The 144,179-nt window shown below is 46.7% G+C and overlaps 1 long non-coding RNA gene across 1 annotated transcript; it reads right to left on the bottom strand.

Annotated features, from left to right (window-relative positions):
• Positions 1-34,088: 34,088 nt before the first annotated feature.
• Positions 34,089-114,641, bottom strand: LOC147728109 (uncharacterized). Its single transcript, XR_015309535.1, has 3 exons — positions 114,508-114,641; positions 55,983-56,106; positions 34,089-34,548 (listed from the first exon to the last, which is right to left on the bottom strand). It is a non-coding gene; the product is annotated as an uncharacterized LOC147728109 (long non-coding RNA).
• Between the last annotated feature and the right edge of the window lie 29,538 nt (positions 114,642-144,179).

Here is a 144,179-nt window from a genome sequence, read left to right on the forward strand (position 1 = left end):
AAATGACTCTGATGTGGGACGAATGATGATTGACCCTATTCATATAACTGTAAGACAGGACGCTATGCTCCCGAAACTCCCACAATATCGGATATCGCCCGAGGGCGAGAAGGCACTGATAGCGATCATTCAGTCTCTGGTAGTTTAAGTTTATTTATTTATGATGACGGAACTCTTAAGAGATCCACATAACAGTTTATCAGAAAAGAAAAACGGCTATAGTTACATAAATGGATGTAAATATTAATACAATGTTAAAAAACATTTAAAGAAAGAAAACAATTTAAAACAAAACATTTCATTTGGGGGATCAAACATGGCTACAATAAAATCATACGCGGTGAAAATTCCCAACTGAAAACACAAAGGTTTTAACCATTTGCGCCTGTATACCATAAGGGCTGGACAAACAAAAACAACATGGTATAAATCCTGGGAATTTAGTTTACAAAAATCACAAATATCAATACCGCCATGCCATTTTGACAAAAGGCAGTTCAATGGAAGTAAATCATATCTTAACAGTCTCTGGTAGATGCAGGAGTGGTTGAAGAGGTGGTTACCAACGTCTGCAACAGTCCAATCCTACCTATTGTTAAGAAGCAAGGCGAAGGAGATGAGAAAGCGTACCGCTTCATCATCGACCTGCGAGAGATTAACAAAGTGGTTGTACCCCAATACCCCGTAGTCTCAGATATCACCACCATTCTGACCCTCATCCCGTCCACTGCCACCACCTTCACTGTTATCGACCTCAAGAATGCGTTTTTCTCTATCCCCATCCATCCAGACAGCCGTTATCTCTTCGGCTTCACCTTAAAATCCCGCTCGTACTGATTTTGTAGAGCCCCCCAGGGGTACACTGAAAGTCCCAGTATTTACAGCCAGGCCCTCAAAAGACAGCTGGACGCCGTCCAGCTACCGGATGGAGTGGTGTTGATCCAATATGTCGATGATATCCTTTTGGCGGCCGACACCACCCCACTTGCAATCACAGCCACTGTCCAACTCCTACACTTTCTTGCAGAAAATGGCCACAAAGTTTCCAAAAAGAAATTGCAGTTCTGCCAGCCACAAGTGACATACCTAGGCCATCTCCTGTCCAAAGAAGGGAGGAAACTCACACCTGACCGAATCCAAACCATCCTAGACACCCCCGTCCCAAAAACACAAAAGCAAGTCCGCTCTTTGGTTGGCCTAACCTCTTTTTGCAGACAATGGTTACCCAATTTCAGCCTCATTGTAAAACCCCTACTTGCCCTGTTGGCCAAAGATGCCCACTTCCCGCTCCCTTGGACCCCTGAGTGTCAAGCATCCTTTAAGGAATTGCGAGATGCACTCTGTTCAGCGCCCGTCCTGGGAACTCCGGATTACTCCAAACCCTTCTCCCTCTTCACCCACGAAAGGGAGGGGTGTGCATTGTCTGTCCTGACTCAGTCTATAGGTCCAAATCAGCGCCCTTGTGCCTACTTCTCCGCCACTCTTGATCCTGTAGCCAGAGCTTTGCCTGCCTGCCTTCGAGCGGTAGCTGCCGCTGCCGTCTCTATCCGCCAGAGCGAAGGAATCGTACTCTCAAACTCTCTCACCGTGTTAGTACCCCATGCTGTCGACACCCTTCTGAACCAAACCAAGACTCAACATTTGACTAGCGCACGACTGACAGGGTACGAACTGACGCTACTTGCACCCCACATCACACTAAAGAGATGCACGACTTTGAATCCTGCCACATTGTTGCCCCTGCCTGAAAATGACCTCGACGTTCCTCCCATACACGACTGTGTGACCCTCACGGACGAACAAACTAGGAGTAGAGTTGACCTCCGAGACACTGCTTTCACTGACCCCGATGGAGAGCTATGGGTAGACGGCTCATGCATCAAACTCCCAGATGGCACCACTTCAGCTGCCTATGCAGTAACGACAGCCCGAACAGTAGTTGAGACAGCCTGCATCACACAACGATCTGCCCAGGCAGCAGAGCTGATAGCCCTCACACGAGCATGCATCATAGCCACGGGGACCACCGCGAACGTATATACAGACAGCCAGTATGCCTTCGGGGTGGTTCACCATTTTGGGCTCCTGTGGAGGGAAAGGGGATTCCTGACGTCCACGGCACCCCCATCCTTCACGGAGAACTGGTTTCTGCCCTGATTGAAGCGGTTCTCCTCCCCAAACGACTAGCAGTGATCAAATGCCAGGCACACAAGAAGGTGACAGACTTAGTCGGACAAGGGAATGCACTGGCCGACATCACTGCACGAACAACAGCTGAGAATAGGACGGTGACACGCATGTATGTGACCAGGTCACAAGCAGAGAAATGGACTGACGCAAGAGAAATGATCAGAGACATCCAGTCGGCCAGCACCCCTCACGAACTGACCAAGTGGGCAGGGGTGGGTTTGAAGGATGATGAAGGCTGCTGGCGAACAAAAGATGCGAACAAATGGTTGCTGCCTGACTCATATCTGATCCCCATACTGACGATGGCTCATTCCCCCGCACACATAGGATCTGCACCCATGATCGAACTCATTTCCAAAGTCTGGCACAACGACAAAATCCCCGACTCAGCCAGAGTCTGCAGCACAACCCCGGGAAAGGAACTGTGGTACCCCGGGGAGGGTTTGGGACCCCCAATCACCCCTTTGAGGTCCTTCAGATGGACTACATCCAGCTAGAGAGATGCCAAGGCTTGAAGTATGTACTAGTCATTGTATGTGCCTTCAGCAAATGGGTAGAGGCCTACCCAACCCGTGACAACACTGCCATGACTACTGCTAAAGTACTACTGAAAGAATTCTTTCCTCGCTACGGCCTTTGTCGAATTTTGTGGAGCGACAATGGCCCCCACTTCATAGCTGAGGTTATCCAACTAATCCTAAAGGGGTTGGGGGTGAAACAGAGATTTCATGCGGTCTTCCACCCCCAATCCGCCGGCCTGGTGGAACGCCATAACGCCACACTGAAGTTGAAATTGTCAAAGATAGTGGCCACCACCGGACTTAAATGGCCGGATGCCCTCCCACTGGCTTTGCTATCGATGCGCTCCACTCCCACCAAACACCATTTGACCCCCTACGAGGTTGTATTCGGGCGACCGATGAACCTCTGGACCGCTCCCAAACCAACCTCCATTCATGACGTCCCGGACGTCCTACTGTCTGATTATTTGTGCAAGTTAACTAAAACGTTGTCTGTCATTCATCAACAGGTGCAGCAGGCCATCCCCGATGTTTCCAGGGGCCCAGGCCACGACATCCAACCGGGGAACTTCGTTCTAGTCCGCAACTTCCAACGGACCAAGAGCCTAGAACCCCGGTGGACGGGCCCCTGGCAAGTGCTGATTACCACACGGACGGCGCTTCGAGTGGAGGGGAAGAGGCACTGGCTGCACGCACATCACTGCCGGAAGGTCTCTGCGAACCTGGCCACGACAGAAAACGTCAACACCCAAGAAGAGCTCCTGAACAGAGATCGACCAACGTTGAACTGTTATCCCGATACTGAGGCACTTGAACTTGCAAAATTCTCTGATCCCACTGTGCCAACCAGAGAAGGGTATTTCCTGCGTCGAAAGGAGGGAGCTTCGGCTAAGTAGGCCACGGACTAAGTTGAATCTCAGAACGGTGACCTAAACACAACCAAGGGTTACCGGGAGAGAAGCTAAACGAAGTCTGTGGTTCTGCCCGCTACCGAGCCCCTTGAAGATGATGGAAGCGCCAGATAAGAAGATGATGGAAGCGCCAGATAAGAAGATGATGGAAGCAACAGGAAATACCCACAATAGAAACCCAAAGACTGACGATTTGCACAAATCAAAGACAATCGCCCTCTTTATTGTCTTCCTCTTCTGCCTCCTCCTCATGACCTCCTTCTGGATTCTGGAGGAAAGCACACCGGCTCATCAGGCATTGCTGCCCACTGCACAACCGACCCCCATGAAAGAGCATCACCTAATCTCCCTGTCGCCTCAGCTCCGAGAAAGGTGCAGGGAATTTTGGAACAATTCCTTCGTGCAACTGTTGCACCAACACAACCTTGCTGCAAATGCTACGAACTGCTGGATCTGCGGGTTGCTCCCGCATGCCACTGGACACTCCATCCCCTTCATCCCTTCTCCTTTCTCAGTTCACGGCTCCTGCCTTGCCTGGTTGATCCTCATGCAAGAGAGCCACAAGGACAACGCCACTTCCAGCCAGACAGTGTCGCACTTCTACTCTGGGTTCTGGCTGAACAAAACCGGAAGGACCTCTGCTCCCCTGTGTCCTGCGCTCACAGGCGCCACCTTCCTTAAAGGCATTCCAGCCAAAGAACGTGTCGAAGTACAGGTGCTCCACAATCCAGCTAGATCCACCTTCTCTCATCTGCGAAAACAAACTACCGCCACTCTGACTGTGGCTCTGTCTGTTATCAATGTCACAGGTCTTGTGTGTCTCGAAGGCCAGGGAACACAGCTGGTGGGTCACAGTTCCTGCCGAATCATCAGAACATTGGACTCAGTTGATCCCCCTTCCTTTGTTGCTTCTCCAAATATGTACTTTGTGTGTGGCACCAAAGCTTACACCTGGCTCCCGAAAGGTTGGAAGGGTATCTGCTACATTGCCTTCGTTCTCCCCCCCACGTATGTAGCCCCTGCTAACCATCACCGGCAGAGGCGCGCAGATGACATTGGACAAGCCGACTCCACTGGAGCTCAGTTCTTGGATGCAGCAAAGGGACTCGTTCCCCTGTGGGGCCCAATGGCAAACAGCCGCGCTATCCGACACCTGACCCAGGCAGTAGAAACAACGATCAACATCACGGCTGGCATCCTCGCTAACAACACGGCTGAGCTTCAGGCGGTCCGCCTTGTGGCCCTTCAAAACCGCCTTGTTCTAGATGTGGTCCTAGCCGATCGAGGAGGAGCATGCCGCATCATCGGATCTAGCTGCTGCACCTACGTGCCAGATAACTCGCCTTCAGTCTACAAAGCAATTGAACCCCTCCACAGACTTTCCTCAGAGGTTCACCAAGAACAAGAAGGGTGGTCGCTTGGGAGCTGGTTTTGGGACACTTTGAAGGACTGGGGTTGGAAGTTGTTTTCCTTCATACTGATATCTGTTGTGATATTATGTGGGTGTTGTTTAGGTATCCAATGTCTGCCATCTTTGTGCAGCTTTGTTTCTAACTGTATGTGCCCAAAGACTTTGGACTTCCGAAATGAGCACATGAGCCCCCTCTATGAAGTAGAAATACGTGGCCTTATGGGGATAAACCCGAACTGACAAGTTGGCGAGACATGTTAAAAGGGAGGACTGTGGAATTTTAGTTTACGAGCTGAACATCATCTGCGCCAGCTTGTCACCCACGTACAACGTGTACGACAGCCATTTTAGGTATCATGGTCTCCCTGTCCACGATCGATCGCCAGCGCGCTCCTCTGACCCTGCAAGCATCCTCCGCGCACCCTGGCTCCCCCTCTCTCCCTCACATGAGCATAACCCTTCTCCTCCTGCATGACCCTGTCCTTGGGAGTCATGCCCGCGCCTGACCAGCACCTCCTCTCCTTCCATGAATACCCCTCTGTTGATAAGCCATCCCTCCGCACTCGATTGTCCACGCGGCATGAATACCACTCCTTTGATGACCCCTTCCCCCGTGTCCGACTGTCCACACAGGTCCGAGGCCATCGCCTAAGCCGGGAGATATCATTTACTGCCCCTTATTGTATGGAGTCGCTCCTCTTCAAAGGACACACTGTTGATCATGGCCTCCCCACCCCATGGGATACAATCAGGCGCACACATCCTAAGAATCGACGGAACACTCAGCCGTGTGATAGCCCCCTCCTGTTATCAGCAGGGTGAGGACCTCTATTGTGGATGTATGTGGGGGTGGGCTTGACACGAGGATTATGGGGACGTCATTTCATAAGTCTAAAGAGTCTTTTATGCAATAAAGAATGCTCACATGTCATAAACCAGGGTATAAGAGGCCAGGCCTCAGAGAGGCTGAGAGAGCACCTCGAGACGATACCTTGTTGTCTGATCTGATGAGTTCTGCTCCGTCGGAATAAAACTTCTGTTTCCTGCCTTCTGGTCTCCGGCGCCTGCCTCATTGCTTGGTAATTTGAATGGTACAAAGGCGGTTAGCGCCGGGCAAATCTAGAAGAAGGTCCTATCCCTACCTTTTTCCACAGCACCTCGGACCCTCCTGGTCCGCACCAGACGCCATCTTCACTCACCGCGTGGGTTGCCTTTGCCAAGGCCTGTTGACTCCGATTCCGGAACAGACATCGCCGACAGCGAGAGCCTGAGTGGGACAGCTCGTGCCTCCATCCTGGTTGTCGAAGACACCTCCTGGTCCACGTGGCTGCAGAGTCAAGCGTCCACTCTTCACCTGATCGCAACAACATCATCTGGTTCCTTCCTGGTTCCACTCCGGTCACTGGCTAGTGACTGTGAACATTGTCCCCTCTGCTTTCAGGTCTCCATCTTCCTTGATCCACCCTTGGATCACTCCAGACATCTTCCTCCTGGTCGCCTGCAGCATCTTTCTTCAAGGCTCCATTGACTTCAACGCGGAAACCCGATACACTTTCACACCTATGCACCCGCAGCCCGTGGGTGAGGTAACGAGAGCATTTCGGTGCTCATAGGTGGATTGATTCTCCTAGTGTCCAGGTATCCTGTAGTTTCAGTCTCAACCAGTCGGAATTGTCTTTACTTACCTATTTCGTAATTTGTTCATGCCCATTGACTTTGCATTGAAACCCGCGTGTGTGTTCTAACACTGCACACGCGTCCCGTGGGGCTCCTGCTCCTTACCTAAGGGTAGGGTAGTGTAGCCCCAGCGATTCTACAGCCTCTGGGCTTCCTCATTTCTTCTATCGGTCTACTTAACCCATTTACTTAGTATATGGTTTGCCGTGCCCCTAGGGCACCATTGTAATTTGTGCGACTTATTGTATTTTTCTGAAGAGTATTGTTATGTGCTTAGCCCTCTGATCTCATAAAGAGTTCAGAGGTGTTTGTCAGTAATAAATATATTGTTTATTTTTATAACAACCTGTGTGGTGTCCTTTCATCTGGTATTCAAGGGGTTATATGTGGTAAAACAGCTGGCTTCACATGCCAAAAGAGTTTAGCCTCAGACTGCTTTGTCCATGCTACCATTAGGATAGCTGGTCTATAAGGTTAACTTACCAATCACCATAAGGGTTGTTTGGACTGATACAAGGTGATCACTAGAACTAGTGAGCATCATATATCAGGCCAACTTCTCATATAGATACCCTAGCTAGGTGGGGCTGCAAACTAAGTTCACACCAGAAAGTCCTGGAGAACTGAACGGCCCAAAAACTGTCTCTCAGGACTTGACTAATCAAGAAGTAATGTTTCGTGAACATGTGCAGCGATGCCCACGTGGCTGCCTGGCAGAAGTCATTGAGGGGAACTCCATTCCTAATGCAGTAGTGGCTACCATCCCCCTGGTGGAATGGGCGCCCAACCCTACTAGAGGCTGCTTTTTCGCCAAGGAAGGATAAGTTACTTACCTGTAATCCTAGTTCTCTTCCAGGGGTATCCTCATCAAAGTCATAAGCACTGAATATTCCCGCCCATGTGCGGGACCCCGGAAACAATATAAAAATATATATGTATAAAACACATATATCTCGCTCCACATATATGTATGTACATATATCATTTTTCTCACATCAATGCAGCCCCAAAAACTGAGGCTAAACAATGCAAACACATATACATGAACTGCAATTAGTAAGGAATCAAAAAACACATTAGGTCAAAAAACCCTTGAACTTTGTGTTTTAATGAGTCAAACCACTCATAAATCCTGAAAATTGCTTACAAATACATTGTTAGCCCTCAGGCTGCATTGCAAAACAATACCATAGAAAATGAAACCATTTTCCCAAAAACTGGCACTGTGCCTATAAGGCAGCCCTGACCCCAGGCTTCCCATCATGCCTCAGGGGTGACAGTTAGGTCAGTTGTTCTTTGCATAACCCTGAAGACAGGGCTCACCACAAGATTGTAAACCAAAAACAGTACCAAATCTCATTTACCTGGGGAGGCGGGTGGGTTGCTTATGACTTTGATGAGGATACCCCTGGAAGAGAACTAGGATTACAGGTAAGTAACTTATCCTTCTCTTCCAGGGGATCCTCATCAATAGTCATAAGCACTGAATAGAATAGCAAGCCCATCAACCACCTGCAGGTAAATGAGAAGTACATGACCCAACCAATCCTAACAGCCAAACGAAACTCTAGCTGTTAAACAGATTCCTCAGGGAGGCCTGGCCCACCTGGGTATCTGCTCTCGTGTCCGAATCTAGACAGTAATGTCTGGTAAATGTATGGACAGACCTCCAGGTCGCCGCTTTACAAATCTCAGACATGGGCACATCCTGCAGGTAAGCCGCCGTGGCTGCTCTACCTCTAGTAGAATGCGCCTTAGGGGAACCCCCTAAAGTCTTCCTTGCCAATTGGTAAGCAAGCTTGATACACGAAACGATCCACCTGGAGATAGAACGTTTCGAAGCTGCATGACCAGTCCTGATCGAACCGTAGTTAACAAACAATTGATCAGACTGTCGAATAGACTTGGACCTGTCCAGATAGAACTTTAAAACCCTTCTCAGGTCCAGAGAGTGTAACGCCCTCTCAGCTGGAGTAGAGGGATTAGGAAAGAAAGTGGGTAAAGAGATAGACTGATTGACATGAAAATCAGACACCACTTTAGGCAGGAAAGAAGGATGCGTTCTAAGCACCACTCTGTTTAGATGAAAAACCGTATACGGTTCTTTAGTACATAGGGCCTGAATTTCGCTCACCCTACGGGCTGACGTAATCGCTATCAAAAAAGCCGCTTTCCAGGATATATGCTGTAAAGAAGCTTTATGAATAGGCTCAAAAGGTGAACCCATCAATTTTGATAGGACTAGGTTCAGCTCCCAAGGCGGAGCCGGAGGCCGAACAGGAGGGTACACTTTCTTTAGACCCTGCAGGAAATCTTTTACTGCAGGAAGCTGAAAAAAAAGAAGTTTGTGAAGGTGATCGCCTATAAGCTGTAATAGCGGCCAAATGCACCTTAATAGAGTTAAACTTCAAACCTGCTTTGGTCAGGTACAACAAGTACGGAAGAACTGCTTCTTCCTGACTTTTTACCGGATTGTGTCCATTCTGCATGCACCACATATAGAATCTCTTCCACTTGCATGCATACGAATGTCTAGTGGAAGGGCGTCGTGCTTCCTTCAGAATGGCCATGCAGTCCTGTGGCAGCCCTAGGTGTCCGTACTGTATGACCTCAGGAGCCAAGCTGCCAAGTTCAGTGACGGAAGGTTGGGATGGTGAATCCTCCCGTTCATCTTCGACAACAGGTCCTGCCTGCATGGAAGTCTCTTGTGAGGAGACACTGATAGGTGAAGTAGATCTGTGTACCACCATTGTCTCGGCCAGTCGGGTGCAATCAGGATCATCGTTGTGCACGAGTGGTTCAGCTTGCTCACCACCTTCGGGATCAGAGGAAGGGGTGGGAAGGCGTACACAAACTGCCCCGACCAGTCCATTAACAGAGCATTCCCTCTCGTTCCTGGACGATAGAACCTGGAGGCGAAGCTTGGGCATTTGGTGTTTTCGTCGTCTGCGAAGAGATCTATTGAAGGACGACCCCAAACTTGGAAAATGTCGTCTAGCACTTCGTCGTTGAGAACCCAGTCTTCTCTGTCTTCGAAGTGCCGACTTAGGGCGTCCGCCCTCACGTTCTGCTCTCCTGGGAGGTGGACTGCCTGAACAGACAACTTGCGAGCTAGAAGCCAATGCCAGATGCTCTGAGCTTCCAGAGACAGAGTCCTTGAGCGTGTTCCTCCCTGCTTGTTTAAATAGTACATCGTGGTGGTGTTGTCCGTCTGTACTAGAATCATTTTCTCTTGAAGCGAGGGAAGGAACGCTTTGAGAGCCAGGTGAACCGCTCTCAACTCCAGCAAGTTGATATGATAAGTGCTTTCCTTGGGAGACCACAGACCCTGCACTTGTAGGGGTCCCATGTGCGCTCCCCATCCCTGCAATGATGCATCTGTGATGATCGTTTGAGTTGGAGGAGGTTGATGGAAGAGAACTCCCACTTGCATGTTCTGTCTCTTTGTCCACCACTGGAGGGAAGATTGAGCTACTTCCGACAAAGTGATCCGATCGTCCCATCGATCTGAGTGTTGGTCCCATTTGTCCTCCAGATCCTGCTGAAGAGGACGCATCCGAAGTCTGGCGTTCGGCACTAGGAAAATGCAGGAAGCCATCGACCCCAAGAGCGAGGCTATCTTCCGCACCTTCTGGGTCCTGTGGAGAAGAACTTGCTGGCACTTGAGAGCTATCGAAAACTGTCTCTCCTCCGAAGGAAACACTTTTCCTACTTCGGAGTCTAGCAGAGCTCCTAGGAAGTGGATCCTCTGAGTTGGTTGTGAGACAGACTTGTTGAAATTGACATGCAGGCCCAGACGTTGACAAAGTTCTATGCATGTCTTGAATTGATTCCTTACATTGTCTGGATTTGGACCTTTCAACAGCCAATCGTCTAAGTATGGGTATACGAAGACTCCCCTGCGGCGTAGAGCTGCCGCCACCACTGCGACACACTTGGTGAACACTCTGGGAGCCGACTTCAACCCAAACGGGAGGACTTTGAACTGGTAATGAGAGGTCCCCACCCGGAACCGAAGGAATTTTCTGTGATCTTGCCGTATTGGAATATGGAAGTACGCATCTTGAAGGTCCATCGAACACATCCAATCCCCCTGCCTGAGATGTGGATATATCTGATGAAGCGCCAACATGCGAAACTTTTCTTTTCGTACATGCAGATTGAGAGTTCTCAAGTCCAGAATGGGTCTGTATTCTTCCTTCTGGCCCTTTTTTCTGACCAGAAAATACCTCGAGTACACTCCTTTCCCCCTCTGCAACACCGGAACTCTCTCGATGGCTTCTTTCTCGAGGAGTGTAGCTACTTCTGCTTTTAACCTTTGTAGCTGGTGACTTGATGTTGACATCGGGGAGACGTGAGGAGGTAGACGATGGAAACGAAGACAGTATCCATTCTGCAGCGTAGACAACACCCATTGATCTTTGGTGATGGACCGCCACTCTTTTCTGTCATGCGAAATGCTTCCCCCCACTGGAGTGGGTAACGGCGCTGGGGGAAGTGAAAACTCATTGCTTCTGCTGAGCTTTATTGAAGTTGTTGCCTTGGCGCTGGTTTCCATTTCCCTTGGAATTGCCCTTGCCTTTGTACTGTGACTTCTGTTGGCCTTGTTGGTTCTGGCCTTTCTGCCATTGAGGGGTTTGAACCCTCTGCTTCGAATAACCCTTGGTGTTCGAACGGAATTTCTTCTTAAATTCCTTTTTCTTCTCGAGTCCCACCGCTTTGAGGGTGTCTAACTCGGTCTTCATCCGCTGCATTTCTTCATCCGCACTCGCCCCAAAAAGAGATGTGCCCGAAAAAGGAAGGTTCAGGATTCTTGCTTGAGCCTCCGGTTTTAATGCTGTGAGGCGTAACCAAGATGTTCTTCTTGCTGTTACTCCGTGCACATAGCCATGTGCCGCCAGAGTTGCCCCATCTGCTGCTGAACCTATAATCTGGTTGGAGACTTGACTGCCCTCCATCAGAACCTCCTCAAAGTCCTTTCTGTCTTCTTCAGGGAGCTTTGCGGTAAATTTCTGAAGAGAGTCCCACAGAGACCTGTCATACCTGCCGAGCAGGGCCTCCGCGTTAGAAACCTTGAGGAAGGAAGCTGAGGTGTTACACACCCTTCTCCCCCATGAGTCCTGCACCTTGCTGTCCTTATCCGGAGGAACCGTGGATGAGGAAGCCACCGCATTGGATTTCCTTGCCGCCGTAATGATTACTGAATCTGGCGGGGGATCAGCTTTGAGGAACAGAGGATCCTCTTCCGGAGGGCGATACTTTTTGAGAATCCTCGCTGGAACGGACTTCACCGTTGCCGGAGTGAGGAATACTTCATTCACATGATCCATTATACCCGGAACCAGCGGTAACAACGGTTTGGGTGCTGATCTGTGTTGCAGGGTTTCGAATATGACAGTCGTCTTGACTTGTGGAGCTGTCATCGGCACTCCCAGTTTCAGGGCTCCCCTGCCCAAGATATCTTGGAATGAGAAAATATCCTCAGTTGGAGACACTCTTGAGCGTGGACTGTTCGTAAGAGTCGGGGAGTAATCCCTGTGTGATCGTGTTCTCGACGAACTTGAAGAACTACTTGCCCTCCTGGACCTAGTTCTGCTAGAACGCGTCTTGGAACGAGATCTTTCTCTGTGATGAGAATGCCTCCTGCTTGAGTGTCTAGAACGAGACCTTTCTCTGCAGGGAAGAGGTTGGTCTCGATATCTTTTTAGGCGCTCTGCCGTCTCCTTGTCCTTTGCCCAGTGGTGAAGAGGTCTATTCCACCTTGGAGAAAGATGAACCGAAGGAGATTTGTGGACATTATCCCTCTCAGGTGTACGCGACCGTAGAGGTCGTTCCGTTCGATCTTGATGCGATCTTGCAGGTGATTCGGACCTCCCCCTGTTAGATGCGCCGCTTCGTCCATTCGAGGATCTCCGAGATGATGATGATGATGAAGAAAGGCTCACCAGAGATCCAGAAGGAGATCTTGAGCGAGATCTTTCTTCTGCAAGTCTCCGTCTCTTGGCGGGGGGATCCTGCACTGGAGATTGCCCCACCTCCGCAGCTGATGCCGAACCTGGAGAACCCAACTGTGGCTCCAGGGCCTGAGTTTGTATATGGCATGAGTCGCTTTCCTTGTCTCGAACCACCTCCTTTGATTTTGTAGGAGTAACGTTCTTTGTTTGCGAAGAACTTCTCTCCCTAGATCTTTGCTGATCCCTCGGCGGTGGTTGTATCGACGCCGAGCGCCGAGCAGGAAGCCGCTCCCTCGACGTTGACCGTGAATTCTCCGTCGACCTCGGGTGGCGATGGCTGCCCTTCGACGTCGAAGGCTGTCTGCTCGACGTCGACGGAGGCTGTTTCGACGCCGATCGCCGTTGATTTGACGGCGACTGGGCGTGCCTCGACTCCGAATGCCGCTCCGACGTCGAACGCTCTCGTCCGGGCGTCGACGTTGGCTGCATCGACGTCGACCGATGATGTGTCGACAGAGGCTCCCTCGACATCGAACGACCATGGCTAGTCGTCGACGGAGGATGGCTCGACGTCGAACGTCGATGGACCGACGTCGACGGAGAATGCCTCGACGTCACAGCATGACGATGCTGTTTCGACGTCATATGGCTCGCCGTCGAGCTCTTCCGCTGCGACGGCGACCTGTCCCTCGACGCTGACTGAAGCGGAGGTACCTTCGATGTAGACGCTGAAGACATCTTCTTCGTCGCCGTCGACTGCTTCTCCAACGCCGATCCCGACGTCGAATGCGAACCAGTCGGGGCTCCTCTCGACGTCGACCGCGTCTTCCGACTTTTCTGCTTCTTGGGAGATCTTCCTCTCTCAGAAAGTCCAAAAGCTCTAATCCTCTCTCGATCCTTTAGAGTCCTGGAAGATAAAACCTGGCAGTGTTCACAGGTTTTAGAGGAATGAGAGTCTGGCAAACACAGGATACAGACTGAATGAGAGTCAGTCTTTGCCTTTTTCCTTCCACATGAAGGACAGTTGTTGAAGAGAGAAGGCATTTTTCACAGGAAAAATACCTTTTTTAAACACAAAAAGTGTTCAAACAGCACTCTATGTCTAAAAGACGTCGAGTGAAGCCAAAAAATCTAGTAAAAGCTAAGTATTTTCTTGACAGAAAGTCAAAAGAAAGGGAGCTGTTTCACCAGGGTCCTGACTGAAGGAGCCGGAAAGAACAACTGACCTAACTGTCACCCCTGAGGCATGATGGGAAGCCTGGGGTCAGGGCTGCCTTAAAGGCACAGTGCCAGTTTTTGGGAAAATGGTTTCATTTTCTATGGTATTGTTTTGCAATGCAGCCTGAGGGCTAACAATGTCTATTTGTAAGCAATTTTCAGGATTTATGAGTGGTTTGACTCATTAAAACACAAAGTTCAAGGGTTTTTTGACCTAATGTGTTTTTTGATTCCTTACTAATTGCAGTTCATGTATATGTGTTTGCATTGTTTAGCCTCAGTTTTTGGGGCTGCATTGATGTGAGAAAAATGATATATGTACATACATATATGTGGAGCGAGATATATGTGTTTTATACATATATATTTTTATATTGTTTCCGGGGTCCCGCACATGGGCGGGAATATTCAGTGCTTATGACTATTGATGAGGATCCCCTGGAAGAGAATAACAGATTTTAATGTAAAAAACGACCCATCAAAAGATGGTTCCTTTTTGCACAGCCTAACCTTTCTTGGCGCCCACATAGCCAACAAAGAGTTGATCATCCACCCGGAGTTGTTTTGTGCGATCCAGATAAAATGAAAGTGCACCTTTTGTGTCCAGAGGGTGGAGCCTCTCCTCATCCTTAGAAGAATGCAGGAGGGGGGAGAAGGTGGGCAAAGTGATGGTCTATCCTATGTGGAAAGAGGTAACCACTTTGGGAAGAAAGGAAGGTCTAGTTCGAAGGACAACCTTGTCCAGATGAACAGCAAGGAAATGAGGTTTAGAAGAAAGAGCCTGAAGCTCACTCACCCTGCGTGCAGATGTGATGGCAACCAGAAAAGCAGTCATTAAGGTCAAGAGTATGAGAAGACAATTATGTAGCGGCTCAAAAGGAGCACACATGAGGTAAGTTAAGACCAGATTCAAGTCGCACTGGGGCATCACAAAAGGAATAGGAGGAAAGAGGCGAGTAATGCCCTTAAGAAATCTATTTACAATAGGGGACTTGAAAACATAAGGCTGGTCAGGAAGGCGAAGAAAGGCCAAAATGGCTGAAAGATAGCCTTTAAGGGTGCCTAGAGAAGAGCCCTGCTGGGCCAAAGGAAGAATGAAGAGGAGAACCTCTGAAAAATGGGCAGAAAGGGGATCCACTGCCTTTACTGTGCACCATGCCACAAATTTGTTCCATCTACAGGTGTATACCGTTTTAGTGGAGGGAGGCCTGGCTGCCAAGATGACATTACAGACTTCGGGGGGGAAGGTCAAAAGCTGTCAACTGTCGCCGTTCAGTCTCCACCCAAGGATGTGGAGACTGGACAGGTTCGGGTGGAGGACCCTCCCCTGTTGCTGTGACAAAAGATCCTTCCGAAGAGGCAGTCTGATCGGAGGATCGATGGCCATGTTCAAGAGCTCGGGATACCAGACTCTTTATGCCCAGTCCAGAGCCACAAGAATGACTTGGGCCCAGTCGCGCTTGATCTTCTTCAGCACTCTAGGCAGAAGTGGTATGGGCGGAAAAGCGTATAGAAGACTGCAATTCCACTTGCAATGAAAAGCATCACCGAGTGAGTGCCGCCTTGGAAATTCCAAGGCGCAGAACTGCTGACATTGCGCGTTCTCTTCGGTGGCAAACGGATCTAACCAAGACTCTCCAAACTGCTGAAAGAGACCTTGCACCACCTCCGAGTGAAGTCACTATTCGTGATCTATCATGCACCAGCAGCTGAGTTCGACTGCCCTGCCAGGTGTTGAACCACCAGGGACATGCCCTGATGTTCCAGTCACATCCAGAGGCAGAAAGCCTCTTGACATAGGGTCCACAACCCCACCCGCCCTGTTTGCTGCAGTACCACGTGGCAGAAAGAAGGAATGCTTTCAGTGCAAGACGGATCACCCGGAGCTCCAGCAGGTTTATGTGGAGCCCAGACTACGCCGGACACCAGAGGCCGCTGATCTCCGCTGTAGTAAAGTAGGATCTGCTTCTATGGTTACTCCCACGTTTTGCTTGATGTTGCACTGTTTTGACTAGCCTATGGTTAAAACTAGACCCTGCTTCACTGGGATCCTTCTAATCAGGACCCCTTCTTATCTGCTTTCTCCTTTAAATTGTTATGCATGTACTTTGGTACACTCCAGATTGGATACTGGGGTACCCTTATAAGTCACTAGTATATGGTACCCATGTACACCGGGTATAGGTACCCCAGAGGCCTCCCATGGGCTGAAGCATGTATTATGCCATCCATGAGAGGCCATGCAAAATGGATCTACGGGTCTGCTACTGCAACCTGTGTAAGCTGGTGCTTCCACCTCTTACTTTAGATATAGGTTTACTTTATCTATAGGTCACTACACTTAAAACATATAAGTCACCCCTATAGCAGGCCTTAACAATCCTGAAGGCAGGGTGCTGGTTTTACGTAAGAGGGTGCCCCTGCATGAGCAGAGCCCCTCCACAGCCTTCAGAGACCATTCTCCCGGGTTGTCTGTGACTCAGCCAGACATATAGGTAGAGGTGCATTATAAACTTGCGGTAAATGCTATCTCAAAAACGGATGCATAGAAACAGGTTGTGTTTGGTATCAAACAGCTTGGAATCATACCTCCACACCGGTGTCCGGTGTGGGAGGTATGATTCCACCCTTCTGAAGGGAGCTGCGTGGGGTCACTGGTCTATCCAGCACAAAATGAATGTTGACAACCAGAGACACATTTCTGCCCTCCTGCTGCTGAGCCAAGCTTGAGCAGAGGAAGGCAGCACAATAGGCATCCTGTCACAGGGAGGTGTGACCACCTCCCAGACAGGATTTAGTGTATTGGGGCTGGGTGGGTGCACTCTGACAGTGGCTGAAAGTCTGCAACTGGGGCACATTTGGTGTCCCTGTGCATAGTCCAGTTAAAACCAATTCTGGGAGCCCTTGGCTCCTGCTCTGGTGCGAAACTGGACAAAGGACATAGAAGTAACCTCCCCTCTGTCCTTGCCCTCCCCTAGGAGGGTCCCCTGAATCTGTCCAACCCTCTCCCGTGGGTACAAAAGGGCTTACCTGACTGTACCTCTTTAGATTTTATGTGGACAAGATTCTACAAGAAGAAACTACTAACCTTCGACCGTCTGAGACTCTGGACTTCGCTGGACTTCGACTGGGCCCGACTTCGTCTCCCTCTCCGTCCAAAGCTTTGTCTGTGCCCTTGCTCCATACAGGCTCCATGGAGGACCTGTGGTGCACTAAGGACTGAAGAATCTCCCTTGGGGTGAAGGAGTCACTCTCCGGCATTCACAGGAACCTCAACTCAACTGACTGGTCTGCTGCTCCTGAGCACCTGCAGACTCTGAAGACTCCAGCAACACAGGAGGTGGGTTTCGAAGGTCCCTGAGGTTGATCTGTCCTCTCAGCAAGTTTGAGGCCAGTATCCCTCGTAGAGACTTCATAACCCGAACCCCTGTGCACTGCGTCTATTTGCAAATGCATATGTTTGTTGGCAATTCCCGAGCTTGTGCAGTGGACTCGATGTAGTCCTGAACCTGAGCAGTATCTCCACCAAAGAACTCCGGCCTCCTCGCACCAAATGCACCGTGGGCTGGTACTTTCTGATCTTGCTCGAGGTTCTCTCGCGACTCCCAGTCATTCGGCCTGTGGGTCCCATTGAGGGTCATCTTGAATTCTCTTGGGCTTTCCTGGTTGCTCCAGACATGCCCTGACTCTCCATTACTTGGGGAGTCTCCAGGACCTTGCTGGCCCTCACCGTAACCGGCTTGACCTTCCTGCGTGGGTTGCTTTTGCAGACTTGTTGGTGCTTCAGCCGGACACCGACCACTCAGCACTCAACATCCTTCGTGGGACAGCTTGCATCTGGCTTCTGGTCATCATCGACGTCGCCTGGTCCTCGTGGCTGCAGAGTCAAGGATTCCTTCTTCGCAACTGAAGCACCCGACATCGGTGGGCATTCATCTCCCGAGCCCCCGGTCACCCTGAAGTGACCCTGGCTCTGTCCCCTCTGCTTTAGGTTCATTTCTTCAAGAATCTATCCTTGGATTCCACCAGACCTTTTTCACCTTCAACGCAGCAGCACTTCTTCAAAGCCTTTTATAGAGAACAACAGCAGTTTCCTACGCCACTTCAACCCTATGCACCCGGCTCCTCTGGGATAGGTAACGTTGGTACTTCGGGATCCACGGGTGGGGTGGCTCTCCAACCTCTTAAGTTCTGAAGGGTTTCCCCTAAGTCCTCCTAAAAGGGTCCTTAAACTGTAAAATGTAAACTGCGACTTCCCCATAGAATTGTATGGAGCCCGCGGGTGTGTTAGCACACTGCACCCGTCCTCCGTGGGGTCCCTATTTACTCACTTTGCATGGTTCCTTGGGGTCCCAGCGATTCTATGTGCTCCAGACCTTGTCTTGACCTGAGTAGTGGTTGTTATACCACTATTTTAGTTTATGGTTTGGTCTCCCCCTGGAGCCCACTGTGTATTGTGCTACTTACAACTGTTCTATTGATCTCGTATTGTGTGCTTTGTGTTCTATCCTCAGATAGAGGATTCAAGAGAGTGTTATATTAATAAATACATATTTTTATATAACTACTGTGTGCTTATACTTTCATTTAATTAATACAGGAGGTGATATTCTGGTTAAAAAAGCGACTTTACATTCCTTCAAGATTAAGCCTGAAAGCTGCTCTCCACAGCTACCACTAGGATAGCTTTCTAAAGGTTATCTTTGACTTCATACATCATATGGGTCACTTGGACTGGTGCGAGCTGCCCACTTTAGTTAGTGAAAGACACACAATTGATGGAAGGAATGCAGAACAAATGAAAACATTCACCTCCAGTCAAGAGATCTGAGTTAAATCCATCATTCTTTTGCTCACCATGCCACCCCAGTTTAGACCTGGCCATGTGCATATCAGTCTTGACCCTGTGCCTCATGGGAACTGTCCAGCCTGAGCTGCCAAGCCAGGTCCTCCCTGGACCGGAAACAAGCATCCTAGGACTGGTTTCGGGGTTTCACCCCTCTTCAGCCAGGATAGCTTGATTCCAGTGGCACAGTGAGCCCAGGACCCACTTCTGGGCATACCTGGTGCACTTAGGGCAAGAATGCAAAAGACACACAATTGATGGACTTAATGCAGAACAAATCAAAATATTCACCCCAGTCAAAAGATCTTAGTTAAATCCATCATTCTTTTGCTCACCATGCCACCCCAGTTTAGACCTGGCCATGTGCAAATCAGTCTTGACCCTGTGCCTCAAGAAAAACAGTCAAGCCCGAACTGTAAAGCCAGGTCCTCCTTAGACCGTAAACAAGCATCCTTGGACAGGTTTCGGGGTTTCACCCCTCTTCAGCCAGGATAGCTTGATTATTCTAGTGGCACTGTGAGCCCAGGACCCACGTCTGGGCATACCTGGCGCACCTAGGGCGAGAAAGCAAACGTTACACAATTGATGGACGGAATGCAGAACAAATAAAAACATTCACCCCCAGTGAAGAGATCTGAGTTAAATCCATCATTCTTTTGCTCACCATGCCACCCCAGTTTAGACCTGGCCATATGGAAATCAGTCTTGACCATGTGCTTCATGGGAAGAGTCCAGCACGAACTGCCAAGCCAGGTCCTCCATGGACCGGAAACAAGCAGCCTATGACCGGTTTCAGGATTTCACCCCTCTTCAGCCAGTATAGCTTGATTCAAGTGGCATAGTGAGCCCAGGGCCCACATCAGGGCATACCTGGAGCACTTAGGGTGAGAAAGTAAAAGACACACAATTGATGGACAGAATGCAGAATAAATCACAACATTCACCCCCAGTCAAGAGATCTGAGTTAAATTCATCATTCTTTTGCTCACCATGCCAACCCAGTTTAATTAGTGGACAGCATATAGCAGGCCAACCTCTCACATCCGCCTCTCCCATGTGGGTGCCCCATCCCAGAAGTGATGCATCTGACACCACTATGAAGTCTGTTTGGGGAAGGGAGAGGGATCTGCAGTTGACCCAATCCTGATTTGTTAGCCACCACTGCAATTGGTGTTCAGTTCCCTCCGAGATCTGGACGACATTGGAAAGATTCCCCTGATGCTGCGCCCACTGGAACTTCAGGACCCACTGCAGAGCCCGCATATGCTACCTGCATGGTCCACCAGCAGGATGCAGGAGGCCATGAGGCCCAGCAGCCTCGGGGTCAATCTCACCGAAATCAGGGATAGAAGTCGAAATATCGGTATCATAGCCCGGATATCCCGGACTCGCTGCTTGTGAGGATAGGCCTGGAACTGCGCTGTATCCAGAACTTCTCCGATGAAAAGGAGCTTCTGAGAGAGAATGGTGTAACTTTGACACATTGATAGTGTCCCCGCAGCGAGTGCAGGAGGTCCGCCATAATCTGGAGGTGGGAACTGACAGCCTTAGGCAAACTCGCCTTCAACAGCCAGTCGTCGAGATAGGGGCAGACTGGAACGCCTCATCTGCACAGATAAGCTGCGACCACCGCCATTACATTTGTGAACACCAGAGGGTCGCAGGTAAGGCCAAAGGGGAGCATGGTCAATAGAAAATGCTCATGGCCTACCGTGAACCGTAAGTAACGCCTGTGGGCAGACAAGGGGGTATGTGAAAATAAGAGTCCTGCAAGTCCAACGCTACCATCCAGCCTCCAGGGTCAAGGGCAAACAAGACCTGAGTCAATGTCAACATTTTGAACTTCTCCTTCCGGACGAAACGGTTGATGTCCTGGAGATCCAAGTTAGGACGCAGGCCTTTGTCCTTCTTGGGCACCAGGACGTAGTGGGAATAACAACCACGACCTACTTCTGGCACAGGGTCTTGCTCGATGGCTTCCTTGGCCAAGAGAGCTGTAACTTCCTGACAGAGAAGGACCAAGTGATCCTCCGACATGCGATGAAGTGTTGGTGGCATGGAGGGAGGGGTAGTCTTGAACGGGAGGGAGTAGCCTCTTCGGACTGTCTGCAAAACCCACCTGTCCGATGTGATGTTGTGCGAGTGGGGGAGGTGATGGCGAGTCCTGCCACCCACTGGCAACTGGTGGCTTTGAAAGGTCGGACTAGGAAGGCTTGGAGGCCGATGCAGAACGGGCACTGGTGAACTTGCCTGCCCACTGGCTCCCAGACCCACGGCGCTGGGTCTCACGTCCCCCGCCGCGCAGAGGCTGAGTAGCTTGAACCGGCCTGTGGCCTTGGGTGAACGTGGTGGGGTATGCCTTTCGTAGCCACGAAAGGGGTGAAAGTCAGACTGAACAGGGTGAGAGGTGGCAGAGAGGCGCAAGGATCTGGCTGTAGCCCGAGAGTCCTTGAAGGGTTCGAGCTCATTGTCCGCCTTGTCTTCAAAGAGGCAACGGCCATCAAAGAGCATGTCCAAAAACGTTGATTGGACATCCCTGGAAAAGCCAGTGGACTTCAGCCAGGTGTAGCTTCTCAAGGCTACTGAAATCGTTCTACTTAGCGAGAAAGCAGTATTCAGTCCACATCGAATGGCAAACTTCGCTATGTCTCTACCCTATGCAACCACACAGGTGAGTACAGCCCGGGCCTCCTCCAGGCACTGTGGCAGCACTTGTGCAACCATGTCCCACACAGAGTATGTGTAGCAGCCCAATAGACATGCAGTGTTCACCTGCCGCAGTCCTAACCTGGCGGAAGAAAACATTTTCTTCCCAAGATGATCCAACTTCTCGGATTCCCTATCTGGGAGAGCAGTAGGGAACACACCTTTGGAGGTCAAGGCTTGGACCACTAAGCTCATAGCAGTAGAGTATTGCGAGAGGAAAATGGGGTCCCCTGTGGTTGGGCGGTGGCGCCGGGCAATCTTCCTATCTACAGGAGCCCCTGTGCTGGGCTTGGACCAAGTGTCCAGAAGGGTATCGGTGAGGGTTTCACTGAACGACAGCAGGGACTCCGAAGAGGAGGCTGCTGGCTGAAGCACCTCCGTCAGGAGGTTAGTCCTGACTGCCACCGTAGGAAGCTCAAGGCCCAAGGCCTCAGCCATCCTACGCAACACCACAGCATGGGAGGCTCCCTACTCCATGGCCACGGTAAGGGGAAAAAGCATTCCAAGGTCTGGGGAAGTATTCAGACCACTGGCATCATCCAACTCCTATCTGCAGTCCGGCTCTTTTAGCTGGTCTGCCAGAGGATCCACAGACCCCTCCCATTCCTCCTTATCCTCCTCTGGCTGCCACTCAGGGCAAAAAGGAACACCAGGATAGAACAGTGGTACAAAAGTACCCATCAGCACCTGTACCGGGTCCATCAGCGCCGGTCTGGCTCCTTGTTCAAGTTGAGGGGGAGGGCGGAGTCGGGCCAGCCGGGGATACAACCGGCATCGGAGGCGGCAGAGGCGTATTCAGAGGAATCATTGCCGGGGGAGGTGTTGTGAGGTCAACCGGCACCGATCCGGATCCAGGCCTGGATCCCTGGGGGCCCTGCGGTGCCAAGGCCGGAGTCGCCGGCATAGAAGGCCTAGAACCCCCAGCCGAGTCCGCGGGGCGGAGTTGGGCTGCCCAAAGATGGAGTAGAGGGCATCGTAGAAAGCACTATGCTGGGCAGGGGACGCTCCGGCTACCAGGAAGGGAGGGGGGCTCAGAGGCGTCCCAGCAGGCTCCCCAGGTGGAGCCGAAGGACGAAGTCCTTCCGCATCCCACGTCGATTCGGCCAACGGACGGGAGAAGGAGAAGAGCAACAGTGCTTCTTCACCTTCTTATGCTTCAACTTACCCGAAGACGACGACTTAGATGAAGAGTGATGGTGATGACTTCACAACCGGCCCCGCGACCTCCCTCTCGACCAGAACCTAGAACGGCGCGGACCTGCCTGCCAGGCCCCCAGAAGCTTTTGGGACTCCCCCAGCAAAGACTTCAGGTTAATGGCCCAACAGTCAGAGCACGATTTCGGGTCATGGTCACACTCCAGAAACCAGAGGTGTGAGTCCGTTACCGACATCAGTTTGTGGCAGGAGACACAAGGTTTGAAGCCAGTACATCAATGGGACATCCCTACTTGCACCAGGAGTCGAACAACTCTAAAAGATGACGACAAAGTTGAAAAAGCTTTTGTCAAAAAGTGACTAAGGATACTGCTCTCTCCGGATCTGCGCTGGCTGGTGCTGGAAAAAAAAGAACTGACGTCAGCACGCAGCCCGGCGTCTAAGTAGATACTGCAATGTCATTCCAGTGATCACGATGCCAACGACAAATGCGGAGTCGACCGACGCCACATACCAATGCGCAGGGATACTGCAGAAGAAAAATTCTATGGATCCAGTCGGAAGCCAGGGGGTAATTCTAAGGTAAGAAATTTATAACTAATAGTCTCTTTCAGATGAATGATATGAGAAATGCACTGTCCTTGAAGGCATTTGTTCCAGGAGAATAGACCATAATAATTAGGGATGCGAGTCAAAAAGGTTCAGGAGCTGTGTTGATTTAGAAAAGACATGAAAGGGAGGAATTGATTGCCTGCCCGTTAAGAGGTTTAAAGGATGCTGAGAAAACTATTCAATCAACACACATGAACAAGTTTAAGAATTTCGTGTGGGGTACTAACTTTAAAGTTAAATCTGATCACAAACCCCTACTGGAAGTATTTCTTTTAAAAGTTTGGATGCGTTTTCTGTAAGGATACAAAGGCGGATTATATCTCTGCTGGACCTTAGTTTCACAGTAGAATATATACCAGGTGCAAGAAATTACTCAAATGACGGTCTCACTCTTGGTCAGTCAAAACAGATAGTGCTGTTTGTGAGGAAGAGGATGACGATTTAGTTAGGAAGAAATTACAGTATGTGAAGTCAGACATGGTGCTATTTCTAAGAATGAGTGGTTGATTGAAATAGAGAGAGATGGCAATTTAACTTAAAGACAAATTGTCGGTGGATAAAGTGCTGAAAGGAACTAGACTAGTTCTACCTATGGATTAAGGAACAGCCTTATTGCCTTACAGCATAAAGGGCATATGGTAATTTTTAAGACCAAAGAAAGATTACGCTCTAATTTTTGGTGACCTGGTTTGGATATGGAGGTGGAAAGATGTGTGAGGGATGTGTGAGGGATTGTGTGGAGTTCTATACTAGTGATAAGAGTCTTATTATAAAACAGATTGCCATGGTATGCAGAAAGCTATCAGAACATTCTTGATATAAGGTTGTCATGGACATAGTTGGACCACTTCGATGAGAACATCAATTTCCATATCTAATTGTTTTACTGGATCCATACTCTAGATTGTCATAAGTTAGTTGTGTGCAGCATATCTTGTCTACTAGAATGAAAAGATTATTGTGTAAAATTTTTAAAAGAGAGAATTTTTGGGGGATGTGGCCTGCAGCCAAGGAAGATGGCCGCACACTAGGGACACTGCGCTAGCAGAAAGCATCAACACACCCGCGATCTGTCATAATCCGTAACTAGGAGGACACCTACCTTCTTGTGCTGTGGTGCGGAGCTGACGGGCTGCAGTTGGAGGAGTGAGGGGTCGACTTCGAGGGATCTTTGGCCGCCGTTTGTTGCCCCGGGGTCAGCATCCTACCGACTGAGAAATGGCGCTTGCTGCTCGGAGCGCCGCTAATTGCAGTCCGCGACTTGTGGCGGACCCTAAGGAGCTGCTGACGGGCGGCGTGGGTACTGTACTGCCGCCGTCGCAGGTTGCGGTGGACGACCCCTGCAGCTGAGGACGGCGTGCTGTGGCTTGAGGCTCCCTGCAGCTACACGGCCGGAGAACAGGAAAATGGTGCCCGCCGCTGCAGCGCGCCATCACTGAAGGTCCAGGTCCGACGGCAGTTCTGCGGTGCGGCCAACGGGTGGCTTGGGATCTGAGCCGCATATCCGGAATAGCACTGGGCATGGTGAGGGGCCCCGTGGACTGGAGGAAGACCTGGTGCCCCCGGTGCGTGTGCTGCCTGGCCAGGTGCGGCCCGCTGGACGCTGGAGGCCTGCCCTTGGCCTGGTGCGCATTGCGGCAGACAAGACACAGCAGTAAGTGCGCCGCAGCTGGCCTGGCGGGTGAAGCGGGGCCCAGCGTGGGGCGGCGTTGGCTGTTGCAATAGCGAGGCAGCGGCGCCAATAGCTGCCTGTGATGCCAGTGAGGGGCCTTGGGGCCTATGGACACAGCTCTAGCTGGGCCTGGGGTGCAGGAGGACTCAGTGAGGCAAGAGACTGGTGTTGGTGCCCCCCCCCCAGCCTGGACCAGGAGGTGCATGAGTTGCGAGGGGCCTGGTTTGGCATCTGGCCCCACACTAGTCCAAGGTGAGCCTGGAGAGGGGCTCAGAGTGGAGTTCAGCGAGTGCTGGGGGGATCGCGGCCTGTCTGGCGGGTGGCCCTGCAAACTCTAACCCACCCATATCAGGTTGGTCGGCGGTGGCCTCTACGACACCGACGGCGCAGCAGCGGGTGGCCTGGAGTGCTGTGGTGGGGCCACAGTAGGGGGGCCGCCGTGAGTGCGCCACGCTTCTGGCCGCATGCAAGTGTGATTGCGCCCGTGGAGCCTGGCTGAGGAGTGACGTGGGTTACTGGTTCACGGTCCCGACTTGAGGCTTGACGTGAGACGAGGGGCTCCCGTCTGATTGAAGTGCCTGCACCTGCCGAGCATCTGCCGAGTGACAGGGGGCTTCAGAGTGCCGTGATCGGCGAGGGAGTCCGGGAGGTCGGTGAGAGAGTGGTCTCTTCGCCGGGCGCTGAGTGGACTGGTGAGGCGCAGTTACCAATATGGGGCATAACAGGCTGCCCGCGCAAGGCCAAGCCAACCACATCGATAAATATACCGTAGCCATGGGCAAAGAGGATGGACGCCACGGTGGGAGCCAGTACAGCGGGGTGGAGGACGACGGGCCTGACCCTTCGATCAGGGATATCATGATGGCCATCAGGGAAATGCGCGGCACGATGGAGCCCAAGTTGGACTCGGTCACGGAGGAGGTCAACCTTCTCCGCGCTGACCTTAGGAAAATGTCAGACAAGGTGGCGGAGGCGGAAAGCGGCATTGGGAGCCTGCAGTCCAAGACAAAGCAGCTTGAGGAGCAGGTCGCCAAACTCACCAAAGACCAGACAGATATTGTGGCTCGCCTGGAGGATCAAGAAGGAAGGGCCCAGTCTACTGACTGCTTCGAGGAGGACTTGATCCTTAAGCATCTTAAGCCGAAGCGTCTATCCAAATTCTTCTCCGTAGAACGGGCTAATCGCGCGTTGGGGGGGAGGCCCAAGCCTAGGGCCCCTCCACGCATCATCATCGCCTGGATTCTGAACTATAGGGACCGGGATGCCATCCTGCAGGCTTCTGCAAATGGAGAATGCCACAATTCGCCTCTTCCCGGACTTTACGCTCAATGTCCAAAGTCTGCGCAGATCCTTCAATGGGGTAAAGAGAGCCCTCTGAGACCAAGGTATCAAATACATGATGCTGTACCCGGCGTGCTTAAAGATTTTGGACGGGGAGAAACGCATACTTCTTTGATTCGCCGGCTGAGGCGAGCGACTGGATGGAGGGATGGCGGACCGTGGGCCTCCACAATGGACCGCGACGACCAACACATAACTGCATCGGCCAGGAGGGTCAAAGCCAACAGACGCCAACACGAGAGACCCGCAAGACTGAGCAGCTTCCAGCTAAGTGACTACAGTAGCAGGGGTCCCCTGCGGTGATCTTTGCATGAGTGGGGGGGCGGGCGGCATGCTTCCTGGGGCCAGGACGTTCCCACCATGCTGGGTAGGTCAACCCGAGTTTGGGGCTTGCTCCTAAAGTGACGGGACGGGGTCCTCATTGACATTGGTTATGCACAGCTAAGGTTTTCAGCGTTACTTGTTGGGATGGGGGGACGGTCCTCCAAGGAGCTCCAACCATGGGGTGTGCGACCCGGACATTAGGTATGTCTCCTTCTGCAGCTTGCATGCTTACGTTCCCTCGTTTGGTTGACATGGGGATTAAGGAGCGACAGGCACTCTGCGTGTTTAATAGGTGGTTGGTTGGGGGCCCACTTTGCAGGGAGGCAGGGAGGGGGGTTTGTGTTGGGGGGGTTGGTTTGAAGGGAAGTTTAAGTTTGGCTCATGGTGACTTAGATTCATACGTACGATTGTCTCGGCCTGGTACCACAAAATGGATGTGGAACGATCAGAGGACACACAGGCCTACAACACGCGAAGCGCCACTCCCCAGATGTAGTGCTCCTACAAGAGACGCATCTCCGGGGGAACAGATGCAGGGCATTAGATCGCTTTGGTTATAAGATGGTGGCCCATTCAGGGTTCACATCTGGCTCAAGGGGACTGGGGATTCTAGTACGCAACTCTACCTACAGTAATCACAGACACGTGGACGGAGGACTCTAGTTGTTTGGTGTCCGTGGCAACCAAGTGGGGGGGAGGAGGACCATAGTCCTTACCTCGTGTTACATTCCACCCGGCCTGCAGGGCCCCACTTTTAAAAAACTGGGAACTCACCTGGCAGATCTTCCCCGGGGCACGCTGGTAGTGGGGGGGAAACACCAACCCGGTTATGGATGCTGAAATAGATCGTTTGGGGGAGGCGCGGGGGAACAGGGGGGAAGGGGATCTCCAGGGGTTTGTCACTTCAATGGGTCTTAGCGACATCTGGCGCACGCATTACCCTTCCCAGAGGCAATACACGTTCTACTCCGCTAGACATGGGACTTTTTCTAGATTGGACCACATTTTCACTCGGGTAGACCAAATGGGGGACTTTGCGGAACCTTGCATATTGGCCCGGGGAATATCTGATCACTCTCCGTTGTGCGTAGTCCAAATGGGGGTGCCAAGGGTCAGGCGGCCTTCCCCAGGATTGACCCTTGGCGCCTCAGAGACGACTCCATAGCCGACAAACTGCAAGAGGGTTCCCATTTGTACTTCGATGAGAACAGGGGTTGAGTCGACTCCCACCTAACCCTGTGGGAAGCTTACAAAACCGTCATGAAATTGCTGGCGTGGTTCGAGCGCCGGGATAGGGAAAAATCCTGGGTGGCGGGGTGAGGGATGTGTTGGGGTCCCTGGGGTCCACGGGCATAAGCGGCGGGCCAGCGTGGTCATCGACCCTCTGCGGCAGATGTTCCTTGAGGCTTGGGAAGTGGGGAGGCTCCAGCCGGATCAGCGAGAAGAAACTATCGAGGTCATCCATAAGTCTGGTAAGCCGGGTGACCTGTGTTCGTCTTATCGACCTATCTCTTTGCTCAACATGGAGGCCAAGGTATTGTTAAGGCCTTGGCTACAAGGTTGGTTGTGGTTCTCCGTGATCTGATCCACGTAGACCAGTCGGGCTTCATGCCCCGCAGGAGCACTCGGCACAATTTGAGAAGGCTATATGGGGTCCTATATATGACCGAGGATGTGGGTAACACTCAGACGGCATTGATGGCGCTGGACGCCTCAATGGCCTTTGATAGCATTGAGTGGCCGTACTTGTTCCAGGTCCTTCAGAGGCTGGGCTTCGGCCCGGTTTTCCGTAGCTGGGTGCGCCTGTTGTATGAACAGCCAGTAGCGAGGGTGCGAGTGAATGGGGTGATGTCCCGTGCAATTTCCCTGTGCAGGGGCACCAGGCAGGGGTGTCCATTATCCCCTCTCCTATTTGCCCTGGCCCTTGAGCCGTTGGCGCATTGGATTCGGAGGGACAGGTCCTTTTGAGGACTGGCACTTAATGACGAGTGGGAGGAGAGTATATTGTTATACGCCGACGACATTGTCCTTTACATGGCCAGACCCTACCACTCAATAGCGCAGGCGCTCCACCTTTTCGAATTATTAGGCAGCTACTCTGGTTACAAGATTAACTGGGCCAAGTCCCTCATCTATCCCCTCTCGGGTCTTCCTCCAAGGATCCGAGGAGCTGCTCAGCCTCGATAGTACTAGACGGGTTTAAATATCTGAGGGTGTATGTCACCCAGGACAAGGCGGAATTCTTTGCCAAAAACCTGGAGCCCCATCTGGAGAGGCTGGCGTCGGACGTGGCCCACTGGCAGTCCCTACCTCTCACCCTGATGGGACGGGCCGCGCTATTTAAGATGTTAGCACTGCCGTGACTCCTATACATCCTGCAAAATACACTGTACCCAGTCCTGAGCGGGGTGTTTAGGCGCATATCCCAAGCAGTGCGAACGCTGCTTTGGGAGGGGGGGAACCCGAGGATAGCGATGAGGAAGTTCTCAAGAGGGGTATATGACGGGGCTGGCCCTCCCAGACGTTCAGTTGTACTACTGGGCCTCCCAGCTGCAAGTGATCAACGATTGGGTCAACGCGTCGAGCTCGGAGCCAGCATACCGCATTGACAGATTTGTGATGCCGGGTAGTAATTACGAGCAGTTTCTTTACTCACGACGGCCTAGTCGGGGGTTGCCCTCGCACACGGGGGTCGTGCTCCAGTGCTGCCAGGAGGCCAATAAATTCCTGGGGTGGATGGGCACCTTGACAGGCAGGACCCCTCTATGGCTCTGAGACCAGCTAGCGGAGGTGCGGAGGCTAACAGGCTTTAAGGGATGGAAGCTAATTGGGATTGAATACTTGGATGACCTATGGAAGGGGAGTGTCCCTAGATCCTTTGACTACCTCCAATGAGAATTCCAGTTACATGATTCCCAACACTATCACTACCTGCGCCTCATACATGCCCTGCACTCACCTATCCCCTCAGACACCTCAGTCCCAGAATACTCTCCCATGGAAGATAGGCTCCTCCTTGATCCCATTCCCGAAAAGCCCACGTCCACTATCTACCGAAAGCTCATAAACAACATGCCCGACCCGTTGGTGTCTCTGCGGGAGAGATGGGTGAGGGATATTGGGGAATTAGAGGACGAGGTTTGGAAGGAGGCCCTGCAGAGTCCCCGTGAAGTAGCGATTAGGATCATGTTCCGCCTTGTTCAACTAAAGATCTTGCACCGGGTGTATTACCCGCGTACGCACCTGTTTGCATGGGGCAGGAGCCTGTTTCCGCTGTGTGCGAGGAGCTGTCAGGAAGAGGGGACGTTCTACCACATTCTCTGGGAATGCACGCACATAGTACCCTACTGGACTAAAGTGGCACGCACAATGGCCACAGTGGTGGGGTTCCCGGTCCCGATGGAGCCCAGATGGTTCTTGCTCAAGATTAAAGGGTCCACGGACTGGTCCAGGTATAATGAGATTTGGTTGGCTTTGGCAGCTGAAGTGGCGAAACGCAACGTCGCCAGTTGCTGGGGGGCGCAGGCAACCATTCAATGGGACCAATGGCTGCGAGATCTGGACTGGTGTCAAAGGGCGGAGGAAACGGTATATAAGTCCAGGGGGTGTGAAAAGAAGTGGAAGAGGGAATGGGGGCCGTGGCGGAGGTACCGTGCCGAGCGGGGTGGGGAGGGGGAGGGGGATTAAGTGTATTCCAGCCTTTGCATAGTCGAACTTGCCTGAGTTTGTATCACGCAATGTTGATATCCTGTCTGCTTTTTCAACATACCTGTATGATGACTGTGAACATGAGCTTTGTTAATAAAAAGATTTATAAAAAAACAATTTTAAGAGAGAATTTTCCAAAATCAATACTAACAGAAAATTGCCCTCAGTTTTGCTCGAATCAATTTGAAACGTATTTTAGTGAGAGTGGAGTACAGCACAAAAGGAGTTCAGTGTTTCGCCCTGTAACATGTGGTTCTGTAGAGAGACCCAATAAACCACAGAAAAAGCAAATATCTTGAATTGGAAGGATGATTTACAAGATAGCATGGCTGCTTACCAAAGACTCCTCACTCCTCTACAGGAATGTCACCTTCAGAATTGTTTGAAGGTCGATCTCCAAGCCAAATTATTCCCTAGTTGGATGGAATGGGGCAAAGAGTTGAAATATAATGGACCAAGTGAGTGGCGAGAGAAAGAACTGAGATCACAAGTGAAAAGGAAGGAATACTTTGATGAACACGAAAAGGTGAAAAATAATTTGATTTGAGTTGGTGAGTTTATACAAATAAAAGCAACAGGTAGATGTGCACCCTAGTCTAAGTTTATACATGAAAAGAAAGTGGTTCAAGTTTTTAAAAATGCAACTAAAACATGTGATTCAAGAATATGGAACTTGAACTTAGTTGGAAAAGTAAAAAAGACACAATATTTGTTACAGGATGATACAGCCAAGCAAGTACCTATATGGAAAGGGTCAAGGTACATAGTTTCAGTTCAAGGACTCATGACAAGGTTGGTAGCAGGGTGAGTCTTAAAGAGCTGAAAATTCCATCAAACCTTCAGGATCCTGTCATTGGGAAGTGATATTTCAACTGCTTCATTGTAACTACGAAAGTTCCTTCTTTCTTGTTATGATGTTTTGCAAAATGTTACAACATGAACATGTATTTTGTTATTTTCATATATATCCAATCTAGTTATGCATTATAGTGTAAGATATGCTAGTGCATCTGTTATTTTATGTCCACCCATTTGCGAGAAGGGAGAAGTGTGGTGTCCTTATGAATATGCATGACATGTTATGAGTAGGTATTGTTTTGATGAGCGGTTCTGGAATGGGAAGGGGACATTTTCAGTTAACCTGTGAGGTGGTCTGGCTGGGGTGTTAAGAATAAACTCGTTCTTGAGTTTAAACCAGTGTTGTCTAGTCTGATTGAATATCACATGGCGGTAAACAGGTTTCACTGTAATTGAATAGTGGTGTTGATGCTAGCTGCTTTCATACACTTCCAGTCGATAATAAAAGGTCCATACGACCAGAATCACAACTTATTAGATGATTACACCACAGAACACAGGTATAGAATGAAGAACCGGAATAACCCACTTACTGGGTCTCGGCAGCGGGGGGACCGGCCAAATCTTCCCTACCCTCCATACGTAGTAAAACGAGACACAGGAGCCTTTGTCTGCAGGAGGAACCCAGATTTATTCAAATAGCCCGGGCTATAGAACAGAGTCCCAAGCAAGTCAGAGACAAAACCCAGGAGGCTGCTGCTTCACTCTGCAGCTTAGAAGCCTTTTATACTTTTTCATCCCGGTCTTTTGAATGTTAGTTCATTGTTTAATCAGGGCAGTGTTTGCAGTTGATAACCAGATCCAGATGATGTTTGTAATGGTGACCTGGTCAAGGTTTGGTACACAAATCTTTGTTCACTCGGCTTTGATCAAGGCTCAGTCTGTCAGGTCATTGTTCAATTGCCTTGATCAAAGTCCGGTCTGTCAAGTAATTGTTAATTCACCCTGATCAAGGCCCAGCAGTCAGACCATAGTCCAGATAACCTGATCAGGGTGTCAAGGATGTTTACCAGGCTGGGAGCAGGATTTGGAAAACAAATCATTTACTCAGGGTGTGAGTGTCTCGTGGCTTTTAGTTGAACTGCAAAGGACAGGGAGGGTTGGGTGTGCGACAGTTCCTGGGCAGAAATACAGGCTGCAAGATGGTTTTTGTCGTGTCAGTTAGAATTTCCTCAGGCATCAGAAGAAATGACCAGGTGGGTCGTGTGGAAGTGTTTGACACAAGATGGAATGAAAAAGCAATGGAGTCCCTGTACAAATGATGCCGATCAGAAGAACACTTTTCCTCAGACCCTCCTTTTGCCGTTGAGTGGCAAATACTTTAAGAAATGTCAATGTTCATAAGGCCATCCGTTTCTTGTTGGAACATCATCATCATATTGGTGTTGTGAATGTTAGAGGGTGGAGGCTTGATGGTCTGGATAGACATTGTACAGAGCACTGGCAGACACTGAAAGCACAAACAGCAGGAGACCAGGACAGTTACTCCCAAGGCAAGGTAGATGAGGATCCTCCACCCCCACTGGGAAAGGAGGCCCCAGATCCAGCCTGTGAGGGACCAGTTGCCTTTATCCAGATGAATTTCGGAAGAAAGGCGATACAGACATTGGATGGCATCGTACACTGTAGGTGTGTTGTCTTGGATGTACACGCAGCAGCTAGAGCCGATCAATTTACACACACCACCACGATCAGCAAGGATGACATCTAGGACCATTCTGTTCCGAAGCGTTATGAGGCGGTCCGCCTATAGCTCTGCAGCGATGTTGGAGAGGGCCCCAGCTGTTACTGTGATGGTTGCTTCAAGGACCCTGGTCAGTCCTCGTACAGCCCGACTGGTGGCCATGGGGCCCCAGAAAGGAAGGAAACCTTTAAAGAAGTCCCCGGTTTCCTGGTCTGCTGTATCCTCGGCTGATATGACGCCCCTACGTGAGCGGCGCAGAGCGCCCTTCATTGACAGGTGGTAACCTCCATGGGTAGAATACGTTGGTGGAAGGAGGAAGGCCAGATAGCAGGTACCAGACCAGTTACGGGGGAGCCAAGTGTAGGCGGAAGTGCCACAGATGAAATAGGTGTTGGGGGATGCCACCAGCTTCGGAGGAGATGTAGAGTTTAAAGTTTTTGTGATATCACACGTACTGGTACCAACTTTCTTAGTCCCTAGGCCATAAATGCAGACACGGCCTTGCACATTTATGACATTCACAGTGTTTCGTTCATCAGGCAGCATCCTTCTTGTGCGGAATCTGGAAAATGTTCGTCGATTAGTTGAGTTGAATACTACCATCTCACGGAGTTCATCTGGTGGTAGTAGCGTTGTGGATGAGCTGGTCGGGCAAAAAGGAGCATTGGCATGGCCGGATCTGTTCCGCCAGAAGTCATCCCGAAATGATCAAAGGGAAGAATTGGCAGTACCATTGACAGTGTAGGCCTCCTGCATCAACATCCACCATGCAAGACAAGACGCAGAGATGAAAAAGGGGTAGGGAAAGAATGGGACAGGGTGTATCATAGAATGCGGCATCAGTCCACACACCCAGCAGTTGGAAGTGTTCATGATCAGCTGGTGATGATGAAACATTTGGATGAAGGTGTTTTGAAGAATTCTGCACGGCGGGGTAATTCGTGGGATGGTATCGTGTAATACTGGTGTTCTGCAGGAGTCGAGGTAGGAGTTGGTGAGGTAACAGGATGGTAGATTAGTAACAGCCAACCAAGGATAGACAGGATGAGGGAGACAAACAGCGTCACCACGGTGACCATGAAGCATTTACTATGTCAGAGGCTGACATCTTGTTTCTGGATTCGGGTGTTTTGAACGGCGGCCATTGTGCTAAGCCAGGGACTTCTAGTGGCTGTCTGCGATTGGTGGTTGCTTCACTGGGCGCAGGTGCCAAGGGCCATCACGGCTTACCTTAGTCTTACACACTAGCACTACTCTCAGCCGGGGAAGATCACAGCCTTACAGCCTATAGGTACTTGGCGAAGTCAAAGGCAGCCTTCCCTCGGGGCGCAAGTTGTATCGGTCGGAAGTAGGGACAGTATGGTCGGGAAACAATTGTCCTTGGTGTTGAGCAGAGTAGAATTATGGGAGGGTTCCACCCTTCCATTCCGTATGCTGTCACTCTCTGCTTCCGTAGATGTAGAATGCAGTCTGGCATCGCTGAATGGGACAAACGTCGGGACTGTTTCTGTTTCTGAGTCTCCTAGTCCTTCCCTCACCCACTGATCATAGGGGAGCGGCAGAGGCACACGCCTGCAGTGTGATGAATGCTCCCAATTCGTCCGACCTTCTACTTTCACGGCAGTGCGGCTGGCCAGTAACACCTGTCGGGGTTGTGTCCAGCGGGGCTCGAGTCCATTGAAAAGGTTTCACCAAGACCCAATCTCCAGGTTGAAGACGTGTCCTGGGCCCTCGCTTTTGTCAGGTATGACCTCATGCACCTGGTGATAAAGAGTACGAAAGGTATTAGTTAGACTGTACAGGTAATCAGTTAATACAGGGTATTCAACGTAAGACACTTTCTTAGGCCCCGGGACACTCCATACATTGGCAGGCCTCCCGAACACAATTTCATGGGGAGATACGCCAATTCTGGTGTGGGCTGTTGTTCTTGTGGAAAGTAGCTGCATGAATTTTTTGTTTTATACCCAATGCTGTACAGACATATTCCATAATTTGGCCCGTAAAGTGTGTCCCATTGTCACTCCAGACCAAGCGGGGCAAACCGAATCGTGGGAGGTACTCTTTTAATAGTACTTTTGCGGTAGTGATACCGGGGCAGTCTTCGTCGGGGTAGGCCTTCACCCATCGGCTGAATGTACAGACCACCACTAGGACATATTTCAAATTGTTACATCGGTCCATCTGGAAGTAATCCATTTGGAGGACTTCAAAACGGAAGGTAGGAGGAGAGAATCCCCCCTTAGGAGTAACTGTGCCTTTTCCTGGGTTATACATTAGGCAAATCATGCATGTTTTAACCAGTTTGTCAGCATATGCTGGTATCTTAGAGTTGTACCATGTAGGTTCCAACAGTTTACATATCCCTTTTGCACTGATGTGAGCAGGACCATGGGCCATCGTAACTACTGATGGCACGTGACTGTCTTTCCATAGTCGTACGGACCCAACAACCATCAATTCCCTCCTTTTCTAATTGCTCTTTCTACACCCTTAGTTCCTCAGGAGTAGTATGGGCTGAATATCAATCACACTCTGTACTGTGTTTTCAACCATGCTCTCGTCTGCCACCCACCTAGCGGGACCTCCTACATACATTCCTTCCCTTTTTCTAAGAGCTGTTTGGCCGTCTGGTCAGCAAGGGCATTGCCTTTCCCAACATCATCTGTCAGTTTCTTATGGACCTTACATTTTATAATGGCCACCTTTCTGGGGAGTGTCAGGGAGTCTAACAGTCGGTGAATTAGGGTGACATGTTGAATTTTGGTCCCATGGGAAGTAAGGAAATTCCTTTCTTTCCACAACTTCCCGAAGTTGTGGGCCACCCCAAAGGAATATTGGCTGTCAGTATAAATATTTTCCGTCATCCCTTTGCTTAACTCACAAGCTCTAGTGAGGGCCACTAGTTCTGCTACTTGAGCAAACCACTGCGGAATCTGAGCTGTTTCTACTACTCGCCCTAATGTCGTGAGAGCATAGGCAGCTGAGGTGCTACCATCTGGCCCTCTGAGACATGATCCGTCTACATACAGTGTACCTTCTGGTTCTGCCATCGGGGTGTACTGTAAGTCAACCCGTCCCTTCGTCTCCTCCTCTGTCCTTAATATGCAGTCATGTGGGTCTAGGCGGGCATCCTGAGTATCTAGTGGGAGTAATGTGTCGGGGTTTAGTACAGTGCATCTTTTGATGTTAATGTGGCTGGCAAAGAGTGTCAGTTCATATCCTGTGAGTCGTGCACTAGTGAGGTACTGTGTCTTGGTGTTATTAAGGAGGGTATCTACATAATGGGGGACCATCAGAGTCAGGGGGGAGTTCATGACGATCCCCGCACTCTGATGGACCATGAGGGCGGCCGCAGCGGTCGCCCGTAGGCATCCTGGGAGAGCCCTTGCAACAGGATCTAAGGTAGCTGAAAAATAGGCACATGGCCGATGGTGACCTCCGAACATCTGGGTCAAGACAGCGCATGCACAGTCATCTGTCTCATGTACAAAAAGAAAAAAATGTTTGTTATAATCAGGAGTACCGAGGACTGGAGCAGTACACAGAGCCTTTTTTAAATCTTGGAAGGCCTGTGCATGCTCTTTAGTCCATGGAAAGGAACTGTCTGATATGTCTTTGGTGGTGATGAGGTTTGACCATGGCCGAAAATTGGAAATCCACTGTCTACAGTATGATGTTAGGCCTATGAATGCTCGCACCTGCTTCTGTGTTCGTGGGGCCGTCATAGCATTGATAATGGCTACACGATCAGCGGTGAGCTGCCTTCCCTCCTTCGAGAAGAGATGACCTAAATAGGTCACCTTCTCTTGACAAAACTGAAGCTTTTTCAAACAGACTTTGTGAATATGGAGGGCAAGGTGGCGTAATAAACAGAGAGTAGCTTCTTTACATGCTGGGGCAGAATTTGCAGCAATGAGGAGGTCATCTACATATTGTAATAGTGTGGAATTATCAGGGAGTTCCAAGGAATCTAGTTGACTTTTTAGGGCTTGACTATAGGTACTGGGGATCTCGGTGAAACCTTGAGGGGCGTGGCAGAATCTAAAGCTGCGCCCATCAAGGGAGATGTATAGGAATGCTGAAAAAAGCTAATATTTGTAGAATAGTGTCTAGTTGAGAAGAATCCGTATTCAGTTTGTCCACCCTCTCTTGTGCTGGTCTATAAGGCCTGGTTGGGGCTTTAACAGCATTGGTGATAGTTATTGGCGCATTCGCATTGGTAGACATAGTCAAACAATTAGACAGTACTGACTCAGTCTCGGCATCAGAACCAAGCCTAGGCGCAGCTGCTTGCTCAGTTGATTTGGTTACAGATATAACCGATGTTGAATTTAATGAAGGATTTAGTAAGTCGATCTCAGGGGTGGGACAGGATAGAGTACCTAAAGTACCCGAAGTAGGCGCAGAGTCTGTAGGACTTGTCCCTGATAGTCTTAGTGTCATGTTTTTAACAAGCCCCTTTGCCTCAATCCATTTTCTGAGAGGGCTTTTATCGATGAGAGTCTTCTTAGCAGTCGTCATATTGCCTGCAATGGTTCGATTTAAGGTAGATCCAGTTTTCCCTCCTTTTTTAAACTTGGGCTTGACTTTGATTTTTCGCCTTCTGTCTGCCAGGGATTTCATAGAATTATCAATTAGATTATCTGTCTCTTCCTCAGTCTCTGCTTCAAAATCTTCATAAGAGCCTAGATCAGCATTATCCTCTATCATTTCTACAGAGATATCACCTGTGACCAGCCCTTCGTTCACACTTGTATTTAGAGAGCCAGCGACATTAGTAGCTACCTTGATAATAGCTGCATCTGAGTCTGATACTAGCTTGAGAGAAGCTGTGTCACCAGTAGCCAGTCCTCCGTTTGCCCCTGTATCTAAAGAGCCAGCAACATTAATGCACGTTCTGGCGATGACTGCACCAGGGTCTGAATCCAATGATGTCTCGGGTGAGCTAGTGCCCCCATTGTTTGTTGCATCAGTGTTAGAGTCCGCCTGATGGGTTTCCACGCTCACCACTCCATCTGATCTTCCTGAGTCAGTCACCAGAGCCCCAGAGTTTAAAATCGTGTTAGTGTCTAATGCTGTTTTTACAGGTGACTTATTCGAAGTGGATACATTGTTGCCAGATGGCAATTCATCAATAGCTTCTGAAGCAGCTGCCGCGCTTAAAGTAGCTTCATCTGTTAGAAGCATTGTACCATCAATTTCACCTCTTGGCTTGACCCCCAATTTAGAAGTACTTTTATTAGCATTTTAGAAAGAAGTAGCGCTTTGAGCCGTCAGAGTGGGGGGGACGCAAGATGGGCTTACCGGCGTTTATGCGGTCAGACCCCTTCACTCTCTTGACTGCCGAGGGGTTGAATCCAGAGCTGTTCGGTGTAGTCAAAGTAACATCTCCTCCCGCTGACTCCAGGAGCGCCACAGGTTCCGCAGGGTCCGAGGGAGTTGCCGTAGCGGGCACCGAGGCGGTCACCTGCATTGCAGCCTTGGAGGAAGAGGGGGGCGGAGGGGGGGGCGGCCGCAGTGTTCTTTGTATTGCGCGTGGTGTGCGGAGGATTTTTTTGGAGACATTCCTCGGAGAACCAAGCCGCAGGCGAAAGTCTAGACCAGCCGACCCCCGAACCCGTGATCAAGCCAAAAATCGCACGCTGGATACTCCGTGGGAAACCCGAGAGCCAGAGCATCAGTAGCCTCGCAGAACACCCTCCTCAGCGTTCAGCGTTCAGGTTTCCTACCACGAAGAGGTATTATTCGAGAGTGCATTTCATCCGTAATTGGAAGTATTGAGTCGTTTCTCTTACAGTCTCTCAGTAATAGCGCACATCAGAGGGGGTAGGTCACTCCGCCATCTTGGACCGCCCAAGATATCCTGTCCTATTCGGAAGCACAGGAGCACTATTTACAGCTTCGGGGTGACAATAACAAACTACAGACTTCCTTATCAGAATTAACCTTTAATCTTAATAGGGTCTCGCAGGATATAGAGGAGCTACAGCATTGGGTGGTGGGCGTAGAAGAGGTGGCCACGCGGATGAACTCGGTAGTTAGCCAACACGATGCTCAGATGACACTTCTTCAGTTAAACGTTGAGGATTTGGAAAATCGACAGCGCAGGTCTAACTTAACACTCTTTGGGATACCGGAGGGTTCAGAGGGTTCTGATCCAAGGGCTTTCCTTGTTAATCTACTACCCCAAGCTTTCCCAGATTTATCAGATTGGGATTGGGATTCCCAAATCCAACGGGCACATCGTCTACCTTTAGTTCAAAAGAACAAAGAGAGTAAATTCCTGCGACCTTTTCTCATTTACTTCGGCAACTTTCTATTGCGACAAGCTATTTCGCAGAAAGCACGACCTAACACCCCTATAACTATAGGGCATCACTCCCTGTTTACACGATCTGACCTTAGCAAATCTACCATGGATAGACGGTGGGAAATGCGCAAATTGATTGACCCTATTAAATCCACTGGGGGGCAAGTCCTTCTTCAGGAACCAGCCCGTCTTAAGGTCATTAAAAATGGCCGCACACATTTTTTTAGCGATACCCGAGAGGCTGAGTCGTTCCTATCCAGCATAAGTAAAAGTTAATCCCTAAATTGATGACAAACTTAATTGAAATTACCACTAGGCTTACATAATAATACAAAATGTTACAGGAGTTTTTTTTCCTTCAGAGGTGGGGGGGGGGGGTAGCACCAGGTACCCTATCGTAGGTGCTGCCACTACAGCGGCAGCGGAAGCTCAAGGGGGGTCTCCTCCCGTGGGAGGTGGGAGACTGGGGGGTGGAGGGTGGGGTCATTCTGTTCTCCGCAGGGAGGGGGGCGCTGGGGGTGCTAGGGGATAAAAATTTGAAAAACTGTATTGTCAACCTGAAGGGGAAGCATGCTATCAATGATAAAGTAATGAGTAAGCGTTTATCTCAATGTGGTTTTTGGACTGATGTTTTCCACTTAGCGAATTTCCTTATTTATGAATGTATAAACTAAGGTGTTTGGCATGGAATGTTTCGGGGCTAAACAGCAAAAATAAAATAAGTCTTGTATCAGAGGAGTTGAGACTACATAATCCCCATTTAGTATTGCTATCAGAAACGCATATTGCTGGCAAGGATAAAAAACTGCTGAATCAATTGGGCTATGATATCCTAACTTGCACCTCCATTGGAGCCTCTATTAGAGGGGTAGCTATTCTTAGGGACAAACGATTAAGGGCAGAAACTTTGCAAACTGCTTACGATAAAGATGGTAGATGGGCCATTGTTCAAATGTCCTTTGATAGCAAAAAATATGTCATATGTGTGGTTTATGGTTCCAACCAAGATGAACCGAAGGTCTTTGATTATTTAAATATAAAACTTTTGGATTGGGAGGGTGAGCTAATTATAATGGGCGACTTAAACTGCATCTTACTTTATCAACAAGACACCACTAGGCCCGGAAGCTTTCAGCGGATGCGCAAAACTAGAATTTCTATCTTAGACCTGTGTCGTATTCATAACATCAAGGATGCTTGGCGGTGTCTATATCCAAATATCCCCGGATTTACATACTACTCAGCACCTCATAAGCTATGTTCCCGGCTAGATATGGCTTTAGTAACTGATAATTTATTGAATTCTAGTACAATGGTGGTGTGCCCTCGCATCTCCTCGGACCCCAACCCTATAATGATGATATTCTCTACTTCACACACTCGTACCAGTCCCAGACCATTCTCTTTTCCTAGGTATCTGGTATCAGATTCTGCTTATATTGCTCAGTTAAAAACCCATCTTACTGACTTTATAGAACACAATCAGAACTCTACTACATGCAATATGGTCTGGGATGCTTGTAAGGCGAGCATTCGGGGTTTTACTCAAGCTTATGTGCTCAGACAAAATGCTGAACGACGAAAACTTGACGAAACTTTGATATCTGATATTGCTGCTCAGGAAGTGCTGTTGGCATCAGCACTACGAGACTACGAGCAGATCTGCCAATGGTAACGGAAATATGCACTAAGCTAAGCCAACTAAAGCTTAAAACTAAGGCCAAATTTATTCAAAAAAAGTGTTAAAATACATACATTTAAAATTGCGCAATACGAGGGAGGGAACAAAATTGGTAAAATATTGGCATATAAAGTTGCGGAGGACAGAGCCAATACTATGATATCGAACATCCGAGACTCTGATAACAAGCTCTACGACCAACCATGTGATATATTAGAACAGTTTGTTGATTTCTATAGGTCCTTATATACTCCGGAATTTACACCTAGTGCTGCCTCTTTACAAAACTATTTAGAAGAGAACTCAATTAACCTCAGTAACTCCACAGAAATCGATTTACTGTCTGAAGGCATAACCAAGCTTGAACTTTGTCAAGCTATTACATTTTTGCCCACAGGGAAGGCCGCAGGGGAGGATACCATCCCTCTTGAGATCTACAAAATCTGCTTAGAGGAACTTACACCCCTTCTACTGCAAGTTATACAAACTATTGGGCTAACTGGAATAACTCCCCACTCATGGAATAGGGCCAAAATAATATTCTTCCTTAAAAAGGGAAAACCGAAGGAGGAGAGGGGGTCTTACAGACCCATCTCATTGATTAATACTGATGCCAAATATTTTTCGAAAATTTTGGCAACAAGGTTGGCTCCTCTTATGCCCAAAATTGTGAACCCTCAGCAACACGGGTTTGTGACCGGGAGAGACACTACCACCCATGTTAATATGGCTATAACGGCTTTTGACGTGGCAGAGACAGACTCCACCCCACTCACTATGATTTTGTTGGATGCTGAGAAAGCGTTCGATCGAGTGGGGTGGGACTATCTCTGGCACGCTATGATAAAAATGGGGTTCAGCTGCCACTTTTTAAAGGGGATACAGGCATTGTATGACAACCCCACTGCTTGTATCAGCTACGGGGGGTTGACTTCGTCAGACTTTCTGATTTCTCGGGGCACCCGTCAAGGCTGCCCTCTGTCACCCTTACTTTTTGCCCTCTCACTTGAGCCTTTTTTATACGCACTTCAGGCACAATCACGAATCATACCCTTTAAGTCTAACACACAGGCTGTCACGATGTCCTGGTGCTCCAACGCTTCGCAGAGGCAGTACTGACGAATGTCCCGATCACCCTTCCACCGGTACCCTCGCTTCAAGAGCAAGACCACCAGCAGCAGGGAAAGGGGAAGTGGACAGAGAAGAGAATACCTGTACTTCGACTGGCACCCCCTTCTTCTAGTGACTGCTAAATTTCTTGCCGTCAACTCTGAAGGTGCCTAATACACAGAAGGGAAAGAAGCAGAGAATATACCACAAACCTTCCTTCACTACGCAGACTGTTCTTAAAAGGTAAACAAAACTTGTCCTACCAGTTTCTGCCCATGTATTTGCCTCTCTTCTATAATGTGTATTGTTATCTGGCTGAGCTTCCTGCAGTGAAGACATATGCGAACATTAAAATCTCTACCCAGATAATTCCTCCCAACTCTCTCTCATTCTCTTCCTGACTGAACTTGTACCTGTGAAGCCTTTTGCCAGGCTTGGTCTTGGGGGTTCTATGAAGAGGTGTTCTTCTTGACAGATGTACAAGAAAGAGTTCAACAGACTTTCCGTAGCACGCAAAAAGGATACAGGAAGGTACAAGGGGGAGGAAAGGAAAGGAAAAGCGCAAGGGGGAATGTCCGGGGGAAGATACAAATGCTGGACTCTATTGTTCTTGTACTTGCTGACTTGACGATAAGATATAACACCTTACTTGTAGAGTTCTGGAATCTCTTCAGTTGGATACTTGACTTTGACGAGTCCTGTCGAGAACTCTAGGAAACACGTCTTCTCAGGAAAACAGCTTTGATATCTGGTTGACAGTTGTCACCGCTCTTAGACAGCGGCCGAAAACTTTGTCAGGACTGAGGTGCCTCTCTGAGCTGTGAGAGCGCACGAAAGTAATTTCTCTCACGAAAGTCTCTGTAAACCCAATTCCTATAATTCTCTGACTATCTGCTATAATTGCTGTAATTCTCCCGTCATGAATAGTAGACGCGGAGCAGCGGCAAGGAAAAGCTTCTCGAACGGAATCTTCGTTGAAGTGCGCAGTAAGAAGCGCGCGCCTTCCAGAAGCCCACTAGAGGGCGCACCTCTCGATTCCTCTAAATGGGACATTGAGCGGCCATCTTAGGGAGGGGAATTATATACAATCTTATCAGTGCTCTAGTTCAATGACTCGAATTACCTCTGGAATTTCTCAGTTTACCAGAGGAGCAAGGGAACCACACATTGGCTCGTGTAGAGCGGGGCCATGACAGGGATTTAGATAACTGTCCTGAGGTAACTACAGTGGCTACTCGATGAATCCTGACACAGGCATTGAAAATTACGGCATACGCCGATGCTATTGCCATTTACTCATCTGATGTTACAGAGGCATTGAAAGGGATTACCATCGAGGCCTGTAAATATGGGGCAGTATCTGGCTATAGACTAAATATTAACAAAACTCAAATTATAGCCAATTACGCTCCTGCGGTAGCGACTCCGGAGGTTTGTAAAATTGCTACATATCTAGGTGTAAAAATTACATCTAAAATACGTGAAATTAATAACATTAATTATAGTGAATTGATAAAATCCACTGTTCTAATTTTGAAGAAATGGCACAGACTGCCCCTGAACCTAATCGGCAGAATCAATTTAATTAAAATGAAGGTACTACCAAAATGTTTATATCTATTCCGCTCTATTCCTTTGGCACTAAATAATTCTTTTTTTAAACAACTGGACGGAATATTCAGTAGTTTTATTTGGGGATATAAAAAAGCCAGAAGATCGCTGAAACTTCTTAAGAATGGAACTGACAAGGGTGGCCTCAATTTCCCTGATCTTAAATTATATTTTTGGTCCTCGTTTATCCGGCGTCTTCGCTCCCTGCTTAACAGAGAAGATATATATTTTTGCCATTTATTTATGTTAAAAGCTGACTCAAACTTGTTCCTATTTCGAGTAAACGACCCCAATTAAATTTAAGACCGCAATGGACATAGTGAGGATTTGGACGAATATATTAACATTCTGTAAGACCACCATTTATCATCCGAAATTACGGCTATGGGGTAACCCGGGTTTTCTTGGAATCTTTAATGATGGGGCGGCTCTAAGATGGTCCATGTATGGAATTAATGTTTTGGGTGACTTACACGGCGCACAAGGGTTTCTAGACTTCAATACGCTTAAAATTCTGTAAGGCTTGCTGGAAACATACAGGTTTAAATATTTGCAAATTCACGATTTCTTGGTACGAAAAAAACAAATCAACGATACCTCAGATTGTGATATTTGGAAATATTTATATTCAACTAAAATTAAATCGATTATAAGCTATACTTATAGACATTTTTGTGCTCTTATATCTGATGACTGCTCAAAACTGGCAAGGAAATGGAGCAATAAAATTGGCTTAAATATCACTCCAAAACAGATAATTCAATCTTTATCCAATATTAATAACTCAGTCAGATCATCCAGTCTAAGGCTACAACAATTTAGAACAACATGCATGCTATATTATACACCAGAAAAGATCTCGAAGTGGTCTCTTAATAGCAGCTATAGCGATCGCACCAAATGCCCTAAATGTTCAGCGTATGCAGCAGATCTGGAACACATGTTCTCTTGTCCAACCCTGAGGGATTATTGGGGGGAAGTGCATAAAGTTCTGGAAATTAAGAAGATTTATTTACCTACCATCACTGCGGTTACAGTTCTGCTTGATGTGCACCCTTCCCCCCTACCTCGCCCAGCTCTGGTTACGATCCTTTTATCCTGTGCTAAACTAACACTTGCCAGAGTCTGGACCTGCTCTAAACCTCCTAACATTTCGGAATGGTGGTCTTTAGTAACTGAAATTTACTCTATGGAGTCAGCCCTGGCAAAACTAAGAGGAGCTCGCTCTTTAAAAAAATTTGAGAAAATATGGGGAAATTTTATCTGAAGTATGTGCATTTATTGCAATAATGCTTTTTTGGGGGGCTAAAGTCTGGCTGTTCCATTTATTTATTATCTTTCTCTGTTGTCTTTTTTTTTTTTGCCACGATCTGTTTAACATGAATTATTATTGTTTAATGTACTCCAAGTGGAAATTGAGAAATTGAAAACAGAAAATTTAATACAATTGTAACAAGCTTTGTTTTGATGATATACTTTGGCATGTTTTTCTCTCATCAGTTTGTCAATAAAAAATTTTTTTTTTTAAAAAGGAATGCTGAAAAAAGCATTCTTCAGGTCTATGACAGAGAAGTTCGTTGCATCAGAAGGGACCATTGTTAAGAGGGCTGTAATGTCGGGGACAACAAGATATTGGGAGATTGTTATTTTGTTAAGGGCTCTAAGGTCAATTACAAATCTGTATATTTTAGGGGAGAGAGCATCTCCATTGATCTTTTTAAGAATGGGAATAAAGGGACTGTTACAGATATTGCCACGTGTCTCCTCCACTACGCCCTTGTCCACTAATTCAGATATTATTGTTAAAAGGGCCATTTCTCTTTCCGCGGGCAGTCGATACTGCCGGAGCCGGGGGAGAAGTGCACCTGGCTGGATGCGTACCACATGAGGGGATATGTTGAGACACCCTACATCAGTGTCTGATGATGCCCAGAGGGAGGAAGGTAAAGACTGCAATGCTGGTCGGAGGGGACCAGACAGATACATATAAGAAGCTCCGGTGGGGGAAGTAGTTAGGGATACACCTTGGGGACTACATGATATGGTCGCATACAGAGCTTTCAGTAAATCCATGCCTAAAAGGTTTTCACTGCAACCTGTAATAAGGACCAAGGGAGCGTCAACATGTGCAGGGCCAATATTGAGAGAGATAGGTTCAGAGACAGGGCTGGTCACAGGTGTTCCTACAAAACCCACAGAGACATTCATATTGCCAGAAAGGGGTGCCTCCGGGACTGACAGACGGGCAATAGAAGACCTGGTGGCCCCAGTATCCCCCCAAAAAATTCTGATCGTTCCACACAACTGACATTTGAACATACGGGCCCCTTTGATCCACTGGAATTTGCACTCTGGTAATACCCCTTTCCTGGCTGTCCTATACTTGGTAGGACCCTGTCTCATCAACTTCACCATAATCATCATTGTAATAAGTGCGTGTTGCTTCGTACCCATCAAACCTATTGGCAGGGCACTGCCGGATGGGACCGTCATCCCTGGGCCTGCGTTCTTTATCTTGTGGATGGGGCGGGCCATGGTCCTTAGTCGGTCTTCCCTCCCTTGGAGCGCGAGGCTGAGTCTTCCCTGTTCGGATGTTTTCAGCTAACACAGGACACTCATCTATCCAATGGCCGTACCTCTTACAATAAGCACGCTGATCTGTTTGGAGGGCTCCCGTACGTTGAGGGCTGGAGGGGGTAGACTGGCGAGCCCTCGGAGGGGGTTGGGTTTGAGATCTGAAACTCCAGCGGGCATTGGGACCTCGGGGAGGGTAAGCCTGCTGCAGAAGTGCCTTAGTCTTAAGATCCCTAACCTTCTTACTTTCTTTGTCTCTATCCTCATTCTCCCTATTTTCGTGATAGCCATAGCCAAGATACCAGTCATAGTTTGGGCAGACCACGTACTTTCAACTTTCTTAAGCCTGGCGGAAATCTCAGGAAGCAAGTTGCTGACAAACTTATCGACAAACACTGGGCCAGAAACTGGGGTGCGGGGATCCAAACCACTATGTCCCTTGTATTCTGTCTCAAAACGGGTAAAGAAGTTAGCCGCATTCTCATCTTTTCGCTGCCTACAGGCATTTATTTTATCCCAGCAAATGACAGTTTCCGGCAAAAGTGCTTTCATAAACGTCAATATTTTACCGGGCAAAGACAGCATGGCAGCTTCTGGTTTAGTCCCTCCTACCCTTGCTTCATCCATACCCTCCAGGTCAGCCCATTCACCTCCCAATGCCGCTTCATGGTCAGTATGTCGAATTTAGTCCCAAATTTCAGTGGGGACAACTGTACCAAAAAGTAGATCTAAATCCTCAAGAACGAGAGTACTTGCAGATATAATCTGACCTCATCCTCTGTAAAAGGCAGCCGGATTCTTCGGGGTATCTGGTAATTGTCATTTTAACTGCATTACTTCTGACCTTTTCCAAGGAACATGAACCCAAAGTCCGCGCCAGTGTGCCTCAACAGCCCCACAGCCATTATTTTGGGCATCGGTGAGTGCGTTAACAAAGACAGGGGCCGCCTCTCTCATTGGCATAGCTGTTTCTAGAGGGGTGTTGGGAAAATCGGTCATATCACGGTTAGCCATTAAAGCGGACATAGCGCCAAACATCCCCTCTCCCTGAACATCGCCTATTTTTATTTGTGACCTAAGGTCCATTAATCCGGTGGGTATCTGCATAAGCGCATTCTCAAATCTTTGCATGACCAGGCTACACATGTATTCAGCCCAGGTGGTCTGTCCATTATCGTCCACTGGGAAAAGGTGGACCATATTTCTTTAAAGGCATAAATATTCCAGTTATTTATCTAACATTCACACTGTTGCCTCTGTAGGTCATTTTCTCGAAGGGACGAAAAGCTGACTGCAGAGCGCAAGGTGGCCAGTCAGGGGGAATTCAACAATTTATATAAATCCTGCTTAATTGTAGACCACTGGGAATTAGGGAAAGGGCGTGTAGGGGTAAAGCCGCAGGGGTTGGGCGGATGTAGACCTGTTGTAATTCCTGCAGCAAGGACAGGGTTAGCGAGCGTGGTCTGTGTCATAGGAAAAGTCGGGAGGGATGGTGTGACAGGGAGAACAGTAAAAGGGGAAGTGGGGGCAGGAGTGGGCTGTTGCGGCGGGACATGCGGGGTGTGAGGCGTCAGGGCAGGGTGCATTGCGGCGTATGAAGGAGGGCTTTCTAGCATGGTATCAAGCAAAAAATCCCCTTCTTCTCCCCTTCCATATGGCCCTTTCCTTTCTCCTCACGAGCTGGATAACATTTTTGTACCCGGGCCCCATGCTCCCTATCAGCTATTTCTACTGACTTTGTCACTTGATTTTGTAAATTTTCTCTGGCGTGGTCGGCCATTGACATACGTTCCTGTTTTCTTTCTTGAGCCTTCTGCTTTCTAGCTCTCTGCTCTATCTCTTTCCTCCAAAATCGAACAGATTCAAACATAGAGGGGCGCGTTTTTCTTTTCATTAATTGTTCCTCTAAGTTGGTGAGAACTTGGGAATTAAAGGAGCCATAAAGTGGCCACTGTAATTCCACATCATTTTGTTTCGTATACTTTACCCAAAATGAGGAATACATTATGGCAGAAGGGCCATGTTTAACATACATCGTATGGCCAGGGGTCCCTTCTGGAGGAAGCGGGCAAGCCGCCTCCAGCTGGGAGTCCTGTGTACACATACAACAACATAATTTCTTGAACTTACTACTGACTGGCATGCTTAAAAAAACAGATAACAGACACCAGCGTGTTTTAAAACTCACCTCGCTTGCTTGGCTTTGGCAAAAGTCAATAACAGCTTGGCTTTTGCAAAAGTCAGTAACAGAATCATACAGACTTGGTGGGTGATCAGTCCCCCTTACCTTACAGGAGTAGTTCTCTTCTGCAGACGAAGGGCTGTGTCCTGCTCAAGAAATAAATTGCTAGGGGACTCGAGCAAGAACGCGGTCAAGTGGCCCAGACCGGGTGGGGAGGAACAACGGGCGAGTCGTTCGGCTTACCCGATTGCAAGATCCCTCGGGTAGGGTACATCCGTCGAAGTCTCTCCGTGCACCCCCTCACATCCACCGGGCCTGACCTTCGTGCTCGTGGAGTCACTATTCATGCGCAATTTGGAGAACCGGAATAAACCACTTACTGGGTCTCGGCGGCGGGGGAACCGCCTAAATATTCCATACCCTTCATACGTAGTAAAAGGAGACACAGGAGACTTCGTCTGCAGGAGGAACCCAGATTTATTCAAATAGCCCGGGCTATGGAACAGAGTCCCAATCAAGTCAGAGACAAAACCCAGGAGACTGCTCCTTCACTCTGCAGCTTACAAGCCTTTTATACATTTTCATCCCAGTCTTTTGGCTGTTAGTTCATTGTTTATTCAGGGCAGTGTTTGCAGTTGATAACCAGATCCAGACGATGTTTGTAGATGGTGACCTGGTCAAGGCTTGGTACACAAATCTTTGTTCACTCGGCTTTGATCAAGGCTCAGTCTTTCAGGTCATGTTTCAATTGCCTTGATCAAAGCCCGGTCTTTCAAGTCATTGTTTAATCACCCTGATCAAGGCCCAGCAGTCAGACCATTGTCCAGATAACCTGATCACGGTGTCAAGGATGTTTACCAGGCTGGGAGCAGGAGATGGAAAACAAATCATTTGCTCAGGGTGTGAGTGTCTTGTGGCTTTTAGTTGAACCTCAAAGAACAGGGGGGGCTGAAGAGGAACATGGTGGCCGCTAGCTAAACGGCCGCGGCTGCGCTCACCTCATGGATTGCCGAATGATGGTCTGAGGCTTCGGCGGTGGATTTTCCTCTTCGCTCCTGACGTCCTGTGTGTTTCTTTCCCCCTGGAAGTCTGAGGGGCTATGCGAGAGTGTGCGGGGGCTGCAGTGCTGGCAAGGAGCCGTCTTTCTCCAACGAACACGGACGCGAGAACACAGACTGGAGGTGGGAGGAGGCTGCGCGGCTTCGGAGACACCAGGACGCCGCCTGCTTTTGGTTTCGCTTCATGATCGGAGCGGAACACGCCGAGCCTGCCTCTGGGGGTCCTGAAGCAGGCCTGTTAAAGCTAAGTAGTTCGCCACGGAGGGAAGCGGGGGGGCCTGAGATTAGTGTGTCAGTTTTGGAGCAGTTGAGTCTTCTTGGGGAGCCTTTGGATATCGGCCTCCTTTTTGGTGCAGCCCCCGGCAGAGCAATCTTCCCCGCATCAGGGTGCTGGGAGGCTCGCTGTAATTTCTCCCCATGTTGCATGGAGGTGGGGGTGGGGGCTACGAAGGCAGAGGTGCCAGAGGCGCAAAGGGTGGCAGAGAAGGCAAAAGTAGGTCCCTCCCCACCTTGCCCCCCAAAATAAGTCCCTATATTTTAAGGGCCAGGGCAGCCCACTCATTGCAGAATTCAGATATCATCTTACCAATAGTGACCCTAAGGAAATCTCCGCCTATCTTGTAGATGGGTGATAGGGGTTTACAGAAGAAACAAAGTGTAACGACTGGGGAGGTGGAAGTAGAAGTCGGAGTAAAGGCAAGGGAGGCTCCAAAAATCAGACGGAAATGTAGGGGGAAGAAAAGAACTGTTTTTAAAACTAAAATAACCCCTTCCTTAAAAACTTACCAGAGAGTTATGTCTTCCACAACAAGCCTGAGTAGTGCGGCTGAACTAAATACCCAAGAGTAAAAGGAAGGAGGGATACCTAAAACTAAGGTTAAATCTAAAACTAAATCTAAGGCACCAAATGGCGACAGCGAAGCCTCCACTCTTTTGACTCCGTTTCAGCAATGTAAGCAGAGGGAGACCAAGCAGCCCAGTGTAAACCCCTCTCAGACCTCGCCCGGGTCCCACTTAGAAGTAACGCTATCTTATAGATTTAATGCTTTAGAGGTCCAGGACCTGCATATTCAGTCTAACCCTCCATCTGAAAACCTGCGAAAGAGCACGAATGAAGCTTTAACTGTGGGGGGGTACAACTATGACCAGTGAAACTGGGGACAATGAGCTGGAGCTGGAGAACCACGGAAGTGTAGGGTTATGGGTGCATACTCTCTCGGACGTTTTGATTGCAATGAAGGGGGAGATGATTAGTGGTTTTAAAATCTCAGAGACGAATCAGGCGGATCTAGCGAATAGATTCCTAGTCTCTGAAGCCAACCAGGCGGCAATCAAATCTTCCTGAGAGGTGCTTGCCCAGAAATTTGAGGATGTGGCCACTAGAACGGACCAAATAGAGGCAGAGATACCAATAATTAAGAAAGCGATTAAGTCTGCCACAACAGATATGGCAAAGTTGGCAACCCAGAATAAGGCACTAGGAGAAGATTTGGAAAGGCTGGAAAATCACTCACGAAAAAACAATTTGAGACTCCTGAACATACCAGAGAATCTTGAAGGGACAGACCTCAAGGGATTTATTATTTTGCTGCTACAAGGGACAGTTCTCAAAAGTCTTCCAGATAAGATCAGATATATCCCACACAACAGCAACTAGGCAATGGGAGTTAGGGAGTAGGATAGAGGAGTTAAAAAGCTTAGGAGTGAAGGCCCAGTTGAAATTCCCAGCCCAGTTACGAGCTATGTTTAACAACCAAATGCACCTCTTCCACACAACTGAAGACGAATTTATGGTAAAGATCAGAGGGGAGAAATCTGGCAAATAACTATACAGAATTAATAAACGGGTAGAATAGCAATACAAGAAAACTTTCCATCGCTGTGCCTTAGATTGTTCATTCATTTTGTTTCCATTTTTTTCTGTTCTATGAGGTGGGTGTAGCCATATAGGTTCGCCTATTCTGGAAGGGAGGGTTCCTCATGGGTGTTTTGGGGCACCGAAGGGCGGGGGGGAGGCAGTGGGGAACTGGGTGGGGAGCAAAGGGATAAAATAAAAAAATACTCATCTCACTCTAGGAGTTTAGTATATGGGCGAGCAGCTTTGAACCGGAGAATTCTAACTAAATGGCGGGGGTAACAGTTCAGTGTCTTAAGAAGTGCTTCATCTCCTGGAACGTTAACAGTTTGAGATGCCCAAGGAGACAGAGGCTGATTATGAAGTATTTAGAGCTTTCCGAGGCACATATATGTATCTTACAAGAGACACACTTGACCGCCGAGGAATCTAAAAGGCTGTTTTCTAATACTCCTTGGGTCGAGAGTTTTTGTTCTTCTAGTCAAACCATAAATAACCAGGGAGTTGCGATTGTGTTAAAGCAGGGGCTGGCATGCTCAATCAAATCTATCCAGACAGACCAAACGGGGAGGTGGATCGCCGCACGTTTGAACATCGAAGGCAAGGATTTAATCTGTGCCTCTTTTTACGGTCCAAACGTGGACGATTCGTCTTATATATCCAAACTTTATTCAAAGTTAATTCTGGAGAACCCGCCAATGATTGTGGGGGGAGACTTTAATGTCCTCCTAGATCCCCTAAGGGATAGGTCAAATCAAAGCCATTACATAGGGGTACCCCGTATTCGGCGTGCAATGAAGAATTTGATATACGACCTAGATTTGGCAGATGTCTGGAGAGAGAAGATGGGTGAGGTAGCCGGATTCACTTTTTACAGTAAAAAACCCACCACTTTTCAAGGCTTGATTATATATTAGTGAGTAAAGAGCTCCTGACTAAAACATCAGCTTTTTCCATCCTCCCGTTTTTTCTCACCGACCATGCCCCCATTTTGTTCTCATATAATGAAATAGTAAATCCAACTCAGACCACTCTATAGGGGGAAACTGGCTGATTCCGATATCATTCAGAGCATTAAAGCTTCTTCCCTAGAGTTCTATGAGATCAATATAGGTTTCACGAATATGGAAATAGTCTGGGATGCTTTTAAGGCCAATTTAAGGGGTCGGCTCCATGGCCTTATATGCTTTAAAAATCGAGCTGAAAGTCAGGAGTTAAAACTGAGGGAGGATAAAATCAAGAGTTTAGAGGCTGAATTTTCCCAAACAATAGGGGGGCCTCCATAAAGGATGATTAAGGTGCAGGAAGACCTTAAACTAGCCAGGCAAGATCTTAGAGGAAAGCTAGACGATAAGTGCAAGGCCAAATGGCTAAATTGGAGCATGGAGAATTACGAGTACGGGGAGTAGGCCAATGCCCTACTAGCATGGAAAGCTAGAACTGACCGCACTAAAAACAACATTAGCGAGCTAATTATAAATAATGGTGGGGACAAATCTAAGGAGATAGAGGATATAAAGAACTGCCTGCTCTCCCTTTTCTAAAACTTATATAAAGAGAACCTACGTCCCTCACAACATCAAATACGGGCATAGCTGAGCACCAAATCTCTATCTTCCCTCACGCAAGCAGGTAAAGACCTCCTGGACTCGCCGATCTCTTTAGAAGAGATAAGAACTCAAATTAGGTTATCAAAAAATAACAAAGCATCTGGCCTGGACGCCCTCCCAAATGAGGTATTACAAACATCTGGCCGACAAGGTTATCCCAGTCTTGGGAACCCTACTTCAGTCAATCTAAAATCCAACAGGGAAAATCCCCAGTTCTTGTAGAGGCAACTATCTTTTTAATACCCAAAGCCGGGAAGGACCCCCTGAGAGCAAACTCCTATCGTCCGATCTTCCTGCTAAATGCCGACTACAAAATCTTAATGGGTATATTAGCAGGGAGATTAGCCAAATCGACCCCCGGATTGGTCAACCCCGACCAAAAGGGATTCATTAACGGACGTTATATACAGGAGCAAACGCATCTTCTTATAGTACTAGAAGCAATGGGCTTTAGGCCTGTGTTTATTCACACCCTAAGACAATGCTACGAGGGAGCTTCATCAAAAATCCTGATTAACGGGTCGCTCACTTCTAGCTTTGAGATTCAGAGGGGAACTAGGCAAGGGTGCCCCCTATTTCCCTTGTTGTTTGACTTATACATAAAGCCGTTGGCCCAGGCTATAAGGTTAGATGATCAAATTCTCCCTTTCAAATCTCAGCAGTATTCATCAAAAATAGCACTATATGCCGATGATATATCTTTATACTAGCGACCCAGCAGTTACCATTCCAAGGGTTGAAACCATCTTGGGGGAGTTTGGCTTAATTTCTGGCCATCCTGCCAACTCCTCCAAGACGGAGATAATGTGCTGGAATATCGAGCAGTGGAGGGGACAGGCCAGTACGGAATTTAAATATCTAGGCATCACCATAGTCAGAGAATTGGACAAGATAGCTCCTTTGAACTTGGGGAAAGCTACTAAAGAATTAGACCGTTTGTTTGCAAGATGGAAGAATCTCCCCCTAACCATATTTGGTAAGGTAAACTTGGTCAAGATGACTATCCTGCCCAAGCTGACTTATATTTTTAATACCGTCCCCCTGACATTCCCCCAGCAGGGTATTAAGAAAGTACAGAATAAGATCAGGAGTTTTGTATGGGGAGACAAAGGAGTGAGATTGTCATGGAAGAAACTAAGGCGGCGGTTGGTTAAGGGTGGGCTAGCTCTTCCAGACATCAGCTGGTATTTGGTAGCATTCCAATTTAAAGCCACCCGGATGCTCTTGGCAAACCCTGCAGGTTCGGCATGGGGGGCATTGCTCAGAGAGCTGGTCAAGAACGAAGGGGGCGATAGCACAGAAGGGTTTCTCTATAAATTCGGGTCATCGAATTTTTTTTTAAAAAGTACGTTTGAAGGTTCTAAAAATGCATTAGAAACTTGGCTTAAAGTAAGGAACAGGTGTGGGATAGGCTACTATTCGGACCATGCCCCTGTCTGGGACTCCCCGGGGACTCCCCTTTGTCTTAAAGATGGTTTGGCTGCACCTATTAGGAGAGCTGGAGTCTCTATTTGGTCAGATCTGGGGGATGTAAATGGTATACATCCGTGGGAGGCATTAAGAGCTAGGATAGGCCCTGGTATATCTAAATTTAAGTTTTACAATTAAAATCCTGGTTTGAGGCGGAGAGCGGGGGGTAAGGGGAGACTGGGACACAGAGCTTCTTTCTTTATCACCACAATTGTTAAAGAAAGAAGTTTCAATTTGGTATAGAAAATTGGTAGAAACAGATGATAAGAATATTCCAACACAGGCTTCTCCATGGAATCAATCTCCCTTTGAGTCTACAATAGGGGATCTCTTTGAACCTTCTTTAAAACTTCTTTATAAATTCACAAAATCAGCCAGCTTAAAGAAGAATCATTTTTTTGTTACCAATAGAATATACTATACCCCAGCTAAAATTGCAAAATTCATGGCTCCCAAAGCTAACTACATCCTTATTTTTTTTCAGTGTCAGGCGTTGGGATTGTTTTGGAAAGGGATTGGGAATTTTTTTTGCAGTATTTTTGACTTGAATATTGTGGTAAATGGGTCTTTAGTCTTTTTTGCCGACGACTGCATTTCAACAAAGGACCTGGCAGTGAGGGATAAAGGACTCCTACTATGTCTTATTCTGTTGGCTCGTAGAGAAATCTGTGTGAAGTGGAAAGATCCAAGCCCCCCAAGAACGGAAGACTGGCTCAAATCGGCATTGGCAATGGCCCACCTTGACCTTGCTGGCCCCAGCAGTACTCGGACTAATCTCTGGCAACCTCTTATCAACATGGGCCAAGATCTAAGGTTGTTTAGGTAATCAACAGTGCAGGTACCCGGTCCTGTGATTACAACTTAACTCCAGTGTAACAGAGTTGGTTGGGAGACCTAAGCAACTGTAGTTGGCCGGAGGGAGCCCAGAGACACAACGGCTGTAACACTCTGCTATATGCTTATAGGTGAGATGAGGTCAAAAAAAAAAAATAGAACAGGGGGGTTGGGTGTGTGACAGTTCCTGGGCAGAAATGCAGGCTGCAAGATGGTTTTTGTCGTATCAGTTAGAATTTCCTCAAGCATCAGCCGAAATGACCGGGTGGGTCGTGTGGAAGTGTTTGACACGAGATGGCAATGAAAAAGCAATGGAGTCCCGGTACAAATTATGCCGATCAGAAGAACACTTTTCCTCAAAGCCACCAATGTGACCAATTAGGTATACATTTCAAGACCCATCAATGCAAAGACATAGCTCAAGCAAGGTACAGAAATATCCATGTGATAAGAGCAGCTGGAGTACATAGCGCAGGCTTTCTAAGGGGAGAAGACGTACAATTTCACACAAATACACAAACACATGTGCGTGGACACACACAAACTCACACACACTCATACACACACAAACACGCGAGTGCACATAGTGTTTGATGTATAAGTGATTAGAAAACTGTGCCTTTGTAGAAGTCCAGGTGACCCTAGCCCCACTACTATGTCCCATAAAGCACTACCATTTCTGTTTGACTTAGAGAAATATTGTCTCCATTTAGAGTCTGAAGCTGTTCACAAGAATGCTAAGAAAAATACAGGTAAACCTAAGAAGTTGTAGGATTGTGCCATGACATAGCAAGGGACAGCTGTATAACTCATGCAGCACTATGCAGCAGCCTTTCCGAGGTATCTCACTCCAACTGCATATCTTCATTGAAAGGCATATCAATTATTCCCCTTACCAATATCGAGCATAGTTTCATAGTTTTTTTTCAAATTCTTGTAACGGATTTTCTCCCATTCTCCCATCTCCGTCCATTCCTCTTTTGTGAAATACCTTGAAATATCGTTACATGATTCATCCATCTACATAGAGGAAATGTGAAATAAATACACATTAATATCTCCATACACACAGTTTGAACATCATATGACTATACATGAGATACACTACCTCCGTCGTGTATTATAAGAATATTGTAATTCATTGAGGAGTTCAGTGACTATATATATGAATAAGACCGAAGGCCAAGTTCCTCCATAAGATCATGGAACACACAGGGCTCTTGCAATATACTTTGATGTATGACAGAAGGGTATTTTATCCCTTATAATACATGGTCCCACTATCACCATTCCTACAAACAGCTAAAATCCTAGGTGCCTTGCTCCTTTCTATGAAAAACAAGATGGCAGCAGAGTTAGAGACTGAAAGCATAATCTGCAGTGCAAAATTAAGCACACTGATATTTAGGCAGTAATATGTTGCAAACACATATCCGACAATTTAAATGCAAGTCACTTTCAACTACTTTGATAGTTTAGATTATGTAATAACATGCAGAGACTCATGCTTCAGTGTTATGAACAATAACCATGCAAACATTAAGCATACTGAACTAAATGTGTCCCCTCTTCTCATGACTATCCATTAAATAGAAATTGATGAGAGCTAACCAGCTCGGAACTTGTTTTCATTGTTTAAATGTTAGTATTCTTATTGACCTGCTTTTCACATTAACCGCTGGCTCCAGCGGCAGTCACTGTGACATCACAATTAAACTGGCAGTTGGTATTGGCAGAATTGAACTGTAAAAAGTTATTACAGAAGAGGAGGTATGTCTTTTTAATTATTAGAGAATAGTGATATTACAATCAAATTGTTAAATGAAAATTAGAGACAGCTTTTTACATATGAATAGCAAGAGTAAATGTATTATATAATAATTAGATTAATATATAATTGTTTAGAAACTCTTGATCCACCTGCCAAAAGGTACCTTAAAGCAGTGGCTCTTAAGCTGAGGTCCAGGGCGCCCCTTGTGATCCGGGAAGCCTACTCAGGGGGTCCGCAACTGCTTCCAAAATTAAATATTATTAACATAATAATAAAATGTATATAAATGAAGAAGAAAAACCTACACCTGAAATTTTTAAAACATTCTGTATATGTGAAGGAATTGGAGATCAGGGGCTAAAAATTAGTATCTTCTGATTGATTCATAGGAGCAGCACAAGTATATGATATGGACGATGAATGGGTTCAAATGTATTTAGAAAAGATTTCTTTAATTTTATATATATTTTTGGCTGTTCAAATGATCAAAAATGCTTTGATCCGGGTTACCGGCTTCCAGTAAAAATTAAATGGAGGTCCACAGAAGTCAAAAGGTTAAGAACCACTGCCTTAAGGTATATGTCTTATTCTCACTCATTCAATTTTTTTCCACAGGAAACCTCTAGACACCTGATCATGCCCACACTGGAATACTTTAGAAACACACATGTTAGATGTGGACTAAAGAACGACAATCCTTATGTGTGGACAAATGCATACTATAGTAATTTATTGTACTTCAGAGGAACTAAAGATGCACATTCAAATAAATTATGATAACATTTAACAAACACCTGAAACATAGACCAACCTTAGAATTTCATGATGCCTGTCATTTTCATCAGGGGTCCTAAAATCAGTCTTCACTCAACCTTCCATAGCTACGCCTAAAAATCTATTCTTTTTTGGCATGTCTTAATTGTGTCCTTGGGTATGTCTGTCTTTTTGTGTCAGATTAAGTGCTAGTGAGGATACAGAGGAAGCACTGGGAGATAGATGCTCAACTTCCTTCAACATGTGCACTTTCTTGTAGAAGATTTGAATGACCGCTGTGGTCAAACTTGAACAGGTAGGATCTCCACAACAGTCTCTTCTGCAGCTTTTCCATTAGGTGTAACACTGTTGTGGGGCCCTCTAATGAGCTATGCATATCATCTTGGCTTTGGTGTAGGCAATTTTGATAATGTAATACAGTATCAGGACTATCAGTGGAAATGTGTTGTACTGAAACTTACCTCACAAATCAATCAAAAGCGTATTCCTCTTTATCTATACCTGGCAATATCTGGAAGTGAAATCTGGTCATTTGTTGCTGTCTCCAGCAGGAAAGAAGTCTATTTGAGGAACGCTCCCTTCATAGAAGACCTATGTCAGTACTTGCTCATTTATGACTCCATGATTTTGAAAGGTCCTGCTGAGGGAATCTGCTTACAAATTGTGAACAACTGGAGAGGGAACTGCTGTTATTGAAGGTTCCTGGCTTCCAGCCACTTCGATGTTGTCAGTGGATCCTATGACAAAAGCCTGGATCTCCTCTGTTTGTTAAGATAATACATTGATGTTGTATTGTCTATTTGAACTAAAAGGCAGTTCATTTTGAATACTGGAGACTGAAGAACGTCATAGATCTCACAAGAGATGAGATTAGGCAAGCTGATGGCCGCGTTATCTTCACAAGATTGTGACACCTCAGAAAGAAAGAAGTAAGTCTCCCAGTTAAAGGATGGACTAAAGTGGGATGGATGTGGAATTGTTTGATTGACATGCAGGGTCAACTGTGGATGAATGCTTACTGACAGGTGATAATGGTGTGTGGCCTGCTGTGAGATAAGGCTTTAAAGGGCCTATTGTAAAGATACAGATACATATCCTGTTGCTCCCCAAATAAACTGTAGCAACCTTTCCCTTTTGTGGGTGTGGGGAGGGGGGGGGGGCAGTATAGTGGGTTAGATTTACTCAGTCCAAAGGGTTGTGTTTTTCGCACTCGCCCCGTTTGGAAAAAATGGAAATCACACCATTGTCTTTTACTTTTCCCCACAACAAGTTAGATGCATCCAGATTCAGGGTATTATGAGCCAGACCACGCCGCCAGAGAAACTCTTGCTCATAAGGTTATTTGAAGATTTGTGAACCCTCACATTGGTTCCCAGTAATAGCATACACACAGAGCTGTTGGTATTTTATAATAAATGGTTATTTACTCTGTACAGTCAGCATATAAAAAGTAAGTACCAACACAATGGAAAATACAATTGCAAGTTCAGCAGTCATGTAAAAAAAGATGAACATTAGAAAAACCCAAAGCATTTCTCATAGCAAACCAATGAGTCTCATTCCTACCTAATACCATGTAATACCAGTCTCATGGCTCTTGTACTGGCTAAATTATTAGTATTTTTCCTTACTAAATTGTACCAATCTTCTTATCCCTCAATATAGGAGCTGTCGGGCCTGCATCACCCGATCAGTTCTCTTGTCTTTGCACCCTCACAAAATCTCAGGTCTCTTAACGCCCTTCTGCCAATGATTCTATATGAAGAGAAAAGGGGCAGTTGTTGTGAAGTCTTTCATATCTACATTTTACAGACTAAACAATGTCTCAGAGACACGTTCCAACAGCAAGCAGATGTATGCAACCTTGTTTCCTTCTTCCAGATGTGTTCTATGCAAGGGCAGATGGCCTTGCTTAGATAATCAATACATGTATCTCCCAGAGCAGCAGAATTAGACCAGATGTGTATGCAACATGTATGCATTATCAGGAAAGCACAGCCAGATACTTTATAATGGCCACCACTGCCATGACATTTTGAAAATATCCTGGATGCCAATTTAAGTACAAAAGGACCTTGTACTTGAAGTCACTGTTTCCTACAAAGCATCTCAGGAAAATCTAATGATTTTAAGATACTGAATTGTAAAATAAGCACCCTGAAGATGTATAGTGCTCATCCAGTCGTCTTGATGGAGTTCAGAGTAGAACATGTGAAGCGCAAACATCCTGACTTTTCCTTTATGTTTTCATTTGTTTGCTGTCTTCAAGTCCAGAAATTATGTGAAATTTTGCGTGAACCCATTCTTTCAGGATTACAGGTATCTGGAATAAATTTGCATTCCTTTCTGGGAAGTTAGACCCCTTTCCACTGCTTGCTTCTCCAGGAAAATATTATGGCTATGCAGTCTGCTCTGATGGTACTGTAGCAACATCTTTGGACTGATCACCAGAGGAGGTGACTTCAACATGAACAAACAGACATTTTATAGAATATTTTGCATCAATCTGAACTGTTATTTCTTTTGGTAATATAAAAAGTGACTGAAGAGGATCCCTCCACTGTTGGATGAGAAGGAGAGAGGAGTCACTACTTTCACTTAGTCTAGCACTTACCAGCTGAGTGTTTTCCAGCTGCCGCAGATGAATATATGACAAAATGTCGAATACAAAAATATCTACCTACAAAAATATCGCAACAAAAATATTGATTACAACAATATCGACATCCAATCTCTAACAAGGTAAGTACAAAAATATTGATGTCAAAAATATTGTTTTAAAAAAAATATTGTTTTTTTATTTAATTTTTTTTTATATTATTAAACTAATACTATAAATGTAATAAACATAGTTATAAATATATTATAATATTTAAAATTAATAAATTATGTAATAAAACAAATAATAATAAAGATATAATACATAGTATATACTTCAGTAATAATAACTCTAAAAATTATTTTAATAACTTATAAATAAATGAAAATATAATAAAATACAAATACATTTATATACATAAAATAATAATATAAATAACAATTAATAAAAATGCAAAACAATTTAAAAAAAGTAAGTGAACGTTGGATAGCGTAGGGGTAAAAATTACTATTCCCACTCCAGAGAGTGCAACAGTAGGAAAAGTGTTGACTAGCGTAGGGGTAACAATTACTATTCCAACTCCAAAGAGTGCAACAGTAGAGAAAGTGTTGGATAGCGTAGGGGTAACAATTACTATTCCAACTCGAAAACGGGGAACAATTGTGTAACAGACAACAGACAGCAAATCAAAGAAGGAAAATGAAGAGAAAAGGGAGAAATAAGATAGGCTCTATAAAAACCTACTTCCTACAAGCAAATAAATCAGTGTCAGAACCAGAGAAGGATCAAGGAATCACGAAGGACAAATCAAGCCCAAGGGCTAGGGAGAGCCCCTCACCCGCCCCTGCTCTTAAGGGTCCAGAGTCAACTTCTTCTAAGAACAAACATACAGAAGCTCAATTCATAAAGGGATCTGAAGAAGAAGATCGAAAATGAGATGATTCGGGGGCAACAAACAACAGTGCAAAAAAACCCTTATGTTCCCAGACAGTGGGGCCACAATCTGCAGATAACTTAGTCGCTCAATCAACTGTAGGCACTAACCCTTGGGATCCTGCCATCTGCATGTCTCCAACAGCAAGAAAAAAAGAACCCAATGTAATGTTTGATAAGGAATCATAGATCGGGAGAGAGAGAGACCCTGGATCACCCCTAAGTACAGTCCTCGAATCAAAACATGGATAAACTCAGGAGAACAACAAGCACGAACCCCGCGACCCAACTGCCAACTCGGGTCCACCAACACAGACAGAGCGCAGGTCCACAAGCCTACAGCATATGCCAAAGCTTGGAACTGGCAGCAAACCCAGAACAACGGCAGGAGGCTGCCATCCATGATGAGCACAAAACAATACTCTTCATACCTGACTATAGATCTAAAGGCCGCGAGGACATTTTAAACCGAAGAAACATCCTACGAGTCTTGAACTCGATTACATCCCTAGGTATGCTAACTTCCCAAGATTTGGAGGCTGTCGAATTTACTACGATCAAACATCTATCGGAGCAGGAAATAACAAAAACAATCTGGAACTCAGGAGAATTGGCAGAAAAAATTTTAAGAGAAGAAAATCAACTAATAGCTTGGGAAATTCGAATCAAACCGTACCTCACCCCTGGCTATCCTGTACCATTACTCCGCAATCTCCGAGAAAACGTTAATTCGACCCTGAACAAACGCCGCCCTGACATACTCAAAAAATCTATACTGAGAGGAGCACGTGGAAGCTCAGCCGAACGAAAGGCCGGAACATCCCCCCTGCAAAAAAACAATGGTCTCCTGATCCCAAATCAAGAATGGGACTGGATCGCAAAAACAATAAATACCAGACAGTCCAGCCAATGACATTCCGAAGAGTGACTCAGTTGCTCCCCAAACACAAATCTGCCACTAAAACTGTGTTCCTGGAATATAAATGGACTAGGAGCAAAAACCACCAATAAAGATCTATTGTTATACTTTCAGCAGTATGACTTAATTTTGCTACAAGAAACCTGGTCAGCAGAACCATTCCATCTGCAGGGCTTCACAACATTCCACCTCCCAGCAAGGAGAACTTCAAAATTTGGACACGAGAAAGGTGGACTAACCATATAAACCTCGATACAAACAATAAATTACGCAAAAGAACTGCTAAATAAAAACATTTCGGGAACGGAAAACGGGATCACTGTAGTTCAGCTGGAAATATCAATATCGGGAACCAACAGACAAGAACTAATCCTGGTCAATACCTATCTGCACCCAAAAGGTTAAAAAAATGGTGCTAAATCCCTGGTGTCAGAAGTGAACAAATTAATAACGGAAGCGGAAACTTCTAACTTTATTGTCTCAGGAGACTTTAATATGTTCCTTTCGAAGACGTCAGAAAAGAATCATCCAACTGAAGATTATTTGCATGCAAGGGGGATCGATAAATTTCGATAAATGGGTGATCGCCGGGGACCGACCCCAAGCAGCAACTTTCCACAACTCTATCTCCAGCTGGGCGATCGACTACACCTTCCTATCATTTTTAACTGTTTACATTAGTACAAGACTTTAAAATTGGCACATCCGACTGCAGCGACCACCTCCCCCAAGAATTGACACTGAGGGCACAAGGGACAGCTCTAACATTTCCAACTAATGGCCCAAAGTTATCGACCTCAACAAAATGCAAAAGAATCAAGTGCAACATTAGTGACCCTGAATGATTGGCGAAAGAAGCGATGACGTGCTGGGAAAGTGTTGCAGCGCTGAACGACAATAAAATAATCGCCTGGGAGTCCTTTCTGAAAACCTTTGGCCTAATGAATATCAAGTCCCACTCCGTTAAAGAAACCAACGCACGGACAAGCCAAAAAATATTTGCCCGGCCGATTAGTAACCGAAAAAAATATTCTCAGACTCCTCTAACTTCCAATTTAAGGGCAATAAAAACGGCTATTAACAGAACACTTCACGAGCTGCGGAAAGATGGGAGCGACAACAACTTAGTGACCAAATTGAAATCACTAAAGTGTAATAAGAAAAAAATCCTGCGGCGAATCAAGCAGGAATCCACAGAAAAAACTTGGGCTAAACTGCTCCACGACTCAAAAAACAATAACAGTGCAAGATTCTGGAAAACTGTTAATAAAATAGAGAATCCAAACGCCCCTGGAGTGAACTCCCACATCACTGAGGTCACCTGGGTAAATCATCTGATGAAACACTTTAATGACGAAGTGTCAGGCAAAGGCTATCGAAGTCCAGAGTTTTGCCAGGCGAACCCAACGGCCCCAAAGCCTCTAGTCGATGAGCCCAACTTCCCAGGCTCAATTGTGCAGTTGAAGGGACGAATTGCGAAAGGACGGAAGGAGGGAGCCCCAGGCCCAAATGGAATCCCTCCCATCCTTTACAAGCAAGATCCAACTTACTGGGCCGAACAACTGCTCCCCCTCTTTGTAGAAACCTGGAAGGCCGAACAATTTCCGTCCTCCTAGAAGGGTTCAATAATTGCACCAATCTACAAAAAAGGCAACAAGAGCGAGGCTAAGAACTACAGGCTCATAGCCCTTATAGATATAGACGCCAAATATTTTTCGGGGCTTCTCTTAGAAGAACTAATTGTCTGGGCGTCAAACAAAAAATTAATCCCTATCAATCAGACTGGATTTCAAAAACATGTAGGGACCACGACAAACATTCTAGCCCTCTCCCTGCTGATAGATGCTACAATCAAACTTAAAAAACCATTATATGTGTGCTACATCGATTTCTCAGCCGCATTTGACAGCATTGATAGAGGAAAATTGTGGGCAAAGTGCAAAGTGGGAGGTTGATCCCAAATTACTGAACCTATTGATTTTATTGCATACAGATACCTGGATCCAAATAAAACTGGGGGCCGGCAACTGTCTGTCAAAAGAAATACCGACTACAAAAGGGCTGAAACAGGGGTGCGTCCTTGCACCGACCCTGTTCAAACTTTTCATGTCTGACCTTTCCAAAGACCTGGATAACTGTAACCATCACGCCCCAAAGTTAGGGGGTTTTACTTTGTCCAACTTATTATATGCGGACGATTTGATACTAATCAGCCAAACTCCAGTAGGCCTGCAACATCTTATCAACACAACAAGTACATTTTACGAAAAGAACGGGCTAAACATAAATACAGAAAAATCAAAGGTGATGGTATTAAATCAAAAATCAAAAAAGCAAGTATTTCAATGGTCTCTTCACGGCCATAAAGTGGAAACAGTTAAAGAATACAAATATCTGGGGATAATTTTTGATTCAAAAAGGCTCATTCCAGCGACAAGAAACATCAATAAAGAACAGAGGGATTTCACTGGCCATCGCATTAAAAAGCATTAAAAACAAAATAGCGGGCCCAAACTTAATCCCCTTGCTGGACATACTTTGTGCAAAACTGCTGCCGTAAATAACATTCGGCAGTGAATGCATGAGAGGGAGAGATGAGGTCACCTTAGATAACGTGGTAAGCAAAACACTGCAAATACTTTTTACGCTCCCTCCGTACACCTCTCCAGCAGTTAAGGCTGGAGTTCGGCTTACAGAAGCAGCAAATTGCGCGTAAGGGTGCATACGCAAAATGCTGGCATAAAGTAAGGAACGCTGAAATAGACTCTCTGAATGCCCATCTTTGGAAAGAGCTGGAAACAAACAAGGACTCCCCTGCAAAGGTCTACCAAGCAGCTATAAACTCCCTTGCGCTGAAAGACCTTTGGGACTCGAGTTGTTCACACAGATGCTTTAAGCGCCTTGTCAACAAATCTGTGAAAATAATCTCCTTGGAAGAAGACAAAGCAGCGCTAACCAGGAGCTCCCATGGGTGGTTTGTGATCCAAGGCTACACCAGCGCCTTACCACAGGCATACCTCAGCACTGGCTTCTCAAGGAAGGAGAAGGAAGACTTTCTGTGGTTGAGGATGGGGCGATTCCCATCAAAAGAACACATCCCCCGGTGGAAACGCCTGGAGTCCAACCTTAAGTGCAGGCTCTGTGATAACCCAAAGGAGGACGTTTTGCACTTGTTATGTAGCTGCAAGGCTCTAGATAGAGCCAGAAGGTGCCAACTAACACAGCTCTAGAACCGAAGTTGTGTGCGAACTCGTCGACAAGCTCTGCTGATTAGAAGGGTTCAATAATTGCACCAATCTACAAAAAAGGCAACAAGAGCGAGGCTAAGAACTACAGGCTCATAGCCCTTATAGATATAGACGCCAAATATTTTTCGGGGCTTCTCTTAGAAGAACTAATTGTCTGGGCGTCAAACAAAAAATTAATCCCTATCAATCAGACTGGATTTCAAAAACATGTAGGGACCACGACAAACATTCTAGCCCTCTCCCTGCTGATAGATGCTACAATCAAACTTAAAAAACCATTATATGTGTGCTACATCGATTTCTCAGCCGCATTTGACAGCATTGATAGAGGAAAATTGTGGGCAAAGTGCAAAGTGGGAGGTTGATCCCAAATTACTGAACCTATTGATTTTATTGCATACAGATACCTGGATCCAAATAAAACTGGGGGCCGGCAACTGTCTGTCAACTAGCCTGCAGACTAGTGCGCTTTATGAAAATAGTTAACAAGACCCTAAACCCAGTGGCTAGTGATTGAACTTGATTTACCGAGATCAGCTTTGGTATTTTAAGACAATTCTCTTTTTGATAACTAAAGACACAGCAAATCGTAAAAGGCTTTTTATACAAATGCACAGTACTGTACTAGTTTGCACAGTTTTTTTTTTTACTTTTCTACTTTTTAAAGAGAAATTGCAAAGATTGTTATTAATCGTATAAGATTATTATTATTATTATTACTATTCCAACTCCAGAGAGTGCAACAGTAGGGAAAGTGTTGAATAGCATAGGGGTAGCAATTACTATTCCAACTCCAGAGAATGCAACAGTAGGGAAAGTGTTGGATAGCATAGGGGTAAAAATTACTATTCCAACTCCAGAGAGTGGTACAGTAGGGAAAGTGTTGGATAGCGTAGGGGTAAAAATTACTATTCCAACTCCAGAGAGTGGTACAGTAGGGAAAGTGTTGGATAGCGTAGGGGTAAAAATTACTATTCTCACTCCAGAGAGTGCAACAGTAGGGAAAGTGTTGGATAGCGTAGGGGTAAAAATTACCATTCCAACTCCAGAGAGTGCAACAGTAGAGTAAGTGTTGGATAGCGTAGGGGTAAAAATTACTATTCCCACTCCAGAGAGTGCAACAGTAGGGAAAGTGTTGGATAGTGTAGAGGTAAAAATAACATACTTATAAATAAAAAAAATTTTAAAATAATAAAAAACGTAACTATTAAATAAATATAAATCATTTACAAATACCAATACATTTTTATTAAAAACATGATTAGCAATAAATAATTAACTAAAAAAATAATAAAAAATACCAGTTAATAATATTTGATTACCAATTAATAATTAATTAACAATTATATAATTAACAAAATAATTAATTACAAAACATTATTACTTAATTACATTTAAATTACTTCCCACCCTATTCTCCTATAAACCCACAACCCGCTACAGAACATATTTATCAATTAATCAATTAATAAAAATTAATTACCAATTAATTAAAATTAATTTAAATTTCCTAATTAATAATTAATTTTGAATAATTTAATTACTTCCCACCCTATTCAGGGCCGGACTGGCTACCGGGCTGTTTGGAATGCTGCTGAGCTGAGGGGTGATTTCGTTCATGGAGACCTGCGTGTGCTAAACGAAATTCGTTTTGCATTATTTATTTAGAAGCACACGCAGGTCTCCATGAACGAAATCAGCCCCCACCGCAGTGAAAGCAGCCCCCAGCTAGGCAGCATTCCAAACTGCCCAGTAGTCAGTCCGGCCCTGACCCTATTCCCCTATAAACCCACAACCCGCTACAGAACATAATCAATTAATAAAAATTAATTACCAATTAATTAAAATGAATTACCAATTATTTAAAATCAATTTATAATTCCTACTAATTAATAATTAATTTAGTATAAGTAAATTACTTCCCACCCTATTCCCCTATAAACCCACAACCCGCTACAGAACATAATGATCAATTAATTAAATAATTAAAATTAATTATCAATTATTTAAATTATTTACCAATTAATTAAAATTATTTTATAATTCCTAATAATTCATAATTAATATAATAAAATTACTTCCCACCCTATTCCCCTATAAACCCACAACCCGCTACAGTACTAAAATACAAAATGTAATTAAATTGCATAAAAATAAATTTAAAACATAATAAATAGATAATAATATACAAAAAAATAATATAAAAATCGATATTAGTAACATCGATATTTAAAACATTGATATTACTAATATCGATATTAAAATCTATCAATATTACTTACCTTCTATATTATGTCCCTTCGATATTTAAACATCGATATTATTGTATATCGATATTTAAATTTCGATATTTTGTCTGCATACCGCCGCAGATGGCTTACCTTTTCTTCCTCCGTTGGAGTGTCTTTGTTGGAACTGCTGCCACTGCTGTTGATAAGGTTAGTATTAAGGCCACTGAAAGGTTGGAACTTTTGTTTAAAATCACACTTTTCATGTAAGGTTGCAGTATACCTCTCCTGGATGTAAGTCTGGGTTAATAGGATGCTCTCGTAGCCTTTCCATATTGCCCTCTCTCTTTTTTGTTTTGGTACTAGAGCCGCTGACAGAATGGGTGAGGAAAAACACGCTGGTATGGTTTACTGGGTAGGGGGTGTAAGAATATCATATTGAGTTTTAAGTAGATGACATTCTGCCCTCTGTGCAAGAGCCAGCACAATCCATTCCAAGTAAGATGAGCATGCTTAAGGTTTATGAGGCAGTCTCAAGCCTTGTAGCGAATTGGGAACAGGTCCCATGGGAAAGGAGGGCCAGTTGTAACTATCAGGAAGCCTGCTGCATCAGCAGACACACAACCATTTCAAGCATTTGGATATCCACATCTCTAGTGAGCCATAGGCAGCTGGGACCTAAATATAGCCCCAACAATAGTCCCCACTGCAGCTGCGGGAGTTTACAATGTCCAAAAGTAAGGAGGGTCAAGCAGAGCAGGCTAAGGCCGGGGAGCAGGGCCGCGACATGGCTTCTTTCAGATCTCAGCAACTCATAATTAACTTGCAGCCCAATGCTGCTGTATAATACTCACAGTGCCTTGCCACCAGGCAACTCAAAACGTCCTCAGATAAGGCAGCCGCACTTAATGCTACCAGGGCAGGAAAAGCGGCTGGGAAGGAGAGAAGTCAGGGGAGTTGCTACCCCGCGCTGGCTCAACAATCAGCTAGGTCGCGAGTCTAAACCTCCATTGAAAGGTGGCAGCTCTTGTAGTCTCTGCCCGCGGCAGTCTCCAGGGTAGCCACTACAGCTTTCAAGTTTCAAAAACAGAGGCCAAGTGGAGCGGTATCAGGCCAATGGCCAGCCCAATGTCCCTCCTCTCCGCAGAGCCTGGCAGCTGGCCCACAACCATCCTGCGGCTGATCACCACGTCATGGAGTCTACAGCACCATGCTGCCATACCGGACAATGTTTCCACAAAGGGGCAGCAGCAGCTGGTCCTTCCAGGGCACACAATGCAGCCGGGGTGGATGGGTAATAACAAGCTGTAGTGCAGTAATTGCATGAACAGCTCAGCAAATGGCGTGGTAATGGGGTTAGGCCCCAGCAGTATGGAGGCCGTCCAAGAGGTTTGGAGCTGTCGGTACTGAACTGTCTCCACAGAGCTGCCGCATATTCGGACACTGGAGTGAAGCTCAGCAGGAGGCACCCAATCACATCTCAACGCCTGGGATGACCAGAGATAAGCCTAATAATACCAGATTCCAGGGCTCAGGTAGGAGAGCTCCATGAATTACACATCTGTCACCTTTGGCGGTTAGCCATGCCCCCTCCCCAAACAAACCGAAACTTAAGGGTAATTCTGGAAAGGATAACTCAAAACAGGCACCTGAGTCTTCTAAAAAAACACTGGGCTAAACAAAAAAATAAAGAAAAGATGAAGTCACAGCATGGATCTCCCCAACATGAATTCACTGAGAAGCGCCATAAACTGCACAACCATGAAACACTGGACCTCTCAGCACTCACCCGACAAACGTTCGGACAGAAGAGGACTATCAGAATGCAGAACAGAGGAGTCGATGAAACTAAGAAAGGGCTCACAACGCTCGCCTGACATCATCATGAAAAAAAGAAGAACTTCCACAGCAAATTCCTCATTTAAAAAAGGAACAACGTGACAAGTTTTATTGGTAAATATGGCACATATATTAAGCACTCTTCTTCGGAACAAGGAGTGGGCACTGACACTTTAGACAGCATGGCAGAGGTCACAATAGTTTGCCAGACTCTTCAAGAGTTTCTGGTGGCGGGAGCACTAATGATTTTATTGAAGTGGAAACCCCAAATCAGCGAGTGAGCTCTCAAGACAGAATATTTGATTTAGATATCTAAATTGAAGGTGATTTACCATATACCATTTTAGTAACTTTTGTGGGAAATGAAACACTTACATATGACATTCCCTTGGCTGAAAGGGATTGGCCAGCTGAGTTTGTTAGAAAAGTCTCACAGGGGGAAGACGTCATAATATCGTCTTTGTCTGTCCTTGTTCCTGAAGCAGTAAAACATATGTATGCCATGGAGTGTGCTCCTGCAGGCTGGGATAAAGATTCACCTTACCACATTATACCTATAAAGTCAAGCCCGCAAGTGCAACCATAATACCCAATTATGCATGAAGCTAAAACTCCAGTTAGAGAAATATTCACACGGCTAGAATATCATTGCATCATTCACCCTTGTATCTCACCAATAAGCAATCTTTTGTTTCCAGTAGCGGAACCATACAATTCTTACTGCCTAGTCTTTGACTACAGACATTTAAACAGTCACAAACTTACATTTGCGGTGCAAAACACACAGAGTGCAGCACTAATGAACAACATAGTGTGCAAGAAATACAAAACAACATTAGATTAGACATTTCAAATGGCATTTTCTGCCTAAACATAGAGCCTGAAAGCAGGGATTTAAACACATTCATCCTACACGAGTCTGTCAACTCCCTCAAGAGTATAAAACCAACCCTGGTCTGTTTTCTGCCAGTGCAACATAAATTTTACAGGAAATTGACACAGAAGCATTGCCCTATGTCGATGATATATACCTTAAGGATGATTGCTTAAACACACATCTAGCTAGAGTAGATCGAATAGTCGTGGGATTTGCTAAACAAGACTACAAATTCAACTTCCGAAAAACTAAAATTGCCTATCTCAGTGTCTTGTTCATGGGATAAGAACTATCAAACAAAAGTTAGCCCCACATTTCTTAGAGAAATGTGCACTCCTACAACCACCAAACACAATAAAATCCCTTATTGCGCTTTCTAAACTTTAGAAGAACATACATACCAGATTATGCCCAAAGGGGAAAACCGTTCTATGATTCAATACGTCCAGACATCTCAAGAACATACTGGACACTAGACCATACACAGATTCCGAGAACACTGCAAACAGATATGCTTGCATCCAGACTTTTACACACAGGCGTAAACACTACAAATCTGGTGATCCACATAATTGCGGGAGCCACAGGTTACACAAACATCACTTTCAATTAAGGTGATACTGTACCAATTGCATAGAAATCACATTTATATTCAAATGCTGAAATGTGATTTGCACCTACTGAAAAAATACTGACTGCAGTTAGGACAACTGTTATGAAGGAAAGATCGTTGGCTCTGGGAAAACTCATAATTGTGGTTACTCCCATCCCAGTATTAGAGACTGTCACCAAGGCTAGTATTCCAAACGCAAAAGACTTACACCCTAGATGGAAACAGGGGACCACCTTCTTAACAGCTACGGCTGTAGATTATGTCTTTGACCCAACACTTCAAACAAGTATTCCTCCAATATGAACAAGAATACCTTGTGCCCAGTGATGTTTTGCCTTTTGAACAGTATAGCTTCATAATCTATACTGATGGTTCAGCCCAGCCTGCTGTTGGAACAAAACAGCAATACTCCACCACTTAGCGCAGCAGTGAGTGTCATGATGAGGAATGGAGAATTTCACTCTCAAAAAACATCCACACACTCCCAATGGGATTCTACTGCCCAGCTGGCTAAACTTGAAGCTCTAGTTCTGGCACTAGAGAATACCAATCCGGAGTTCCCCACACTCATAGTGTGTGATTTGCAGGGTATCAACTTGCTTCTGAAGCCGCAAAGGCAGCAGTCCAGAATTGTAGTAGCTACAATTACATGTTCCCACAAGAGAGCGGATGGAGACATCATGATGGCTGCGCACTTATCGCACTGGCACACCATGACCTAAAACATTTGCAGCAAAATACTCCTACCTGTTAAGTGCCCAAAACAAACTTTTTGATAATTCTAAATTCAAACCGCAGGCTAGAACTAATCATAGCTGCTCATGAGGGGTTAACATCTGTCGCTGCTGTGGCGGCAACAGTTTCATTACTACAGCAACGCTATTGGAGCTATGGTCTTTACAGACTAAGCAACCTGCCTTTAGTTGTGACATTTGTCAACAAATTAATAGTTCCACCACAGCCACCTCTCCTAGTGTCAAACAAACCATTGACTGGTTTGTATTTTGACCACTGTGGACCTCTAAACTGAGACCGTTCTTTTAATGTATTCTTTTGTCAGTGGATTCATGGTCTAGATTTCTATAGGTGTGACCCAGGGATCAGATGGTATAAAAGATCTGCAAATCTTTATCGGGACATAAGCAGTAGCTGCATTCAATGTCGAGCAGGTACCAGCATTTGCCTCAAGGGCTTACTGGGATACCATGGGCACCTTGGGTGTGACTTTGCATATGGCTCTGCATTATTCTGCTCCCTATCATTCTGAGCGAAATTTGACAGCGGAGAGGAAAAAAACATGAATTAAGCAGTCTTTAACAGCTAGAGTATTAAGTTCAGGTTGTAGTTGGGTCCATCATCTGTCTGGAGTCCAGAGAACTTTAAATAATCTGCCTAGAAGATTCTTGGATGGCAGGACTCCCAACAATGTCCTGTTCAGTGTCCAGATGTTTGCTCCAGAACTTGATAATCCTGGCACAGTGGTGGCAGATAAGCCATTTGACATCAATGAAAGTTTTGATGTCTTACAGGAACTGCAAGAGTTCCGAGACAAATGCACCAGCGCATCAACCAAACGTTCTGCCACTGCAGAAGTGAAAGTGCAAATAGCGACTTCTGGCTAGATTCCAAAGCTTGGGAGTCTAGTTTGAGAAAAGATTGTCAATATGAAGCCGTTTAAACCATCGCACAGAGCACCCTTGCCGGTCCTGGCAGGTACAGGAACATTACTTTTGCCACCCCTTTCTGGTTGTAAAATATATGATTTGTCCCAAGACCTCATCAAACCACATCACGTGGTCAGTTCTACACAGTAGGTCACAGGGGTACCTGGGTACTTACCTGTCTCCTCTCACTACCAGACATGAAATCTCATTACAAGCGTTAAATAATACTGAACTTTTTACTCCCCGGCAGGGGAAATCTGATACTGAAATTCTACTGCTTCCAGTTACAACTACTAATACCGTAACCATACCATATGTGAAATCACAGTCTTCGACTGCTACACCTAACAACCAAGTTGTTTATTATTAACCATCTTTGACGGCACAAGCAAGTTTCACTCTGTCCCGTGAAGTCCCTGCTTTTGCACAGACTACCTCTGGCTGCTTTGCTGACATCGAGGTATTTTCCTTGGATATGATACACACTCAATCTATGGAATTCATGCATTTATTTTTTGGTTAAAACAGACTTACCTGATTCCACCATGGTCCTATTTATGGATAGCCATTTTATTGTTTTTCCTCTTCATTTGGATTGGATCACTGTTTTCTTTTTTACTCCTAAATGGACATTACCTCCCAGAACACTCTGCTGTTGAATTAGTGACTAGGGTGTTGAAACTTCATTCTTCTTTCGCATAAAGTGCGAAGAGACATGTCCTTTGTAAACATTTCCGGTCCCAGATGGCATAGTTTGGGATAAGGTTGCACTTGAAATTTTGGCCCTACGGAAACTTTACAAATTCTATATGTATTCAATATAAGTATGGACAATGTTATTACTACTGGAACTGTGTGATGATTGGGATGCGACAACAGTGAAATCAATGCTTCCTAAACTAGTCTTATACAGGTTTTGATGCTGATGATATGTATCTACATTCTGTAAATTATGGTGAAATTTTTAGTAATCATCATTATGCACATCATTATTTACATGAGGATAGTCCCCCGTGTGCAGTTTTTAATTACACACAATGCGTACACAGCCAGACACCGCCCAAGGGTAGTTCAAAACCATACCTCCAAAAGTTTGCATATATTTCTAGCAACAACCCCTTAGAGCCTGTGTCTTACTATTATAGACTTACCCCATCCCCAGCAAATAAAAATATGCTAACCCACACCAAATTAATTTATTCGGATTCCGTTACTTCTGAACTGTCAATACCAGGTTCTGAATTTTGGAAGGAAAACACTGATTTGAAATCATTTTGGGAAATTGGCAAGTGCCGGGCAATGAAGCTGTATTTAGAGCTTGTCTAAAACCCACACAAATGATTTTCCTGAACAAGGCAGTACAGTAAACAACCTGCCTGGGTTTGGCTAAAATTAAAGACATAAATACACCAAAGATTCCCTTCATTAGACATGTAGAAAATTGCCACTGTTTTACAAATTACTCTAAGGAACAGGTAGACAACATGATATTGTATGGTTCAAATAATTCTACACTTGCAGATTCAGAAGAATGATTAGTGTGGCCAACGGACTATAATGGCTGTAACACACATTTTTTAAACACCTCAAAGTGTTTTAAAGCAAGCAGACCAGATCTACGTTATGTGCAAAGACAACAATCAGGGTTAGTCATGATCTACAGTATGGGGAAATTATGCCAGTTAAGGAACACCTCTCTCTCCTCTCTGATGGCATGGATTTGCAAGATTTCTTGCTAGATCCTAGATCACCATGTTATAAACGCTTTCTATACGCTATTTCCAATGAACTCTGGAAGGTTTCCCAGCAGGCAGTCGTTGAAGTTATCCATGAAATAAACAAGGCTAATTTGGAAACGGCTTTGGCTGCAGTAGACAACAGCATGACATCATTATCATTTGAATAAATACAAAGTGACATGCCCTTGTTGCAACTCGGGCAAAGTAAGCTTAGACTGATTATGCAACTGAGTTGGAAGTTGCAAATACTAAGATCGAGTTACGTGTGCTGGAAATACCTGACCGCGACTGATCTATTTTTGTTATATTTTTTAACATGCTCTCAAAAAAGAATGGTGAAAAAAGGCAAAACTTAAAGACTGTTGAGCATCGAAAACTTGAAGAAATTGCCCTTCACGCTTGCTGAAACTCAATCTGCTGTGTGACTAATACATCGAATCATTTTGCTATCAATTTCTATGTTTCATTTCACATCTTGTTTGAAACATTTCCAGGTGTGTAGATATGAGTCATAAGGTGAGAGATTTGTTCACAAGACATAGGTCCTGCCTTTTTGATTACATGTGTAAAAATGGGGAAATGACAAAATTTCTCATTGAAAATAAAAGCGAAACTTTGTTTGACCATTCATTACTCTTTAAAGAGATAAGAATTCATGGGGCCTAGCAATATGGCTGCATAGCCGTCCCTTGTTGAGCTTCCGCTGGCTGCCAGAAAAATAATCCATAATATACATTTGTCTGACCTTCTCTCTCACCCAATATTGTCCAGTGAAGCTGTGGCAAGAGGGTGGCAGCCCTATACACCGAATGTGGCAGCTCTCGGGACGTTGGAGCTGCCATTGATTATCACGAGTCGGACCATGGAGTTGCAGCCAGTGGTGCACCATCCAGACACAGGGGAGGGCCGGCTATCCGGGATTGACCTGCCTGGTGTTGGGGACTGGAGGTGTCCAGACTGGGGCAAGGGAGCCGTCTTGGTAGGCTGAATAACCTGAGAAGTAGCCTCTGCCCATATCTGCAGTGCAGGACTGGACCCACGAGCGAGCTTGCCTGGCGTGCGGCATGCGGCAATCTGGGCTGAGTGAGGAGCCCATTGATTGCAACGCAGCCCAGAGTGTGCGCTGCTGACTGATGGATGACTGCACTAAATGTCGGCTCGGGCCTCCAGGAGAGACCGGGGGACTGAGATATATCGACAGTGCGGAAGAAGGCTCTGTGCTGCACCAGTGATCACACTCTGCTATGCAACTCGGGTGAGGGACTAGCTGTGTGCTCGACCCCAGTGGCAAACTAGTTTTTCACACATTGATCGTGCAGGGAAGGTGCCCACAATTGAATAACCAACTGAACAGTAACCAGGCCTGCTTGCTTGCTATACGGCCTGTGGAGTCACGTGCACTGCACTACTTGGTAATAACCCAGCACCACACAAGCTGATAGTGATTGGTAGCGCGGTCTGCAATTATCACAAGTGGGGCAGGAACTCTGGGGTGACCAACAGTACTGGCACAGAAGCTGGTGCATACAAGAGAAGCTGTGTTTCCCTACCCATCGTGCGACTCTTTGCTTTGATCCCCATTTATGTTCCTGGCTCATATCTAATAGGAAGCTCTCCTGAAAGTGACCAGTGACGCTGTGCTATGCCTGACTGGGGCTGTCGAGAGGATCCCTGTCCACCATACAGGTGGCTACGGAAACCCACGTGGCAGACAAGTAGGTACAGTGGGCAAATAGCGGTATGGTGGTGGAGTGCCCAACTGGAGTAACAGACCCCCACGAAGATAGTGTGACTAAGTGGTGAAATGGACAGCCATGGTCTACAACTCGGAGATGGGCCGGCGGCGCTTGTTGTACCCCGTTTTAACAAAATGGGGTGACCCTGTGTCCCTCAGAACCTGGGTATACGTGTTTGACAAACAAATGGTTCTGTCGGGTATCGACAATTTCTTTGAAATGGACTACAATTAGTTCCAAACACACAAACAAGCAAAAACTCTGATAGTAAAGGTTTTTATATTTTTAAAACCAGATAGATTAGAAAAGAATTAACGTGGGAATTACTTCATTCCACTTCATTACAAATCATTGCTTAAAAATACGTGAATCGTGACTGTAGTGATTCAGGTGACCAGTGCAACATTTGATTAGTGACACTTATTTACAAAACCATATATTTTACAATGAAATTTCAAACAAAGGACCGGGGGAGGATATAAACGATGTGGTTTCTGTCGTTTAAAAGGGCCAGTTTTGTATTAGTAAAAGTTCCAAGGAAGATCAGTGGTTAATGTCCATATTCCTGGAGTTCACTTGGCCAAATGTTAGATCGTCGACGTTTCGACCCTGGATGCGCCCCAGTTGGTGGTCGCGGCGGGTCTTTATCAAGACAGAGGGGGGGGGGGGGGGGCTGGAAAAGAAGGGACATATATCAGAGAGATGCTTGTACAGATCGTCAAAACACAAATGACGAGAGTCCCATTATGGTTACTTACGGGGGATCGATCAAGGCGTGATTTCTTCCAAAGGGCAGCCCGATGGTCAACCTAGAAATGAGAGGTTTGTTTAGGATCATGAATGTGTTTTGACGATCTGTACAAGCATCTCTCTGATATATGTCCCTTCTTTTCCAGCCCCCCCCCCCCCCCTCTGTCTTGATAAAGACCCGCCGCGACCACCAACTGGGGCGCATCCAGGGTCGAAACGTCGACGATCTAACATTTGGCCAAGTGAACTCCAGGAATATGGACATTAACCACTGATCTTCCTTGGAACTTTTACTAATACAAAACTGGCCCTTTTAAACGACAGAAACCACATCGTTTATATCCTCCCCCGGTCCTTTGTTTGAAATTTCATTGTAAAATATATGGTTTTGTAAATAAGTGTCACTAATCAAATGTTGCACTGGTCACCTGAATCACTACAGTCACGATTCACGTATTTTTAAGCAATGATTTGTAATGAAGTGGAATGAAGTAATTCCCACGTTAATTCTTTTCTAATCTATCTGGTTTTAAAAATATAAAAACCTTTACTATCAGAGAGTTTTTGCTTGTTTGTGTGTTTGGAACTAATTGTAGTCCATTTCAAAGAAATTGTCGATACCCGACAGAACCATTTGTTTGTCAAAAAAGCTTGTTGTACCCCTGCAGACAGAGGGGAGACCATGTTGCACTTGGTCAAGAGACTGCCCTACACCCTGGGTCGGATGCACTGGGCCGTCAAAGTTCACAATTCTGACCAAACTACACTGGTGGTATTGTTTCCCTATGAAAACATCAACCGTAATGGTGAAGGACAATCAGGCAAAACCTGCCCAAACTAATAAAATAATAAACTTCTGAGTGACATTGTTAGACTCGAGGGACCTGGCTGGGTAACCACCGACCCCTGATTCTTCTCTGTCAGACCTGATGGAGGCCATCAAGGGTTCCCGTACTAAACTTTCCACCAAGATTAATGCATTTGCAAAGTGGCAGACCACATTAAGATGATGGAAGAAAATGTAGGGACTCTACAGCAGGAAGTTGTCACCTTGCAGGAAACTGGGTCCTCACTACAGAAATTGATCGTACTTCTGGAAAGAGATTGGAAAACTCCATAGGGCGATCCCAGAGGGACAACCTACATTTTGTGCAATTTCCTGAAAAGGCGGAAAGGCAGCCGGTCGAACTAATTCAGGTGTACTGGATTACAAATTCTATGCTCCCTCAACGACTGTCGAAAATCTTCACTATCAAAAGGCCCCACCGGGCACTGGTTCTTTTACGGAGGCCCTGCGCAATTAATGTTCATCTATTCGATTTCAGGGACCGAGATGCCATTCTACAGTAAGTACAAAATAAGGGACCCCCAACCTTTGAGAGGTGGCTCATATTAATCTTTTCAGACTATAACCAATAAGTATAAAATTAGCAGAAAAATCACCTGGATGTTAAGATGCAACTGAGGGGCCTCAACTTGAGGTAGAGCCTTATGTTTCCTGCAGAACTGAAGTAAGTACATAAAAGTAAATTATTTCTTCAGAGCGAACGAAGCCAGTGTCTGGGTGGATGCGGTGGCTGGCAGCCCTCAACAGGGGTCTGCATGGTCGGATATGACGACCCCCAGCATGCCAAGACACTCGGACCAGCTGAGGAAATGAAATAAACACTGTAAGACCCAGATACACTGGGTCTGCCAGGTCGAATTGTGTGCCCAGATGGCACTCTTATGGACACTGGCCTGGTGCCGGCCTCCAGGAACACATTTCAGGGGAGGCAAAGTATTCCTGGCTTGGCACGAACAGTACGGATGGGAGATCAACCTTACAGAAAGCCAGTGCCACGTGAGTACTGCCATGGCACGATGGAGGTGATATACACTGAATGCCTTTGAGAAGCCAGGTGGGATGTGCCTGGACCTGCTGGCCTCTGAGACTGATACTATAAAGACTTTTGTTGACGGGATAGTGGGTCTTAGTTCTGGGTGTTTTCTAGATTAAGACACTAGTCTATCATCATACATCATGGGATACAGTACTACATTTTCACACTGCTTGAATGTACATTCAGTATACTGCATTAGGCTGGAGGGAGCTATAGGGTCCCAGTTGCTCAGGCGCTGTGTAGACTGTGTGAATGCGGCAGCCTCACAGTCTCCGCGACAAACTGACCTCGGGTGAAGCATAAAGTTTTTAAGTTTACTGACATGTTTTAATTATATTTCTATTCAGGGAGTAGGGCGAGATATGTGGATTCGCGGGCTGCCTTTGGTTAGATGGGACAAGTAAACTTTACTGCCCAGGGGAAGGTGGGCGCTGGGAAGAGATTTTGTTTTTATAGTTACACAGTTTTTGGAGGAACCATGCTACTCACCTGAATGTGTTGCCTAGAGTCTGTTGTTGTGGAGCCCTACGAGTCTGCTATATGCCTGCGCATCCAGGTGGTCTGCTCTGGACAAGATTATGATATTGATGTATGATGTATGATTGCAGGGGGTACCTTACATTTCTAACATGGAATGTCACAGGCCTGGCACAGTTAGAGAAGAGCCATAGAGTATATGCCTATATGGAGCGTTATCATGTGGCGGTTGCATTCCTGCATGTGTGGGGAGACTGTATTACCAGCCTCCGGAAACGGTGTAGGGCAGTTGTATGCAACTTCCTACTCTGGATATGCACGGGGTGCTCTGATATGGGTGGCTCCTGGGGTCCTTTTTACACATACTTGACCCAGAAGGGCATTACGTTATTATCCCTCGGACCACTCCCCTCTATTTCTCAGCTTGGGTAGGGGCCATACCAACCCCTGGGTTTCCACTTTCCCATCTTTGGGCAGAGGCATTGGCAGACCGTCCCTATGAGGCTACGGTGAGAACGGAGCGCACCCATTACTTTACTGAAAACTGGGGAAGTTACGGCATTAGGGCCCACGACTGGAATGCAATGAAGAGGGTGATGAGAGTTGTATGTTTGAAAACTTCCTACGGTGTCCGGAGACAGCTGGAGTGGGATCTTGATTGCCAGGAAACGCTTTGGGGAGTGTAAGAGATAGAGCTTCCCACCCAACCACAAAAGCTTAGGGAATGGCAACAAACCCATAAGGAGCTTGTAGATGGCTGCGTCCACTGGAAAAACAAACTTACACGGCACACTGCCAAAGGTTACATGCTGAGGGTGATAAGACTGGGGCAATGTTAGCCCAACTGATTAGACAACAGAAAATGCATGACCCGTGTTGGTACTACTAGACATGAATGGGGGCATGGTTAATTCCCAGCAGGTGATCAATGATCTGTTCCGGGCCCACCAACGCAGAATCTACACAGAATATTGTGTGACACCTGGGAATCCTGGAGAAACCTTGTTAGGCATATGTAACATTCCCTAGATTAGTGGAGGAAGCTCGCAATTTCATGGATTAACCCATCACCTGGGGAGAGCTCTTGGCTATGATGCAAAAGTTAAAAACCCCATATATGAATCAAGTGCCAGGGGTGGTGTCCCGGGGATTGGACCCCTATAAATGTGAGCCTCTTCTCATTATTGACCCGCTGAACCCCAGCACCTCAATCGCAAGAGCTTCGCGCTCTGCTCACATTGGAAGGCAATTTATATAGCGCTGTGCTTGGTTTTCAATTAAGTGGTTATCCCACTACTACTAGCTGCCATATCGATTAGTACTGTGCACTGTACCAAGACTCTGAGCACTCTAACTAGCGCTGTGCTGCATTTAATACTAGCAGAAACTCTGCTACCACTGTCCTCATTGTTCTGCCCCATTAGTCAGTGGCCATGGATCAAGAGGGTGATGCTCAATATGATGAGAATCCTTTAGCTGCCCTCCCATTGGACAACAAATTTTATGATGCTGTTGATGCCTCCATTTACAGCGCTGTGGATGAAGTCTTGGCACCCATGGACTGGGCTTTTCCACAGTAGATTGCACACAAATACGCAAAACTGGCTCAAGCGCAAGACGCTGTCGCTCCAGCCCAACCCAATGGTGGGGATCCCATGCCGGCCAAAAGTCACCTGGAGGAAGGGGTGGATCACGAAACGTTTGCGTACCGCAGGGAGGCATTCATGTACTAGGTCCCACCTGGCTTTGTGCCTGAGTAGTCCACACAAGGGTTAGTAGACCCAACATCTTTCCTGCCCCCAAAGGACGATGCTCACAGGGGCACGGACGGGGTGTCTTTATCAGCAACCTTTTAATGGTAGACAAGCTAGACGGGGGCAGAGACCAGAGACTAGTTATGAATTTAAGCTAATTTAAAAAGTGGCTAGCCAATCACCATTTGAAAATGGAGGGGATCCACGCCCTTCGTGATGTGTAACACCCAGCGGATTGGATCGTCCATCTGGACCTAAAGGAAACCTATCTATGTATCCTGATTTTTCCACTAGGCAGGCGGTTTCTCCAGTTAATAAGGCGACAACAGATGTTTCAGCTCATAACCCTTCCTTTGAGCCTCTCCTTGGTACTTCACAAAAGGTCCTCAGACTGGTCGTGGAGAATCTCAGGGCCCAGGGGACCCACCAATTTGTCTATTTAGACAACATGCTCCTCTTTTGGCAAGATCCCCACCAGATGTCATCCCAGCAGCAGGAGGCAGTCACCCTGCATGGAAAGCCTCGGCTTCTTTATAAATGAGAAAAAGTCCCTCCTGATTCCAGCTCAAAAAGCAATTTTATTGGGTTTTGTTACAGATTCCAAGAAGGCTGCATTGAGTCTTCCCTTGAGGAAAGTTCGAAAATCAGGCACGAGTTGCAGCGAGCGCTGACCAGGGACAGAGTATCCTTCAGGCAGATTGCACACATGGTGTGCCTTCTCTCCTCATCCATTCAGATGATCTTCTGGCACCCTTACACCCCTGCCCTCTTCAAAGCCTTCAGGCGACGCATTTGAGGAAGGGACCCTCTTATATCCAGTCGCTGGTCCTTTCGGAGGATGCATGCCAAGAGATCCTCTTGTGGCTTACACATATGGTAGCGCTGAATGGCAGTGCGATTTTCGGCTCCGCCGCGGATCTCACTATAGATTCCGCTGCCAGCAGATCAGGCTGGGGTGTGCAGTGTGGAGATTTTTCCACAGGAGGGTTGTGGTCCCCTCAGGAACAGGAGCTACATACCAATTGCTTGGAACTCCTGGCAGGGTCCTTCGCAGTCCAGTGTTGCATCCAAGACAATATTCAGTCCTGTGTCCTATTAAAGATGGACAAGATCTCAGCCATTAGGTACATAAACCACCTGGGAGGTCCTCTTGGATCTAGTGACCAGCTTTTGGCAGTTTTGCCTGGACCATTAGATATCGGTCCGAGTATCTTCCAGGACAGGAGAACATGGTGGCTTACTGCCAATCCCGGCACTTCAGAGACTCCAATCTTTGATTTTGCCAATCTCCAGGATGGCTGGGGTCCGTTTTCAGTGGACATTTTTGCCTCCAGATTAACTAATCAATAGCCCAGGCTCTTCAGTTGAAAGACAGATCCCCTGGCGACCGCCATGGATGTCTTTCTACAGGATTGGCAACTAAAAAATGTTTATGCTTTTCCCCCATTCGTAATGATCACCAGAGCTTTGGCTCCAGATCAGATCAGGTGCTATATGGCAGAGGCAGTGTTGATCCCCTAGATCTGGAAAGTTCAAGTTTTGTTTCCAGCTCTTCTGAAACTTTCTTGGGATTTTCCAATCCCTCTCCCCCACTTTTCTGACTCTCCTCCTCTACCCAGATCGGAATCCTCATCAGATTTTCTTAGCAGGATCTCTCCACCTCATGGCGTGGAGGACTACAGGGAACAATGATCAAGCCCAGGCCTTTGGGCCAAGGCTGAAGACCTCCTATATAATACATGTTCAGACTGCACCATCGAGGGATATTAATCAGCTTGGAATAGATGGCATAGTTGATGTGTACGATGGGATTGCGATCCCATGGGTGCTGAGATAGTGCAAATTTAGAATTTTATGGCTGCCCTGGTGAAGAAAGGCCTGGCCTACGGGTCCATTACCACCTTCTGTTCAGCCATCTCGACAGGTCATGTACCCGTAGAGGGGTCCCCCGTGGGGGAACACCCATTTGTGTGTAGACTTCTCCGTTGGATCAGACTCTCCTTGCCTCCGGAGTCACGTTATTTGGCTCTTTTGGATGTTAACAGAGTTTTAAACCTTTTTCTCTCCTGCCAACCTACCCAATCCCTTTCAAGAAAGGAGTTATCAGTGAAACTGCTGATGTTGCTCTGCATGGTGTCAAGCAGGAGGGTTTCGGACATTCGAGCCCTCAGAATTACGGGAAGATCCTTCTCACCCTCAGGAGTCTCTTTCACTCTGGCCAGGCATACAAAGTCTTATATCAGGGTTATTGAATACCCAGCATTCTCTTACTCTCTAAGCTGTGTGTAGTGTAGCATCTCAAGGTGCGCATTCTATCTGTGGTATGATGGCGTCTAAAAAAGTTATTCAGGGGCTCAGTTGGAGGATATCATGATCATGGCTGATTGGTCATCTGATTCAACATTAAATGGTTCTACTTTAAACCAGTGTTGGATATGACTCAGCAAGTGGTTAGCTTTATACCAGTGATGGAGCAAGGACTCGTAGAAAAGAGACTTGCTCAGACGCAACCATCTCAAGTAACATTTAACCTGTATTAACCTCGTATTGTGAAAATGAATATGCAAAACATTATACATATACAAGAAAGAGAAGCTTGCCTATGTGTCTTATTAACCAGTAACTTGAGTGTGATTCTAAAATGGCCGCTAACTGAAAATCTTTGGTACGCATCCGTCAACTGCATCCAAGTAGTATGATGTACTTTTGCTTGGAGGGAATTTCTAGCACTTGCGCAGTTGCTAACAAGATGGCTGTTTTGAAACGCACATGCTTGGCAGCTGCTTTGCTGAAAACGAAAGCAAGTTATTTACTAATGCTAACGCGGGGAAAGCATTAATAAGTAATTGGGGTTAGAATAGAGATAGGTGGTGTTAGACCTGGCATCTTTGGCGTGGTTTCCCTGTCTTTTTGGCCTCTACCGTCTGTATTTTTGATGCTGTGTTGGATTTCGTTTTTGCTGGTATAGATGCTTTCTATGTTTTCTGATCAGTGCCTGAGTGTAAGGGCTCCCTGTGTATATTGTTATTATGATTGGATGTACATGATTGGCATAGTTGTATCACCATGAAGTCCCTAGTAAAGTGCACTGGGTGTGCCAGGGCTGGTGATGACAAATGCTACTAGTGGGCCTGCAGCACTGATTGTGCCACTCACATGAGTAGGCCTAAAATGGTGTCTTAGGCCTGCCACCGCAGTGCCTGTGTGCAGTCTGTGAACTTCCATGTCCTCCTGGTCAGTGTCTCCACTGACCAGGCCTAACCCTTCCCTTTTTGTGCACATTGGTCACCCCTATGGAAGGCCCAAGGTTCCCCCCTGGGCAGGGTGCAGTATATGTGAAAGGTAGAGCATGTACTGGTGCAGGTGACATGCTCTGGTAGTGAATTACAGCCATTTTCGTTTTTCACTATTGTAAGGCTATCTTGCTCCGTAGGTTAACATGGGGGATGCTGGCTACAGTGGCTACCAGAATTTCTTCCCATAGGAACAAGATAGGACATAATAGTCTAGTATCCCTGAACTCAGAATTTAATAACACTTCTTTTAGGAAAGGTTGTTTTTAAATCCTGTGTTTGAGAACAGCACTTTTAGAAAGTTGCTGTTCTCTTGTCTGACCCTTCTGTGTGCCTTGGCCTGTTTGTGTATTGACTGTCTGGTTTGAGAGTGACAGGGGCTGGGGATTCCCCAGGAGGCTGGCTGAGTCAGCCCTAGGCTGAATTACTGCATTTGCAACTTGAGTGGTGGGAGGAGATGGCACCTGGGCCTGAATAGGGCTGTGCCTGCCTTCCACAATGCTAACTCCACCTCCTGCTGGGCGGCTGTGAGAAGTTGGCCTGATATATGATGTTTCCAATTCTGGAACCACCTTGTATCAGTCCAAACAATCCCTTATGGTGTCTGGTTGTAAGTCAACCTTATAGACAAGCTATCCTAGGGGTAGCATGGACTAAGCAGCCTGAAAGGCTAAACTCAAGAGGTCGTGTTAAGCGAGCTGTTTTACCAATCACAATCCTGTAATATCAAATGAAAGGACACCACACAAGTATATATTATAAAAATATATGTATTTATTACTAGAATAATCTCCAGTACTCTTTATGAGCAATGGGGCACAAGCGTTTAAACAAAAGCGCAGTTAAACATATAAAAGTTGCACAATTATGGATGAGGGCGGGTGGCCACTCAAACCATATATTAAGAAAGTGGTATAAGAGATACCAATCGAACAGTGGTTAGGCCTAGGGCCTAGGGAACCGCTGGGAGCAGTCGGGACTAGCAATGCTGAAGTTGGGAAAAGCCTGCGGGATTCGGATGCAGCGCTTAAAGCACACGCATGCACCAATGCAAAGTCAATGGTGAGTAAAAGTTATAAAGTTACTGTTTAAGGAGACTTCCGCTTAACCTAGAAGGATGAAACTTAAGACACATACACTAGAGGTGTGTACCAGTGTGGGAACACCGGCGTTGTTGAGTTACCTCACCCACAGGAAGCGGGTGCATAGGGTCGAAGTTGTGTCGGGTTTCGTCAAGCAGGTTGTTGGTGCTTGAAGCTGAAGATGCTGCAGGCGATGTGAAGGAGAAGTGTCCGGTGTGATCCAAGGGTGGATCAGAGTCGAAAAGTACCTGACAGCAGAGGGGACAGAGTCTGGGTCACTCAGCAGTGACCAAGGTGGAACCAGGACGGAACCAGGCAATGTCGGGCGCAATCAGGTGGTTGTCGAGTAAGTTCTCTCCGCTGCCACGTGGGCTCTAGGGCATCTGCAGCGTTCAGGAGCGGGTCACGAGCTGTCCTACAAAGGCTCTCACCGTCGGCGCTGTCGGCTTCAATATGGGAGCAAACAACACTTGGCAAGAGCAATCCACGCAGGACTGGAAGATTGCTTCTCACTCGGACCAGGAGGGTCAGAGCGGGTGCTCCTTTTCAGAGGAGCGGGTGCAAGTCTGGAGCAACCAGAATCACAAGTCGGATTTCAAGTTTCGTTGGCGCAGGGGCCACAAGCCAGCGGGCAAGTGACCGGGCCAACGCGTTGAGCCAAAAGAAGCAGAAGGGCCCCACGCAGCACTCGTTGAGTGTAGAGGGGTGAGCTTTGGTGCAAAAGTGGATCAGGGCTGGGTCTTCTCAAACCCCGGTGTACAGCTTCGAGGGTCACTCGTGGGCTGCACGGTCAGCGTCTCGTGGTCTTTTCAAGATGGCGGGCTACACGCTTCCGGTCGCCTCCACGGGTCTCAGCTCTGCAGGGACTGTGGATCGGGCTGGTAGTAGGCAGGCAAGCTTGATCTTGTCGATCTCGGTCGCTCGAGTTCCGGCGGGAACTGCCACAAAGCAGATGTCGAGGTGCTGGATGGTGCCTGTTTGCACAGGGTGGTCCCTCCTTGACCACAAGGGAGATTCTTCAGTCTTCCACGTCGAGTATGATGTTGAAGGGTCCAGAGTTTCTTTTCAAATGTTTCATCAGGATAATCTGAGTGCGTTGGCACTGCTCCCATTCTTATACCAATCTAGGGGGCTGGATTACCTGCTGAGTCCCCTCCTATGGGTGGGACCCCGGAAAGGGGTGAATACACCTCTTTCCCTTTGTCCAGGCCGCGCTGGGACTGGGGCTGGTCTGCCCCAGAACCGGTTTGGCGGGATTATGCAAGGGGAAGCCTTGTGCTCGCCAGGCAGTGTCTGGTTTCTTTCAAACCTCCCTGCTACAATCCACTATCTCCTGTCTGGGGTGGTGTGACAACTCCCTGCGACAGGAAAGCCTTTGTCCCGGCCTCCTCGGCTGAGTTTCGGTCAGCAGCAGGAGGTCAGACTTGTGTCTGTGGCAGAAGCATCCATTTTGTGGATCTGAGGCTCTTTTAAAAATCAACCGCGTTTTAGCAAAGTAGCATGTCGTCTCCCTCTAGAGGGGTGGAATGCTATCCCCGTCGACAGGACTGTCGAGGGGATAGTATTCCAAATCGTATGACACCTTACACAACATGTTTTGATAAAGCCAAACCAAAGTTAACATATAACCGCGAGGATTATAATGCACTTAATAGTATATGGTATAGCAATATCCTGGAACAGCTTAGGGAGTTGTTCCCGACAGCTGCAGACAGGCTCAGCTCATGCTCGAGCTCCATCTCACATTAAACCACGCACTCTGCCTCTAGCATTGATAAGGCCTTCCATAGGAGTGGCTCACAGGTTTATATGTGTCCAGATATAGGTTTAGATATAGGTATACTATATCTAAGCAAGGGGTGATTACACCAACTTGCCCCAGCTGAGTGATCAGCTAGTTGTGTCAATTTTGGATAGCCAGCCAGGGGTGGCAAAAGCTATGCTGAGCCCCTGTTAGGCCTTGGATGCACCTATGCCCTGGGCACCTATAGTGCACTGTACAGGGGCTGATAAGGTGACCCAAGCCAATTCAGTTATGCACCTAGGGTACATGGAATCCATTTTACAGAGAGAGCAGATAACCTGGGGCCCTGATTAGCAGGGAACCAGGCCAACTAAGTCGAAAACCAGCTAAACACAAGGCAAAAAATCTGGGGTATCCATAGTCAGGTAGCCACCTTCCTACACAACCCCCCCAAAACGAAAGGAGATAAGGCTATCCTTGACCAGGTAAGCCTATATTGCCTGAGTGGCCATATAAGGAAGTACCTGCACTAGCATGGGTACCCCGTCTCATGGTCCACTAAGCAGTCCCTCACCCTTGGGGTATTAGAGGGTCTCCACCATAGGGAATCACTACCTTGGGTGTGTTTATGCAAGGAAAAAGGCTGGTTTTGATATGGAGTATCGAAGTGAGGCTCCACTAATTTAGGGCTCAGCTTCCTCCAATTATCTTCCACCATGTGTGCCTTTCTTTCTTCAACTGAGTTGCACTGTGCTCTCAGGGTCAACCTCTGACTACCTAAAGCTGGAGGCTGGGTCCCTTGTTTTGGCTTACTGGAGAGACAGTTCAGGTTTGGGCCCTTTGGGTCCCAGGTTTGGCTGTGCCCAACAGAATCCATCTGTGGGAGGTCCCTAACTACTTTTGAGGGGGCTCCCTCCGGAGTTTTTAAAGTTTTCACCTTACTAGGACTATTAGTTTCGGTGCCCCTAATCTGTTGATGGGGGTGATTTATTTGACAGGGGGGCCTCTGGGTCTCACTGTCCTTCTTGTCCTCTGCAGCCCTGGGCTGACTAAGGCAAGGTAGAGAGGGGCAGGTTACCTGCTCCAGACTGGGTCCCACCTGAGAAGGGTCCACTGCCATCAGAGGCTCTGTCAGGCCAAGCCTAACAACCTCTGGGGCAGTTCCTTCATCAGGGGTAAGATCAGTTCCCTGAGGAGGCTGATCCTGTCATAATGTCTGGTGAGGGGGAGATTTCTCTTCCTCCTCCATGCTCTCAGTTTGGGTGGAGTGATCCATCATTTCAGGCTTCACAACACACATATCTGTTTGAGTTTGGGCTGTGGCCATCACAGCCCCACCAACCTTTTCAGGAGGAGACTCAGTTTGGGTATCTGCTGTTATCATGACAGCTTTGCTATTCTGTTCAGGAAGAGCTTCTGCTAAATATGGGGCTGAGTCTTGCACAGCCCTACCAACCTATTCAGGAAGGACATCTTGAATTGGGGGCTGTAGCCATTACAGCCTCACTAACCTTTCCAGTGACATTTACCATTTTAGAATGGATTTCCTGTTCAACCTCAGCCCAGGCTGAGATTTCCAAATCATTTCCTAGTAGACAGTCTACAGGCAAGTTTGGTGACACTGCCACTCTCTTTGGGCCAGTGACACCTCCCCAGCTGAGACTTACTACTGCCATGGGATGATTGGTTTGTATTCCATCAATGTTTGTCACCTGGTATGTGGCACCAGGTAAAAGTTGCTTGGAGGGGACTATGCAGTCAGCCACCATGGTGACGCTAGCCCCTGTGTCTCTAAAGGCCTCAACTTTCAAACCATTGATGATGGGTTCCTGTCTATATTTGCTCAAGGTATTTGGACAATCAGAGAAGTTGGCAAACCCCATGCCAGTCTCATAGACAAGATCATTTGGTGATGGGGACCTGGATAGGCCAGGGTCCACCTGTGCTCCAAAAGTAAACCCACCCAGATTCCTGGGGGTGCTCCCACTTCCTGGGGGATTACTGCTGACAGTAACAGGAGGTGTTGGAGCTGGCTTTGGAGGTATATTTTCTTTATTGCCATTCTTTGGACAACAGATGTCTGATTTCCAATGGCTAGTCTGTTTACAGACATGACAGTATGGCTTTTTCTGGGTAGATGAAGTGTCTTGGGACCCACCCCCATCCTTGGAGTTTTGGGGCCCCGGGGAAGTCTTTTCTTTACTTTTATCCCCACCCTTATCTTGAGGCTTGGTAGACTCCTTCTTCTGGTTATTGTCCTGATTCTTAGGCCTAATCCTGGTTCTGACCCATTTATCTGCCCTCTTTCCCAATTCTTGGGGAGAGGTCAAATCTGAGTCCACCAGGTGCTGGTGTAAGAGCTGGTTCTGACAATTACTTAGGATCTGCTCCCTCATATTCAGACTATACAATCCTGTGAAGTCATATACTTTGCTTCCATGTAGCCAACCCTCCAGAGCCTTAGTAGCACAATCTACGAAATTAGTCCAGTCCTGAGTCTGTGTCTTCTGGGTGTCTCTGAACTTCAACCTGTACTGTTCAGTGGTTAAGCCAAACCCATTTATTAGAGCACTCTTCAGGACTTTGTAGTTTTTAGCATCCTCATGTCTGACAGTGAGGAGCTTATCTCTCCCTTTCTCTGAAAAGGAGTACCATAAGATTGCTGCCCAATGTTCCTCAGGAACCTGCTGTACCATGCAGGCTCTTTCAAGAGCAGTTATCCACTTGTGGATGTCATCCCCTTCTGTGTAGGGGGGCACAATCTTTGTCAGGTTTCTAGTATTATAGGACCTGTCTTTCTCTCTAGGAATATTGTTGCTGCCACCAGTGGCATCTAAGCCACACATTTTCTGTTCCCTTGCTAAAGCAAGTTTAGCTTGGGCCAGGGCTAACTCTTCCCTCTCTATCTGGAGTTCTACAGCTCTCATCCTGGCCTTATGCTCTCTTCTCTGGGGGGGAAGTCATTCCTCTTTGAGAGTTTCTTGAAACACTAGAAATGTGAGAATCCACTGAGGGAGATCTCACCCTTCTATTGCCTGGAACAGTTCTACTTTGTACTCTGGGGAGGTGCTGGCCCTCTCCATTTCCAAGTAGGTCCAAGTTGGTTTGGCTAAGCCTCCCCACATGTACCTGGATATCCCCTTGGTCTTGATCTGAATCTTCATCATTATCAGGTTCAGGGTCCACCTCATTCTCTGGGGTGCTATTCTCATTCTCTGGGGGTTTCACTCTATCTCCTGATCTTAAGGGAGCTATGCTAGCTTGCTCAAGGTCATCCTTCTCCAGGATGGCTATCAGGATAGGAATGGTAGGGTTGTGATCCTTTTTCAGCCCCCTTACAGTACACAAGGTACTCAGGTCTCTGTGGCTGAGGGTGTCATATCTGGAAGTTGCCTTGGTCTGGTCAACTGTCACAGGCTGAGAGCCAAAGGCTACACCTGTGTCAGACATGACTGCAAGTGAGGTGCAAGTGGTGCACTTACCTACACTAAGTGTTTTCCTACTGTTCCTTGCTAGTGAGTTGTAGTCAGGGTGTGCTAATCCCTTTAATCTACAACGACTAAGTTTAGTAGAACTTAAATATGCTAAGCTTTTGTTTATATGTACCTAAGGTACTTGATGTGATCTTTCAATTTGATAAAAAGATTGCAATGGTAAAACAACAGCAAGCTCAAATCCGCACCGCTGCCACCAATGTGAGAAGTTGGCCTGATATATGATGTTTCCAATTCTGGAACCACCTTGTATCAGTCCAAACAATCCCTTATGGTGTCTGGTTGTAAGTCAACCTTATAGACAAGCTATCCTAGGGGTAGCATGGACTAAGTAGCCTGAAAGGCTAAACTCAAGAGGTCGTGTTAAGCGAGCTGTTTTACCAATCACAATCCTGTAATATCAAATGAAAGGACACCACACAAGTATATATTATAAAAATATATGTATTTATTACTAGAATAATCCCCAGTACTCTTTATGAGCAATGGGGCACAAGCGTTTAAACAAAAGCACAGTTAAACATATAAAAGTTGCACAATTATGGATGAGGGCGGGTGGCCACTCAAACCATATATTAAGAAAGTGGTATAAGAGATACCAATCGAACAGTGGTTAGGCCTAGGGCCTAGGGAATCGCTGGGAGCAGTCGGGACTAGCAATGCTGAAGTCGGGAAAAGCCCGCGGGATTCGGGTGCAGCGCTTAAACACACGCATGCACCAATGCAAAGTCAATGGTGCGTAAAAGTTATAGAGTTACTGTTTAAGGAGACTTCCGCTTAACCTAGAAGGATGAAACTTAAGACACATACACTAGAGGTGTGTACCAATGTGGGAACACCGGCGTTGTTGAGTTACCTCACCCACAGGAAGCGGGTGCATAGGGTCGAAGTTGTGTCGGGTTTCGTCACGCAGGTTGTTGGTGCTTGAAGCTGAAGATGCTGCAGGCGATGTGAAGGAGAAGTGTCTGGTGTGATCCAAGGGTGGATCAGAGTCGTAAAGTACCTGAAAGCAGAGGGGACAGAGTCTGGGTCACTCAGCAGTGACCAGGGTGGAACCAGGACGGAACGAGGCAATGTCGGGCGCAATCAGGTGGTTGTCGAGGAGCTTCTCTCTGCTGCCACATGGGCTCTGGGGCATCTGCGATGTCCAGGAGCGGGTCACGAGCTGTCCCAACAAAGGCTCTCACCGTCGGCGCTGTCGGCTTCAAGATTGGAGCAAACAACACTTGGCAAGTACAATCCACGCAGGACTGGAAGATTGCTTCTCACTTGGACCAGGAGGGTCAGAGCGAGTGCTCCTTTTCAGAGGAGCAGGTGCAAGTCTGGAGCAACCAGAATCACAAGTCGGATTTCAAGTTTCGTTGGCACAGGGGCCACAAGCCAGTGGGCAAGTGACCGGGCCAACGCGTTGAGCCAAAAGAAGCAGAAGGGCCCCATGCAGCACTCGGTGAGTGTAGAGGGGTGAGCTTTGGTGCAAAAGTGGCTCAAGGCTGGGGCTTCTCAAACCCCGATGTACAGCTTTGAGGGTCACTCGTGGGCTGCATGGTCAGCGTCTCGTGGTCTTTTCAAGATGGCGGGCCCCACGCTTCTGGTCGCCTCCATGGGTCTCAGCTCTGCAGGGACTGTGGATCGGGCTGGTAGAAGGCAGGCAAGCTTGATCTTGTCGATCTTTGCCGCTCGAGTTCCGGCGGGAACTGCAACAAAGCACACGTCGAGGTGCTGGATGGTGCCTGTTTGCACAGGGTGGTCACTCCTTGACCACAAGGGAGACTCTTCAGTCTTCCACGTCGAGTAGGATGTCGAAGGGTCCAGAATTTCGTTTCAAATGTTTCATCAGGATAATCTGAGTGCGTTGGCACTGCTCCCATTCTTATACCAATCTAGGGGGCTGGATTACCTGCTAGGTCCCCTCCTATGGGTGGGACCCAGGAAGGGGGTGGATACACCCCTTTCCCTTTGTCCAGGCCGCGCTGGGACTGGGGCTGCTCTGCCCCAGAACCGGTTTGGCCGGATTATGCAAGGGGATGCCCCAGGCAGTGTCTGGTTTCTTTCAAACCTCCCTGCTGCAATCCACTATCTCCTGTCTGGGGTGGTGTGACACCTCCCTGCGATAGGAAATCCTTTGTCCAGGCCTCCTCGGCTGAGTTTCGGTCAGCAGCAGGAGGTCAGACTTGTGTCTGTGGCAGAAGCATCCATTTTGTGGATCTGAGGCTCTTTTAAAAATCAACAGCATTTAGCAAAGTAGCATGTCGTCTCCCTCTAGAGGGGTGGAATGCTATCCCCGTCGACAGGACTGTCGAGGGGATAGTATTCCAAATCGTATGACACCTTACACGACATGTTTTGATAAAGGCAAACCAAAGTTAACATATAACCGCGAGGATTATAATGCACTTAATAGTATATGGTATGGCACTATCCCGGAATAGCTTAGGGAGTTGTTCCCGACAGCTGCAGACAGGCTCAGCTCATGCTCGAGCTCCATCTCACATTAAACCACGCACTCTGCCTCTAGGATTGATAAGGCCTTCCATAGGAGTGGCTCACAGGTGTATATATGTCCAGATATAGGTTTGGATATAGGTATACTGTATCTAAGCAATGGGTGATTACACCAACTTGCCCCAGCTGAGTGATCAGCCAGTTGTGTCAATTTTGGATAACCAGCCAGGGGTGGCAAAAGCTATTCTGCAGCCCCTGGTAGGCATTGGATGCACCTAAGCCCTGGGCACCTATAGTGCACTGTACAGGGGCTGATAAGGTGACCCAAGCCAATTCAGTTATGCACCTAGGGTACATGGAATCCATTTTACAGAGAGAGCAGATAGCCTGGGGCCCTGATTAGCAGGGAACCAGGCCAACTAAGTCGAAAACCAGCTAAACACAAGGCAAAAAATCTGGGGGTATCCATAGTCAGGTAGCCACCTTCCTACACAACCCCCCCAAAACGAAAGGAGATAAGGCTATCCCTGACCAGGTAAGCCTATATTGCCTGAGTGGCCATATAAGGAAGTACCTGCACTAGCATGGGTACCCCCTGTCTCATGGTCCACTAAGCAGTCCCTCACCCTTGGGGTATTAGAGGGTCTCCACCATAGGGAATCACTACCTTGGGTGTGTTTATGCAAAGAAAAACGCTGGTTTTGATATGGAGTATTGAAGTGAGGCTCCATAGTCAGGTAGCCACCTTCCTACAGCGGCTGACGACCCTGCCCCTCACTCTGAAAGGAATGAGAAGCCAGGAAAACAAAGTGCTCAAGAAACACCCAGAACTGGTTCAGAGCGGGCTCAGGGCCCACTTGCACAAAGAGAACAAAGACTTTTAGGGGTATAAGTACAGGACCCCTGACAACAGAAAATTAGATCATCCTGGAATCAAGAAGGAATCTCTGCCAAGGAGAAAGCTGAAACTGAAGAAGGAAGATTGTCAAGCTGTTGCTCTGCTGGATTGCCCTGCTGCTGCTTTGCTGCCAAGGAGAGGGGAAGGACTTTGCTGGGCTGTGTCCCCTTGCTTGAAGGAATCTCCAAGGGCCTGAGAAGAGCTGGCTCCCTGTTCTGAAGTCCCAGGAACAAAAGGACTTCACCCGAGCTTCCCCTGAGCTCTACTGAGAGAGTTCTGTCCTTCCTGGAGTGCGTGGCCCATGTGTGGGGGCTCTGGAAGTTGTACCTGTGCTGGGAAGCTGGAAACCAAGATTTGAGAAACTTTGCTACACAAAAGTTATTGTATCGCTCGCTGCGAAGCGCATCCCCGACAGTGCAAGGAAATTCCCGCCGCTGCGAAGGTTGAGATCGGCACAGCACCTGTTGCCGCTGTCAGAGCCGTCGCATCCTTCGTTTGCGGGACACACCCGATCGGTGCGGGAAGTCTAACATCGCTGCGAGTGCCGTCGCAGAGCCTGTCGTCGCTGGGTGAGATTAGCGCACCGCCTGCTTGCGGACTGCATCACGTCGTTGCGAGAGTCATCGCCGAAGACATCGCATCGAGGAGCTGCAAGAGAGAAGATCACCGCTGGTTCGCTCATCGTCGCCCTGGAGATCGTCGCAACTCCAAAGATCGTCGCATCATGCCTTTGCGAGAACAAACTTCCTACGGAACCTATGCACCGGAATCCAGACAAGTGGTCTTCCTCCCCATACAGACCGGATTAGTCGGAACACGCCCGCTGCTGCAGCGGGGCTGTCGCAAACGCCTCCCCAGGGTCTCAGGAGCAACGCATCGCTTGGTTTCCACCGCACCAGCTTCTGCTTTTGGAACTTTGCCGCAACTAAAGGTACTGTGAGCTAAACGTGTCGCAACTGTGAACTTTTCACGCAACTGTGGATTATTTTATTGCAACCTAAAGAACTTTTATCGCAACCTTAAGAACTCTTTTGAAACCATATTCTTGAACTGTGTATGTTGGATTTTTGTCGTTTTGGTCTTGTGTAGTTTAGATTAAATACCTTTATTTTCCTAAACCGTTGTGGAGTCAGTTTGTGGTGTTTTCACTGTGTTACTGTGTGTGTTAGTACAAATACTTTACACATTGCCTTCTGATTAGCCTTGACTGCTCGAGCCAAGCTACCTAGAGGGTGAGCAGGGGTTCTCAGAGGGTTTCCTCTTTACCCTGACTAGAAGCAAGGGTCCCTATTTGGAGAGTGGTACCTACCCCAGCCAACTAGAGACCCCCAGTTCTAACATGGGTGGCAGCGGTGGGATTTGAACTTTTATTTGTACTAGACCGACAGTGATTGGTGTACATCACTAGTGAGTGCAGACCACTACGCCACCGCATACTACTGTTTTTGATTTTGATTCTATTTTTGAGTAACTCTTCAAAGCATCATGTCTACGAAAGAAAAGGCACTCAGTGAGGGGGCAGAAGTAGAATTGAAGTTTGCCATTGGAGACTTGTATTCCTACAGAGTTGAGCAACTTAGGAAATTCTGCCATGAGTTTGAGTGCCCCATAAAGAGCAGCTACAGAAAGGATGAGCTGTGAAACATCTTGAAGGCCCATTGGGAGGCTCAAGAGGGAAATGATGATGTGGATACAGGGAATGGTTTTCAACCCGCGGATCTGCCCTTTGGCAGAGTAGGCTCAGGGGCCGGCAGCAACCATTCCGGTAGGGGCCTCACCCCAGAAAAGTTACAAGAAAAATCAGAGAGTAAGAGAATATGACTTGAAAGTCATGAAAATGAAAATGAAACAGTTGGAAGTAGAAAAGGCGGCGGAGTAGAGCAAAAATGCCCGCGCCTTGGAGGAGAAGAAATTGCTTTCGGCTCATGAGTTGAGCATGAGAGAACTGGATCTTAAAGCCAAGGAGGTGGATGCCAGTTCAAATGGTGGCAGCGCGCAGCCTGTGCATGGGGGTAAAGTATATATTCCCAAGGATCTGGTACAGAATTACGATAGGAGTGAGGATATTTATGCCTGGTTTACTTCTTATGAGATTGCATTAGGGATGAATGGTGTGCCTGAACAGCATTGGGGGGCGGGCCTGTGGAAACATTTTGAGGCTTCTGGGAGGAGTGCTCTAGAGCCCTTAGAATTAGCAGGTACCATGACCTACCCCAATATGAAGGAGGCCTTATGTCTCAGGTATGGACTTACTCCAGAGCAGTACAGACTGCAGTTTAGAAATTCTAAGAAGAAAGAATCTGAGACTTGGATGGAGTGTGTGAATTTGTACTCGCGTGCACTGGAAGGTTGGATGAAGCGCAGTAAAGTAACTGATTTTAAGGGGTTGTTGCATTTTATCAGTTGGGAGCACTTGATAAGTCCTTGTGTTCCAGAGCTGCGCCAGCATCTTTTAGACAGCAAGCTGAGAGACCCCATTGAGCTTGCTAAGGAGGCGGATCGCTGGACCAGTACCAGGGTCCACAGAGGAATTGTGGGTACCACAGCCAAAGGTGGGCAGGGTCCACAGCAGAAGAGTGGGGGGGACAAGGGTAACCAAAAGGAGTCCTAGCAAGGGCCACAAAATAGTTCCCAGGAGAAGGAAACCCAACCCCCCAAAACTTAACAGCCATGGCCCCCTAGGGGGCAGAAGGGACAACAGAGGTCCACCTACCTGCTTTCACTGCAATGAGGTGGGACATGTTATCAGCCGGTGCCCCAAGAGACCCCCAGCACCCACTGGTGCTCCAGCCCCAGGGTTAGCAAGTGTAGCTTTGGGGGGGGATTTGGTTTCTAGTGGGGAGGTGGGGCTAGCAGTTATGTCCCTTGTCTCTTTAGGAGACCAGGAAATGGTCCAGGAAACCTTACAGCCCATGAACACTAAGAAATATGGGCAGAAGGTGACCGTCAATGGGAGGGGGATAGAGGCTCTGAGAGACACCGGGGCTAGCGTGACATCCGTGAGGTATCAGTTGGTGTCTGAAGAGCAGTGTATCCCTAATGTATTCCGCCCTGTGGTAGCAGCTGACAGTTCAGTGCGCCTCTGCAAAGTGGCACGTGTTCCCTTTGAGTGGGGGGGGGAGACTCTGGTCTTTTAAAAGTTGTTGTCAGTGATGACTTGCCTGTAGACTGTCTGCTAGGTAATGACCTGGAGAGTTCTCCATGGAAGGATGTAGAACACCGAACTTATTTGGAGATGTTGGGGTTGCCTGCGTGGATCTGTGTGACCAGGCATCCTATGGCAGCCAGTAGGGGCGATTGAGCAGAACTGGAGCCTGAAACAGTGGCCCATAGACCTGCCAGGAGAGGACAGGGGAGAGGGCGCGGGAAACCAGCCCCAACCGTTCCCACAGTCCAGGAGGAAGCAGGCCCTGAGGGGTTGCCCTGGAACCTACAGGGGAGCAGGTAGCCGAACTGGGTGACCAACCTGAGCTGATCATTGGCAGCAAGAAGGAGGGCCCTCCAGGGAGGAATTCTGCCAGGAGCAGAAAGAGTGCCCGTCCCTCGTAGGTCTGCAGCAACAGGCTGCAGACCAAGCAGCAGGTGGAGCAGCCAGAGATCACTTCATCTACTGGGAAGATGACTTATTGTATAGCGAGCCTAAGTTTGCTGAGCCCGGTGCAGCCCGTGTGCTGGTGGTACCCGCGCACTTCAGGAACTTCCTACTGGGTCTGGCTCATGACGTGCCTCTGGCAGGACATCTGGGGCAAGACAAGACCCTAAACAGGCTTGTCGCCCACTTCCACTGGCCCCAGATGAGGAAGCACGTTGGTTCCTTCTGTAGGTCTTGCCGGACATGTTAGGCCAGTGGCAAGACTGGAGTGAAGTGCAAGGCACCCCTTCAACCCTTCCCTGTGGTGAGCACCCCATTCGAGCGGGTGGGCATCGATATCGTGGGGCCCCTGGACCCCAAGACAGCCTTAGGCAACAGGTTCATCCTGGTCTTGGTGGACCATGCCACCCGGTACCCGGAAGCATTCCCTCTCAGGACAATCACAGCCCCTGTGTTGGGCCGTGCGTTGATGGGGATCTTTTTCCATGTGGGGTTCCCCTGAGAGGTGGTCTCCGACCGGGGTACCAACTTCATCTCTAGGTACATGAAGTCTCTGTGGGAGGAGTGTGGGGTAACTTATAAGTTCACCACTCCTTACTACCCTCAAGGAAATAGGTTGGTTGAAAGGTTCAACCTCACCCTGAAGGGTATGATTATGGGCCTTGAAGAGCCCATGAGATGGAAGTGGGACGTCTTGTTACCATGCCTGTTGTTTGCCTACAGGGAGGTGCCTCAGAAATCCTTAGGGTTCAGTCCCTTTGAACTCCTGTATGGCCAACCTGTTAGAGGACCTCTCGCGCTGGTGAAAGAGGGGTGGGAGAAATCCCGTGGGAAAACCCCCCAGGATGTGTTCAGCTATGTGTTGGCCATCCGCAACCAGACACAACGCTTCAGGAAGCTGGCTCAGGAGAACCTGGAAGCTAGCCAGGAAGAAATGAAAAGATGGTACGACCAGAATACCACTCTGGTCGAATTTCAACCTGGGCAGAAAGTGTGGGTGATGGCCCCAGTGTAGCCTTGTGCGCTCCGGGACAAGTGGACTTGGCCATATGAGGTGGTGGAAAGGAAAAGTGAAGTAACCAACCTGGTTAATCTGGGGGCCCCCAGGCAGCCCCTGAGGGTCCTGCATGTGAACCGCCTCAAGCCACACTTTGAGAGGTCTGAAGTGACAATGCTCATGGCTTCAGATGCTGGAGGGTAGGAGGATAGTGATCCTCTCCCTGACCTCCTGGCAGCTAACGAGCAAGACTGGTCAGTGGATGGTGTGGTCCTCTCGCCCACCCTGACCCCAGAACAGCAGAGGGACTGTCGCCAAGTGCTGGGTCAGTTCGCCCTCCTGTTCTCCCTGACCCCAGGTATCACCAATTGGTGCGTCCATGATGTGGACATTGGAGATAGTTTTCCTGTGAAACAAATATTTTACAGGGTAGCTGAAAAGGTCAGGGCCAGCATCAAGGAAGAGGTTTCCAAGATGTTGGCGCTAGGGGTGATTGAGCCCTCCAGCAGCCCCTGGGCTAGCCCAGTGGTCTTAGTGCCCAAAGCTGCTGCGCCCGGTGCCACTTCAGAACTCAGGTTTTGCGTGGACTACCGTGGGCTCAATGCGGTCACAAAGACTGACGCACACCCCATCCCCAGAGCTGCTGAGCTTGTGGATCGGTTGGGAGCTGCCCAGTACCTCAGTACCTTTGATTTGACTTCTGGCTACTGGCACATTGCCCTAACTGATGGGGCCAAAGAGAGGTCTGCATTCTCAACGCCAGTGGGGCACTTCCAGTTCCGAGTCATGCCCTTTGGGTTGAAGAATGCCACTGCCGCCTTCCAGAGACTGGTTAACCAGGTACTGGCCGGGCTGGAGGAATTCAGCGCCGCATATCTGGATGACATTGCAGTGTTCAGCTCCACGTGGGAGGAACACCTGCAACACCTCTGTGAAGTGTTGAAGGCTCTGCAAAGGGCAGGCCTCATTATCAAGGCCAGCAAGTGCCAGATAGCGCAGGGATCCGTGGTGTATTTGGGACACCAGGTGGGGAGCAGCCAGGTGGAGCCCCTACAGGCAAAGATTGATACCATTCTGGCTTGGGAGCCCCCCAAGACCCAGACAGAGGTGAGAGCCTTTTTAGGTTCCACCGGGTATTACAGACGGTTTGTCAAGGGATATGGCACAATTGTTGCCCCCTTGACAGAACTAACTTCTAAGAAGTTGCCCAAAAGAGTGAACTGGACTGAAGCTTGTCAGACTGCTTTTGATACCCTGAAAACCGCCATGTGCACAGCACCGGTGCTCAAGGCGCCTGATTTCTCCAATGAGTTCATAGTGCAGACAGACGCTTCAGAGCATGGTGTGGGAGCAGCACTCTCACAAATCACTGAGGAGGGCGGGGACCAGCCCGTGACTTTCATTAGTAGGAGACTACTCCCAGGGAATAGAAGTGGAGTGCGATTGAAAGGGAAGCTTTTGCTGTGGTCTGGGCCCTGAAGAAGCTGAGGCCCTACCTGTTTGGGACCCACTTCCATGTGAGTGACCAGTGGGTGCTTCTCATCCACCTTTTTTGCTCTCCTTTGTAGCACAAGGCAGGGGTGCCCAATATTTCCGCTGTTTTATTTTGTAATTTGCAAAAAGAAAAGGGTAAATACAACTGAGAAAAAATTAATATCTAATCATCCATAGCATGTAAAGAAAAAAAAGATTACAAATAGATCAAAAGAAAGAAAAGCTTCAGGAAAGCAAAGAATACAAGAAAATGTAAAATATTTATTAATTTATAATTTAAAAAAACACATTTAATTAAAAAAAATGGTAAGCACATCGTCCCTGGAACTGAAGATCAAGAAGAATTACTCCAGTTGAAAATGAAATACCTCCCCCACATAAATATATTATTAACATTAGAGGACTTGTTATGGTGTACGGCACCATAGCGGAAACATGACCGACCAACCTCCAAATGGCGGTTCCGAACAACTAATTACGATAAGACCACGCATTGTGCGGTGCTGTAGCATTCTCAAATTCCAATATAGGAACATCTTCTACAGCCGTAAACTTGCCTTAGCTCAAACTCACATAGGGAAATAGGAGGTGGAGTTTATCCATGCACGTGTACCAGGGAATACAGGGTGCTTGCCACACGGTGCAGTGATCAACTAGTGGGCATCCTAGGTATCACATTAAGCACCAACCGTAGGCCGCAGGGTGAAGTATGTTTCAAACATACTTTCTGTGTGTGAAAGCAGGATATTAAAAACACTACCATAAATAGTGCATCATAATCCAGACGGCGTAAATCGCCATACATATAAATTACATGCCAATTCAGACTGGACAACAGTTTCCTGGAGCCCTTCGGAAGCCAGCGTGAATAACCGACCAGTTTCACTTCAGACTGGCAGTATAATGATCAGCTAGTCGTAAATGAAAATGACGGTTTGAGTCAGAAAGCCTCCGACCTAAGGTCGGAGACTTTCATACAAAGATCATAATGAAGGCCTATATATTAGACTTAAAACAAATAAAATATTTCCACACATTCTAATGTGAGCATAACTTAGGTGGCTGATTACGAGGACGGGTGGACACCCGCCAGACATTTAGCGGTCCCACCACTGCCATCAGGATGCGCCCGCCAAACTGGCAGGCGCATCCTGGGCCTTTAACATAGCAGGCAGTGCTGGGGCTGCAGCGCCGTCCACAATGTTAAAGGTGCTGGCACCGCATTTCCCTGCACCACATGGCAGGCACCACAAAATGCCTGACAGTCGGTGCATGGAAATGCAGTGGGGTACCATGGGTAGCCCCCAGTACAGTCACCACTACCCCCTCCCCACAAGAGGGGCCCGCAACTAGCCACCAAGTTCAATTCCCGACAGCTTTTCCATGGCGGCACCGCCGCCATGGAAAGGCCTCTTACAGGACACAAACTAATACGGGGGACGGTGCCTGCTAGGCACCGCCAACATATTAGTGGACTTTTGCCGTCCACCAGGCAATAGGTGCGATTGCCACCAGTGGAAAAGTGGAGGACGAAATTTGCATCCACCACAATACCCTCTGCCATGCTAATAAGGCAGTGGGTAAATCTCTATGTGATGGCTATCATAATGAGCACCTAATATACTACATATTGCTAAGCCTTAAAGGTTATCATGGTAGTAAATATATAACTGTACCTATGTATTACACAACATATCAAAATCATCAAAAAGACAATACAAATGATATACAAAACTTAACTACCTCCCCTCTAATGTTAAAGTAACAGATTTTTTTTTTTAATAAACTTACCTTAACCGATAACCGTAGCTAACAAATGCAAGCTTCTCTACCCAAAAGCGTCCAAACAATAACAGTGCTAGATGAAAAAATCTACTTGGACACCAAATAAAAATTGAAAAAAATAATGTGTACCTTTGAAGTCAATATAACACAATATTATTCTAAAAATATACGTGTCAAAAATATATTCAATTCTAAAAAATGTTATGAAATAGTTTAACGAAATTATACAATATATAGTAATTAATATTATAATATACACACATTTTTAACTATATATTCAAACTAGTTTGGTCAATTTGTTGTTGATTATTTGTAACAAAAGATATACACAACTGTTCAAAAATGTAAGAAAAAAAATTGAAAATATAAAAAGATAATGTATAAAAAAAATATTATGAATAAAACTTGATTTCAGGTTGAAGTTGTAAATTAAATAATAATATTTTAAAATATAAGATTATTAAGGGGATTATTAAGATGCAGCTGTACAAGTCTCCGACCCTTGATCAGAGCATTTACAGTGGCATCGTAATATGCCTGCAAGATTACTTTACGAGTGTCTCATTTTCATGATAGCAGTCGTAAAGGAATTCAAACGGTCATTCCGTCTGGCTTCGAGGCGGCAAAAAAAAAGTTTGAGCCAAATATGTATTGGACACTAAACAAAGTGAAGCATCATTTTCTTCTGGAGAATTAGGAGGACGGTGTGTGGTAGGATCACAAACAAAATATGTGGGAAAAGTGATTTATAAAACTAAAAATGAAGTTTGCATAGACTTCTGGGTAGGAAAGTTTTGGGGGGATAGACGCAAGCCATACCTCCATGTACTGGCCAAGATGTCTAGTTTACAGAAATGTGTAGGTTTGGTAGGTTTCCATAGATGGCCACTGAGCAAGGGCCAAAAACCCTGGTGACACTCTTTAAAAAGCAGGCCATTTTGTGATAGGTCATTTTGATGTCTCCTCTATACAATTTTGGGCCTTTGCATGACACAGTTAATTGGCACAACCACATGAGTGAGGTAGCACTTTTAATAAGAGAGTTTGGAGAATGAGGGGTGGGTGGAAGTTTGTGGAACAACGCAGATTGCAGAACTTTCCATTACAGGAATGTGATTGAAATTGTTTTTTGTTTTTTTAAGTTTGAGGTTAAAAGGGGATTCTGGGTAACAGAACATGTTAAATGACATACAAGTCACCCCATCATGGAATTGCCTGGTTGTCGTGTTGTCAAAAATGTATACGTTTGCTAGGTTACGCTAGGTGCCAGCAGAGCTAGGATTCTAAATATAAAGCTATGCACTTTGAAAAACAAGGGTCAGTTTTCACTGCAAAAATGTGGTGGGTCCACGTTGCATTTTGGGACGTTTCCTGCTGCAGGCACTAGGCCTACCCACACAAGTGAGCTACCGTTTTTATCAGGAGACTTGTGTAATACAGGGTGGGTAGAATTTTGTAGATACTGGCAGATTTCCATCACAGAAATTAGAGAAAATGCGTCGAATTTTTTTGGCGTTTGAGGTTTGCAAGGGATTCTGGGACACAGAACCTTAAGAGAGCCACACAAGTGACCCATACTGGATTTCACGTGGTGGCTCATTAGGATGTTGTGACGTTCACCACCGCCGAACCGGCTATGGCGACCACCACCACATCGTAACGATTGAAACCCCCCTTCATATTACAATGGCAGTGGGTTTCACAGCGGACGCAAAGTGCGTTCACCGCTTTTCAGCCAGCAATCATTCCGATTGCCAGCCGGACGGAACTAGTATGGTGGCGGTGCCAGGCAACGCCATACATATTAGGATGGTGTGATGTGAAGGCCTTTCCTTGGCCGCTTCGCTGCCATGGAAATGATGGCAGGAATTGCTTTGGTGGCCTTTTGCGAGCCCCCAAGTGGGTTGGAGGGGTGGAGGGCTGCACTTCGGGGGTACCTATGGTACCACCCTCCATTGCCATCCAGAAGGTGGCAGGCACCGCGCCGTGCCTTCCACTTTGTCCATGGCAATGCAGGACATGCCTCTTAGGCTTTGCGACGGGTGCTGCTAACAGAAGCAAACAAAGCAAAGTCAAAGATGCGGGATGCGACCGCCACGGTAGTGGTCGCATACTAATTGGTAGTGTTGGACCTCCCCTAGCTGGTAGACGGTAACAACACTGCTAGGGTTGTCCGCCCACCATCCTCATGGGGCCTTTAGTGTATAATTTTCAAAAATATATAGGTTGGCAAGGCTTTGCTTGGGGGCCAGGAGAGCGAGGATTTAAAATCCAAAGCTAGGCAAAAAAAAGGGGCAGTTTTCATTTTAGAAATGTGGTGGGTCTACATTGCGCTTTGGGACAATTCCTGTCGCGGGCACTAGGTCTACACACATAAGTAAGGTAGCATTTTTATGGGGAGAATTAGGGGAAAACAGATTAGTAGAAGAACTGGTATTACCAATGAACTTTCTTTGCAGTTAAGCCTTCCTAATGTAAAAATTGGGAAATAATAAGTAATTTTTAAAAAATTGCATCTATATCACATGCTTGCATGGTTAGCCACAATTTTGGAGATATGCAAACACACTGCTTATAAACTCTATATTTTGTTTATGAAATATATTACTTTCCTTTGTTCCTATTTTACTCTGTTTATGTTTACCAAAAGAATTGCAAGAAACACAGTACACAATGAAAAACCAGTGCAAGACGCAGCTCAGTTTTTGGATCTGGGTTGCTCGGGTTCTTGGTGAACTTATGAGTCCTATATATCCCAAAAAAAGAAGGATCATGCTGATTCAATGTTATATTATTAGGCAAAATTACAGGTGAAAACGTTAACATAAACGGCTATTTTTTTTTACTTTAGTGCAATATTTACTATAGTCAAATATACATTTGTGTAGGAACTCGTTAAAGGATTGAGACAATATATAGTTTTCTTGGATCCATTATTGCTTTGAAACCAATTCCTAACACTAACTGGAAGGAGGTTGAAAGAAAAAATAAATGCAACAATAGACTATTTCACAGTAAAAAAAGAAAACTGCATAGAAAATGTAAGGTTTACTGTCAAAAGTCTACTTTCCCCAGAAATCTGAGATGATGATTTCATCACTGCAAACACTTTGTTGATGACATTTACAAAGAAACAAACCAGACACTTTCTACTGCGTTAATTTAGAACAAGTGTTTTTAGAAAAAGGCAATTTTTTTAAAGTATTTTTTTTAATTTCTATGTCTTTTCCAGGGGAATACACAAACCCTGGGTACCTTTAAAATCATCAGGGTGTTGGGAATAAGGGCACAAATTTAACATTAAAACCTTGTGTGGAGAATGGGGGGGGAGGGGGCGTGGCCAGAGGTGTCAAGATGGCAAACGCACTCCAAGAGTGCTCCGGGACCCCCATCCATCATCCGCCTCGCACCCACCGCCAACAGCCGCTACTCACCTCTTCTATTTGCCCATGGTGCCTTCTGAGTTCACTGGCTAAGCTCCGGTCCCTTTCCCGGGAGGATCGGTGCTTCGGAAGCCCGGGGAGGCTCTTCTACAGCCGGCGGCCTCAGCTCCACGAAATAGCAGACGCACAGTTGCCCTAATTCCGGGCCCGAGGATATCTCTGTGCGGACCGGGCCCCCGCCTGCGGTGGGGCGACGGCGGTGTCTGGGGCTCCTTTGCTCGCCCCCCAATGTCTGCAGCGGCCTGGCGGTGAGCCCTTGGCGCGGGAGCCCACGCGGCTGCGCAGGCAACTAACGCCACGTGTGGGGCTCCGTAGATCGGGGCTCGACTGGTCTGCAAAATTGATTGGCTGGCCCCCCTGGAGTTGCTGCGGAGCACCTCAGACCTCGACTGCCGTTGTCGGGCGGTGGCACAGGGGCTGGGCCATCTTCAGGCCTCCCAACGTGTGTCTCCCCCCCTGTGACTGTTCTCTGCAAGCCAGTGGTGGATGCCCTCTGGACCCGGGGAGGGGCGCCGCTTCTTGGCCTTCTTGGGGCCGCCTGGGGAGCGGTGGGCCCCGTGACGCTGTGACCTCTAGTGGGGCCTCACCTGGTCCGGACGTGTGGGCCACCCTGGGCCTGGTCATCCTGGGTCCGGGCCTACCCGCTAGCTTGCTCCGATGTGGGATTGGCGGCAGCCTGACTTGGGGGCACCTGAGACTTTCAAGCAGAGTGGCTGCCCCGGTGAGTGGGGCCTGGGGTGGGTGACTGGCCACCTTGTCGGGTAGAAGGGCGGAGGGGTGGCCTGGTGCCCCGCCCTCCCCCTCCCCCAACTCCATCACTCCCCTGACTCCCCCCCACGGTTCTGGGCCTACTCCTCCAGGTCCCCTTCACTGTCGGCCACTGGCCTGTAGTTACTGGACCGCCTGGAGCCCTGCGTTGGGCTGTGGGCCCCTCATCTTTGCGGCCTCTGGCGGGCTCCCCCTGGTAGCCGATGCTTGGGCTGCTTTGTGCATGAACCATATCACCACCTAACCCCACAAGGACACAACGGCTTCACTATTGCTGTCGGGCGACTGGGCCCGGGGACTGGTGAGAGCCTCCTGTCACCCCTGCCGCTAGGCCACCAGTGAGTGGGGTTGGGGAGTGGGAACAGGCCACCAAGTTGGGTGGCGGTGCAGGGGGCTACAGATGGTGCCTCATCCGCATCTACTGCTCCCTCGTTGCCTACAACTCCCCCTTCATACGCCATGTTCCCCTGAGAACAGTTGGGGCCCTTCTGTTTCAGCTGACCGGTGTCGGCGGCGGACCCACCACAGAACTTGGCTCCTCCCTAACCCCTATTCGTTTCAAGCTACCCTCGCGGGAGAGAGGCCATCTCTGCCAGACAGAGGGTCCGAGCGTGGGATTAGTCTTTGTAGATACTAACTGACCCGGCCCAGCAGCCTTCCACTGGAGTGCTTCGCGCGGACTAGGGCACTAAATGCATCTCGCAGCTCATAGTGGGCTCGAGGGGTGGACCTGGCCACCCAGACCTGAGTATTGACGGCCTGGGTGACCGGGAACCCACTCCTCATATGCAGGACCACTGTTTTCTCCCCTGCCTGGGCCGAGGTCAGATCCCATCCTTGGAGGCAATAGGAAGGACTTGCACCTGCGCTTCATAGATCCGGAGATAATGGGAGAGCTTGAACTGCGGACTAAACAGGAACTCTTGCTTTGTTTCCAATATGGCACCTACACTTATGACAGTTTGCCAACCTCTATAGTAGGTGCGATCCATCTTCACCGTAACCACGGCTCGGTGAACTGTTTCCTATTCCAGTTCCTGAACTTATGTGTACTTCTTGATGCATATTAGTTTAAAAGTAATTACAGCTGTTGACTAATCTCTTATCCAGGTATATGGATGGGGGTACATTTCTGCCACGTTCATGTTCAGCTAACCGTTTTAGCTTAGCATTTAGGATTCACTAGTGGGTTGTTGTTTTGAATGTTTTCCTTTTCAGGGCGACAGATGCCTTGTCTTCAGAAGTGTAGGATGGGGGGAGTTGGGGGCAAGGGAGGGTGGGTAGACCGTTGTCTCTGGATTCTTTGTTGTTTTTAGCCGCCTATTGGCCGCTGTTCCTTGTTTTCCTTGGTAGCTACCCATGCATGTATGCTACTGACGATGATATGAGACTTACCAGAACGCACAACTTTTACCCAAAGACCCCGGCCATGACACATTACTTACCTTGGGAACCGGGCCGAACTGAGCTTGCATTACCTCTTCCATGCACTTTCCACCCCGATGACGTCCACCATACATAGACCCCTCCACATCCTCTTGTGGAACGTCAACGGCCTCCTAGAAAGCATAAAACGCAATGCTGTCCTTTGTAGCGCCCAGCGACATACACCAGATGTCGTGTTCCTACAAGAAACAAACCTTATGGGCACCCAATGCAATTTCCTCGCTCGGTATGGGTTCAAGAGGGTCTGGCATTCAGGTTTTACGCAGGGTTCCCGGGGGGTTGTCATACTGCTCCGAAAGGGCCTTCCCTTTAGCTGGCGCAGGCCGAGACGGACACACAAGGCCGTTACGTGGCCCTGATGGGCAAGATCGAGGGACACCCAGTTAATCTCCTGTGTACTTACATTCCCCCACCACCATGGCCTCTGCCCTTTGCCGTTTCACACTCGTGGTCTCCTCCTTTACTCGGGGTCTGACGGTCATCGGAGGGGATTTCAACGCTGTTCTGCAACCCTCCAACCCCGCACAACACAACAGGTGCCCCTTCGGCATCCCGCCTTGCCGCCGCTAAGCTCTTGTCTGACTGGTCCTCTTCTTTGGGTCTTTGCAACGCTTGGAGGGTGTGGAACCCCTGCAGAAAACTATATACTCACACATCAGCGGCCCACCACTCTCACTCTTGCATCAATCTGTTTCTACTACCTGCCACAGACTGTCAACTGATGTCCGGGGCCTCTGTTTTGCCCAGAGGCATCTCAGATCACTACCCATCTCCCTGCGTCTCGGGAACCGCCTAACGGTACTCGTACAGCGTGGCAGATGAACGCCTGGTTCCTGCAGGACACAGAATTCGTTGAGTCCCTCTGCCAGGAACTGAGGCATAACTTTAAGACTAATACGGGCTCGGTCTCTTTGCCGGGGACGTTATGGGAGGCCAGCAAGGCCGCCATGCGAGGGTTGGCTAGAGGTTTGGTCCATGCGAAGCGCACGGAGAAAACCGCCAGAGTCATGCAGCTGGAGGCCCAGGCGGCACAGTTGGAGGGGGCCCTGGAGGGCGCGGACAGCGATAACTCCGATTGTCTGCTTACATTGATCCGGGAAGAGATCTGCCAGATCTCACTGGAGTCCGCTAAAATGCTCTGGCGCTCCTCTGTCGCACGCGTGTATGGCTGGGGCGATAAAAATGGCAAATTAGTTCACAACTTAGGGGCATATTTACAAGCCCCTTACGCCACTTTTGCGTCACTTTTAACATGTAAAAAGTGATACAAAAGTGGCGTACGGGGGTTGTAAATCTGTCCTTTAGTGTCCTACCCTAAAGCCAAACACATTATCCCTGAGATCAGTGATGAAACCGGGGCTCGCCACGCCACCTGCTAAGCAATCGCCTGAACTTTTGCGGGCTATTATGCGGCCCGACCTCCCAGGACCACCTTGGCTGACTTGCTATTCGAGACTGGGACTCACCTGCCCTGCCTCTCCCAAACGGTCTCGGAGAAGCTTGATCTCCCCCTCACCCCAGAAGAGATACACGGGCCATTACACTGTTGCACTCTGGCAAAACGCCCGGGCCCGATGGTTACCCACAAGAATACTACGCGACTTACCGTGAAACACTGGTCCCACACTTAGTGGAGCTGTTCAAACATATAGTAGACAAGGGGTCCTTCCCCCCAGAAACCAACGTGGCCACGATTGTGGTCCTTTCAAAGACACAGCCGCCCTCTCTTGCTTGTGCGGACTACCGCCCCATCTCCCTCATAAACACTGAGGTAAAAATGTTCGCCATTGCAGTGGCCCAGCGACTCTGCCCCCACTTACAAGATTTGGTTCACCCGGACCAAAGCAGCTTTATGCCTGCCTGGAGTACCCAGCACTGCATCCAACGTCTCCACCTCGCCCTGACACACCGTCACCACCTCTCCCCGTATCTAGCTCTGCTTTTAGTTGATACGGTGGACTGGAACTACCTTGGGGACGTGTTGGAGAAGATGGGTTTCGGCTCTCCGTTTCGACGTCTTATCCGGGTCCAATTCTCCAACCATAGGGCAAGGGTCCTCATTAACGGAGTGCTTTCAGAGACGTTTCCCATTCGGAGAGGCACTCGCCAGGGCTGTCCGCTCTAACTGCTCTTAGTTGCCTTAGCAATGGAGTCTCTGGCCTCCCTCGTCCATCAGGGTCCCCTCATCCAAGGCTGGGCTTGGGACCCATATCAGATCGATTAGATCGCCTTGTATGCCGATGACGTCCTCCTTTTCCAGGTGGACCCAGAGAGCTCAGGACCAAGATGCTAGGATGCCCTCCTAGCCTTTGAACGTGTTTCCAGCATCCGGCTCAACCTGGTGAAGTCCACATTGGTTCCCCTACATTCATCCCGGGCGTGCTTCGACTGACAAACGACCCTTTCCCTGCGCAGGCAGTCGTTTAAGTACTTGGGGTTGTGGGTCGCACTCCTCCCAGACCTCAAATGGGCCCTGAACATCACGCCTCTGGTCATTAAAGCCAAGGCGGACCTCAAGAAGTGTCAATCCCTCCCCCTTAATCCCCTTGGCAGGAGCCCCCTTTTTAAAATGATGGTCCTACCCTGTTTTTATACATTCTACAGAATATCACCCTTCATTTCCCAGGAAGTTGGGTCCGAGAAATAGACAGTGCCATTACCCGGTTTCTGTGGGGTGGCGGGAGGTCACGATTGTCTCTGGCGCAGTGCTGCATACCTCCCTAAGATGGGGGTAACCAATCTCCACATTTACTATCTGGCCACGAAGCTCATTGTGATCCATGACTGGTTCGTGGGCGACTGGTCCGACCCGGCGTACCGGGTGGAACTCCAGTCAATGGATTTACCACAGCTCCAAGCCTACCTTTATGGGACCCCCGGGCCACAGGCCCTCCCCCCATCACCCGAACGGTACTTATGGCCTGGCGTACGTCCTTACACCACACGAAATGGGACCGGAAGCTCAGTAGACAGACGCCTCTGTGGAGTGGTTTTTGGCTTTAAGAGGTCTTGTCACTCCGAGACTTCTGCTGATGGACCACATCGGGATTTCGTTGCTGAGAGACGTCTGGGTAGGGGACCACATTAGATTGTTTTCAGAATTACAACACCGCCACTCCCTCCACTCCTCCCAATTTGACAAATATTTACAGCTAAGGCATGCCCTCCGATCACACATTCCATCTCCAACCTCCCTCCTGGAATTCAGTCCCCTGGAGGCCCAAGTGATGATGGGGAACCTGGGCCAAGGGGAGGGGGGGAGGGGGTCCCGCGGATTTACTGCTCCATGGTGAACAATGGCCCTGCATCCCTGGACCTGCTGCATGCTCGCTGGGATGGATGGCTGAGCCCCCTAGAGGAAGTGGACTGGAGGGATGCCCTTATGGCTCTTAAGACCCTGACGACCTCCTCCAAGCTGAGTCTAATCCAACTTTACTACCTCAACACGGCATACCTCACCCCAACGTGCCTATACAGCGCCCATATTTGGCTGTCCCCATCCTGCGCGCAATGCAACCACGTTCCTGCGGACCTCTACCACATGACATGGCAATGCCCCGCTCTTGCACCATTCTGGGCAGGGGTAGCACTAAGCTTACACAGACCTTGGAATGGGAGGTTCCCCATGACCCCCTACGCCTGATCCTGGGTTTGTTCGAGGGCCTCTATGGTGTTCGGACCAATAAGCGCATCCTCGGAACGGCAGTGGCGGTGGCGAAATGCGATATTGCGGCGCTTTGGTCTCAGGCCAAGCCACCTACTATGCGGACATGGAGACGGGGAGTGGATTGGTACGGAACTCAGCAGGAACCGCTCTTTGAGGCCTGGGGCCGTCCCAAGCTTTTTGGTAACATATGGGGCAAGTGGTTCAACTTGGTGCCCTGAGGGGCGCAAATGCGTCTTGTATAAGATTGTTTACATGCAAGTGCTTTATTCATCCCCAAAGTGTTGTACGAGTCTCAGTCCTCCTTCTTCCCAATGTAATTTATCTCTATATTGTGTCTGATTGTGCTGCCATTATTTTTTGTGATTTGTTCTCAAAAACACCAATAAACTTGATTATCCCAAAAAAACCTTATGTGGACAAAAAGTTACAGGGGCGTAAGTGAAAACTACCACAAATAAACAAAATAAGGCTGAGCACGGGGTGGCGGGAAAGACCCTAGCAGCAAAGGGGTGAAAATACAAATGCTACAATCTGTACATAGTGCTTCACGCTAGACTTATAAAGTGCTTTAAAAAAAATCAAATGATCAAATTAATGGCACTCTAGTTTATTAAAATAGCACAGTTGATTAAAACCAATGCAATAAAATGTAATCATAGCGACGTTACAACATTAAAAAGCATAAACAAAGCAAACCATCAATATTTAAATTGATACACATATTAGTGATGAAGCAGTATTGTAGTTACTATTGTAATCTTGTAACTGATTTCCAAAACCAAGGAAAAAATAGTTTGGTACAGAGACGCTATGGCAAAGTGAAAATAAAGTCGGTGATGAGTTTTAGGGGAGAGGGGGTAAATGATAGGGTGCGGACAGAAGAGGGTGAAAGCAGACTGTCCAGGAGTCTCACATATTTTCCAGGCCATGCAAGCACTTGAATATCTGGGGAAGTAAAGCAGAGAGAAGATGCCTCAAAAGATGTACTGATGCAAGATGTAAGGTTTTTAAAATAAGTCTTCTGGCAGCGTCAAGGGCGGGACAACAAAAAAGAAGATGCAACCATGATTCAGACATGTAGTTGCATAGTTTGAAAGCCCACTCCTTAGGTTTTTGGAGCACATAGGTTGAAGGCAGTGGAGCGCAAAAGTAAGAGTACTCAATTTATCAAATAGCATATTAATTGTACTTTACTGGATTCATCTTTCTCATTGTTATAAGTATTGTAATATATATGTAGGTATAAATATATTTATAAAAAAATGTGGTATTCTAACAAAAAATACTTCTTTTGTCAAAATCTAAAAATTCTTTAGAAACCAAAGAATTGGTGAAAACAAACATTTCCTTTACCGTATGCATATGCTGCATACGAAAATATATTCACAATTATTGTCCTCTAATTCTCCTTGACCTTTATGCAGCCTTTAAAAATGTCAATCACAACACTCTCCTCAACACTCTTCAACAGAGAATGGGCATGGAGGGCACTGTGCTTAAATGGTTTTCTTCCTTCCTCTCTGATAGATCCCAAATGATCAAAATAGCCAACAGTCTTTCATCTCCTCTGGCGGTAGGTCAAGGTGTTCCTCAAGGCTCTATACTTGCACCCACACTGTTCAATGTCTATTTAGAACCACTGGGAAATCTCCTAAGCAAATCTGGGGTCCGCTATCATCTCTTCGCAGACGACACTCAAATCTACCTCAAGGTTGCCTCCACTCACGATCTCTCCGTCCTAAGCTCTACTCTAGACTCCATTCAAAACTGGATGTGAACACATCAACTGATTCTGAATCCCTCCAAAACTGAATTCCTCCTCCTCTCCTCCTCACTCTCTCCTCCCCCGGTTCAATCATGGATGCATCAGATGAATCTACTTAACAATAAACCCACCATTGTCGACAGCGCAAAATGCCTGGATGTCATACTCGACAAAAAACTGAATCTAATCTCCCACATCAACTCCATTGCAAAGTCTGCTCGATACCAACTGCGCTTTCTTTGGGAAATTTGTCGCTTCTTCCCGGAGCAAGACCTCAAAACCCTGGTCCAATCGCTGGTCCGCTCCAGACTGGCCCACTGCAATTAACACCCTCTATATTATCTGAAGGAAGACCCTCCATTATTGAGAATCCTTTTCTCCATGATTTTTGAAGTGCCTTCCCAGTGTGTTCTGCCATGCATTGCAGTATTATCCTTCTACCTGTGTTTGGTACTCTTTTGTAACAGGCACACGTCACTTTTCTCTTGTAACACACTGTTTGCTACCTCTTACATTTTGTTTGCTTTAGATACTTGCACAAGTGCCACCTTTGACTATGCAACGTTTGTTCTTGTGTTTGAGTGTCTGCCATATATTGCAGTACTATACCTCTACTTGTACTTTGTACGCTTTTGTAACCTACACAAATCACTTTTTCCTCCTGTAATGCACTGTTTGCTAGCTCTTGTATTTTGTTTGCTCACAATTGTCACTTTTGCCTCATGTAACTTAACGTTTGCTTTTGTAATTTGTTCACTTGTAATGTTCTCCTCATGTATCAGATCTGTTCCTTTTGTGAAGCGCTCTGATACCTTCGGGTAAAGGCTGCGCTATATAAAAACGCATAAAATAAATAAAGAAATAAATATTTGCCAACTTTACACATGCCATAAGAGGCATTGACATACGGCCAGGCAAAAAAAAGCAGGGTATAGCTGTATTTGTGAGCCCCGTAGGGGGAGACCAAACCTAGCTTTAGGCTGTATTTGTAAGCTCCCCTCTTACATAGGGGGAGACCAAACCCACGGGGGAGCGGAGATAGTTAGCTTGTAGCTGTATTTGTAATCTCCCCTCTGACGTAGGGGGAGACCAAACCGAAGGGGGAGATCATCTAGTTAGAACACCGGCACACGGCGCACTGCCACACTAAACATTTTTAACAGCCTGCCAGCACTTCAGTGGCCGCTGTGAGACACATGCATTATGCGTGACAACGCATTTCAGTGCGGTGATGCGGAACACCGCACTGAAATGCGTTAGCATCACACCTGATGCGTGATACTTGGCAGGCCTGATTATATATTCAAAACCATCTTAGGTCAAATGTCTATTTTAATGAGATTTCTGTGTCACGAATATTAATTTTTTACTAATTTCTGTCCCTGTTAAAAAAAATGGTGTCAAAGGTTGAGTGACCCAACTACATTTGCTGTCCCTGAACATAATAATCAATATTCAATCATAAAATGTAAACAAAATACTGGAATTGCACAAAATACAAACATTTATGGTTAAAAAGGGGGTTGGTTCTATTGTGAAATGGTAGAGTTTGGTAAAGATGCACCACTGTCATTCGTTCGCCATCCTGTTTTCAGAGACCCTTCCCCTACTTCATGTTTCCCTCAGAGACGTCCTCCTACTCCCAAATTGATTTCTACCACTTCTGCTTTCCTATCTTGCTTGTGGAAAGACAACAGCAATTCTCACCTCTGGACTTGGGTGCCTTTTCCTCACTGATTTCCGCCCTCTCCTTCTACCAGCGCTCATGCTGACGGTGCGCGGAATCACCGCCGAGTCTAAGAACTACCGCTTTCAGACCTAAGAATTCGCTTCAAAACTCCGCGAGTTCAAAAGTCCGCGAGTCCTTCGGTTTCGTCAGTCACAACAAGCCTGTCTTCTGATATAATAAAACGTGCTCAGGCAGCCGCTCCTCCCGCCAAAACCGGCAGCGTTAAAACTAGCTGGAGGTAAAGGGATTGGGCAGTCAGTGGAAAGTTCAACCAATCGCCTCGTCGAATGAACACTGGCGCCCCCAGCTTATGCGATGATTTGTGAGAAAAGCGGAAGCGGGGCGGGGAAAGATGATAGATAAGACGCTAGGCTAAAATTCTCTCACCGTCGAGTAAAGCAAAACTTCTGTTCCAAAGCACTTAATTTAAATGTTGTTTAACGAACCAGGATTTTTTTTTTTACACTAAGTGGGCGATTAATTATTCTACATAGATTACATTTACAAATGTCGTGAAAGTATATATATATATATATATATATATATATATATATATATATATATATATATATATATATATATATATATGTTTTACCATATTTGCATCTGTCTTCCTCAGTATGAAACACACCTACATTTTAATGTGCAGAAGTAGTAACATGTATGTAGGTAACAGGAAGGAAACCCCCATAGCACTGTACTAACTGCATCCTCAAACACAAGGAATCCTCGGGGTAGGAATGGGAAGTATTAGAAAGTAACTGTACAGTTTTAACTCACCTAGGTTTGGTGGATCTCACTCTTTTTCATTAATATTCGCCATCCTGACATTAAAAAATGTGACATTTCTAGGGTTTCAGTGTGCATGTGAGTGACATTCAGCTGCCTAATTAGGGCTTGAAAAATCCCCAAAAATGTACTAGACCTGCAGGTCTGGTAACTTTAATAATCTACTAGACCTAACTATAATGTACTTCACCCATGAACCGGTCTCAAATTGTGTGATCCTAGGCAAATCTTTTGTCTTATGGAGCCACCCTTTTCTTTATTATCACATAAAAGAGCAGCTTCAAATATGCAAGTTCACTATTTCTGATGTACAAAAAACCTCTTTTACTTTACTAGACTAAATGTTTGCTCCATGTATAACAAGAATCGAGCCCATATATAGCGTACACATGATTACTGGCTTGCCTCTTAGTTCACTTATAGCATTGTCATCTAGGCAGCAGAAGTAATATTTCCCAGCTAATGTTTAAAAACTCACTTTTCATAAATATATTACCAAAGTAATATGTGGTAGTGCATTGTCATTTACAGATAGCATATTTTCCATTGAAATGGCCACAAAACCTTTCCACTAACATGCAGTTTTACTGATGATAGCGCATAATCAATTTTAGAAAATTGGGTTTCAGCAAAAATATTTAAAATTTGCACATTACCAAGTAAAGTGTTCAAATTTGTATTGATCTTATAAAAATATTTTTTTCCACCACAGAATTACAAAAATGGGTCTTTTATAACTAGTGACATATATTTAAAATGTTTGAACAGGTCACTTAGATATTTCAGACTTGTGTTAAAAAAAACTTGACATTTTACAGCCTTTCATTTAACATGCTTTGCACAGTTCAATTGTCAACAGTTCACTTTACAAAATCCTCCACTTAATTTACAGAAAGAAAAATAAATGTAATAAGATACTCTGGCTCTGAAAGCCAGCAAATGTGACAAGATAACAAGATTTAATGCCATGTTTATTGCTCTTTCACTTTGTAAGCAATACAGATGCCTTCAAATCTTGCTATCTTGTCACATTTGCTCTGCTTTCAGAGACAGAGGTCAAAAGTCAGTTTGCCTTCCAAAGAAGTTAGAGGGTTTTCAACTTGCCAGAAAGGGTGAGTAGTCCCTAGTAGTCCCTAAAAACAGTTTGTCCTCGGCAATGCGAGTGGGGGAGTGGATTTTTCTAGCCCTGCTAATGTGTGACACTTTCTAGCAAGTAAATTAATGTTCTTTGCCTAGGGCACTGTCAAGATATCGATAACCATGTACGTCCTTCACACACTTTCAAGTAAAATGGTAATTAGAGTTAGCACGCATTTTTCCATAGACTGGTGAGCTCTGCAGAGAGGCCAATGATTGGAAAAGCTTGTAGCCCGATGCTTGTAAGACCCACTGAATGTGAGCACCTTGCACTTCCTGTTCCCACCCCAAATCCAAAGCTTTCAGTCGTGCCCAGTAGTGCAGAACCACCAAAACATGAACTCACCCAGACATCCAGAGACTACTCAGTTCATATTATGCACTAGTATAATCATACAATCAACTAGGATTTATACATCATGGCTAATCACCCAATTGGGTATCCAAGAGCTTGCAGGCCCTGGGGCTCATTTGAACAGCCAGGTCTTGAGAACCCTTCGGAATTACGCAATTGAGGGGATGGTCCGGAGGTGCGTGGCGAGTCTGTTACAGGTCATTGCTGCAATGTGAGAGAAGGAGCATCCTCCACTTCTGCTTTGGAAGATGCAGGGATTATGGGCAAGTGAAAGAGTGGTGGAGTGTAGTCTTCTCGATGGTTGGTGGAAGTTCAGGCAGCGGTTAATATATGCGAGTCCTTGGTTGTATAGAGCCTTCTGGGCTTGGGTCAGCAGCTTGAATTGGCATCTCTTCTGTACGGGGAGCCAGTGAAGTTTCATGAGGTGGAGTGTCATGTGATTCTATCTGGGAAGGTCGAGGATGAGTTGGGCTGTGGTGCAATGTATGGTCTGAAGTCTCTGTAGAAGGTGTGTAGTGATTCCTACGTACAGGGCCTTGCTGTAGTCCAGTTGGCTGTTTATGAGGGCTTGTGTCAAGGTGTGTCTTATGTGTAGGGGAGCCACTTCAAGATCTTATGTAGCATGCGCAGAGTAAGGAAGCAGGTGGAGGAGATGGTGATGATCTGTGATTTCATGGTGAGCTTGTTGTCAACGATGATTCCGAGGTTTCTGGTGTGGTTGGAGGGAGTTGGCGCGAGTCCTTGGTCTGATGGCCGCCTGGAGTCATTTGATGTGTTGCTGCTGTTGCCAAAGATCAGTGCTTCCATCTTTTCTGTGTTCAGCAGCAGGCAGTTGCTCTTTATCCAGTCCGCGGCGTTTGCCATGTATCTGTGGAAGTCGGTTCTGGTGGTGGTGGGGTTGTCGGTGAGTGAGAGGATGAGTTGGGTGTCGTCTGCATAGGAAATGATGTTGAGACCATGGGTTCTGACGATGTTGGCCAGCTGGTTATATATGTGTTGAAGAGTGTGGGGCTGAATGATGAGCCCTGGGGACACCGCAGGTGATCCGCTTGGGTTCAGAGCTGAAACGTTGGAGGTAGGTCCTCTGGGATCTTCCTGTGAGGATGGAAGTCATCCATCTGAGTGCATCTCCTTGGATGCAGATGTGGTGGAGTCTTTCAATCAGTGTTTTGTGAATACAGTGTCCAAGGCTGCCAAGATGTATAAAGAGTTGCAGGCATGATAAGAAATTACAGTAGCCACAGATGCCAATAGACCAGATTCATGCAATAGACTCTCATTTAATGAACCCAAAAATGGCATTATTTGGGCTCTCACCGCCTGAAATTGCTTCTGCTTTAATAGAAGTCAATGGGATAAATACATTCTACTGATTTTTTTTATTTCCCACATTCTTCTTCTAATATGTATATATGCATGTATGAGTAACATACCAGCAATGTTATGAAAAGTAAACAAGTACTCGGGCTGCTTTGCTGACATAGATTTCTTTACAGTCATTTTTGAAAACATCAGAACTGCACAGGATAAGTTCCTGCTGCAGTCTGGGAGCACTGACGGAGCTTTGACTCTGTCAGTTTCTCTTCGTAGTAAGAGTTTTGTGGGCCCTGACCTGGTTGCCATGGCAACCAGAGGAAACTATTCTCTCAGCGTTCTTCACACTGCCTTGGCACTATAAAATATCAAGTGCACCAATGCTGGCTTTACACAAGTCGCACTGAGATCAAAGTGGAGTCATGCCAAAAGCCAGTACTTGATCAGCTGGCCCGTAGCAACAGAGCTCCTTTAAACTAAAGATTTATGCTCCGAGAAGAGGTTACCACTACTTTTATAATGATAGAGGAGGCATTGAGCCTTTCTACTTCCAACAGAAGGGGGGCAAATATCTTGGTTCAAATGCCTAGAGACACGAAGATTATTATACTGCGCTTGACAATGTATTCTAGTGCGGTGATGCTGTAAAGCACAACAATGCGTTTTTATAGCATTCGTTTGTGGCACTTGGCAGAGCTGATACATCACAAGCAATCAGACGGCCGGGTGCAATTTATTGTGTAACTAAAGGTAGCAATCAAACTGCACAATCACATTGACAAAACAGTCCTGGCATTTGCCCTGCAGCACCAGTGTTAGAAATGGGGTTTCGGGTTGGCTAGGGTATGCACCTAAACCAGGCAGAACCCACCACTCTAGTCAGGGTAAGGGAGTTGCACACCCAAGATAACCACTACTCACCCCCTTGGTGCCTTGGCAGAGCAGTCAGGCATATCCCAGAGGCAACGTATAAAGTGTTTGTGCAACACACACCCACCAATGACTCACTCAATACACCACAAAAGAAAGTCCACACCAGGTTATATAAAAATAATGTTTATTGATTGAATACTTGATCCAAAGAAAGCAGCCAACATGTGTTTTGTTGTGCTTAAATCTTAGCACATTTTACTTCTTCAGGGCTGCGACCCAAATAATAATATAAAAGTACATTACTATTACATCATTGTACACAATCTATTATTGTCAGTTCAAATATAGTAAGGATCAAAGGAAAGGTACAAATGCAACCAACACCCTGTGTTCTCGAAAAAGAATGGAACCAAAAAGGCCAATAAAGATCCAACATAAAGTGAATTTAGGTTCATAATTACTATAAGTCTAAAAATGGCAGCCAACCATAAAACAAACCTCATGTAATGTGTTGAAGTCTTGTACGTATAAAGTCCAACTAACAATCAATCAATAAATAAGAATTGTCCACACTTAGTAATCATCCCTGAAAAAGATGTGTATGTAAATAAATCTCAAATCTCATCCTGGTGCCCCAACATCAATTAATCAAACAGCCAGCAATAAGCCGTCACTAAAGTCTTAGTAGAACATCTGAGATCAAATCATTATATCTCATGCTCACAATATTAAACATGTCAGGTAGACAATCAAAATTAGCTAATCCCTAAGCAAATTCTATTGCTATGTTCAAAATCATAGGAAAGCCACTCATAGTAAATACCGTTAATAGATGTACCCCGAGTGGCCAATAAGTTCTTGAACACTCTATTCCTTGATGCGCGTCAAGATATCCTGAAATGTGAGTTAAACAAACCATTATAATCACCTTCCCATTCATTCCTATGGGCCTAGAGGCCCATAGAAATGAACGAGAAAACATTCACAATTTGCGAGTACCCATTAAGTACTCGCAAATTACTAATACAATTTCAAGGGTGTTAAAAGGACACCCTGTAACACCCCTTAAATATATATGTGTGCACATGTTGTACACATACATGCCCTAAGGGCATGTATGTGTGCCACATTGCACTTTAAAAAATGCAAAAAAGTGCATTTTTCAAAGAAATCTCTAATTACCACCAACTTGAAATTGGTTGTAATTGGCGATTTCTTAAGGGGAAATTGCTAACCCTGGGCATAGTGTGCATAGTGGGGCTAAGCGGAGTGCCACAGAGTGGGAAAAAAACTCTGCACAATCCGCACACTCTCTCCAGAAATGTGCAGGCCCATGGGCGTCCGCACAAGCGCAGTTTTGAGCAAGAAGTCGCGATGAAGGAGGGAGAGGGAGCTTTACTTTTAAATTGCTTTAAACCTTGTAATTTCATTGTTAATATGGCGGGAGGGAAGCGGGCCGGCCAACTCCGCTCTGCTCCGCCGCAGAGTGTGCAGACTTTTGCCTACTCCGCCTACTTTGCAGAGCGCGGAGTAGGCAAAACTCTGCACACTCCGCAGGCGGAGTGGAGCTCTCCGCCCACCCATAAAAATCGCACAACTTGAGTGCTTCCTGCATTGCATTTAAGGAATCGCAATTTGCGATTCCTTAAATGCATTTGCAAAATGGGGAATCGCACATTTTGTGATTTCCGATTTTGCGAGGGCCTTGTGGGATGATACATCCCAAAAGGCTTTTTCCACTTCGCAAATGGGCCAGTTCCGAGAATCAGTCCGTTTGCGAACGGGAAAAGGGCTTCATACATCTGGCCCATAGACCACAAACATATAAATCACAATGTATTTGTCACTTAGGCAATTGTCATAATCATCCCAGTCAGAGCATTGTAGTAAATACTTTTAGGTTGTTTTTATCATAAAATCACTTCCACTGCACATAATAAAAAGGACCTACAAAAAGGATACGTGTTATACTGTCTTTAAAAGGAGAAAAATAACATTTATCACCATCATCAAACACAAAGGGCAGTGAGGGAAAACACCAAGATTATCATTCTCTTATCAGCCCCTTGGTTCAATGATCCCAGAGCACAACATTCTTGTGCTCTGCTGATTTTGCAGGTCATCGGGCCGCCTGCCAGTTCAACCACAGTGAGTGCGGCAAATAAAGAAGGAAATGCCCCCAACGGAATTCCACGGAGGGACCTACAACTGACTCATGGGGTGCTCTCTCTGGTTCTCTGAAGTGGGAGATGTTAGATTCTCCTGATATAGCGGTACATGAGCTCATTGGTCCCGTGCGGCTGGCACAGAAATGGTGAGGCTCCTGGAGAGAGTCCTGTTGTGCCTCATACTGGGGACTCTTCTCTGCAGTGCTGGCTTGCTCGCTGGGTGGGCCCCTGATGACGCTGCATCTTCGTTCCGGTGCAGTGAGCCTTCTGCGTCTTCCGGGGGTGTTGCCAGGCAACGTCAGAAACTCCGGGCATTTGCGTTGGTTGCCTGGCAACATTGGAGACTCCTTCATACTGACTCCGCTGATAAGTAGCTGCGCCTGCAATCAGAGATCTTCACTGACCTCGGGCTCTGCATACAGCAAGATTGTTAGTGAGTAACGCTCAGTGAAGCTTCCAATGAGCGAAGCACAAGTTGGTCTCCATGAAGGGAACCACCAGGAAAGTCCCTAATAAGTAAAGCACAAGAAGTTTCCATGAAGAAAAGAACAGGAAACTCCCAAATAAGTAAAGCATGACGAAAGTTCCACAAAGGGAAACACCAGGAAACTCCCAAATAAGTAAAGGACAAGAAAGTTTCCAGGCAGGGAAGCACAGGAAGCTCCCAAATAAGTAAAGCACAAGTAAGTTTTCATGAAGGGAAGCATCAGGAAACTTCCAAATAAGTAATGCACAAGGAAGATTCCATGAAGGGAAGAACCAGGAAACTCCCAAATAAGTGAAGAATAAGGAAGACTTTGATGACCCTGAGTCTTCCAAAAACAGGAGGTCAGCAAACACAGGCCCTTGGAGATTCTTCACAAGCAGGATACCAAAGCAGGGCAAAAAGCGTCAGTCCTTTTCTTCTGCCACAGACAGAAGCAACAACTTCAAGCCAACCTACCACTCACACAGAAAAGGTAGCACTCCTCACACAGCTCTTCGGCTCTTCTTCTTGGCAGGGTCCTCTTGTTTCCAGAAGTGATCTAACGTTTTGGGGTTTTAGGTCCAATACTTATAGATGCAAGCAAAATTCCTCCCACCACTCTAAATGCAGACCAGGTCTACTCAGCCCAGCGATGAGTCACCCAGGCAAGGCAGGACACACCTCAACTACCTCACCCCCGTGACAGTCTAGAGTGAATACACATCCCCACCTCATGTCACTCCAACACCAGATGCTGAATGCACAAACAGTCAGAGCGCACACAGGATGGTGAAACCAGAAAATGCCCTCTTTGTAAAAGTGTCATTTTATGAACACATAATTGAAATACCACCTTTAAAAGGTGTGTTGTTAAATTCTGAGTTCAGAGAGCCTAAACTCCATTTCTCTAACTTGTCCCAATGGCAAGTTACACTTGTAATATGTTACAAGGCTGCTCCCATGTTAACCTATGGGACAGACAGCCTTTCAATAGTGAAAAATGAAATGCACAGTATTTCACTATCAGGACATGTAAACCACACCAGCACATGTCCTACCTTTCACATACACTGCACCCTGCCATTGGGAGTACCTTCACATTTATCTCAGGGGAAACCCATTAAACCAACAAGGCATCTGAGACATTAAACAAACTAAATACAATGATGCCTATGGTATTTCTTTTTATAATCTTTCTAGTTATAGGACTGATACCTTGGGCCTATCTGAGGGGTACCGTATGTAAGAAAGGGAAGATTAGGGCCTGTCAAGTGGGTGCACTGGCAAATATACATAGAGGTGTGCAGTTCCTATATCAGAGAAGGACGAGGGAACCTGAGGGATCAAGTCAGGGGATCACATGTATGGTCAAAACAAGAACAATCGAACATCGCAGTAACATACAATGCAAAAAGATCACAACCAAAATGACCACACACTTCATTGACAAACTCCACTCCCTCGGCCACATGACATGGACAGTACTGGAATCATTCACTAATGTGACTAAGAGCCACCTGTTCCAAAAAGAACAAAGATGGATTTTCCCCCGTCTACACATGCAACTGGATTGAATGACGATGTGCCCTGGGGCAAGAAACATAACTGATGCACCTCAACAAAAACACACCCCGCCATTCTCATTATTTAATACCCCCTGGACGACCTGACTCTTACGCTCTGATCCTAACAAACAGTGCCATCCCTGTGGCCCCTTTTCATATTGACCCAGACAACATTACCGTGTGCTCCACCATTGATATGTGCTCCCTGTTTTTACTGACACCACAGTTGCAAGGTTAGTCTTACCTTATCAAATGAAGCACGCTAACACTTCCGCTTTCATATAGTAATTGGATTTAAGAGTCGGTCATTTTTTGCCTCACCAGGGTAATTTAGCCTCTAGTTCTATCTGTGCATCACTCCACTTCAATATGGCGCTGGCTCATTCTACTACCATATTCCACTATGGCACTGGCTTTTGCCACGATTCCCTATCAGCAACAGTGAGAAGGACTTGAACTGTGGGCACATCATTATGACGTATCCCGCAATTTCGATTTTTCTTTATGGGACCTGCTGATGGAGCAAGGACTCGGAGAAAAGAGACTTGCTCAGAGCAATCCGCTTGTTTAACTCACTAACAAGTTATTAACAATGTTTTGCGAAAATGAATACGCATTTGCACAAATACTTTAGGATTAGCGAAGCTTGTGTATGGGTGAACTAATGCAGATAACATTGAAAAAAGACTAATACCGCTTTAAATGCGAAATCTGCTTTGCGCATGCGTCAACTACACCTACATAGGATGACGAGTAATGCTTGGAGGGAAATTGTAGCGCATGATACTACTAATATTGCGGCTTGAAGACTCTCATGCATGGCACCTGCTTATCTGAAATTTAAGCAAGCTATTTTACTAATGCTAATGCGGGAAAAAGTCTAATGAATAAAATGGGATAGAGTAGAGGTGGGTGATATACAGTGCAAACACTTTTTCTGAGAAATTAACATCTGTCTTTTGACTTTGATCATTAGTGAGTATTTGGGCCTTTCTCGCAGAACTGAATGAGCTGAATGACGCGAAGTCTGTGCATGCCCACTGAGTGAAGCCATGAAGGTTAATGACAGAGCAGTTGAACGGAAGCCAAGAACGAGTGCCACAGCCTGGGAACGGATGGTGCAGAGTTCAACAGTGAAATGTTTTATTCATTGTAGTGTCTTAAATGTTTCAAAATTGATACATGTAGTATATGGGAATAAAATGTATGAATAAAAAGTAAGGGGTTGGGTTTACGAACAATGGTTTGACTTAATTTAGTGTCATGTAAGCATGGCGTGATGAAGATTCCCCTTTGCCTGACCAATCAAATTTTGTACTTTCCCGATATTGAGACATTAATGGGAGTAATATGAGCAACAATAGGTATAATTAAGATATCTTTAGTTAGTTAGGAAGATGGGGTCTTGCCGAATGCTGAAGAACTGATGATGCTGAGAGCTGAGATGCAGGGGGAGATGCTGATGGTGTGAGATGCTCATGAAGACCTGATTACAGAACCTGAAGCAGAACTTTCTATCCTAATTCAATTGGGTTAGATTTGAAGGTCGCAGAAGAATCTCGAGGAGGAAGAGAGTGTCAGAGAGGGGTGCAGCGCAACCGTCAGTATCTTACATAGGGTAACTATCTTGTCCTGATTCCTGTCCTGAAGCCTTTGACTCCTGAATCTATCTCAGGGGACCCCCACCAGCCCTCTGGCCAGGGGGTTGGTCTCCCACACCATCCTTGGTAATTATACATTTCAGTTATTCGTAAATGCTTTTGATCTTTTCTCTCTGTCCTCTCCCTTTCTGGCATTGATTATTGTTTGAATCAGAGTAAAATGCATTGTGTTTGTTGATTGAATTTTTCTCTCCCATGAATGATGGTGACTGTTCTGTATTGAGATTGTTTACAAGCAACTATAATTTTAGATAAAGATTTGAAAACTTCTTGAGTCTGTGGTGATTTTACTTAAAGTATAGAAAAGTTAGTTAATTATTGCCATCAACTAGTTTCAACTAATGGCCCATCGACCAGAGGAAAGAACTTGTTGAACTGTGAAGGGTTAGTTGAAAATTGAACTGAGGTATTGAATTAAGTATTGTGAATTTTATTAAAACTTGACCCCCACCAGCTGTTTATCCACTGTGAGTTTATGGGCCCAGGTGAGTATATGATAGTGGAGTATTTGTTGTTGGTGAACTTCTGGATCAGTTTTCTAGTAGCAGAGCTATGGTTATTATTGACTAGTTTGGTGATAAGTATTGGTTATTAATTATCGATTTATGTTTAACAAAAGAGTTAGCGTCTTGTTTTATGTTCTCTAGAAGCGCAGGTACAGTGGATACCTGGGAATCCCGGGAATGGAATTTGAATAGCGGGTGGTGACAGAAGCCATACTGCAGAAGGTTACTTGTCTGTTGTTGTAATACTGGGAAGCTAAGGAGGGCTGGCAGTTTTACATTACTATATTGTGTAAAAATAGAGCAGAGGGTGTTACTAGAGGAACCTAAGCCTTATTTCCCAAAAGGGGTATCGCTGAAGTAGAAACGGGTACTCCCCGAGCTTGAAGGAAGGGTAAACAGTGGTGTTACTCGCAGTGAAAAGAAGTACTTATTTACTTCGGAACAAGTTGAATGTATTCTTATTTAGTGGAGCAGACAGAGTAGCACTGTTTTTATGTTGTTACTAACTAATTTTATTAAGAAAAGTTAAAGAAATAGGTTTTAGTATTACCTTGTGAAGGGAGGGTCAGTCGCAGCAGTTATACTGCCGTCACAAAGAGCCGCACTGGGACTGGTTGAAGCAGCGGGCGTGAGAAAGGAGCAGATTGTAAAGGGATGGTCAGTAGTGAGGAGCAATACTGACATCACAAAAGGTCGTGCTAGTATTAGTTAGACGAGCAGCACAAGTCTGAGCTTTGATTGGTAGCTAGATAAAAGCTTTGTTAGGATTGGTTAAAAAGAACTTGTATGGTGAATTCTGATTTGATATTTGGTGTGAGTCGCGCTGAGATAGTATGAGACGTAGGTAACAGTGTTCAAGGATTTACTGAAGACTCTTTCATATATCGTTCATCTAGAATGTATGGACAAAAGAGGAAGATGTCAATAAAGAAAATAAAGAATTTCTTTAAAAAAGAAAAGCCTGTGTTGACTAGAAAGGGAATCCTTATCCCGCCACCAAAGACGCCTGCTTCATTTATGATGATGGAAAGAGGTATCATACTTGTGTATGGTTGGATAATTGGATACAGTATACAATAGGTGATGGTGTTCTAGCTTACTCTGAACATGGTACGTTTAATGGGAGAATATTTCAGAATTTGAGACTCAGAAAGAATGATTTAGAGCCAAGACCTAAGTTTACTCAGTATGAGGCTTTGGGAGAATGGAAAACTGAGGCATTTGAACAAGAGAAATTCAGAGGTCGTAGGAGATTTAGAGGATTTTTAGCTAGATATCCATATGAGTCACGTGAGGATCAGATGAAGCAATGGAGAAGAGCTGTGGTATCAGAAGGTTTATATCCAGTGTTAATGGCTGAAGAGCAGTCCGGAGGCAAGTGTAAGGAGAAAACAAAGCACATAAGTATGTCAGGGTATGGAGAATCGGATGATGAGTTATTGGAGGATATTTTATTAAAAAACCCTCCACCATATCAAGAGATACCTAGTAGAGTCACCCAGAGTGCTCCAGTGTTGGGAACACCATTGGTTCCACATATTCTTCATGATACATCAAATGTTATCCTGTCCTGATTCCTGTCCTGAAGTCTTTGTCTCCTGAATCTATCTCAGGGGACCCCACCAGCCCTTTGGCTAGGGGGTTGGTCTTCCAAACCATCCTCGGTAATTTTAAATTTCAGTTATTCGTAAATGTTTTTGATCTTTTCTCTCTGTCCTCTCCCTTTCTGGCATTGATTATTGTTTGAGTGAGAGATAAAGGCATTGTGTTTGTTGATTGAATTTTTCTCTCGCTTGAAGGATGGTGACTGCACTGTATTGAGATTGTTTACATGCAACTATAATTTTAGATAAAGATTTGAAAACTTCTTGAGTCTGTGGTAATTTTACTTAAAGTATAGAAAAGTTAGTTAATTATTTCCATCAACTAGTTTCAACTAATGGTCCATCGACCATAGGAAAGAACTTGTTGATCTGTGAAGGGTTAGTAGAAAATTGAACTGAGGTATAGAATAAACTAAACCTAAACAGTTTGTGAATTTGAATAAAACTTGAACCCCACCAGCAGTTTATACACTGTGAGTTTATGGGCCCAGGTGAGTATATGGTAGTGGAGTATTTGTTGCTGGTGAACCGCTACCTTGTTCGTATTTGAGCAGGTGCCGAGCCAGGGGTAGGTTGCAAGCTTTCTGCTGCTATCTTCTACAGTGAGTAATTCTTCATTTATTTATTTTTCGTGAGGGATTCCCTCCTACGTAGTTATTTGCCACCGCATGGGGAGCCTTCCTCTTTACTACTCGTACTTGCTGTTACGCAGACGACACCCAACTAATGATTTCATTAGATGAAGAAGACGACCCTAAGGATAGGCTACTGAACTGCCTGACCAAACTAGCCAAATGGATGCACAACCATTGTCTCCAATTAAACGCAGACAAGTCTGAGATTCTGCTGTTTGGTAGACATACCCACCTATGGGACAACAGCTGGTGGCCCACCACTCTGGGCACCGCTCCTATCCCAGCATCAACGGCCGAAAATTTAGGTGTGATTCTAGATAATACCCTGAGCATGAAAACCCATGTATCTACAATCTGTGGTAAAGGCTTTGCACTACTCAAGATGCTCCGGCGAGTTTTTCCATGGATCCCCACTGAGTGTAGGAAGATACTGGTCCAGTCTTTATTAATGAGCAGGCTGGATTACGAAAATTCCCTGTTTGTGAGAATGGCGGACTATCTGTTCGCGAAACTACAAGTCGTACAGAACGCTGCAGCAAAGGCAATTTGCAATAAAACAAAGTACGACCCATCCAAAAGCTGCCTGCGTGAGCTTCACTGGCTACCAATGAGACAGAGAGCTATCTTCAAGCTAATGTGCATAACGCATAAAGCATTGCACAACACGGCCCTCGCATCCTAAAAAATAAAATCAGATTCTATGCTCCCACGAGGAACCTGCGTTCCTGTACGGCTGCTAGAGCAAGCAACACTCGTGTGAAAACAGCCAGGATGGGTGGACGGGCGTTCTCCCACCTGGCGCCAAACAACTGGAACAAGCTGCCGCAGGAACTCAGACTAACAGACTGTTATTTGTCCTTCAGGAAGCAATTAAAAACATTTCTTTTCTCAAAATCTGACTAAACATAATCCTCACTCTGTTATCTGTTAACTATTCACTACTGTCAGGACAGCGCCTTGATATCCCATCGGGGATGATTGTTTGCGTTCTACAAATACCATTGACATTGACATTGACACTACATTTGTTTATTTTTCATCTTTTTACCAGGCAGTATGACGCTTATGTAGCACAACTCTGCCACTGCTGATGGAGCCTTAGCCCACCTATTTTAGGGGCAAGGCCCCTTATCTATCCAGTTGTTTAATCTCTATTGGGTAAAAGAGACCCGAGCTTCACTCACACGATTAGCACTCAGTTTGTGCATACTTTCAAGCGACTGCACTTTTTTACTGGTAATGGTGTGTGTTTTTCAATTTTTTCTGCTAACCTTCGTCACCATTGCTGTGTGTTATTTCATTCATACGCGGTATGAGAATAAACAGAAGCATCATATTTAGACTCACCTCAATGCAGAGTCACACATGAAGTAACTTGCACTTTCATGTTAGTGTGTGGCTGTCACCAATCACTTGATGAAACTTCTTCCAATGGAGTACTCACTCATTGTTGATATCATTGATATTTTATAACAATTGATGTACTGCTATCCCCACTGGGCCCTGACCCTAAGCATGCCAAGGCTCTCCATGTCCATCCCTATTTGAGTATCACTACTGTTATTTAATATTATTGCAGCTCTCTTTATCTTTCCTTTCCAGGTCGGTTTATTTATCGTTTGCACCAAGTATACTTTATACCAGGGGTCTCCAGACCGGTCCTGGAGGGCCGGATCCATGCCAGATTTTTAAAATTACTACAAGTATCTCAATGGGGATATCCAAAAAATTTGGAATGGATCCGGCCCTCCAGGACCGGTTTGGAGACCCCTGCTTTATACTCTAATGCAATGGGACTGGTACGGCTTTAGATAACACATGTGCTTCTGCCCTTCCCCCTCCCTATAAATAGTTTCTATTTTTCATGGTCCTGACAAATTGCCTTGATCCTTTGTGACAACCTTTTGGCAAGAAACATGTTGACCAACACTTATATTTAGAGCCAATGTGGACCATTATATCCACTCTGGCCTACATTTGTTGTTAGTGTCACTGAGGGTTCCACACATTAAACATTTACCTTTTGAACACCTCGAGTCATTTTTAACTCACCACCCTACTCACTAACAAACACCCTCACATAAAACACCACACTTCACTACAGCTGCTCAAAAGAATTCCAGCAAAGAGCCCCCCTGCAGGGCCCTTTTGGCATTGCAGCGCCGGCCCAACAAGGAGCTGCCCTATGATGAAGCATGACACCCCTTGGGGTGTGTGAGGATCAGATCCCCTGACTTGATCCCTCAGGTTCCCCAGACCTTCTTTAATATAGGCACTGCACACCTCTGTGTATGTTTACAGTCCTGTTGTCACATGTGCTGGACCTTTAACTGCCCTCTCTGCCAAGTCAACAGGGCAGTTTAAAACTGTGTGCGCAGACACTGCAGTGGCAGGTCTGAGACACTTTTACAGGGCTATTCAGGTGGGTGGCATAACCAGTGCTGCAAGCACACTACTAGCATTTGATTTGCATGCCCTGGTGCCCAGAGAGCACTTTACTATGGACTTACCAGTAAATCAAATATGCCAATTATGGCTAACCAATTAAAATCACAATTTACACAGGGAGCACTTGCACTTTGACACTGATCACCAGTGGCAAAGAGCCCAAACCATCTAAACCAGTAAAACATAGGTCAGCAACAGAGGTAAAAAAGCGAAATGTCTGGGGGCAAACCTGCTAAAAATGCAGGGTCTAACAACCAGCATGTGCCTTTCCACTTACTCCCATTCATGCTGACAGCTCGTTGGCACTTGCACCTCAATCTTTTGGTAAAGTCGCCAAAGATTTTTACCCATTGGTCGTATTGACATTTGTTGGTTGACTTGAAGTACTGTAAGGTAAAAGTCATCAACAATACATTTCTAGCTTGTGAAGCCAATGTGACTCCACAATAAGGGCCAGGAATCATCAAATATCTTTAAATTGATTTTATTTGAGGTTATTAATCAATACAGTATATAAGCATACCAAGAATACGTTCAAAAGATACAACAATACAGCTGGTAAGCTGAACTATCTCAGTGGGTTGAGCAGTAATAAGATAGAATACAGAATAGTAACAGCCACAACAATAAGACAAAAATCAAAGTAAAGAGGTGTTCCATAAAGAAACTTACCTTCTCTCTTCAAAATATAAATTGACTCTAATGTCATATACCCAATACTTCTATTCAGGGAGCATAGAAGGAGGTAGTATAATATAGAAAAGTGAATACGTGTTTAGCCTAAAGCTCACACTTAGAATAGGGCAAGCAGAGATATCCGTACCTCTCCATATCTAAAGTGAGTCTGTCCATCTCTAACTATGAGAACAGCCATTAAAAGTAACAGGAGATTCAGAAGCATCCTTATCTCCTTTCACACCACCAGGGACCAACCAAATTGTTACTCAAGAGAGCATCTGCAACATTCCTTCAGTGTCCCATTTCATCGAAACCTGGACTGTAATTCTCAACCTTGTATATGATGAACAGAAGGCCTCTTTCAATCTTTAATTTTCCTTGTTCACTTGCAAGTTCTTCACTCCAGTAAAATTATGCCTATGAGCATAAACAGCATCTCACGTTGCTATGGGTTTAAAGAAACAATCAGCTGTATCTATCTCTTTATCATTGGGGCAATAATTAACATTTTTAAATATGGAAACTTCAGAAAAGCCTAAATCATAATTTGAGAAATAATACTGAAAATGACCTTGTTCATATAAAAGTTTCAATTAAAGGTTATATGTACTGCTATATTTAAGGAGAATATTGTAATAGGTAATCCCTTCTGCAGCTGACACAGGTAACTGCGCACATACATAGCAATCCATAGCATCCATAGTGTCAATATAGTCATAAAGAAACTTAAAATAAGCGCTTGAGGGTAAATGGCCTCTTGATGAATTTACATGCAATGTCTTAAAATCAAATGTATGCAAACTACTTTCAGTAGGAATCGGATTCTATATTCGTCTTCACTGTCACTCAGACCAGAATCCTCTGTTTCCTCTGGATAGTATGCAGTACATGTTTTGCAGGCAGACTTAGTCTCTCTCCCTCTTGCCTTCTCAGCTAACCATTTCCAACTTCCACTTGGTTTGACACAGCGCTAGGCCCCTCGTCAGTGTCTGAATCTGGCTCAACCCGCGCCACAGGCCAAGACGCTCCTGTCTCAACCCCAGATGTCGACTCATCAAGACCCCCCATTAGGCCAAGGTTATGCTGTTGCAAGTTCTCATTGATTTTCTGTAGCAAGTTCAACCACTTCCCACTGCCCTAGAGTTCCTGTCTGCCCTCCTGGGAGAGGTACTGTCACATCGTCAAGGGGATACTCCTCTCTACAAGTGTGGGCATCATGGCTCCAGTTGAGGAGACCCCCCACATTTAACAGCAGTATTTGTAACAAGGATCACCTGGAAAGGGCGCTACCACCGAGGTTACAGACATGCCTTCTTCACCAAGACCCAGTCACCAGGACTGAAGTCATGACATTTCTCCTAATGTGGTGGGGTGGTAGCAGCTCCAACATGGTGAGTCACAGAATTCCCACATCAGCTATTCCCTTGCAGTAATAAAGAATCATGTCAACTGTAATGTTCACAAGTACATTTACAGGCAATGCTAGCAGTGTCAGTGCCCGACCCATGCAGATTTCATGTGGGGACAGTCCTATCCTCTGATCAAGAATGCTGCAAAGACTCATTACACAAGGGGCAAAGCATGAGGCCACATCGGAGATGTTGACACACTCACCTTGGCCAACCTAGATTTCATTGTGCCATTCACTTGCTCTATAATGCCTGTAGGCTCAGGTCAATAACTGCAATGTAGTCTTTGCTCCACTTGTAATGCTGCACACAACATTTTCAGTAACTCATTATTGAAATGAGTTCCTCGCTCTGACTCCAGTCAAGTCGAGAAACCCAACCTGAGGGTCAGTTCTCTCAACAACAACTTAGCTACCGTAAGGCTGTCATTTCTCCTTGCTGGGTATGCTATAACCCAAAGCAAGAAGATACACAGAATTACCAGGACATATCTCAGCCCTTTGCGCACGGACATCTTGATAGAGTCCAGTTGCATCCAGTTGGCTGGCCCTCCTGATTATCCTTTATGGCTTAGTGTCACTGTAGTTCTTTTCCCTACATTCATTTGCTGGCACACAACACATCTGTGACACAATCCTTCAGCCATCAATTTGATTCGGGGGTTAAATCAGTTTTTTCAAAACCATCTGACCATGGAATCCCTCCCAATATGTGCGGGACCATGAACATGTCTAGTTATTGGAGACAGAAAGCTATCCGGCAGTACAGGTCTTCTATCCGTTGAAACCCAAATGTCATCCTCTCTTTTAACACAACGTGGTCTAATCCAACCCCGCTGTTCTGCCTGTGGTATGTCCTCCTGAAATCTTTTCACTTCTTCCCAACTATCAGCTGTTGTTAACAAAATGTTGTAATTGGTCTTATCTTCAGATTCATTTATATATTCTCCATTAAACGTTCAAGACCCATGAGCAAAATATTGCACAACCTCATCTGCATATCGGTTGCCAACTGTTACATAGTCGTCTCCGCTCCTGTGGACCGAACACTTTACAACAGCAATTTAGGTCGGCAACTGCAATGCCTCCAACAATCTCATGACATGTTCTCTGTTATGAAGAGGAGATCCTGATGACGTCATGAATCCCCTCTGTGACCATAACTGTCCAAAATCAAGAACCACTCTAAAGCCATACTGACTGTCAGTAAAAATAGTTACTCTCAGCTGTTCAGAAACACAGCAAGCTCTAGTAAGAGCAATAATTTAAGCAACTTGTGTAGAGACTCCCTGCAGAGCCAGGAGTCTGCCACTACCTCCATGGCTGTACAGACTATGTATGCAGCTCTTAGAGTTTCCACCTCATCTCTCAGGCAAGACACATCCACAAATAGTACGTAATCGGACTCTACCAGTGGGTCTTCTTGTATGTCTGGTCTTGGCACATAGTTCAGTTACATTCAGCATTATTAAATCCCTTAAAAAGTTTTTTGACTTCTTGCCCATAGATTCTCGAAAATCGGTCGCAGTGGCCCTCATACTATCCCGATTAGATTACTGTAACAGACTTATGGCCGGTATTAAAAAATCCACACTAAAAAAGTTACAGAGCGTTCAACACCCGGCAGCGAGATTAGTATTGAAATTACCCAGAAGATCCTCTGCTTCTACTGCGCTTCAAACCCTTCACTGGCTACCTCTACACCAGTGGCTCCCAAACTTTTTTGACCCGTGGCTCCCTTGACCTAATTGGCAGTTGGCCGTGGCTCCCCACCATTTTTTCACCGGCGCACCGGGGTGCCGCGGCGCACACTTTGGGAACCACCGCAGTAGACCTTTGTACTCTCTACCATTCCTATGTGATTCTTAGAATTTATCCATTTGTAACTCTTCCTTGAGTGACTTTGCAACCTGTACATTTGCAATTTTTTCTATTTGTCTCTTCCCTGTGTGACTTTACTACTTGTACATTTGCAATTTATTTCTGTTTATATCTCTTCCCTGTGTGACTTTATAACTTGTACATTTGCAATTTTTTTCTGCTTGTATCTTTTATGTAACGCATGTAATCCTAAATCCTTATGTATCACAACTGGTTCTTATGTAAAGCGCTCTGACACCTTCGGGTAATGTTCGCGCTATAAAAAATCACATTAAATAAAAATCTAAATTAAACCAAAGGGTGTACGTTCTGATATGTATCTTATTGTAGTGATTTTTCTGCTTGGTTTAAATTGCAATTACGTTTCACTGTCTCTCATGAAGCACACTTAAACCCTACTCATTGAAAATTAAGACTGCATTTGGCAGCCTGCTGGCGGAGTTTGATTGGATGTGGTGTCACAAAAGCAGGTTGATTTAGAGTTGTTTGTCGCAAACTTTGGGCATGAAAATGCATCCAGAAAAAAACGGTGCGCAGAATGCAAATGCAGCTGATACAACGTTTCCATTGGCTAACTTGTAGAAATGTGTGGTAGCTCCTTTGGAGGAGAATTTAAATGGTTTTAACTTGAGTGCACCTTATTAAGAAGCAAGTTACTAGTCTATTAACCTAACTCCCACTGTTAGCTCTAAAATGCTATGCTTGTCTAATGGTTGTTGTGGAAACTCGGGGACAGAGGTAATGCGCTGTACTTTTGTATAAATGTATATATTTTTTCTAAGCCTTCACCTCAGAGTCGCTCCTTGACGGTTGTTTTCAAAGTGTGACAACAAGCATACATTCCAATGAGTCCAGTGCTGGGGATCCACAATCATACGCATGCACTTTTTCAAAATCCCTATTTGCCCCCCACTTCACTACTTTCTGTTTCCAAAGTGCTTCCAGTTCAGCCTCTAGTGCTTTTCCTTTCAGTTGGGATCTGTATAGGAGCCTGAGGTTGCCTGTTGTTTTGATGATTTGCCACACATCATGCCTTCATTCTTTCAAGAGTTGTCTTGGAGAGGTAAAGTCTTATCCACGTAGGGAACTTATGGCCGTAATTCATAGCGCAATAGGGCTGCTTTCTTTAGGTGCTGCTGTGTGAGTAAGGGCTTTCATGTTCCCAGCGGCTTTGATCACTTAGACCCTAAGTGTTTGTTTGTTTTAATTGTGCATAATTACTCTGGTGTTCTGGCACTCTGCACTTCTGACATCGCTGCAAGAGGGGGGCCTTACGAGGCCAGATGCTATCTTTCCCACGTAGTGCGGCGGCGCCCCTGGCTACTGATAACGGCGCACCAGGGCGCCGCGGCGCACAGTTTGGGAACCACAGCTCTACACAAAAGGATCTTTTTTTAAATCCTGCTAACCGACTTTAGATCCCTCAACAAGACAGGCCCTAAATACCCGAGGAAACGTTTCACTCGATATGACCCGCTGAGATGCTTGAGGTCATCGGGAGGTAATCTAATCAATATCCCGAGATTCAAGCTTAAAACCAAAGGAGGAACGACTCTCACAGTATTGGCCTCTAGGGCCTGGAATTCCATGCCCTTAAATCTCAGATTACTTGTACAGGAAAATGCCTTCAGGAGACAGTTAAAAACCTGGATCTTCAGTTTGCGGGACGGCTTTGTAATGGCAGCCATTTAGATCCTCTCCCCAGGTTTGCCCACTAGTCTATCAGCGCCAGGATGCTCCTTCCGGAGCGACAGTTTGCGCTCTAGAAATACCCCATACAAAATACAAATATAAATACAAAATACATTCAGACAATTATGCTCTACTTCTCCATCATCATTTATATTTTTAGGCAATGGTAACAAAGTAGCAGGATATATTGGTGCGCACCGTTTTAGGGTAATATTCTGAGCCGCAAGTATAATCTGTTCATATTTAGTCTATTGTCTGTTGGTCAGGATGCTGAGTGTGTGTACTAGTCAACAAGATTTTCACAGAATGGGGTACCATTACAGTAAGAGGGTGTCCCATGACAATACTTTCACAACTTTCACTGCTGACACCTACTGCCGCTACAGCTTTAAGGCATCCAGGCAGTCCTGTGGCTACAGGATCAAGATTGGCAGAAAACTAAGCCACTACTCCATGTGCATACCCATGCATCTGTGTTAGCACTGAGAGATTGCAGCCCTTTCTTTCGCATCAGAAAAGTATAAAAGTTTTGTAATAATCAGGCAATCCTAGTGCTGGGCTTGATAGAGATTTTCTCTGATCTCTAGGAAGTCATCAAACAACTGTCATCCCATGGTAGTGGATCCAACACATCCTTGTGTGTCAGTCTCTGTAAAGGCTTAGCAATTAGGGAAAAGTTAGGTATCCACTGTAGACAGAATACCACCATTCCCAAAAACATCCTGACTTCTCTTTGAGTAGTGGGCAGATTCATTTTTTGAATTACCGTAATTCTCTCTTCTGACACTTTCCTAGCTCCCTTCTCAATGTGATAACTGAGATACAGATCTTCTCTTTGACAATACTGCTGCTTAATCTGGGACACTTTATGTCCATTCTCAGCTAAGTGGCTTAACAATGCAATGGTATCTTGTTTATAAGCTTCCTGGATATTGGATGCCGGTAATTAGTCATCAATTTATTGAACCATGACAAAGTTATAGGGTATTATTAAGGGCTCAAGGTTCTTCTAAAGGATCTGATTATAGATTGAAGGGCTTTCTGTATACCACTATGTACTGGACACCATGCCAAAACACAGTTCTAGAACCAGAAGGCAAAAAGGTACCTGGTGTCCTCACGCAAGGGTATTGAGAAAAATACCTGGCACAAATCAATCACAATAAACCACTCAGCCTTACATGAAATCGAAATAAAATCGCAGCTGGATCTGACACCAAAGGACAACAAGGAAGAACAATGTTATTAATCTTTCTCAGGTCCTGCACAATGTGGTACTAACCTCTAGGCTTCTGAATGCCCATGATGGGAGAGTTACACGGACTTCCCATTACCTCTTTCAAAATGCCTTGTTGTGTCATTGATTCAATCACCGGGGTAATCCCAGTAATTGTTTCAGGATTTAAATTGTACTGAGGAGTTCCTGAGTATTCAGCATTAAGTTTAACATTTATACAGACAGGCTCAACTTCCGTTATGAGACCTATGTCCTTTCCTGAGAAGTTCCAGACTTCATCTTATTTCTGAGATCTGGTGACAAATAATCAGTCATCATCAAAGGGTCCAGTCCAATGTTTGGCCCTTGACTTGCCAATTTGAAATCAACACTGTAGGAGAGTAGGGTCTGCAATCCCATGATCACCCAGATTTTTCGCTTTTGTTTCACTGGTTTACGACTTTCTCTGGCTGTGGGCCTGCTAATCAGACCCACAGCCTGGCTGTTCTCTTTCTAAAATTACGACATGTACCCTAGGTGCATTTACCAATTGGTACTGGGCCACCTTATCAGACCCTGTAACTCAGGGCATAGGTGTACCCAGGGCCGCCAGGGGCTGCAGCATGGATTATGCCACCCCTGGCTGGCCTCCTAAATTTGACACAACTGGCTGCGTGACAGCTGGGGCGAAGTCGTGTACACACACTTTGCTTTAGGTATAGTAGTCCTATATCTAACCATACAATGGACACTCGAGTTCCTATCAGTCACTCCTATGGCAGGCCTTAACAATCCTGAAGGCAGAGTGCGTGGGCTCGTGTGAGCTAGGTTCAGGCCCGAGCCGAGCCCGGTTGCAGCTTGCGGAATCAAGACCCAATGGCTGTTCCATGATAACGCGTACCACATCGGTAACTTCGGTGTTGCGTTATCAAGACATGTCGAGTAAGGTGTCATACGAATCGGGATGCTGCCCTCTCACCAACTCTGGCGACGAGGTTAGCATTCCGCCCTTCTAGAGGGACACGACATGTACGTAACTGTGAACCCCGGTTAAAGTTAACTAAGGCCTCAGCTCCACAAAATGGATGCTGCCACCACAGACACGAGTCTGACCCCCTGCTGCTGGGAGTCCTTCCAGCGAGGAGAGCTTGGACAAAGGGTTTCCTGTCGAGGGCGGTGTTCGCACCGTCCCAGACAGGGTTTGTGTATTCTGGGTAGGTAGGGCTTTTGCGAGAAGGTGACTGCGGAGTGGCACCCCGGTGCTCACTACGCATCTGCCGGTTAGAACCAGTTCCAGGGGCGACAGCCCTGGCCTGGGGAAAGTCCGGCAAGGGAGAGGGGTGTAACTACCCCCCTTCCTGGTCCCTCCCTTAGGGCAGGACCTAGTCATGTACCCACCCCTTTCTTTAGAATAAAGGCCGGAGCGGGGACCCTTCCAAATTAGATCATCTTTGAATCAAGAACTACTTTCTACGAAAGGACACTCAAGACTCTTCTCAAGATTTCTCCCTTGTGACTAAGGAGTAGTCACCCTGCATCAGCGGGCACCATCTAAGAACTCTGCGGTTTGCTGTAAGTCCTTCCTCAAGGAATCCGACGGCCCAGCTCGACGAGAACCGGCTTCCCTGGCACCTCTGACCTCTACCCACGTCATCAGCTCAGCTGTGATCTGTGGGTGCGACGAGACCTCGAGGGACCGGCCATCATCAAAACCTGCACGCTTTCTTAACCAGCACGACCATCGAGGTAACTCTCTGGTGAGTGCTCTGGGGTCCGAGAAGCCCCGACCCTGAGCCGCTCCAGCATCAAAGTGCAGTCTCCCAGCATCTCCACGATCTGCGTGGGGCCCTTCTGCTCGCTGCTCAGCACGTTGTCTGGTCACTAGCCGCTGGCTTGTGCCCTTCTGTGACGACATCCGGAAATCGACACTGCTGGTCTGGTTGCTCCAGACCGGCCCTTGCTTCCATCTTTTCGAGAAGCACCCCGGACCCTCCTGGTCCACTCAAGACGCCATCTTAGGCCCACCACGTGGCCCTGAGATTTGCCAAAGCTTGTTGCCCCATCCTGGGCCCAGCGACGCCGACAGCATCATCCTTCGTGGGACAGCTCGCACCTCCACCGTGGTCGCCGACAACGCCTCCTGGTCCGTGAGACTGCCGAGCCTAGCGTCGCCCACTCACCTGGTCGAGGTGACGGCCAACCGGTGCCTTCCTGGTACCCTCTGACTACTGGCTAGTAGTACGAACTTGGTCCCCTCTGCTTTCAGGTATCATCAATCTCCGATCCAGGCTTGGATCTCTACGAACTATTCATCACTGGTCGCCGGCCAGCAACTCCTTTTTCTTCCGGCTCCTGGCTCGTCAGCGAAGACCCCGACGCCTGTAAGACTTGTGCAGCCGCAGCCCTCGTGGCTAGGTAACTCGGCATTTCGGTGCCTGCATAGCCTCTTTACTCTAGGGTCCCGAGTCCCTCGCTTCCGACTTGCCTTATCGGGTCCGCCCGAGACCTTAACCTTTCCGTGTCCTCGGACACTTGTTTTAATTGTGCACTTGAAGTATTTGCTAAAGAGATTTGGTTTGTGCTTAGTACCCTGTCCTCATAAAGAGTACAGGGCTGTTGTGATTCTTAATAAATATACTGTTTATTTTCATAACACTTGTGTGGTGTCCTTTCACTTGGTGTTCAAGGGGTACATGTGTGGTAAACAGCTGGCTTAACGCGCCCTCTCGAGTCTTTAGCCTTAGACTGCTCGTATCCACGCTACTAGGATAGCTGGTCTATAGGTTGACTTACAACCAAACACCATAAGGGTCGTTGGAACGATACATAGCGGTCGCTAGAATAGCGAACGTTGCATATCGGGCCAACTTCTCACATTGGTGAGCAGCGGTTGGGATTTGAGCTTGCTGTTGTTTTACCACACGTATCCTAAGAATATCTTGTTGAAAGATCACACAAGTACTGTTAGTACATATAACTAAAGCTTAGAATACTCTGAGTTCTACTGAACCAGCTGTTGTAGCTCCTCAAGGCTTAGCACACCTTGGCTGCAACTCTTAGCAAGGGAACAGTAGGTAAACACGTAGTGTAGGTAGGTGCATCACTTACACCACACTAGAAACAGTATGTCGGACAAAGGAGGAAACTCTGAGTCTCCCCTTGTGTCAGTTGACCCTCCACAGGTCATCCCTTCAAGATATACTGCGCTTAACTTCCATGAGTTACGACAAGTATGTACCTCTAGGAAGATTAAGCAAGGGGCTAACCCCACCACCTCCTTTCTGATTGGTCTCCTAGAGACTTATGATGCCAGAAAGGCTGAGAAGCTTCTTAGCCATTCTAATCCAGAAGGAGACATGCCTCCCCTCGAGGGAACCAGAGACGATCCTGACCTCATCCACCTCGCAACTGAGAACGAAGATGCGGAGGACGATGAGGATGAGGATCCCTCTGGGGATGAGGCAGATAAGGGACAGGTAGAAGTCGTCAGACTAAGCAGGTCCAACTTAAGCAAACATGATAGCGGTACTGGGGGACCCCTGGGGCTACTATCAGGTCAGCTTAACATTGGGAATGGACGAGCCCGATCTCTGTCAAGAGACTCTGGCAGATCCCTTCAAACCAATGGCTCTCGCAACTCTTCTCAGAAAGGGATGACGTCCCCTCAGCGGAGAGTGTACGAAGCTAAGGAAAGGGCAGCTAATCTGAGGATCGAAAGGGAAGAACTTGCCCTGGCCAAAGAAAGGCTTGCCTTTGCGAGAGAGCAACAGTTAAGTGGGGTAGTCCCCACTGGTGGCAGCAATGTACCTAGCAATAGGGAAAAGAGTTTCGATACGAAACACCTTGGTAAGATAGTGCCCCCCTTTAAACAAGGGGACGACATCCACAAATGGATAACTGCTTTGGAGAGGGCCTGCACTGTGCAGGGTGTTCCCCAGAGTCAGTGGGCAGCTGTCTTGTGGCTCTCCTTTGAAGGAAAAGGAAGAGACAAGCTCCTCACCACAAGGGTGGAGGACGCTAACGATTACCAAGTCTTGAAAAGTACACTCGTTGAAGGGTTCGGCCTAACCACTGAGCAGTACAGGGTGCTGTTCAGGGATACCCAGAAAACGCAGTCTCAAGATTGGTCTGATTTTGTCGATTGTGCCACTAAGGCTTTTGAGGGCTGGTTGCTGGGCAGTAAGGTTACTGATTACAAAGGATTGTATAATTTGATGATGAGAGAACAAATTTTAAACAATTGTCAGAACCAGTTGTTGCATCAGCATCTTGTCGACTCGGATCTGACCTCTCCCCAAGAATTGGGAAAGAAGGCAGACAGATGGGTTCGTACGAGAGTTAAACAGAACCAGGGCCAGAATCAAGGTGGTCAGAAGAAAGCAGACCAGAAGGGTAAAGATTCAAAGGGGGAACAAAATGACCAGAAGTCTTCGACAGGTCCCCAACAACCCAAAGAGGGTGGGGGTCAGGCTCCCCAAAAGAAGAAAGAAGGCCAATCCAAAAGATGGTGCCAGTACTGTAAAAGTAAATCTCACTGGTTTAGTGAGTGCACCAAGAAAAGAGGAGGGCAGACTCCTGCCACTGCAGCCCCTAAGGCACCTGTGCCCCCTAGTACAGTCAGCAGTGGTAGTGCGCCTCCCAAGGGTTTAGTAGGGTTAACCCTGGGTTCTGAGGGGCGTGACAACTTAGTTGGCACACTCACTCAGGCTGTCCTTGTCAGCACAGGGGACGTGGACGTGTCCCCTGACGTAAGCCCCAATACTTTGGGCAAATACCGACAGACGCCTTTCATAAATGGAAAGATGGCTCAGGCCTATAGGGACACTTGTGCCAGCGTCACCATGGTGACGCCTAACTTTGTGGACCCTGGACAGATCATGCCAGGTACAGAATTCCTGGTGACCAATGCAAGCAATGTCACTACCAATCACAGTATGGCAATTGTAGCTTTCTCCTGGGGAGGGGTAACTGGCCAAAAGAAGGTTGTAGTTAGTCCAGACCTCCCAGTGGATTGTTTGTTGGGCAATGATTTGGAGTCATCACAATGGTCAGAAGTGGAGCACCGGACTCACATGGAAATGTTAGGTTTGCCAGCACATATGTTCGCTGTGACCAGGTCACAGGTCAGGAAATGCCCCACTGAACAGGTGCTGGATCCTGGAACAACGGACCAGACACCTCCCAAGAAAAAGAGCAGTAGGGTTAAGGCTGCGCCTTCCCCCTTGCCCCAGGTCGAGGATCAAGTCTCAGAGGAGGCTGACCTACAGGAATTGAGGGAAACGGAGCCTAGGGAGTTCGAACTTGATCAAGTTGAATTCTTGGGTTCAGGGGGACCCTCAAAGGAAGACCTGGGGAAGGACCAGTTAGACTGCCCTTCTCTTGAACCCCTCAGACAGCAGGCTGCTGCTGAGGCTGCTGGGAACGCCACAGGTACCCACAAGGTATACTGGGAAGATGGACTCCTGTACACTGAGTCAAGAGACCCCAAGCCTGGCATGACCAGGAGGCTGGTTGTACCCTTGTCTCAGCGTGGTTTCCTACTTACCTTGGCCCACGAGATTCCCTTAGCAGGTCACTTAGGCCAGACGAAAACGTGGGACAGGCTCGTCTCGCACTTTCACTGGCCTCATATGAACGAAGATACCAAGGAGTTTTGCCGCTCCTGTGTCACTTGCCAAGCCAGTGGTAAGTCAGGTGGCACGACAAAGGCCCCCCTTATACCAATGCCTGTGGTGGGGGTGCCCTTTGAACGGGTGGGGATCGACATCGTCGGTCCCATGGAACCACCTACAGCATCAGGGCACAAGTTTATACTGGTGGTAGTGGATCATGCCACCAGGTATCCTGAAGCTATTCCCCTTAGGACCACTACAGCACCTGTTGTGGCAAGAGCCCTAGTTGGAGTATTCTCCAGAGTGGGCTTCCCTAAGGAGGTCGTCGGTAAAATCTACCGGCAGCCTGATCACGTTAGAGACTGCATCAAGAGTGAGGTGCAGAAAATGTTGGAGCTGGGAGTCATCGAACCCTCGGATAGCCCTTGGGCTAGTCCCGTAGTTCTAGTGCCGAAACCTCACACCCAGGGTGGTAAGAGAGAGATGAGGTTTTGCGTAGACTACAGGGGTCTCAATGCAGTCACTAAGACTGACGCCCACCCAATACCAAGGGCAGACGAGCTTATCGATAGATTGGCTTCGGCCAACTACTTAAGTACGTTTGACCTGACAGCTGGGTATTGGCAAATCAGGTTAGCTGAGGACGCAAGCCTAAAACCGCATTTTCAACCCCTGGTGGGCATTATCAGTTCGTGGTGATGCCCTTTGGTCTGAAAAATGCACCTGCCACCTTCCAACGGTTGGTGAATCAAGTCCTTACCGGGCTGGATGACTTCTGTGCGGCGTATCTTGACGATATTGCTGTCTTTAGCTCCACCTGGGAGGATCACCTGGTCCACCTGCGGAAAGCGTTAGAGGCTCTGCAAGCCGCAGGCCTCACTATCAAGGCCACCAAGTGCCAGATAGGGCAGACACAGGTTGTATACCTGGGCCACCTTGTAGGTGGAGGCCAGGTTCAGCCACTGGAGAGCAAGATACAGTCAATCAGGGACTGGGCTCCTCCAACCACCCAGACTCAGGTTCGAGCTTTCTTGGGCCTGACTGGTTACTATAGGAAGTTTGTCAGGAACTATGTCTCCGACAGAGGTGCAAACTTTATGTCGAGCTATTTAACTGCTATGTGGAAGGAATGTGGTGTCAACTACAAGTTCACTACACCCTATCACCCACAATGCAATGGGCTTGTTGAGAGATTCAACAGGACCCTAAAAGGGATGATTCATGGACTACCAGAAAAGCTTCGGCATAGATGGGACGTCCTGATCCCCTGCCTCTTGTTCGCCTACAGAGAAGTCCCACAGAAGGGGGTTGGCTACAGCCCTTTTGAACTTTTGTACGGACATCCTGTAAGGGGACCCCTGTGTTTGGTGAAGGAAGGATGGGAGAGACCTCTCAAAAAGCCTGCAGCCAACATAGTGGACTATGTGCTTGGCCTCCGCTCGCGGATGGCTGAATACATGGAGAAGGCATCTGAAAACCTTAAGGCCAGTCAAGAACTCCAAAAAGCTTGGCATGACCAAAAGGCTGTCTTGACTGTTTACCAGCCCGGACAGAAGGTGTGGGTGTTGGAGCCAGTGGCCCCAGCAGCACTCAAGGACAAATGGTCCGGGCCCCACACCATCCTGGAGAAAAAGGGAGAGGT

This window comes from Lissotriton vulgaris, chromosome 3_1, assembly GCF_964263255.1.
Source record: "Lissotriton vulgaris chromosome 3_1, aLisVul1.2, whole genome shotgun sequence".
Taxonomy (NCBI): Eukaryota; Metazoa; Chordata; class Amphibia; order Caudata; family Salamandridae; genus Lissotriton; species Lissotriton vulgaris.